The sequence below is a fragment of the Martes martes genome (assembly GCF_963455335.1).
Source record: "Martes martes genome assembly, chromosome: 17".
NCBI lineage: Eukaryota > Metazoa > Chordata > Mammalia > Carnivora > Mustelidae > Martes > Martes martes.
In genome coordinates this window covers 57,931,913-58,075,562 of record NC_137905.1, presented here as the reverse complement: position 1 = coordinate 58,075,562, position 143,650 = coordinate 57,931,913, and the positions used below count along the sequence as shown (strand labels likewise).

General features: G+C 47.7%; 8 protein-coding genes across 8 annotated transcripts; 4 read left to right on the top strand and 4 right to left on the bottom strand.

The window, feature by feature from the left end:
* Positions 1–28,363: 28,363 nt before the first annotated feature.
* Positions 28,364–29,290, bottom strand: LOC308358466 (olfactory receptor 8U3-like; the record flags this gene model as incomplete). The annotated part of the gene is made up of 1 exon (XM_080828643.1): positions 28,364–29,290. One exon carries the CDS (start codon positions 29,288–29,290, stop codon positions 28,364–28,366), a length of 927 nt encoding a protein of 308 aa, XP_080684769.1.
* Positions 29,291–60,659: 31,369 nt separating this feature from the next.
* Positions 60,660–61,649, top strand: LOC308358465 (olfactory receptor 10A7-like; the record flags this gene model as incomplete). The annotated part of the gene is made up of 1 exon (XM_080828642.1): positions 60,660–61,649. The coding sequence occupies one exon, from the start codon at positions 60,660–60,662 to the stop codon at positions 61,647–61,649; it is 990 nt and encodes a 329-aa protein (XP_080684768.1).
* An 8,164-nt stretch (positions 61,650–69,813) lies between these two features.
* On the top strand, positions 69,814–70,755 carry LOC308358100 (olfactory receptor 6Z7-like; the record flags this gene model as incomplete). The annotated part of the gene is made up of 1 exon (XM_080828117.1): positions 69,814–70,755. Exon 1 carries the CDS (start codon positions 69,817–69,819, stop codon positions 70,753–70,755), a length of 939 nt encoding a protein of 312 aa, XP_080684243.1. The 5' UTR covers positions 69,814–69,816.
* Positions 70,756–79,980: 9,225 nt separating this feature from the next.
* LOC308358098 (olfactory receptor 6Z7-like) lies at positions 79,981–80,965 on the top strand (the record flags this gene model as incomplete). The annotated part of the gene is made up of 1 exon (XM_080828115.1): positions 79,981–80,965. The coding sequence occupies exon 1, from the start codon at positions 79,991–79,993 to the stop codon at positions 80,963–80,965; it is 975 nt and encodes a 324-aa protein (XP_080684241.1). The 5' UTR covers positions 79,981–79,990.
* Positions 80,966–88,210: 7,245 nt separating this feature from the next.
* On the bottom strand, positions 88,211–89,165 carry LOC308358099 (olfactory receptor 6Z7-like; the record flags this gene model as incomplete). Its single annotated transcript, XM_080828116.1, has 1 exon — positions 88,211–89,165. Exon 1 carries the CDS (start codon positions 89,153–89,155, stop codon positions 88,211–88,213), a length of 945 nt encoding a protein of 314 aa, XP_080684242.1. The 5' UTR covers positions 89,156–89,165.
* An 8,664-nt stretch (positions 89,166–97,829) lies between these two features.
* On the bottom strand, positions 97,830–98,771 carry LOC308357932 (olfactory receptor 6Z7-like; the record flags this gene model as incomplete). The annotated part of the gene is made up of 1 exon (XM_080827823.1): positions 97,830–98,771. The coding sequence occupies exon 1, from the start codon at positions 98,766–98,768 to the stop codon at positions 97,830–97,832; it is 939 nt and encodes a 312-aa protein (XP_080683949.1). The 5' UTR covers positions 98,769–98,771.
* A 20,034-nt stretch (positions 98,772–118,805) lies between these two features.
* Positions 118,806–119,249, top strand: LOC308358301 (ubiquitin-conjugating enzyme E2 variant 1-like; the record flags this gene model as incomplete). The annotated part of the gene is made up of 1 exon (XM_080828467.1): positions 118,806–119,249. One exon carries the CDS (start codon positions 118,806–118,808, stop codon positions 119,247–119,249), a length of 444 nt encoding a protein of 147 aa, XP_080684593.1.
* Positions 119,250–142,046: 22,797 nt separating this feature from the next.
* Positions 142,047–143,033, bottom strand: LOC308358463 (olfactory receptor 10A7-like; the record flags this gene model as incomplete). Its single annotated transcript, XM_080828640.1, has 1 exon — positions 142,047–143,033. The coding sequence occupies one exon, from the start codon at positions 143,031–143,033 to the stop codon at positions 142,047–142,049; it is 987 nt and encodes a 328-aa protein (XP_080684766.1).
* Positions 143,034–143,650: the final 617 nt, after the last annotated feature.

Below are 143,650 nucleotides of genomic sequence, written 5' to 3'. Positions count from 1 at the left end.
AACTCCCCACAAGCTAAATGTTTTTAGTACCAGTGCCAGGATCTTCATTTCAGTGGCTTTTTGGGGAGCCCAAGGTCTCCTGAAACACACAGTCAAACCAAACACAATTCCAAAGGCAGTAAGCTGGTGCTCTTGTCCTTGTGAAGTCACAGACATGTGTGGGGAGATGGAAATGCCTTACCTCAAGCCAGGCACAAGAGTGTATAATTTGAGGGGGGCGCCTGAGTGGTACAGTCGGTTAAGGGTCCGACTCTTGGTTTTGGCTCAGGTCATGATCTCAGGGTTCTGGGATCAAGTCCCACATTGGGCTCTGTACTCAGCAGAGTTCGCTTGATATTTTCTCTCCTTCTTCCTCTGCCCCTTCCACTCATGCATGTGCCCTCCCTCTCTCTCTCTCTCTCAAATAAATAAATATTAAAAAGAAGAGTGTGTAATTTGAACTGTGACTTCTGTTGTTCACAAAGAAGGCCAAAGGAGTGCCTTTCCCAATATAACTCTTCTCTCACTTACCGCATTTGTGACTTAAAATTGAAGGAATAAGTCAGTTTTACCCTTTTAGTCCTCATGCAGTCACCTGGAGCCATTTTGTCTTCTTGAGAGGCCTTGGCTTCTTGTATCACTGCAGGTTTTGGGTTAGCAGAGATTTTACATTTCACAGTGTCGCCCAGGACATTGTCTTCCCAAGTGTGGAATGAGTACAGTGGACTGTAGAGAAGGTTATTTTAGGTAATACCGCTTGTTGGCCTTCCATTTCAGTAACGAGAGAGCAGACCTCAGCCCCTGAGCCTTAGCCAGGCAACCAAGACTAGGCAGCACTCAGTAACATTAATTTCGGTTGGATCTGTTGCTGTATTATCTTCAGGGTTTTTTGTTTTGTTTTGTTTTGTTTTTTATTTCTTTTCAGCGTAACAGTGTTCATTGTTTTTTCACCACACGCAGTGCTCCATGCAATCCATGCCCTCCCTAATACCCACCACCTGGCTCCCCCAACCTCCCACCCCCCGCCCCTTCAAAACCCTCAGGTTGCTTTTCAGAGTCCACAGTCTCTCATGGTTCACCTCCCCTTCCAATTTCCCTCAACTCCCTTCTCCTCTCCATCTCCCCATGTCCTCCATGTTATTCCTTATGCTCCACAAATAAGCGAAACCATATGATAATTGACTCTCTCTGCTTGACTTATTTCGCTCAGCATAATCTCTTCCAGTCCCGTCCATGTTGCTACAAAAGTTGGGGATTCATCCTTTCTGATGGAGGCATAATACTCCGTAGTGTATATGGAGCACATCTTCCTTATCCAGTTTTTTCTTTTTTTTTCAAATGACTGTGGTTTCTGTTTTTAAGGTTGATATAAAGCCTCCATTTAAATATGTATATTCAAGTTAAAAAGAGAGATGATCTAAATAAGAGTATTAAATGCTAAATGTTACTATAAGTGGCGCATAGATAGGGCCAGAATGTGAAGGTCATCAATAAATTTATCAGTGAAATTGTCAGTACGGCAGGTTCTGGAGTAGGCATTGGTGTTACACAGTTGATGAGGATTCCTGTTTTCATGGATGTTACTAATTGTAATGGGGTGAGACAGACAATAAATAAGTAAATAATGAGGTAGTGTCTTAGTTCGTTTGGTCTGTTATAATAATATCCCAGAATGGGCAGTTTCTAAACAACAACCATTTATTTCTCATAGTTCTAAAGTCTGGAAGTCGAAGACCGGGGTTCCAGCACAGTCAGATGAGGACTGTCTTCTAGGTCACAGGCTTCCTATTCTTTCCTCACTGGGTGGAAAGGGCTACGTATTCTCTCTGAAGCCTTTTTTAAATAAGGGCATTAATCCCATCCGTGAGGGCTCCGTCCTCATGACCTAAGCACCTTTCAAAAAGGCCCACCTTCTAATAACATCACAGCGGGCATTAGGACTTCAACATAGGAATTTCGGGGGAATGCAAACATGTAGACCGTAGCAGGTGGCCTGCAAATGACGGAAGTTTGGGAAACACAGGACTGAGGGAGGGAGAAGGAGCATTTTAAGACAAAGGGAATGAAGGTATCAGGAGGAAAATAACTTTTTTTTAAAAAAAGATTTTATTTATTTATTTTAGAAAGCATGCACAAGCAGGGGGATCAGAGGGAGAGGGAGAAGCAGACTCCCTGCTGAGCAGGGAGCCTGATGTGGGCTTGATCCCAGGACCCTGGATTATGACCTGAGCTGAAGGCAGATGCTCAACTGCCTGAGCCACCCAGGTGCCCCGGGAAAAGAACTTTTTGAGCAGCTGTGACATCAGGTCCCCCAAACTGAAGTAGAGAGCCCAGCACACCGTCCTCAAGCCCCCTTTTCAGTATTTACTCCTGAACAGAGTTTTTCGGCCTTGGCACAGTTGATGTTTGCCCAGATCATTCCTTGCTGTGGAAGAATGTCCCGGGCATTGCGGGGTGTTTGGCGACCTCGCTTTTATGCACTAGATATTAATAGGCTTCCTTCCTGTGTCCGAACTTGTAACAACCAAAAATGTCCCCATTTGGGCCAAAATCATTAGAAACAGGCTTCACTTTTCCTTTGTGTGAATTTGTATCTTCCTTATTATCTCTGAGTCTTTGGTGCCTAGGCTGGACGTTGCTGCGGGTGCAAGGCAGAGCCCCCTAGTTACGCGTCTCCTTCTTCAACAGGGTACCGGTTCTCTAAACCCGACATCATCTCACAGCTGGAAGAGGAAGAGTCACGTGTGAGGGAAGAAGACAGCAATACAGAGCTGTGTCAAGGTGAGTAACAAGGGGGAGGCCCACGGAGACTGGAACTGTGGGAAGATACCCCCCCCCCCCAATGAGCTGGGATGGTGGCGGGGAGCTGGTGGTCAGAGAGCATCCCTCAGAGTCCTCTCGGGCCGGGGAGAGAGAGGTGGTTGGTGCTGGTCGGCGCTCTCACCTCAGGGCTCACAAGACTTCAGCACCGGGAGCGCACTCAGTTCCTCTTTCATCTGCTCTTTCCCGTTGGAGCGACTCTTGCCTAGTGCCAGGGAGGCCTGTTCCCTTTCCTCTAGTGTTCCGACCTCTGTGCTTATCCGAGCCTTTCCCTTTGTAGCCAGAAAGCCTCGGTCTTTCCTCTTTTTTTTTTTTTTTTTTTTTTAAAGATTTATTTATTTATTTATTTGTCAGAGAGAGAGAGAGAGGAGCGAGAGTGAGCACAAGCAGACAGAGTGGCAGGCAGAGGGAGAAGCAGGCTCCCTGCCGAGCAAGGAGCCCGATGTGGGACTCGATCCCAGGACGCTGGGATCATGACCTGAGCCGAAGGCAGCTGCTTAACCAACTGAGCCACCCAGGCGTCCCTCGGTCTTTCCTCTTTAACTGAGACAAGAAAAAACCTTGGCACGATCCCACTTTTCTTTCCACTGGCCTACATTTTGCCTCATGGCAGTTTTTCAGATTTGTTGGCACCCAAAGGCTCCCTTTCCCTTCCCTCTTTAACCCCCATAATCTGGATTCATCCCCCTACCTCTGCCAACACACACACACAGACACACACACACACGCAGGGTCTCACCGTATCTCTCCCCATCTTTCCCTCTCTCTCACACTCAGTTCCACAGCCCCCCAAAAGTCCCTACCAGCATCCTCATGGCTCAAAGACAAGAACATTTTAGACTTAAATCCTCCGAACTCTATGGCTACAATATGATAACATTTGCCATCTTTATGAAGTGCTCTCCTGCTCTGCTTCGGGTCACTGCGTGTATCAGCCAGGATTATCGAGGCCCTTCAGCTCCTGTTAACAGAAAACCACACCCACACTGTATAAGCCGTAGGGGGATTGTATTAGCTTCTAATGCCGCTCACCTGGGCTTCAGGGATGGCTGGATTTAGGGGCTCAGTGATGTTATCAAGGGCCTACTTTCATTTTTTTTCACTCTGCCAATAAAGCCTAGGTGTACTTTCTTATTCCAGGGGGTAGGGTGAGGTGGACGAGAGAGCAGGCGAGCGCAAGTGAGTAGGTGTGTCCAAGAAGTATTCTCAAGAGCGAGGGTGCTTCTTTTTAGAAGCCCTTGACACACCTCTCTTCATTTTTCAGTTTTCCATTTGGGTCATATCCCATTCCTGAACCAGTAGCTGTGGCCAGTCTAGTGCTAATCGGTACAGCTTTCCCTGTCTTCTCCTGTGTAGACAAAGAAGTAGATGTCCAAGCAAAATTCAAGGACCTGCCAAGGGGACCCTACTTGTCTCGGCATTGTCTTTAATACCTTCTTTACATCGACTCTTTGACTCCTTCAGTCATTCCACAGATATTTATTGAGCCTTTGTGGTGGGTCAGACCTGTTCTAGGTTCTGTGGCTACGGTAATGAACAAGTCAGACATACACAGACAAATAATAGAGTGTGAGTGTAAAGCAGACAGCGACAAATGGGAGGTCACTTAAGATAGATAGTCAGACGGAGGAAGAACCACATAGAACTCTTAAGGAAGAGTGTTTTTTATTTTTTATTTTTTTAAAAGATTTTATTTATTTATTTGACAGAGATCACAAGTAGGCAGAGAGGCAGGCAGAGAGAGAGGAAGGGAAGCAGACTCCCCGCTGAGCAGAGAGCCCGATGTGGGGCTCGATGCCAGGACCCTGGGATCATGACCTGAGCCGAAGGCAGAGGCTTTAACCCACGGAGCCACCCAGGCACCCCGAGGAAGAGTGTTGCAGGCAGGGGGAATAACAAATACAGAGGCTGCAAGTTTGGAATGAGCTTGGATGTTCGAGAAAAAGGAAGAAAAGCAATATGGTCTGAGAAAGTGGTGGGGGATAGGAGATAATGTTGAGAAGATGGACACAGGCCAGCTCACGTAGGAGTATGTTCAAGAATGTGGATTCATTACAAGTGAGATGTGAAGAAGGCATTAGAGGGTGTTGAGCCAGGGAATGAGGTAGTGTTATGGACTCCTTAGAAGTGTGCTGTCTGATGTGGCAGCCACTAGGCATACAGAGTTGAATTTACATTAATTAAAATTGCATAAATTTAAACTCCGTCACACCAGCCACATTTCAAGTGCTCATTACGTACGTGTGGCCAGCGGCTATGTATCAGACAGCAAAAATACACATCATTTACCTCATTGTGGGGCGTTCCACTGGGCAGCACGTTCTAGAAAGGTCCCTCTGGCTGTTCGATGGAAAGTGGGCTTTAGGAAGACCAGCAGAGAAACCAGTTGGGAACCTGCTAGTGCAGGCTGAAGCTGATGGAGGCTGGTGCTGTGATTGTGGAGCACAGCTTAGAGGTAGCCTCGGTGAGGAGAGTGGGCAGAACAGCTGTCTCTTAGTCTGCCGTGCTTGAGCCTTGTCTCCAAAGACCATTTCCTAAAAGATCTATTCCATTGGGATGGTCCAGTTGTCCCTTCCCTGATGAGTTCCTCGTCTGTATTCTGGCTCTGCTGTTTGATCTGTACTTCAGTCACCCGGCCGGCTATCTGCCAGGACGCGACTGTTGTGTTCATCCTTGTCTCTTGTCCGTTTCTTTCCCAGAGTTGCCTTTGTAAAGCACAAACTTTTGACTAGTACCACTCTCCAAAGAAAATTCAAACTTTTAGCAAAACATTCAAATCCCTCTCAACCTGCATAATATCTGTCCCGTTATTTTTGTTTCCTTTCTTATGTTTCTGCTATAATGATGTGTCTCTGTGAGGAAAGAATAGAGGAACTTTTAAATTTCTTTTAGATGGGGAGGAAAGACCTAAAACCAGAGCTCTAACTCCAGAGCAAAGTCGGCCTATGGCAAAGTCATCCTCGGGGGCAGGAATGGAGGACCGGATGGGAGGAAACGTGTGCAGTGTCTCTGTAGGAGAGCCTTCTCCTGATGATCCAGCAGATCCGTGCCGGGTCAAGCAGGAGAAACCTTTGGGTCCTCTAACAGCGGGTGAGCCCAAGCCCCCCGCTCGAGAAAGAAGCCATGACAGGGATGATTCTGAGAGCGGCTCAGATCTTACTAAACAATCAGAAGGCTCTCCGGGAAAGGGGCCCCAGGAATGTGCTACTCCTGGAGTTTGCGCCGGTTCCCAGCCAGTGGATGACGAGCCTTTCCTCCAAGAGAACGGATGGGGATTTTGTGAAAGAACTTTTCTTACCCAGACAGCTCGTGAGAGACATGAGCAGATCCATCCCGGGAAGGAACCCTTTGAATGTGAACAACGTGGGGAAGCGTTCCGCCTCACGCCGCCCCTCACCAGACATCAGAGGACTCATTCCAGCGAGAAGTCCTCTGGATGCGATGACGGTGGAAAGCCCTTCACGCAGCATGCAAGTATCTGTGGCCGCGTAAGAATTCATAGCCAGGAAGACTACTATGAATGTTTCCAGTGTGGCAGAGCCTTTCTCCAGGCTGTGCATCTTTTTCAACACCTCAAAGCGCACGAGGCAGCAAAAGCCCTTCCACCTGGGTTGCCCCGCATTAAGACGCACTTCATTCGCTACCGGAGGAGACACGACTACGTGGGAGAGAGAGCCCGCCAGTGTTGCGACTGTGGCAAAGCCTTCAGTCGGAGCTCACATCTCATTCAGCACTATCGGATTCATGCTCGAGAGAGGCCTTACCAGTGTCAGCTGTGCGGAAAGTGTTTCAGCCGACCCTCAGACCTCACTCAGCACTACCAGCTGCACGCTCAAATGAAGCCTGATGAGCGCAGTTAGCACGGGAAACCTGCAGTCAGAGGACGTTGTTGACATCTTTGACTCCATCCTGGAGAGAGTCCGTCCGAGTGCTCTGAGCGTGAGGAGACCTCCCACCAGCCCCCACAACTTAGTAACTTGAAAACTCATCATGATGCGCTAAAAAGAAATGACGAATGGTTGCAAGGGTAGAGCACAATCTTTTTGCAAAAGAAGATTCAGCCCAAGTGTCAGGAGTCAAAATCCTTATAAAGAACATTTTTGTTGCCATAGGAAAGAAGTTAATAGATTTTGCCTTTCTTTGGTGGTATTCATGGAATGGGAAACTTTGATCTTGGCCACCCCGACAAAACAGTTTTGACTGGCAGTTGGACTCCAGACAGACAATCTGTTCTCAAGTTTTCTAGAAGTGTTTACGTATAGTATCTTCACCACGTGGGATGTGTCAACACAGAGCATGCTAGAAGGATTTTCAAGGTGTCCTGATACTGATTCATCCACAAAGCCTGTCGTAATTGGTAATGTATTCACATCGTACCACATCATTTACAAAACATTGTCATGTATATTATTTTATTTGATGTTTTAAGGAATGCTGTGAGGTATCTAGTGAGCATATTCAATTTTTACAGGCAAACAAACTTGAAACTCCCAAATTGCCTGTTGATCTGACCTAGGTTGCAAGTGATAAAGTAGGAACTGAACCCAGGTTTTGTTCTATTTTGGGATTTTATGAGATATTTATTTTATATCTTGATATTCGACCCTGGTTTTCTTTATTCCTGCCACTTGCTCTCTGAAGAAACGGTGCAGTGCTCTACTGCCTTCAGCACCTTCCTCTGCAGGAGGCCCAGCACCGTTTCACAGGAAATCGGACCAGGACACCTGCAGTATTAGAGGTTCAGAAAGCTTTCTTAGGGTGAGGTATAAGAGCCACTTCTCTCGAGATTTAAGATTGGTGGATGACTTTTTGAGACTAATTCAGGGAAGTGTATTTTTGCTAAACACTTTTTTGTAAGTTTTCTTGTATATTGTGAATTGGTTACTGATCAAGGAGAATTTTTTGGTAGTTTTCTGTGGTGGTTTGAGGGATTGGGGTTTCTTGCCTCCTTTTTCCTTCCTTTAAAAAAAAAATCCTGTTTGAGAACTTTCTTGGGCGGTGGCATCATTAACGAGCCAACTTCACCTAAAATCCTAATTCTATGCAGAATACACTTCACTCTTTCAATGTATGAGCCTGAATTGCATAAAAATCTCTTGAATACCATATTGCTATAATGTTAAAAACTCTCCGTCACTGCCTTGACTGGTGGCCAAATGCAGAGACAAATGGACCGGGAGTCCGAGAACCTGATTCCTCGCCTGGGAGGGTGAGTCTTCCTGCTGTTATTCACCATCCTGCTTTTTCTCGTCAGCCCTTTTTGAGGCTGATCTATGATGCGTGGCCCAGAGTCATGAAATTAAAAGCAAACATGACTGGTCAGAACCTGATGAGCCAAAAAAGCGTTAGCCACACAACCTCTCTTCATTTCCAAAGTTCTAGACGAAATAGCCCTCATCGGCAAGCCCTCTTTTCCCACAACAGTCTACTCTTCAGCCCCCTGTGAGTTGGTCTCCGAGCCTGCCACCACTCTCGCAGAGGAGCAGGATGTCAGCGCCCCTTACTGATGGTGATGTTGTTTGGTCTTGATGTCTTGACCTAAAGTGCTGTCTGGGGGTTGTTCTTTAAAGTTACTATTTATTTCTCCTTGTAATTAATAAATATCTTACAGGAGAGATTTTAAAACTATGCAAGTACAGATCTTTCTTGCCTTACGATGAGGCTTTATCCTAATAAACCTGTTGTAAATTGAAAATAGTGTAAGCTGAAAGTGCATTTAATATGCCTCAGCTACTGAACATCATAGCTTAGCATCTTCTACCTTAAAAGTGCTCAGAATACTTCCACTTGCCTACAGCAGGGCAAAGTTATCTAACACCAAGCCTGTTGTATAATGGTATTGAATATCTCATGTAATTTATCAACTGCTGTACCGAAAGTGGAAACCAGAAGGACTGCACGGTGCAGAAGAGCTCTGAGTGTAGTGATTGGTAATCCTGTGATTGCGAGTCTGGCAGGGAGCTGGGGCTCGCTGCCACTCACCGCCTCTGCCCAGCAGCGTGAGGGACTATTGTACCGTGTATCATTAGCTGGGGGGAAGGATAAAAATTCAAAATTTGAAGTAGAGTTTCTGCTGAATGCTTGTTGCTTTTGTAAAGTCATTGTAAAGTCAAAATATCACAAGTTGAACCCTCATAAGTCGGGGGCCATCTGTATCCAGCTTCTCCTCACACGTTCACCCGCTAAATTTTAGCATCTTGCCGGTGGATCTTGCCGACAGCCATCGTGACTCTGTGGTATTGGCAAATTTCTATTTCCCTCATTCTTTCTATATTTAGTAATTACATTTCTCCTGTAAGTTACCCTCCCTATTTATTTATTCAGTAATTTATTTATATCAGTATGAATTCACGGATATTTGTTTTTTTCTGTGGGCTGTAATTAAATACTGCTTATTTTGTTGTTCATAGTCTTCCAGCTTTGGCTACTGGGAACCCTTTCAGGTTGTCTCCTGGGAATTTTCCACAAGATGCCATCCTTTTCTGAATGCTTCTAACTTGCTACACCCTGCTTAAGTCCTCTCCCTTCCCCTCCAGCAATACCCTGTATGACTTTCTGATGGGTTCTACCTCCCATCTCGTGAACTCTGCGGCTTCCCCCAGGGCCATCCATTTACTTAGGCCCCTGTCAATCTCAGTCATTTCATTAATGCCTTTGCCATTTTTGCTAAATCTACATTCTACCCAGATTGTGATTCACTTACTACATTTTTGAAAATGTCTTCTCTCTGTTTTTTAAACTTTAATACATCTACTTTATTTATTTTTTTAAAGATTTTATTTATTTATTGAGAGAGAGAGCACAAGCCAGGGGGAGAGGCAAAGAAAGGGAGAAGCACGCTCTCTGCCAAGCAAGGAGCCTGACGTGGGGCTCCATCCCAGGACCTCAGGCTCATGACCTGAACCGAAGGCAGATGCTTAACTTGACTGAGCCACCCAAACACTCCTTAATACATCTACTTTAGAAGGAAAATTTCAAATCACCTCAAGCAAAGGGTTTTACCCAGGCCAAAATCAGATTCCCTGATTGCCGCTAAGATGTCTTTTTACAGTTAGCTCGTTTGAATCCAGATTCAAACATGATCTACAAATTGTATTTGGTTGTCTTGTCTCTTGAGTCTTACTCTAAAGCAGTCTTAATTTTGAGTCTTAATTTTTTAAGGCCTTGTGTGACCCCAAGGATAATGTAGGATGTACCTCCCTCCTTTCCTCACCCAATTCCCAATATATGTAACAGTTTGGGTACTCTTATGTTCTGGTTTAATTTGTAATTTGAAACCACTTACTTTTAAAACTCCTTATTTACATTGTGGTAAAAAGTCCCATATAACATAATATTTGCCATCTCAAACATTTTTAAGTTTGCAGCTCAGTGGTATTAATTATAGTCACATTATTGTTCAGCAGATCCCGGGACTTTATCATCTCGCAAAACTAAAACTCTACACCCATTAAGCAGTAACTCCACATTCTCCCTTTCCCCAGCCCTGTGACCATAATTCTAGCACCCTTTTGTCCGTTAAGGTTTTGTGTGACTATGCAAATGATACCGGACGGCACTGTGCCAGTCGTCCTGTGGGATGTCCCCATTCTAAATCTGTCTGCTTTGCTTCCTGTGGTGTCCTTAAGCGTATTCCTCTCTGTATTTTCTGCAAATGGAAGTTAGTGTATCAGAGACTTGGATTCGTCTTCAACTTCCTTGGCAAGAATACCTTTTAGGTAGTTTTGTGCGCTTTACCAGCATGATCTGGAGTTGGCTTTTCCCGGGGGCCCAGCCTTTTAAAGTCATTCTCCAAGTCAATGCCCCAGTCAGAGGCAATGAGGTTTCAAAGTGTTTGCCATCTCTGGGTTATACATAGGCCAGCTGCTTTCGTTCCTTCTGCATTACCTCCTCCGGATTCCTCTACATTCCTCCATCACTCCAGACTGGTCTTCAGACACTTGAATTAAGAGGTGGTGGGAGCTCCTTGAGGAGCCTGGGTGTGGGCCATTTGTTGAGAAGTCTGGGCCGGGGCTTCAGACTGCTCGAGGAGCCTTAACTAGAGAAAGGAGCATGACTTTGACCAATTTTGTTCTGATGCTTCTTTCATGCTAAAACTGGAATCGGTGACGATACGGGATAGTTGACTCTGCCTGTCACCCCTGAACTATTTGAACATGTGGAAGACAAACATACCACTGCCTCTGTGTTTTACACACTTGACCTGCCAAGACGCTACATACCTCAGCCTGTTGTTTTAGCTTTAAGCTCGCTGCTATCCTGTGGGCTCCCGAGGATAATGCTTTGCTGCTTCCCTGCTTTTCCCACGCAGTTCCTAACCTGTGACAGGGCACTGCTCTTTCATTCAGGTTAATTTTTTTTTAATTTAGAAATACTCATGTTTTAAACTTTTTTTTGTGATTATGCAAGTAATATATATTCTTTGAAGATTAGAAAATGACATGTTTTCCTTTGACTATTTGTAGTGCCTCTCCCAGATACACTTGCTGCTAAAATTGTCCAGATATTTTTCCTATGTATAGATCCATATAGATTTTTATATAAAAATATTTTATGAAATACAATTTTACCATTGGCACTGTTTTGAAGGGTATAATTTTATTCTAATATATCATGAATATCTTTCCATATCCGTATTTATGCCCCTAACTTTTGTTTTACAGGACTGCCTAGTACTTGGTTACATAGATGTGTCCTGATTTATTTTCTAGCACTAGCCTTCTAAAGTTGTAAACTGACATTGGATTTAATTTATCTTTTATGTGTACCTTACTGCTGTCATTACACTTCCCTGTTGCCTCTTAGGCCTTAGCATTTCCTTATCAAGTCACTCTAACATCTTTGCATATGGCCATGTTTCCTAAGAGGAAATTCCCAGCAGTAGAATTTCTGGGCCAAGAAGTATATATATCTAAAAGGTTTTAGAAACCTTCCTGGCCGCATCCCAGCAAAGTCTGAAAGTTGTGATTTTTTTTTTCTCTAAACTATTCAGCTCTCTCCCACTTTTCTCCTTGAAGAATTTGCTCTGTGAACTCATCTAACAACAGGACTGAAGGCAGACCTAGAAAGAGTCACAGGCAAAGTTTGTTAGAACCCTAATTCTAACAGAGTTTTATAGGGTTTACTTCTCTCACTAAGCAAATACTAGTAAGCATATTAGGAAAATTTTGGAAAGCGAGGAAGGCTAATAAATTTCCTAATAGTCTCAGAATCTCAACATGTACAAGCCCAGGGATGTGGTTATGTTTACAGGTAGAAGAGCTCTTGGCAGAAAAGGGAGAGTGTGGGCTTCCAAGCCAGGCTGACCTGAGGTCAAATCTTAGTCCCTTCTTGGAGCCTGGTTGGTCAAACTTTGTTTCCTCCGGATGAGGGATACCAGTGCTTCCCCGGAACTGTCCGAAGGCCTGGAGCTCATTTGCACAGAAAAGCCCAACGGTGTCTGGTACAGAGTAGGCAGGAACTGCTAGGATAGAGTATTTTGTTTCCATGTATTTTTCATTTACTTTTTAAGACTTCCTTAGTGATAGCAAACCATAGAACTGTAAACCAGGTCGTTTCATACTTTAGTATTCTCTGTACAAGTTAAGTTTTTCTGTGTGTAAGGGCTTCTCATGTATGTGTTGCAGATTTGAAGTTCTCTTTTTCTCATTTCATAATCACATTCTTAAATGACTAATTATAAAAAGGTCTGGTTAACAGAGCATAAAGCATTGTATTTTTAGTTTTCTTAGGATAGATTTCCAAAAAGTGGTGTTATTAGGTGAGATGTGGTATAAATATTTTTATGGCTCTTGAAACATCCTGATAAATTGCCTTCTGGAGGGGCCATGCCTTTTGTAGCAAAGGGAGGTCCAGGGGTGTGAAACAGGTGACAAACCGTCCTCCCTCCTGAGTCACGACAAGTGTTGCTGCTCAGTTATGTTCTGTGGGTCCGCTGCACTGGAAGAACCTTCCACAACACGACGGCCCTCCGGGCAGACAAAACAAACCGCAACGTTTGTGCGTGCGAAGAAATGGCTTTGCCATGCCTGGTATAAATAAGCATGTGAACAACTTTACCAGCAATGGGTGGGTAACTCACTTAAAACAAACCAACAAAAAAGTTAGCCTAATTGATAAACCAAAAAAGTGATTCTTTGCTTACTAATGGATTTTCCACAGATGCTTTTCAATTTCTTTGTGAACAATATAGATACTTTGCCTTTTTAGCTAGTGTGTCTTCATGCCTTTTCTTGTTGATTTGCCTGAAATCGTGTTTTTTTTTTAATTTAAATTCAATTTAGTTAATGTATAGTATGTTGTTAGTTTCAGGCAGAATTTAGTGATTCATCGGTTGCATGTAACCCTCAGTGCTCATTCCATCAAATGCCTCCTTAATGCCCATCCCCCAGTTACTCCATCCCCTGACCCACCTCCCCTCCTGCAACCTGTTTCTTTCCTATGGTTAAGAGTCTCTTATAGTTTGCCTCCCTCTATGTTTATCTTAATTTTTCCTTCCCTTCCCCTTTGTCCATCTTTTTGTTTCTTAAATTCCACAGGAGCGAAATCATATGGTATGTGTCTTTCTCCGACAGACTTATTTCACTTAGCATAATACCCTCTAGTTTTATCTGTGTTGTTGCAAGTGGCAAGAGTTCGTTCTTTTTGACGGCTGAGTAACATTCCACTGTATATACGCACCACAGCTTCTTTATCCATTACCTCTTGATGGACATCTGGGCTCTTCCCTTAGTTTTTAAAGTAGGCACTTCTGAAGGATGAATGTTTTTCATTTTAAAGTAATACTTGGCTCATTAAAGGTAACTCCTATTTTATAGAAAGGTAGAACTCTCTTCCCTTTGCCCCCACAATGTCCCATATACCATGAACACCATTTTCTTATAACTTAAAAATAATTACTAGCTTCATGAAAGTGGCTGCTTCTGGGGAGTAGTGGGGAAAGGTCTAGTTTTCACAGGACCTCTGCCTTTTCACTTTTCTACCCATGTGACTGTATCACTTATTACAAGACGTTTAGTTTTCACAGAGCTGCGATCACTCCGTGTGTGCAGTAGTGCAGATCCTGTCCCGCCCCCGTCGTACCCCTGCGCCCTGCTGTCTCACCTCCTGGTCCACTAGCACCTCATCAACAGCTGTGCCACAGCTTTCCACGTGGCGCCCTCCTCTGCCGTTCGAATGTTTGACTTAGCTCTGATTTCTCAGAGTTGTAAATGATATTGCAGTGAACATAGTGGTGCTTAAATGTTTTTCCAGATTTAGGATGCTGTCCTAGGTTTTGCCAAAGGCGAATCACTGGGTCAGGATGGCAATGATCATTGTAAGGTTCTTAGTACATACATCCAGGCTCCCTTGAAAACATTATACCAGTTTGCACTGCTGCCTCTAAAGGGATGGTTATTTTCCACACATCCTGTTGGCATTATGTATCAACAGCATTTTTCTCCTTTGTTGATTTAATAGGGGAAAGGGCATCTAATTTTATTTTATTTTATTTTATTTTTTTAAAGATTTTATTTACTCATTTGAACGGAGATCACAAGTAGGCAGAGAAGCAGGCGGAGAGAGAGGAGAAAGCAGGCTCCCCGCTGAGCAGAGAGCCCGATGCGGGGCTCGATCCCAGGACCCTGGGATCATGACCTGAGCCGAAGGCAGAGGCTTAACCCACTGAGCCACCCAGGCGCCCCAAGGGCATCTAATTTTAAATGCATTTATTTCATTCTTAAGGAGGTTGAACATTTCCCTCTAAGTTTGTCAAGCAATTACATTTTTCCCGTCTTTGCATGATCTTTGTGGCCTTAATACGTTTCTATCAATTTAAATAATCTCTTTATATAATAAATATTTTTATACAGTTCAATCCTGTGTTCCAAGACTACAAAATCTAAACTTCTCTAAACAGTGTTTTAATTATTTTATTTTCAAATCTATTTTAACTACTCTTGAATGACTTTGATATATTGTGTGAAGTAATCAAAATTACCCATTCTTTTTTTTTTCCTTTTTTTTTTAATTAAATTTTTTATTTATTTTCAGCGTAACAGTATTCATTGTTTTTTCACCACACCCAGTGCTCCATGCAATCCGTGCCCTCCCTAATACCCACCACCTGGTTCCCCCACCCTCCCACCCCGCCCCTTCTAAACCCTCAGGTTGTTTTTCAGAATCCATAGTCTCTCATGGTTCACCTCCCCTTCCAATTTCCCTCAACTCCCTTCTCCTCTCCATCTACCCTTGTCCTCTATATTATTTGTTATGCTCCACCAATAAGTGAAACCATATGATACTTGACTTTCTCTGTTTGACTTATTTCACTCAGCATAATCTCTTCCAGTCCTGTCCATGTTGCTACAAAAGTTGGGTATTCGTCCTTTCTTATGCCTCCATCAGAAAATTACCCATTCTTAATTGCTCCAACCTCAATTATTAGTAAATGACTCATAGTCATAACACATTATTGTATAGTGTAGGATCTATTATCTGGACCATCTACATTGTTTCATTGACTTGTTGTCCTATTTTATTTTTGATCTATGTTCTTCTTAATTTTTATAGCCTTATATTTGGGTTTTCTATCGTACCTTTAAAAAGTGTATTTATATATATGCATATTGATGTGAAAAATACATAATTGTATTCTTCTGGATGAAAATTTATGTTTATCAATTAAAAAGTCTTGATGAATTTGTAAGTACATGAATTTGTAAGTACACTAGAGGAAAAAAATTATTCCCTTTTAATCTTAGCATCCTGGAACATACTGTCTTTTCAATCAAAGTTTATAGTTTACTTCTCATCACGTACAAGTTTTCCTTTGTCATTCCTACATACTGTTGCAGTGGGGGTTTCCTTGTGTGTGGTTTTTCTTTTTTGTTAGGGTTCTCATTTAAAAAAGGCAGTGTTCCAGGAATGGGGTCACTTCAGTGTTGCCCCACTGCACGTACCCAAGCCAACCAAACGCAAGTTCCACAAGCAGTTGGGGGCCACAGATACTCCTGAAATATTGATGTAAGTTGGAGACCCTTTCTTCAGGAAATCCGAGAAGCCTAGCAGTGTGCATGGTGTGTGTGTGTGTGTGTGCGCGCGCGTGTGTACCCACACACATACTTATGAATATGACCCCAGTGCGTCAGCCATGCCGCCACATTAGCTTCAAATCTCTCCTCCCACTGATACTTCCAGTTGGGAAGCTCTGGGTTCAGTGCTGATGCCTGGGCCATCAGGTCTCCTACAGGTGGGATCCTGAAGGAGGAAAGAAGTAGAGGACCCACAGCCTGGCACCTGGCCCACTTCAGCCTCTCAGGTAAAATGTTAGGCTTGGAAGAGAGAAGGGAGCTGGGTTGTGAATCAGCCCTGTGAGGTGTACGTGAAGGAGCCAGGTGGGCAGGATGGGGGACGTCATGAAGAGGAAGGGGGATAATCCTCGACAAAGCACCTCTTGTCACATGATCTTTGATTTTTCAAGAGATGCTGGAATACTCAGTTTTTATGTGATGTCTCCCAATATTTTAATCAAAGCAACTAATTAAAAAAATCCACTCAGGACCATAAAACACTTGTGGGCTATGTCTGGTCCATAGGTCCTATCTTGAGGCATCTGAGTCACTAGGGGCCAGATCTGCTGCTGACTAGGTAGGGATTTAGAGTGGATAGACTGAGCGGGGCAGTCATTTGCTCAAGAGCACACAGGCAGAAATCGGTGGTATCATAACTGACTCCAGGTCATGCCCAAGTGAGTCCCCAGCCCTGCTATCACCTAGCCCGTGGTTTTAAGGCAGGGTTTCTCCGTGTGTGGTCCCTGGAGCAGCGGCATCCTGTTACCTGGTGTGCTAGACTAGTGACGGCCCACAGAGATCAGGTCCTAATCCCTGGAACTTTTAAACGTTGCCTTATTTGGAAAAGGGGGCTTTTCAGAGGTGATCAAGGAGTCTGAGATGAAGAGATTATCTGGGTTGGCCCTAAATGCCACTAACATATCCTTATAAGCAAGCAGAATGAGATCGATCTCTCTCTCACACACACATGCAAAATTTTAAGACTAGAATGATTCAGCCACAAAACAAGAACACCAGCCGCTGAAGAGGCAAGGAAGGGCTGTTCCCTAGAGGCTCCAGGTTACGGCCCTGCTGACATCTTGTTTTCAGCCACCAGGTTTGTGGCAATTTGTTAAAGCAGTCCCAGGAAGCGAATGTATCTAGGAATATCTTAGAAATTCTGAGGCTCCCTCCCAGACCTGCTGAACAGGAGATTCTGGGAATGGGGCTTAGCACCCTGTTTTAACAAGCCCTCCAAGGAATCTGTTGAAAGCTGTAGCTGCAAAAACACTGGCTTAAGGCAAGGGCTGAAAAAACAGGGACCAGGCATTTTGTGCAAATGTGATACGGGGCCTGCGGCAGAACTGGAGGTGAGTTTGACCTAAAGGCATTCGCGCGTCTGCATGACGTGCTTGGCCCCCGCAGGCGTGTGAGCTTTTCAACCTTGTCCCGAACCAGTATTTCTCAAACTTCCGTGTACAATAAAGAAAAAGGTAATAAGCAAAACAGGGTGGTGTGTGCTACAAAGAAAAAGCTGGTAAATAGGCAGAGGGAGTGCCAGTGGGGAGGGCTAGTTTTAGACCGGGTGGTCCAGGAAAAGCTTTCTGAAGAGGTGACCTTGTGAGAAGGCAGCCAAGGAACATTAGGGAGGAGAGGGTTCTGGGCAGAGGAAACAGCATGAGCAAAGATCCTGAGGTCAGAAAATAGCTTAATGTTCAGAGGAAGTGCTGGGAGAGCAGTGCTGTCACAACCCGCTCGAGGAACTAAATGTGTCCCGTGTGACTCTGCTTGGAGAGGAATCCTGAAAGCTTGTGCCTGGCTTCTTCCAGACCTCACCCCATGCGCCTCTTTGCTGCCTTTTGCTATAACTCTTAGCCATGACTATGACTATATGCACAGTCCTTTGTGTCCTCTTACTGATTCACCAAACATGGGTGTGGTTTTGGGAACCCCTGAGGCATATCCCCATGACTAATGTATGTGATGTCTCAGACTTCCCGGGGTGAAGGCAATCTGAAGGTTCCACGTGCATAGTATGTTTTATTAAGAACCGCTGGAAGTCAGTTGCCACGAAGGTCTTCCTCACCCTCACTGTATGCATAGGATTTCTCCCTGGTATGGATCCTCTGATGTACTTTAAGGGATGAATCACAACTAAAGGCTTTTAGACATTCCTTACACTCATGGGGTGTCTTGATGCTGTGGGTCCACTGGTGCTTGGTCAGGGACGAGCAGTACCTGAAGGCGTCCCCGCACTGCTTACATGTATAGGGACTCTCCCCAGTGTGAGTTCTCTGATGGAGGCCGAGGGAGGAGCTGTAGCGGACAGTCTTCTCACAGTCCCTGCATTTGTAGGGTTTCTCTCCTGTGTGTTTTCCGGTGCTGGATGAGGGAGGACCTGTACCGGAAGGGTTTCCTGCAGTCGGGACACTTATAGGGGTTCTCACCTGTATGAGTTCTCTGGTGGAGATTAAGGGATGAGACCCAGCTAAAGGCCTTCCCACATTCACTGCATCCGTAAGGTTTCTCCCCACTGTGGATCCTCTGGTGCTGGCTGAAGAATGACTGATCGCTAAAGGCCTTCCCACACTCATCGCACTGATAGGGTTTCTCGCCAGTGTGAATCCTCTGATGGGAGAGAAGGGCTGAGCGTTTGCTGAAGCCTTTCCCACATTCGTTACAGAGAAATGGCTTCCTGCCACTGTGGGTGATCTGGTGCTCCCGGAGGGAGGAGCTCCGCCTGAAAGCTTTGTCACAGTCCTCACACTTGTATGGTTTCTCTCCAGAATGAATTCTTTGATGCTGAGTAAGGTTCGCCCTCTGGCTGAAGGCCCTCGTGCACTCACTGCATTCATAGGGTCTCTCCCCTGTGTGGATCCGCCAGTGCTGAGTAAGGAAGGACTTGGAGCTGAAGGCTCTCCCACATTCAGGACATCCACAGCCTTTCTTCTCTGTGAAGCTGCTCAGAGATTCCACCAGGATTGGCATCTCGGAGAGGCTGTTCTCTCTGCAGGCCTTTATGAAGTTCATGTCCCGAAGTCCTTCCTTTTGGGGTGACTCTGCAGAGATGTTGTGCTTTGAAGGTATCCTGTTGTCAGGCCCAGTGCCCCAGTCTGAAATAAAGTTTGCAAAACCAAATTCCTGGAAGGTGTGAGACAGAACACTGAAAATCAGATGGCTGCGCCACTACCCATGGTGACTATCAGTCTTACTTGTCAGCCCGACCATGCTCTAGTCCCCAGCGATCTCAATCAAATACAAATCCAAGTGTTGGTTAGCATTTTTTAAAAACACTTTATTTATTTATTTGATAGAGAGAGACAGTGAGAGAGGGAACACAAGTAAGGGGAGTGGGAGAGGGAGAAGCAGGCTCTCTGCTGAGCAGGGAGCCCAATGTGGAGCTCGATCCCAGGACCCTAGGATCATGACCTGAGCCGAAGGCAGACGCCTAATGACTGAGCCGGCCAGGTGCCCCATGTTGGTTAGCATTTACAATCACTTCAGGTAAAGGAAATTATCTATGATCGTGTAGGTGGGCCTCACCCAATCCGTTGAAGGCCTGCAGAGCAAAAACAGGTGTCAGAGAGAGGAAATTTTGCCTTAAGACACAGCATCAGCTGCTGCTTGTTTCCAGCCTGCTGGGCAGCCCCACACATTGTGTACACACCAGCCCCACAAATGTGTGTCATTTCTTAAAGTAAAGCCCTCAATATATATAGTTTATTGGTTCTGTTTTTCTGGAGAATTCTGACTGATGTATCAGCTCTCTAATGAGGCTTGACACCTGGAGCCAGGCTGGGTTAAGGGGGAAGCATGCACAGATTATAAAATCGGGGAAAGCAGAGTTGACTGACAGAGGAAAGAAACATGTCAAGGATGAATCCAGCTCATCTGGGAAGATGAGAACCTGGAAAGGGCAGACCAGGACACTGGGGCCTCAGAAGCCCACGTGGGCTGGAGTGAGCCCTCACTACCTCGCAGCCCGGGCTCCACAGCTGGCGCACGCGCACACTCGGTTTTGGGCCGGCGCTGTTCTTCAGTGAGTCATGGAACTAAGTCAGGTTCCCTACCTTGGCCCCAGTGACATCTTGGGCCAGGCAGTTCTCTTGTGGGGACTGTCCTGGGTATTGCAGGATGGCAGGCAGCATCCCTGGCCACTTCCCCTCTGCACCACAGCGCCCTCTCAGCCGGGACGACCAAAGAAGTCTTCAGACACTGCTACAGGTCCCCTCGGGGCAAAACCGCTCCGGGTTGAGACCACGGTTTTAGTAGGTTGTGGCAAGTTTTAAACAATCAGACAGAATGGAGAACAGTGTACTGTGTATAGTAAGGACAAGCATCCTGTCATACAATTTATTTTTTAATTAATTTATTTATTTTTAAAGACTTTATTTATTTGACAGCGAGAGATCACAAGTAGGCAGAGAGGCAGGCAGAGAGAGAGAGAGAGGAGGAAGCAGGCTCCCTGCCAAGCAGAGAGCCTGATGCGGGGCTCGATCCCAGGACCCTGAGTTCATGACCTGAGCCGAAGGCAGAGGCTTAACCCACTGAGCCACCCACATGCCCCACTTTATACAATTTTTATTTCATTTATATCTGATGGATACACAGCATGTGCAGTGGGCTGCGAGGTAAAATGTACCTTTTACCAGGGTTGTGGGAGAAACAAGTCTGAGGCACACAGACATGAGGCGGTCAGTTCCATCGCAGGGACTGAGCAAGACAGAGCCAGAAAGAAGGCAGAGAGAGGTGGAGGCAGAGGCAGAAACAGGCTTTAAACTGAACTGAGATGTCTATAGTGCGTTCTCAGTGGGCACCCTTCAATGGGATCCCGCTGACTGGGCCCTTGGTGACCCTCCTCTGGGCTCTCCTCCCCCCGACACATTCCAGCCAAACACTGGCATATACTGAGTGTTCAGCAGGAGTCAGCTACCAATAATGGCTAACCCAAGTGTGGCCAATTAAAAAGCTCAGTCCCCTGGCCTCCAGCTGGCTTAAGAAAGAGAACAGATACGGTCTGATGGCACTAGGCCCTGCAACTTCCGTTAGAACTTCTGGGAAAGAAAGCCTTCTGCCCTGCTGGGACCAGCGTGTCACTGAACCCACTGCTGCCAGAAACAGAAGGGGCCAGCCCAGGAGTGGAACCAAGAGAGGAAGAACCAGAATTGAGAAACACAGAGTGGGAGTCTATAGAGGACCAAAGAGACTAAGGCCAGGAAGTAACACTTGAGCTCCTGGATCCAGCCATGCCTGAAGTCTGAGTTACCCTTAACTTTTCCATTATGTTCATAGAGAGAGGTGGACACTTCAGGGGAAGGAGTGTGGGAGGACCCTCAGGGGCACTGAATGGCTGAGCCCCAACCCAACACAGTGCTGACATTCCTGATGCCCCTTGGCTTCTATGCAGTGAGGTGGGGTCTGAGTTCACTGATAAGTCACTGACCTTACCCAGTGAGACCAGGTTCCTGTAGTTCTCCAGCATGACGTCCCAGTACAGTGCCTTCTGGCCAGGACTCAGCTGCCCCCACTCCTCCTGGGAGAAGTCCACCGCCACATCCTGGAATGCGATCAGCTCCCGGAATGACAAGGCCACAGCATAACTGGCCCTTCACGTGGCCATAGGGAAAGGGGGCCTGAGGTCAGGAGGGGAGTCAAACAAGAAAAGAGTGGGTCAGGCTGGGTTCAGGACTCACCACGGCGTGGCCGAGGTTGCATGTGGTGGTCCAAGAGCTAGAACCAAGAGCTAGAAGAGCCCACAGACTGCTGAAGTCTGATTCCCGTGGGGCTCTATAGGGAAACTGCAATGCATTCAGTGTGACAAAGATTTACTGAGGTCCACTACTGCCGGGCACCCTTCTAGGCACTGGGGATACAGACCAAAACCCTGCCCTGGTGAGTCCCACATTCCAGTCAGGCTTAGACAATAAACCAGCCAAACAGCATGTCAGATGGTGCTACGTGCTACAGAGAAAAACAGGCCAGCAGGGACGAGAGTGATGGGACATTAGGTACCAGCTAGCGTGGTCAGGAGAGACTTTACAGGGCAGTGACTCTGGACGAAGACCTGAGGGAAGTGAAGAGGTCTGTGCCTCGTGGCTACTGAAGGTGCCAATATTTTACTGGCACTGCCGGTAATTTAAAACATGGATATTTGTACAAAAATCCAAATATCAGTGTTGGAAAACAGGAAACTTTTACACTGCAAAGCCTGGATTCCTGCAGTGACAACAGGCTGGAGCCTGGTCACAGTCGCCCCTGTAGAAGGGCTCAGTTTCCCACCGTGACTCCCCAACTCTGGGATCTCAAACTCAAGTGCCTACAGGTGGCTAGCGAGGTAACGGGCATGAATGAAGTAGGCCGCCTGAATGCTTACAGTTTTCTTGAAACGCATGGTCCTCCTTCATCTTGCTTCCATTTCTCCCTCTCCTGAGGGAAGAAATTCTCTGCTGACACAGGATGCAGTTTGCTGGGGACTGCGGCAAACGAGAAATCTTGTGTCCAAAGGGAGCGCCCCCACCTCAGCCCAGCGAGCAGTTGTCATGGAACATCGGCCTAGTGTTGCTACCTCTGACCCTGCCTGGTGCCCTCACGGGTCTCCCGCAGCGCTTACCATCCCTGAATGACCAGACTGGTGTCTTTGTGGAGTGTCCCCCACATCGTTCCTGGTCTCCACCCAAGCAGGGACCTCGTCAATCTCAAAAGGACTGCATCCCGGTGCCTACAGGGTGCCCCGAACACAGGAGGCCCACAGACATCCGCCAACTAACACGTGAAGCACACCCGCCACCACCACTACCGCACTGGGTGCTCCACACCCAACCAGGAGCGACATCCTGCCTTTCAGAACCCAGTGGCCCTCCCAGGGGAGACCAGCGAAGACTTACCTGGGGCCTCGCAGTCACAAGCCCGGGAACCATGCCCTCCTCTGCAAAGAACCTCTCCTGGTGGAGGCCTGAGATCCGAGCTGGGGGGAGGAGAGAGGAGGCCCGGCTGGGCCATCACACCAGCCCCTCCTCCGGGACCCGAAATGACCACATCCCTTGTTGGAGTTGGAGGAATGCGTTAAGCGGCACTGTTTCCTGCAGCCCGATCTAAGCTGAGAACTCAAACTCTGGAAACAAGGCACCTGGGTTTGAATCCCACCTATGACCCACGAACTGTATGACCTTGGACAAGTTCCAGGACCTCTCTCCGAGACTGTTTCCTTATTTGAGAAATGGAGATAAGAATGGTATCTACCTGCAGGGCATGGGGACAGCGTTACTGTGGCGGATGGTACTAGTGCCCCCAGTCCTTCACGCTCCCTGTAGATACACCCTTGGCCAGGTACCTCTGAGGTGACCTGTCACCTTAAGTGTGGTGTCTGTCCCCATCTCTTGACATCAGGTCTGGCCTTGTAACCCGTGTCGACCAGTGGTGGCCCTCATCGGCTCCTCCCCGCACCGACCCGCTGTTCCTCCTGCTTTAGGGCCTCTGTCCTCGCCCCTCCCTCTGCCGGCAACACTCTTCCTCTCACTTCTCCAGGTCATTCTCACCGTGCAGGGCTGAGCCTAGACCTCCGTCCTCAGAGGGTGTTTCTACCGGCCCAAACTCGGTGAGCCGCCCCAGCCCCTACGTCCCTCCGCCCTACCGCCCTCTAGTGCTTCCTCCGGAGCGTTTATCAGCGGCCCGCGCTAGTTCACTGTGTCCCCGGGAGAATCAAGTTCCACCACAAGCCGCACCACCCAGGAACAAAATTCCACAGGCATCCCCAAGAAATCTCGTGCACAAGGGACGACGACGCTTACAGACGAACGCAGCCCCGCGGACTCAGCGCAGTGTGGCCACCTGGTTTGGGGACACTTGTTATACTTGCGCACAAACACAACCACAAGCACATTGTTCGCTTCCTCAGGCAAGTGCCTGGAAGCCCTTCCCACAGGGACATCCAGCACGGCACAGGGACACGAACCACGAAAGCCACACGAACTCGCCCTCCACGTGCCCTCCCGCACAAAACCGCAGACGGCCGCCGAACTCCACTACCAGAGCCACGAGAGTCACACGGGACTGGGCTCCCCGTCGCTCTAACGCCCCCACTCAGTCACATACGATCCCATACAATGACAAACTACCATCGACCCTCGCGACACACAGGTCTGCATTCAGTCACACAGACCCTCGGACGAGGACAAGCTCACACTCACACACCAGGCCCTTCAACACTCAACAGGCACACCCAGCCTCGGGCAGGCCGCGGACACTCCCAGACACTACCACCACCGCCACCACCAGCACCAGCACCACCAGCACCACCACCACCACCAGCACCACGGCCACCACCACCACCACCACCACCACCACGACCAGCACCACCAGCACCACCACCAGCACCAGCACCACCACCACGGCCACCACCACCACCAGCACGACCAGCACCACCAGCACCACGACCAGCACGACCAGCACCACCAGCACCAGCACCAGCACCACCACCACGGCCACCACCACCACCAGCACCACCACCAGCACCACCACCAGCACCACCCCCACCACACACACACACGCACGCACACCCCTCGAGAAGCAACTTCAGACACTCACGAAATCCCACCTGAACTCTGACAGCAAATCTTCCTCGGCAACGCCCCGCACTTGCACGCGCACACACACCGCCTCACACTCCGCTCACGGGGCCCCCGGCGCTCACCCCAGCAACCCGCAGAGACGCCTCACCACGCGGACGTCGCCGCATCAGACACACCCGACGTGCCCTCGTCACACACACACTCCCACCGAGTCGCGATCACAAAGTCACAGCAAGGGACACACGCATAGACCTACACTCGCTCGCCCGTCGCGCGGATCACGCGGGCACGGCGCCCAGACGCGGCCCGGCCGGAAGCGGAAGCGCTCCCGGCGCCCGGGCGCAGAGCACTCTGGGAGTTGTGGTCCGGAGAACGCGCTCCGGCGTACGCCCCGTGGCGCGGGGGCCCCGTCGTTCCTGGGTTCCGCTCCCCTCCTGTGAGAAGGAGGAGCCAGCCCGGCAGAGCGGATGCTCCCTGTCTCCGAAGTGGGGGGTAATAGCCCACACACGGTGAGGCACCGGGAGGCAGTAAGAGGGGAAAGGACGATGCTGCCCAGAGACGCGGCTTGGGAACGTCTCCGCGTCGTCCAGGCGGTGACGTCTGAAGCGCGTTTCCAGCGCGCGCAGCAGCAGCCGCGCTCCGGCTCGCCGGGGGGATCCGGGCCGAGGGAGGAGCCAGTGCAAAGGCCCTGAGACAGGGGGAAGGTTGATGTGTTTGAAGAACCGAGGTAACGCCCGCATAGCTCGGGGTGAAGGATGCAGGGCTGGGTTCAGGGGAGGCGCTGGAGAGCCCGAGGCGGCGGACGGGCACTGAAGGGCCGCAACAGGGGGACGGCGCGGCCCGATTCACGCGTTCAGCGGAGCCCGTGGCTGCTGGGTGGCGGGGGAGTTTGGGAAGCCGAGGGCGGAGGCAGGGCGATCGGACGGGAGGCCGTTGCAGTGGTGCGGACAGAGACGACGGTGTGCGGGTGCGGGTGGTGGCCGTGGGCGTGCTGTGACGTGCGCGGGGTTAAACCTGCGCTGGGGACAGGCGGACGTGGAGTGTCATGGGAAGAGGAGGGGGTCCGAGAAGCCAAAGTGCCTGCCGGGTTTCTGCCCTGAGTGCCCCCGGGCGGGGTGGAACCCGGGAAGGCGCGGGCGGAGGCCAGACAGCTGCGGGCACGTGGGCGCGGTTGGAAGTCCTCGCCGCGTATTCACTCGTCGTGGTTTAACGTCAGTGCATTCACTCACTAACCGTCTGTTTTTTGAGTTTTGGTCCTGGGACAGCTGCGTGCTGGAGCGGGCTGGGACGTCGCACAGGAGTTCACTTTAAATGTTCAGAAATGATGCAGATCGGTTGTTAGGCTGCGGACTCCTGGTTTGACATCAGCTGTGGTGAGGTTACTTAGGCCATGGCAGCTGGCAAATGCTACAGTATTTTTCTCCAGAGAGCTGGCTTTCCAGCTCGCCGTTGGCTAATAGGAAACTAATTCATTCAGCTTTCATTCTGGTGTGTGGGGGACAGATCTGTAAACAGATACCTAAACAATTTATTGAAACTGCAATGTGTATCTTGGAGAAATGGGCATTCTGAGAGCGTGGAAGGAAAATGACTTAGGTTGAGCCAGGAGGGGGGATCAGGAAGTGGTGTTTGAGCTGTGATCTGAAGGCTGAGCAGCACGCTCTCCTGTGTTTTATTGAGAAGGTGTCATCGTTGATTGGCGGTGTCTTTCTCATTCTTAGCGGAGTGTAAAATAAGAGTCTGTCTTCCAATCAGTGGTGGTTTGGATTCAGCTGCACTTACTAATCTGATTAGGGGAGGGTTGTTTGAGCTGGGTTTGTGGAGCCCAAAGAGGCATGCAGGTGTGCCACACGTGAGTGTGGGGAAGGGGCTAAGAAGCCATTAAGTGCTCAGAAGGCCCGGCCCTCTGACTCCAGCTAGCGCCACTCCGGCTCTTGCTTTTTGTTGTTCTGCGTCACGTTTGTTTATTCAGAGAAATACATATTGAACGCCTAGTGCGTGCCAGACGGTATGCTGCACACCGGGGCCGCAGCACGCAGAAGGCAGCGCCGCTCTCATGGAGGTTATATCTGGAAGGGGCGGTGGGGATTTGAGGCAGAACAAACAAACTGAATAATCTAGGTAATTATAGGTGGCGAGAAATGCAAGTAGGAAATAAAACAAAATGAGGGCATTGAGAGTGACCAGGAGATGACCTGCTTTGGATGGGAGGATTGTGGAGGCTCCTTTTCTCTTTTTGGACAATTTATGTCTCTCCCAAGGGTTACGCATTTGACCAAGAGGCTGGTATCCTCAAGGATATGTTGGTAGCACAGCAACGGTTTCCTAAAACCTCCCCACAACGTGTCTTAACAAAGTAAGGTTGCTTTAAAAAAAAAAAAAATTATTAATTTATTTTTAGAGAGGTGGGGGCAGAGGGAGAAGGAGAAAGGATCTTAAGCAGGCTCCATGCCCAGCATGAAGCCTGATGCGGGGTTTGATCTCATGACCTGAGCCGAAATCAAGAGTCAGACACTTAATTGACTGCACCACCCAGGCGCCCCAAGGTGTTTCAGGTCAAAGAGAAATACAGCCTAATTTTTATCATTCAAAAATAGAACCCTGGGTGCTTCTGGAGTAAAATTATCAATCCTTTCCCCACCCTCTTAACTTTGGGTAAATTGCCTAATCTATCTGTATTTTATTTTCCTTATCTGCAAAGTGAAGAGAATTACAACCACGTCACAGAAGTGTTTCAAATGTTAGAGATAGTGCATATAAAAGTGAGTAGTAAAGATGGTCTGGGAACAAAAGAGGAATTGGGAGTATGATGACAGGATGGAATAAAAAGATAGATGGTCGCTCATCAAAAGAGTGGATGTGGAGGAATGAATAAAAAGTAGGAACTGTTCTCAAAAAATAAAAATAAATTAAAAAAAAAAAAGGAACTGTTCTTTCCTTCTTTCTAGAGTTTTATCTCGGCGCATGGCAACCCAGCTGGAGACACATTTCCCAGCCCCCTTTATGGGTCAGCATGGTCATGTGACTAAACACTAGCCAGTGCAGTATTAGCAGAAGTGACGTGTGCAACTTCTGGTTTACATCTTAAAAGCATGTTGCTTGCCCTCTACTTCCTCTCTGTTCCTTCCTGAAGCCAGATTGTGAATGAGGTGCTGGTGAGCTCTCTCTCACCTTGCGGATAAGGAGAACTTAGGGAATGGTAGAGCAATGAGATAGGAGGAACCTGGTCTCAGAACAACTTTGTGGCACAGAGACACCAGGATTACCTCAAGCACAGATGTTTAAATGAAAGGGAACTAAGCCTTCTGTATCATTTAACCCACTGTTGGTTGTTTCCTATGAAAGCAACTGAACCAAAAATCCAACTCATGCAAGGCTACCAGGTAAACATGGTAGAAAGATGAAAATGCCTTTGACATTCCCTTGGGAAGGAGTCACATGAAGATGATGCAGTGTATATGGGCAAGTCCAACATGGCCTATTTTTCTTCTGGAATATTTGCTGCTGCTTCTGATGAAGTCATTGGCTTGCATTCAGGACAGATATTAGATGAAAAATGTCTACCGCTAACCACGAAGCACGTTGAGTAGGCCAAGGTGTGCCCACCTGCGGAAGGCCCGTGGAAACTGAAAGGGAGGTCTCCTATTGGACTCTCTGGGACACAGGGTCATCGAAGGGGCTCTTGGATGGAATGATCCCACTATTTAAATTATTCACTCCCTGTCCCTCCGTCTTCGTACGTATAGTCACATTTGCCTGAATTAACTGCACATCGGACATATCTCTAGCTCACCTGGACATCTGCTAGGTAGATGCATGACTCATTGTCATCCAGCTTGGTTGCCGACTTTTTGGCTACAGGTGTGTTCCTTGTGGTGTCTGGAGGCACTGGCACCTCTACCGCGGCCACAGGGGCCTCCTGTGAGGGTGGGTTGCTGGCTCCCTCCCGTGTCCAGATGCCAAGTCCTAAAATGGCCCCCGAGGGTACAGCTTCTGCAGGGCTCCCTTCATGTCCTTGTTCCTCAGGCTGTAGATAAGTGGATTCAGGGTGGGCGTGAGGACAGAGTAGAAGACAGCTGCCACGAGGCCTCGCGTCGGGGAGTAGCTGGTGCGGGGCTGCATGTAGGCAGAGCTGCCAGTGCCGTAAAACAGCAGCACAGTGGCCAGGTGGGAGGAGCACGTGGACAGGGCCTTCCAGCGGCCGGCGGTGGAGCGGATCCGACACACAGTGGCCAAGATGCGGACATAGGACAAGACAGTGAGGCCAAAGCAGCTCATGATGACGCAGCCGCTGACTGCAAACCCTGCAGCCTCGTGGGCATCGGCATTGGCACAGGCTAGCCGCATGAGTGGGGGGATGTCGCAGAAGAAGTGGTCGATCACGTTGGGGCCACAGAAGGGCAGGGAGAAGGTGTTGGCTGTGTGGAAGGCTGAGAAAACGAGCCCACTGCCCCAGGCCACCGACACCAGGGAGACGCAGGTCTCGGGGCTCATGGCGGCTCTGTACATCAGGGGCCTGTAGATGGCCAGACAACGGTCGAAAGCCATGGAGGTGATGAGGAAACACTCCGTGGACCCAAGGCAGACAAAGGCAAAGAGCTGGGATGCACACGCATGGAGGGAAATGTCCCCGGAGCCCAGCGTGGTGGCCACCAGGGCCCGGGGGAGGGTGGTGGACACGGAGCAGATATCCACCAAGGAGAGGTGTTTGAGGAAGAAGTACATGGGCGTGTGCAGGTGCGCGTCGTGTGTCACGGCGGCCACGATAGCCACGTTCCCCAGAATGGCAGCCAGGTAAATGAGAAGGAAGGAGGCGGCGCCGAGCAGCTGTAACTCCGGGACCGTGGAGAAGCCCCGGAGGAGGAAGACGGAGACTGCTGTGAGATTGGGCATGGTCGGCCTTTGGGAGAACTCCTGAACTGCCGAGGCCGCTCAGGGAGCAGCCACGAGGGGAATGACGAGACAATAGCGAAGACCTAGGAGGAAAGGAAGGGGAGGTGAGCTGCGTCTGAATTAAATGCACATGCACGGTCTTCCCTGACGGTCTCAAACTCCAGATACTTACGGAGGCCGGCAGATGCATACATCTGGGAATCTGGTGGAGTGTCATGGGGTGGGGGTGAGGGGAGCGTACAGAATGTTCTGTTCGAGAGAGACAGCTGCTCTGAGCTCGCGCCAGCTGTCGGGGGACCAAGCACTGCCAGATCCTCTGATATTTGCCAAGAAAAGCCAGAATTCCAGGTTGTTTTTTCAACGTGAAATTTTCTGGGGCACCTGGGTGGCTCGGTCATTTGAGCATCCGACTCTTGATTTGGGCTCAGGTCATAGTCTCAGGGTCGTGACATCGAGCCCCATGTCGGGCTCCCTGCTTAGCTCCGAGTTTGTGTCTCCCTCTCCCTCTGTCCCCTCCCCCTGCCCAGCTCATGCTCACTCACGCTCCTTCCCCCTCAAATAAATAAATAAAATCCTTTAACAAATGTGAAATTTTCCTGACTTCTTTACGTTGGCAGGAAGTTCAAATTTAAAACATTGTGCCTATCCAATGGGACCTCCAGTTTAAGACTTCTGGTCTTACGCGTATTTGCTTCATTACTTCATAACATCGTCATGGTGACACCCAACCCAAGGCCTTGTAGAGGTCTGTTTCCTGTGGGAGGCCGTGAGCACCCCCACCTGAGTGCAGGGCCCCCTTCCTCCTCTTGTCTTTGTTTCCCGGCATCCCGCAGAGGAAGCACAGTAGGGGAGGGAAGTGGTGCGCAGAATGTTTTTGCAGCCAGACGTCCAGGGTTTGGATTCTGTGTGACCTTGTACAAATACCTTAATCTCCCAGAGACTCAATTTCCTCCTCTGTAGGATGGGACAGTGAGTGCTGTGGGATCACGTGAGGACTGCAAGAAACAAGTTCTGGCAGGTGGTGGGGCCGTCACTGAAGGTTGGCTGTTACCGTTATGTTTCTTTGTGAGTGTGTGTTCCTAATTTCCCTTTCCACTGTGGTCCCTGAGCTGCTGGGATTGTGTAATAAAATAGATGTGAAAATATATCTTTAAACTTCTTCACGGAAAGTATTACTTTTCTCATGCTCCATCAGCCCCCGCCGCTGCTATCACTTCCAATGCTATGGGACGGCAGCCCCGGACAGCTGGGGGCGGGCCTGGCACTCCCAGCGGAGTCCTAGTGATCTCCTCGGGGACATAAACCGCCTCACTTTTTATCTGCCCCTCATCGGCAGAATAATGCCTGCATTCCAAAGCACTTTCTGTCCCAATCCCCGAAACCTGGGGGTATGTGACCTTACACGGCAAAAAGAACTTTGCAAGTGTGGTTAAGCTGAAGCTTTTCAGATGTGGAGATTATCCTGGATTATCCAGGGGTTAGGGATGAATTGTGTCCCCCCCCACCCCTGCCGGCTCCGCTCCCAGCAAAAGATTCATTGCAGTCCTAACCCCCAGTACCTCAGAATGGAGCCTCAGCTGGAAATAGGCCACTGCAGATGTAGTGAGTTACGATGAGGTCCTTATAGGAAGATGGTCTCGTGAAGTCAGAGACACACAGGGGACCGCCTTGTGATGACAAAGACAGATAGTGAGACGACACATCTACAGCCGGGGAATGCTGCAGATGCCGGCAAGCCACCAGATGCTAAGCTAGGCAGAGCCGGGGAGGGGGGCCTGCAGGGGTCAGGAGGAGCGTGGTCCTGTGGACAAACCGATCTCAGACTTCCGGCCTGCATAACTGTGAGAGAACACATTTCTGTTGTTCGAAGCCACCCAGCCTGTGGCATTTTGCTGTGGTGGCCCCAGCAAACTAAGGGGCTGGCGGAAACCACTGTAGCCACAGGGGCCCTTCCCAAGACAGAAAGAAGAGAGGACAGAGGCACAGATAGGTGTGATGTGGGTCACCTGCCAGGGGAGACGGGCGCCCCCGGAAGCTGGGACAGGCAAGGACTTGGATTCTCCCCATGAGCGTCCGGAAGAGAAGGCAGCCCCACCAGCACCTTGATCTCAGCCCCGTGAGACCCATCTCAGACTTCCGGTCCCCAGACTGTGAGACAGGACGTGTGTGGTGTTTCAGGAGACCGCGTCTGCGGCGACCTGTCACAGCAGCGCCGGAATTACACCCCGCCCTCCGTCCCCTGTCTTCTTCCTCCTATTCTGAGATTTGCCTTCCGTCCTGGAGACGTGGCGCCTTCCCACGTGCAAGCAAGAGAAAAGCAATGCGGTCACGTAGCTAACGCCGTGTCTCCTCTTCCTCTCGTCCGAGAGATTCTGCGGAGAAGAAACCTTGTCCTCATGTGTCCCGTGGCAGGACACAGCGAGGGGACACTGGGTATTGTCTCGCTGGGCTGTGATTGATTTCAGCATGTGTCGGAGAAGACACATCGGGCTCCCGGCTTTTCAGATATTCTGCTCAGGGGGAGCCTGCGGTGTGCACGGAGGCTCCAGAAAGGGCTGACGAAGGAGGAGACCCCCGGCGGCAGCGTCCACCGCCGCAGAGAGCCGCCCACAGAGCACAGCGGGCCAGCCAGGGCTGCGTCATCCGTCCCGGCTCCCCACACCTTGACAGCTTGTTTGGCCGTCTCTACGCCTGACGTGACCGCCTCACTCCTGTATTTTTTCAAAATTCACTAGGAACGAAAATAAATGTGACAAAGCCGCGTGCTGTCCCTTGGAGAGGAAACGAGGTCATGCGACGGGGTTTGGGCCCTGGGGCCTGGTGCACACCCCATGAATGATAACCTTCAACCCTTCGTGTTGTTGGTTAGTTTTACTCATTTTTTTCAGTGTTTCTCTCCTGAAAACTGAGGGACTTGCAAAGGCTTTTCTGACTCTTCCACTGAGCCCTCAGGGGTCATCAAGGCAGGGGGAGCTTTCCTGTTGGGACCCAACCCTCTCCTCCAGCTGGAGCCGGTTACACGTTTACCCATTACATAGTTAAGGATTATCGGCGCACTTTTCAGTTGATGACGTTTCTGCCACGGGACAGTTGGAGAGACACCAGGGTTGGTACTCACAACCAAGAGGGAGGCTGTCATGACGTACAGAACAGGCTTGAAAGAGAATGCCTGGCCCTGCCACTTCCCAGCTGTGTGACCTTAGGTAGATTACTCAACCTCTCTGTGCTTTGGTTCCTTTATCTGTCATACCTGGAAATAACAACGGCCATCCCTTCCCCGCCCCATGGGGTTGTTAGTATGTGCAGAGTGCATGCAGAGCTCTCAGATGACTGCCTGGGACTTATAACTGTGCATCTTCAGGATTTTCTCCAGAAGGAAGAGTCCATGTTTCTCGGAGCTGTGTGGTATCACCTTGTGGTGGATGTAAATTAGAACACTACCGACAGGGATGCCTGGGCGGCTCAGTCGGTTAAGGGTCTGCCTTTGGCTCGGGTCATGATCCCAGGGTCTTGGGATCGAGTCTTGAGTTGGGCTCTCTGCTCAGCGGGGAGCCTGCTTCTCCCTTAGCCCCTCCCCCTTCTTGTGCTCGCTCGCTCTCTCTCTCACTCTTTCTCCCTCAAAATAAATACATGGAGGGGGTGCCTGGGGTGTCGGTGGGTTAAAGCGTCTGCTTTCGGCTCAGGTCATGATCTCAGGGTCCTGGGATCGAGCCCCGCATCGGGCTCTCTGCTCAGCGGGGAGCCTGCTTCCTCCTCTCTCTCTGCCTGCCTCTCTGCCTGCTTGTGATCTCTGTCTGTCAAATAAATAAATTAAAAATCTTCAAAAAAAAAAAAAAGGCTTATGACCAGCATCTAATCTGAGGCGGTGGAGAGGAGCAAAGGGCCAGGATTTGAGCCGTGAGCCGATGGGAGAAATGAGCCTGGCCGACGAGTGACACAGAAACATCGACTCTGGGGGTTCATGAGATTTGGGAACGGCCTCTTCACCAGAGCTTGAGTGTCTCCCCTGCTGTCCCCACCTCGCTGGCCTACAGCTTTGGCTGACACGCCTCCACTCACAGGGAGCTCACTCAGGGCAGTGGTTCCCAGCTGCGGACAATGGTATTCCGCCAGGCATACGTGGGAAAGCCAGAGACCTTTCTGGTTGTCAGGAGCGGGGAAGATACTCATGGCATCTAGTGGGTAGAGACCAGCGATGCTGCTGAACTTCGTTCCGTGCACAGGACGTCTCCCCGCTCTCCCCACAGCAAGAATGACCTGACCCAGAATGTCACTAGCCCTGATGTGGCCTCTTCGACTGAGTCTTGAGTCCCTCGTATGACACCAGTAGTATAACTGGCTTTTAAACATTCCTTCCTGAGAGCCAGACCCGGAACTGAGAGCCTTTCATTCAAACACCGCCCTAGAAGGAAGGCACGATTTCATCATCTCCACTCACAGATCGAAAAACTGAGGCACAGAGAAGTGAAGCACTTTGCCCAAGGTCTCAGAGTTAGTAAGAGGTAGGCAGTGCCACGGCTCAGACCTGGCTGACGAGCCTCGTAACCACAGGCGTCCGTCACGGCTCTGCTGCCTCCGGTCACCCCAGGTAGGAGATGGGAGCCATTCGGAAATTTGGAGTGGCCCGACCTACCTGGCAGAGCGTCCTGACCATCTCGCCCAGCGGCAGGGAAGCCAGACCTCTTCAAGGCGCTGCGCTGGGCTTGTGGGAGGCCGGTTCCTCCCAGGGGGTGAGGTGACACAGATCCAAGCTGGGCTTCCTGGCTCTAGGATGGATCCCCACGTAGAAGCCGCAGGCGGGGAAGGCACTGGGGAAGGGCCAGCGCTGCTGACGGCAGCTGCAGTCGGCTGTGAGCCACGCAGTCTCTGCTTGGCTGTCTCTCTCTCTCTCATCAGCTTGGGAATCCGTCCAAAGTCACCTCTGGGGACTTTCTGTCCCACAGTGGCTCCAAACTTTGAGAACACGGCTCTTTGACAAGGAGCTGTCAGCCAGGCCTCCTGCTTACATCCTTTCTAGGGTGGTCATATCAAAAGCCCTTAAAGTCAGTATTATTGGACATTGTTACTACTATTTCCTGCGGAGAACACTCTCCCGCAACGTCTTTCAACATTCTTTTGCCAAGACAAATAATCCTGCAGTGAGCAGCCCTTTTTAAAAAGTTTTTTAGGTTTTATTTATTTATTTGTCAGAGAGAGACAGAGAGTACGCACAAGAAGGGGGAGCGGCAGGCAGAGGGAGAAGCAGGCTCCCCCCGCCCCCCACCCCCGGAGCGGGCAGCCTGACACGGAGCTCGATCCCAGGACCCTGGGATCATGACCTGAGCCAGAAGCAGTTGCTTAACTGACTGAGCCCTCCAGGCGCCCCTGTAGTGAGCATCCTTGCACCTTTCTCAGACATCTTATTTTATGTCTTTCGGAAAAGTTTTTTTTTTTTTTTTAATAATTTTCTCCATGTAAGTTTTACCTACTTCTTTTTTCTCTCATTAACTTGGAGCTTTGGTGGTTCTTGTGACTGGGATTTACTTTTCCATGACATTTTCTGATTGATTATTGTTGATATTCACACAAGTAATTGAACTTTTGTGTTTTGATCTTGGATCTAGCCATAAGGCAAGTGTACTCTGTTCCCATGTATGAACAGATGAGGTTCCCCTAAAGTGGGATTGCTAAATGGGAGGGCTGGAAGAATGCTAATTCTGGTCAATTATGCAAAGACACCATAAACAAGCTTTATCAATGAACACCAACTATGTATAAGACTATCAACTTTCTGTCTTTCTGGCCAGTAGTGGATGCATCAGTCTTTTAAACTTATGCCCAACCAATAGCTAGAAATCATCTCATTTTTTAAAAAAGATTTTGTTTATTTATTTGAGAGGGAGAGAGAGAGGGCGGAGGGGCAGAGGGAGAGGGAGAAGCAGGCTTCCCTCTGAGCAGGGAGTCCAATGCTGGACTCCATTCCAGGACTCTGGGATGGCTTTAGTGGCCCAGACTCAATTAACTGACTGAGCCACCCAGCCATCCCTCGAGGATGTGTGTGTGTGTGTGTGTGTGTGTGTGTGTGTGTGTGTGTGTTTATTTGAGAGAGGGAGATAGAGAGCACAGAGCCAGAGGGAGAAGCAAACTCCCCACTGAGCAGAGAGCCTGAGGTGGGGCTCCATCCCAGGACCCTGGGATCATGACCTGAGCCCAAGGCAGCTGCTTAACCGACTGAGCCACCCCGGCATCCCTCGATATTGTGTTTTAGAAGCTATAATATACACTTCCAAAGTAGCAACAACTTTAAAAATCTATAAATACCTCAAAAACCCAATTTCTGCATAATCATCAAACCCCACATGTAGCTGCTTCTTCCCTTGTTTTTTGGAGCCTTCAATTGTAGCAGCTGTTCTGAGGTTCCTGAGCTCAGCAGCACTTTGCAACCTCATACGTGTGGAGCGTATGAGGAGGGTGCATCAGAGTACCCTGGAGGCTCCCCGCTCTTTCAGCTTCTTGCGTGCAGAACCTGGTCCTTTGCATTTGGAGGACTGAGACCCTCAGAAGTCACTAGTCTACATAAGCAATGTGTTCTTTTGTTTCTTTGTTCTTTGCAGCCATCAGGAGAATCCATCCTGTTGAAGGCTTTCACCTGATTAATCCAGGCCCACCCAGTGTAATCTCCCTTTTGATTAACTCAAAGTCAACTGATTAGAGATATTAATTACATCTGCATAATCCCCTTTGCCACATGACATAACATATTTACAGGCATGGTATTTCCTGTATTCATTGGTCTCACTTATGCTGCAGGGGAGAGGATTTTACACGGGTGTGAGTCATTCAGAGTCATCTTAGAATTTTTCCTACTGTAACATCTGCTAAGGCAAAGCAAAACTTCTCTGGTGGAAGAAATGCTTATCTTGTGCCTGGAGGAAAACTCCCAAATTATTTTTTTAAGGACAATGACTGATAAAAGATAACTAGATGCACAAGAGGCAGAAGAAACAACACAGCAGAAGCAGACCTGGGGAATCGTCAGACACTGGACCTGTCAGTTACAGATTACAGAACTACACTTGCCGTATTCGAAGGTATGTAAGTTTGGAAATATCTGTAGGGAACAGGAACCTATAAAAAGTGATAGGTAGTTTGAAAAAGAATCAGAGACAATGCCTAGAAACACAGAAATCACAAAACTGGAAATACAGACAAAATAGATTTATTTAGCAGCAGATGGGACACAAGAATTATGAACTAGAAGGGATAGTAGCAGAAATTATCCATAATTCAGCACAGAGAGACAAAAAAGATGAAAAAATCCAAAAGAGAGACTAAGAGGTATGAGGTTTTTAGTGAGAAAGTCGAATATGTGATTGATTAAAGTCCCAAGAGAAAAGAGACAGAATGGAGTTGTGATGGTTGGTTTTATAGTGACTTGACTGGGCTCAGAGAGAAACCCCCCATAGTGCAGAAGTATTTGAAGGAAAAATGGCTGAGAATTTCCCAGAACGGATGACAGATATCAATACATGTATATGTATTCAAGAAGTTCAACGGATTCCGAGCATGATAAATAAGACGAAACCAATACCCAGACACATCACAGAATTCAGAAAAACCAAAGTTAATGAGATCATCTTAAAATCAGCCGGAGAAAAAAGGTCACCTTCAAAGGGGTAGCTGTTAGCCTGACTGATGGCAGCAGAAATGGAAGTCGAGGTCAGCAAATGATTTCTTTAATGTGTCCAAAGACTGTATCTACTTAACATACACCAGAAAAAGCATTGCTCAAGAATGAGGGCAAGATGAAAATGTTTTTTCTGTGAAAAGATTGAGAATCCGCCCCCAGTAGACTGAAGGAACTGTAGCAGGCACACATCAGACAGACGCAAGGAGATTTAAGATGGAAAGTCTGAGCTGGAGCAAGAAATGGAAAGGAAATAGAGAGGTAAGTATATATCCAGATGTGAGCAAACGTAGAAAACAGAAATAAAAATATCTGAAGGGATCTGGAAAACAAGCTACATCCAAAACACAAGGTGGCGATGACATTGAAGCTGGGAGGGAGACAGAGGTAAAGCTTCCAAGCCGTGGTGATCTGAAGATGCCCGTCCCGTGTGAGGCCCAGAGGACGCCCGCCGCTTGTGGGGATGAACGCGGGGACGCGCGTGTGTCTGTTCCTGAGCGCGAGTAGATGACGTTCCCAGCTACGTTGGTTGCAACGCCTGGAAGCACGGTGGAGACGGCGCAGGTGTCCACCATCCTTAGAATGTGCGAGCGGACACGTACATGTGAGCGTGCTGTGGTGTCTGAACATTTTTGTGAAAATACCAACCCCCCTCGAATGGTACACTTGAAAACTTAATTACATTGATTGTCTGTACAGTTCTGTGAAGATACGAAACACTGTTTAACTCTGCAATTTAAATGGATGAAGTTCATGATGTATCGATGAAGCTCTGAAAATATTAATTAAAATGTTTGCTGTTGGCCTGCCTGGGTGGCTCAGTCGTTAAGCCTCTGCCTTCGGCTCAGGTCATGATCTCAGGGTCCTGGGATCGAGCCCCGCCTCGGGCTCCCTGCTCAGTGGGGAGCCTGCTTCCTCCTTTCCTCTCTCCTTCTTCCCTTCTCCGCCACCCAATTCGTGCTCTCTCTCAAATGAAATCTAAAAAGAAAAAAAAAAAATGATCTCTCTTCCTTTCAAAAAACAACCCCCATTTCTTTCCCACCAACAGTGCAAATGAGTTCCCGTTTACTGACAGTCACTGTCCATGTTTTAATAGTTGCCGATATCATCAGCAAAAATAAAAATAAGGCTAGAAAACACTTATCTACTGCCTGCTGATTTTCCGATGATGTTCTGCGTTCACCCGAATCAAACCCTCGATCCTCACAACAACCCTAGAAAGCAGGTACTATGGTTAGTCCTTATTTTACAGACGAGACTATGAAGGCTCCTGGAGACTGGGGAACTTGTCGAAGGCCACATAGCTGGTGAGTGACAAAGGACCATGACATTAATCCAGATCGTCTGGCTCCGGAATCCTAGACTCTTTACCATGACACTCTGTTACTGAATCCTTTAAAAATGTATCTATTTTAAATTTCCTGCGCTTTAATAATTTTAGATTTACGGAACTGTCACAAAAATAGCACAGTTTCCATACAAACTTCTCACAGCCTCCCCTGATATTACAACTTACACAACCACGTGTGTCTGTCAAGACAGAGAGATGAACGTCCGTCAGTTATTAGTAAGTGAAGTGTGAACTGTCATCACTTCATTACATTTCTCTGGGTTTTTGGCTCACTTCCCTCTTCTCCCCCAAGGCCCAGGCCGGGATCCCAGCTCTTCAGCCGCCTCGTTTTTACCGCACGCTTATTTTGGTTTGTCCTCCTCGGTGACATACTCAGTACTCCTTGGCCATTCGCCTTTCTCTTGTGAATTTTCTGTTCATCCTCTGTCCGGGCCTTAGTGGCGTTCTGACGTCTTGTGAGCGGGTAGGAACGCCTTGTATATTTGTTTAGATATTTGATTAAAGGTCCTACCTAGTGCCTTTGCTTTCTAGAACCGCCATAACAAGCACCACAAACAGTGGCTTGAACAACACGCATTTGCTGTCTGGAGGCTCCGGAAGCGGGAGGCTGAGGTCAAGGCGTCCGCAGGTCGGTCGCTCCTGAGGACTCTGAGGGATCTGCTCCGGGTCCCTCCCCGGCTTGTGGATGACCGTCTTGTCCCCGTGTCTCTACACGTCGTCTTCTCATTTGTGTAAGTTCTCTGTTAATATCGATTAGGGGAATCCTAATCCAGGATGACCTCCTCTTAACTGATGACCTGTGCAAGGACCCCAGTTCCCAATGAGGTCTCACTCTGAGGTTGTAGGGGCTTAGGGTTTCAATCTATGTATTTCAGGGTGGGGAGCACAATTCAACGCACAGCGGTTTATCATTTCTTTGTTTTATTGTTGTGTCACTGACTCATTCGACAACTGTTTTTTCTATGCCTCTAAGACACTCTTCTCCGTGAACCGGAGATCCAAGATCTTTGAAATCATGGCTGTTATATTCTAGCTGGGAGTCAAACAGTAAATAAGTAAACAAATATATTTTCAAGTTTCAGGTGCTGGTTGGTATATGAAGAAAAACAAAGCAGGGTGAGGGGCAGAAAAAGGCAACGGGACACTCGTTCAGCCAGGCTGATCAGGGACAGCTTAACGGGGAGGTGACAGCCAAGCTTGGACCTGATTCAAGTGCGGAATGAGCCGTGTGGTGCACTGTGGAGGGAACGTTCAAGCAGAGGGATCAGCACATGCGAGGTCTTGAGGCCAGGAGGCACCCGGCACGCTGGAGGGTTGACAAGAAAGCCCTGATGTGACTGGAACAGAGGGGAGGGTCGGGGTGGCAGGAGATCAGGCGTGGGGAGTGGGGGACATCTGGCCATGGTGAGGAGTATGGATTGGAAAGCAAGTGGGGTAAGAGACCCTGAGAGAGCTTGGGTGAGAGTGTGGCAGGGTCTGAATTACACGGTGTAGAGAGTAAACTTTAATAAGAGCGAGGGCGGAACTAGGGAGTGTAGGTGGGCTGGCAGGAGTCTGGTCGAGGGCCACGGTGATTTAGACTAACATGGTGACAGCAGAGGTGGTGATGGGTCGGTGTGGATGAATATATTTTGGAAATTGAAAGTTCAAAATGTGAAGAGTTGAAAACTCTTGCCAGTGGCTGATATGGGTTGTGAGAGAAATAATAGTAACATAATACAAAACGATACATAATATCATAATGTAGTAATATAAAATACCAATGTAATATGACACAACAGTAATGTAATACAGAACGGTAATGATAGCAAACACATGCTTACTCTGTGCCACACACGGTCTCATATACGACGTATATGACCATGCACGTGTATAATTACGCACCCACCGCTTGGTCCTCACAATAACCCTCTGAATCAAGGCCTGATATATTTCCATTTTACAGATGAGGAGACTGAGATATAGAGAAATCACGTGCAGAGCCAGAGTGAGTAAGTGGGAGGGGAGTCAGGATTTGAGCCCAGCCTGTGTGTGACTCCGTGATTACAGCCGTTCTATTTCAGGGTTGGGGTGAGTTCTAGGCTTTTATCCTGAGTATCTGGGTGGATCACGGGTGCTCGTTACTGGGCTGGGGAACCTTGTAGGCAGAGCAGATCTGGGGACACAGTGTCACGGTTCTACTTTACTATGTTCAGTGGGGGATGTCTGTCCGACATTCAAGTGGGGAGGGAAGCAGGCAGCTGCGGTCTGGAGGAGGTCCTGGCCGGGGTCGTCAGCAGGTCGTCGACTAGAGCCACGGGGCTGCGTGTCTTAGGGGATCGTTGCAATTAGTCCTCGTCTTCGGCTGCTTGGGCTGAATATTTAGTGTCTGCGCTGAAGATCGAAGTTCCTTGGTGAGAACACACAGGCACAAGGGCGCTGGTTTCCCCTCACCTTGGCTAACCTGTGCGGCTCCCGGGTCCAGCGGGCCGGTGCTCACCTGCTAACACGAGGTGGGAATTCCATCCGTCCCAAATCAGTTCAGCGCCCGGTAACAGCGTGTTTTCTTACGGCTAAGAAAAGCCTCATTACATGGAAGCTCCTGGTGGTTCCCCAAGGACGAGAACTTTGCTAACATGCTCAGTGCCTGAGAGAGGTCCCCGCTGGCTTGGCAAGGCCGGGGCTGCAGCAGGGGGAGCCAGATGGGGTAATTGGCCTCCGTGTCCCTCTGGTCGCCACTGGAGACCAGGGCCCCTGAGCTCGTTAGGAGCTGACAAGTGGAGACTGGCCTGGGAATTGCGAGGAAACTTTTTGACTCGTTGAACTCATTAGCAAAGCAGCTGAGGCGCTGGTAGGCACTTCCCGCCCAGGGGACGTGGCTCCACGTTTGTGCTGAGACAACACATCGCCGAGTTGCGAGAGGACCAGATGCCTGGGTGCGGCCCGGGGCAGCCCCAGGGAGCCACTTCTGTTCTCTGAGAAGTGATTTCCTGTTGTAAAATGGACACGCAGGTGGGACGGGGCTTGGACTGTCCGGCCCTCTCACTGGTCCAGTGTCAGGAGCAGTGCTGAGCCTGCGGCACACGGTGGAAACCTGCTGATTTGCTGAAATGATGTCCCGTGTTTCTTTGTGGCAGCGGTTCTCAGTGAAGGGTCACTTTGCTCCCCAGGGGACACCTGGCAATGTCTGGAGATACTTTTGGTTGCCACAGCTGGAAAGGGGGTGCTCCTGGCTTTAGTGGGTAGAGGTGGGGGACGCTGCCCCACATCCTGCACGGGACAGTCCCCACTGATTCAGCCCCAAATGTCAGTCGTGCAGACATTGAGAAACCCTGATTTGCTGGCTTGTAACTCACCTCCCTCCACCAGGAATGAGACCCAGAGGTTCCACAGCATTCTGGTCTGAGACTATGCAGGGAGTAATTTCAGTCTGTAGGTGTTGCTTGAGCCCTGATTGTGACCCAGTGTATGATCTAATCTGGAGAAAGGTCCATGTGTGCTCTGTTGTTGTAGGGTGCAGTGTTCTGTATGTATCTCCGAGGTCCATCTGGTCCAGTGTGTCATTCAAAGCTCTTGTTTTATTTATTTATTTGAGAGAGAAAGAGCATGGGCAGGGTGAGCAGCAGGCAGAGGGAGAAGCAGGCTTCCCGCTGAGCAGGGAGCCTGATGTGGGGCTTGATCCCAGGACCCTGGGAGTGAAGTAAGTCAAGCAGAGAGTCAGTTATCATATGGTTTCGCTTATTTGTGGAGCATAAGGACTAACACAGAGGACATGGGGAGATGAGGAGAAGTCATCTGGGGGAAAATGGAGGGGGAGACGAACCATGAGAAACTGTGGACTCTGAGAAACAAACTGAGGGTTTTGGAGGGGACGGGGGTGGAGGTTGGGTGAGCCTGGTGGTGGGTATTCAGGAGGGCACGGACTGCATGGAGCACTGGGTGTGGTGCATAAACAATGAATCTTGGAACACTGAAAAAATAAAATTAAAAAAAAATACCAAAAAAAATTTAAAGTGTGTTATCACATAACTTGTTACTTGCAAAAGAAAATGACTTCAAAATTAATGCCAATGTTATTTTCTAAAATGATTTAAAAACTAATAAAGGCATATTTCCAATAAATAAATAAACAAACAAATAAAATCTTTTAAAAAACCACATTCATTGATCTCTGCTCTAACCTTAATTATTTCTCTTTTTGTTCATGGCCTGGGATTTGTTTGTTGTTCTTTCTCCAGTTCTTTAGGGTGTTAAGTTAACTTCTGTATTCGGGGTTTTTCTGTTTTTTTGAGTGACGTTTAGATGGCTATGTATTTCCCCCTTAGCACCGCCTTTGCCATAACCTGTAGGTGTTGGACCAAAGTGTCTTCATTCTCATTGGCTTCCATGAATTGTTTAAGTTCTTCTTTGATTTCCTGGTTGACCCAAACATTTTTTTTTTAAGATTTTATTTATTTATTAGAGAGAGAGAGAGCGCGAGCGCACAGGCAGACAGAGTGGCAAGCAGAGGCAGAGGGTGAAGCAGGCTCCCCACAGAGCAAGGAGCCCGATGTGGACTTGATCGCAGGACGCTGGGATCATGACCTGAGCCGAAGGCAGCCGCTTAACCGACTGAGCCACCCAGGCGTCCCGACCCAAACATTCTTGAGCAGGATGCTCTTTAGCTTCCAGGTGTTTGAGTTCCTTCCAAACTTTTCCTTGTGATTGAGCTCCAGTTTCAAAGCATTGTGATCTGAGAATATGCAGGGAATCTCAGTCTTTTGGTATCGGTTGAGTCCTGATTTGTGACCCAGTATGTGGTCTATTCTGGAGAAAGTTCCATGTGCTCTCGAGAAGAATGAGTATTCTGTTGTTTTAGGGTGGAATGTTCTGTATATATCTACGAGGTCCATCTGGTCCAATGTGTCATTCAAAGCTCTGGTTTCTTTGTTGATTTTCTGCTTAGACGATCTGTCTTTTGCTGAGAGTGGAGTGTTGAGGTCTCCTACAATTACCATATTATTATCAATGTCTATTTCGGTTAACAGCTGTCTTATGTCGTTGGCTGCTCCCATATTCGGGGCATAAATATTTACAATTGTTAGATCTTCGTGGTGATAGTCCCTTTAAGAATGATGTAGTGTCCTTCTGTATCTCTGACTACAGTCTTAGTATAAAATCTAATTTATCTGATATGAGAATCGCTACCCCGGCCTTCTTTTGAGACCCATTGGCATGAAAGATGCTTCTCCAACCCTTCACTTTCAGTCTGGGTGTATCTTTACGTTCCAAATGGGTCTCTTGTAGACAGCATAGGACGGGTCCTGTCCTTTTTCCAATCTGCAACCCTGTGCTGTTTTATGGGAGCATTTAGGCCGCTCACGTTGAGAGTGATTATTGAAAGATACGTTTTTATTGACATCATGTTGGCTATGAAGTCCTTGTTTCTATAGATTGTCTGCGAATTTCTGTCCTATGTCACTCTTGGGTTCTTTCTTCTTTTCTAGAATCCCCCTTAATATTTCCTGTAGTGCCGGCTTGGTGGTCACATACTCTTTTAAACCTCACCGGTCTTGGAAGCTCTTTATCTCTCCATCCATTTTAAATGTTATCCTTGATGGATAAACTATTCTTGGCTGCATGTTTTTCTCATTTAGTGCCTGAAAATGTCTTGCCAGCCCTTTCTGGCTTGCCAGGTGTCTGTGGACAGGTCTGACGTTATTCTGATGTTCCTCTCTCGGTACGTAAGAAATCTCTTCCTCCTTACTGCTTTAAAGATTGTTTCCCTGGATCTAAGATTTGCAAATTATGTTGTATGGTGACTAACATAACATAATAAAAAATTTATTTAAAAAAATCCCACATTATTTCTGAGTGTGTCTGTGGGGTTGTTCCAAGAAGGGATTCGCATTCGAACTGGTGCGCCAAGTAAAGTGATGCCTGTCCCCAATATTGGGGGCACCAGCCGAGGTGAGGGCAGTGTTCAGATCCCCATTATCAGTTTGATTGAATAGATGTTCTAATAATACCCAGCCATTGCATTTGGTAAAGTTGTCTCCTAAATTTGTTTTAATTTGTGAGGATTTCCCTCCAAAGTTTTCCTCACAATTGATTTGGTGAAGAAGTGACAGGCACATGCTCTATTGAACTCACAGGGCCTAAGTATATGAGTCCTCAAATCAGATAGACCAGTTCTTTAAAACATTTTAAAAATTCGGGGCGCCTGGGTGGCTCAGTGGGTTGAGCCTCTGCCTTTGGCTCAGGTCATGATCTCAGGGTCCTGGGATCGAGCCCCGCATCGGGCTCTCTGCTCAGTGGGGAGCCTGCTTCCCCCTCTCTCTCTGCCTGCCTCTCTGCCTACTTGTGATCTCTGTCAAATAAATAAATAAAATTAAAAAAAAATTTTTTTAATTGAAGCATAATTAACATACAGTGTTATTTCCATGTCATAATTGTACTTAGCCATAAAAAAGATTAAGATCTTGTCACTTGCAACAACATGGATGGACCTAGTCATTTTTTTAAGAAACTTTTTAGCCCACTGATGGGTATTCAGGAGGGCACGGATTGCATGGGGCACTGGGTGTTATATGCAATGAATCATGGAACACTGCATCAAACTCTAAGATGTACTGTGTGGCGACTAACATAATATAATAAAATCAAGTAAAAAAATAAAAAATAAAATAAAACCTTTTTATTGAGGTATTACCTACATACAGAAAAGTACATGAATCATAATTATGAAGCTTGGTGGGTTTTCACAAACGAACACACCCTTGCAACCCGCAACCTCACTGGGAAACAAATATTATTGGCACCCCAGAAATCTCCCTGCTGGAACATGGGGTGTGTCTGCCACATGTCTCTGTGGCTGGGGAGCGACTCCGTTCTTGCTAGTGCCACTGGGCTCTGGATCACAGTATTCTGCCCCAGCTGGCTGCAGGTGAGGGCTCTAGGCCCAGGCTTGGCCAATCATAGTGTCCCACCCCGGGTGACCTCCGGTGGTTCTCAGTGCAGGCAGGACACACGCAGCTCCTTCGTTCTTTGCCAGGATGGACTGAAGGGTTCTGGGGTCCTGAAGTTTCTGCCAGAGCTGGGGAGAGGTCAGCCGTGTTTCTCCATACCTAGAATGTGAGAGATCGTGTGTAGTGAACTCATGGTCTGGGTGATAGAGAGGTAGAGGGGCAGAAAGTAGAGGTGCGTGAAGAGAGCGATGAAGATAGAGGTGGAGGGTGACCGAGGAAGACCTGGAAGACGGGTCCCTAGTTGTCCCTAGCGTTCCATTCCTTTGCTTGCTTTCTTTGACCCTGTGACCTCCTCCATTCTTCCCAGTTACATGATCCAGAAAATTCCTTTTCAACTTAAGCTTATTTGGATTGTGTTTTGGTCACATTTGCTGCTAAAACAAACATGCAGTTTTACCACCAAAATTCACCCCCAATCCCTCCACCTTTGCCCTTCTCCAGCACTGTCCAGGCCAGCACTGTCCCCTGCCTGGAGACCTGCTCTCCCCCCTCCCCGGTCTCCGTGCACCACACCTGCCCCTCGAGGCACGTCCTCCAAGGGCCGTCACCGCGGGTGGAATCATCACATGTTGTGCAGGATTGGACTTCCATGCAGACCGTGGGGAGAGGACAGTCCTGGCTGGAGGAGCCAGGCCCAGAGGGGACCGTGTCTCTGGGTCATTCAGTGCATTCGTCACTGGGTAGGGAAGGAAGACTCCCAGAGTGGGCTGTAAACAGAGCCGTAACTTAGGCCTTCGGTGCAGAGATGGAGAACCTTTTTCCTGCTGCCACCCTCTTCTTTCCTGATTTGTTTTTTTTTAAGATTTTATTTATTTATTTGACACAGAGAAAGAGAAAGAGCGTGACCACACAAGCAGGGGGAGCCCAGAGGGAGAGGGAGAAGCAGACTCCCCGCTGAGCAGGGAGCCTGACAAGGGGCTCGATCCCGGGAACCTGAGATCATGACCTGCGCCGAAGGCAGAGGCTTCACCGATGGAGCCCCCCGGGCGCCCCTCTTTCCCTATAGGAGCACCACGTCAGCTGGGGTGCTTTCGCCCGCAAGCAGCAGAAGATCACGGAGAAGATCAGCATCTCCTTGACTCACAGCTCCCTGCCCCGGCTTCAAGGCCGCCAATCACATCCCTCAGACCTCGGCTTCTGTCGTCCTGGTTCTCGGATTCCGACGCTCCTTCTTCCTTCTTTCCCATATGAGGACTCTCGTGACTGCATGGAGCCCACCTGGATGACCCAGGAGAGTCCCCCCAAGTCATCCCCATCTGCAGCCTCCCGTCCTCCGGACACAAAACATACCCCCAGGTTCTGGGGACTGGGATGTGGACATCGTTGGCAGGGGCCGGGGGTATTATTCTGTCTGCCACAGAAGGCCAGCAAGGCCCTCAGTCCGACTGCCTACAAGGGGCCGAATTCTACCAGCTGTGTCATCTGGGAAGTAAATCTGCCCCCGGTTGAGCCTTGGCTTGAGATGAGGCCCCGGTGGACATGATTGCCGTCTTGTGAAACCCTGACCCGAAGGACCCACCTAAGCCCTTCCTGATCACACAGCTGTCAGGTCAGAAGTATGCATTGTTTTAGGCCACCAAATTGGTGGCTTAAAAATTGTGTCACGTAGCCACAGGTAGCTCCAACATTCGCGTGACTCCCCGCTGATACCCCCCTCGTGGGACAGGCCGGACGGAATCAGTAAGACCACCTCGGTGTCCCGCAGTGGGCAGCAGAGGCCCCGGAAGCTTAGCTGGGGTGTGAGACCACAGGTCCGTGAGCTCAGCACACGTTCCTGTTTTGTACCGCCGCATCGTGCGGATTCTGAGGCCGATTACTGAGGCCACAGAGAGCTGACGTGTCCACCCGTGATCCCGTTATTTCTAGTAAACATAACCCTTAGCTGGCGAGATCCCGAGGGCTGTGAAGCCTTGTTGAGCACAGGGTCTGGAACAGAGTGGGAATTTTACACATCTTTGCCGAAGGAATGAACGCATAATTGAGTTCATGATGTGGCCCAAAGTGTGTGCACGTATGAGAGACTTGGAAAGATCTCCAACCCCCGAGAAGCCAGTTTTGTGTCCTACTTTAGGACTGAAGCGTGACGAGCAGAAGCAGTGACCTCCAGACCTTCCAGCTGCCACACGTGGTCGTACCATTCCCAGATACAGGGACTGTCAGAAGCCACAAGCGAAGCCTCCAGGAACAACCTGCTGTCCAAACAGGAAGTTAGGGTTACTGAGCTTGCTGCAAGGGGGAGCCCACGCCAGGAGGACCCGGGCTGGTTCCGCAGGACAGAATCAGAAGGGCTTCTCTTAGGATGGAGGCTTGAGGGGCGCCTGCGCAGCTCAGTTGGTTAAATGTCTGCCTTCCAGCCAGGTCATGATCCTGGGGTCATGGGCCTGAGCCCAGGGTCCGGCTCCCTGCTCAACAAGGAGTCCCCTTCTCCCTCTCCCTCTGCCCCTCCTCCCTGCGTGTGCTCACTCGCACACTGTCTCTCAAATAAATAAATAAATCTTTTCAAAATCCCATTTTGTGCCTCCTCGTCCTCCTCCTTCCCTCTCTCCCTCCCTCCCTCCTCAGAGCCTGGAGGTCCTGCTGTGACATCCCAAACCAGTTCGCAAGGACACCATGTGGAGAGGCCACGTGTAGGCGCTCTGGCCATCAGCTGACAGCCCAAACACCAGTGGAGACACTCACAGATCACTCCAGCTCCCAGCCATAGCATCGCCGCCAGCTTCAAGGCTTCCCAGCCGAGGCCCCCAGACAGCATAAAGCGAAGACAAACCATCCTGCTGGACCGTGTCCTAGTTCCTGACTCCAAGACTCAGGAGTTAACAGCGTTGTTTTATGCCTCAGGTTCAGGGTGGTTTGTCAGGCAGTACTAATTACCCAGCAAGGGCTGGCCCCTCTTTGCTCTGAGAGCCCAGATCCAACAGGCAATTTGCTCAGGGAACCAGGGATTCAGCCTGGGGACCATCAGGATTGCATTAGCCAATCAGAATAACCTTTTTCTCCTTTGCTGGTGATTGGTTTTAGGGGTGAGCATGTGACCAATCTGGCCAATGAGATGTAATGAGGAGTCTCCTGGGGCTCCAAGGTGAGAGTTTCCTTCACCTTAAAAAGAATGAGGCAGAAAGAGGGGCTTCATTCCTTACCCTTCCCTTTCCTTCCTCCCTTTGTTCTTTTGGATATTGTCTTGTGAGGTTGGGGCACTGGCAGCCATTCTGTGATCATGAGGGCAAAACCTAGAGACAGAGAAGCAAATCTGATGTCACTGATACATTGAATTTACTAATTTGGAACTGCCCATCTATGGTCATTTTGTTATGTGAGGTGGTGGGGTTGCCAGATTTAGCAAATAGAAATGCAAGACCCCCAGTTAAATTGGAGATACACAAGCTTTCTAAAAGTATAAGTATTTCCCATGCTGTGTTTGGGGCGTACTTATTCTAAAATATCCTTGGTGTAATTATTCTTCAAAGAAACTTTGTTTATATGTATTAAATTTATGTTGACATAAATTTATATAGCTACAAATCTAATTGAGTGTCCTGTATTTTATTTGGCAACTTTAAGAGGTAGCAAACTTATTATTGGTTCTAGAGGCAGTAGAATGTCGTGGAAATATGTTCTCTGGAGCAAGGCTACGTGAATCCAATCCCACCTCAACCTTTTACTGCCAACGTGGCCTCAGGCCAATTATTTATCTGCAATTCAGTTTTCCTCATCAGTAAAGCGGAGATGATGATCATGATGATTATGATAATCAGCCCCTAGTATTGTTAGGAGAATGAAATCGACATGCATAGCTCTTGTAAGATGTGCCTGGCCCATATATGTACAATTTAAGTGGTGGCTATTATTATAGCAAAGTGGCCAAGTGTGTGGGATCTGGCATCAGACATTCGGGCTTGAAACCTGGCACAGCTCCCTCCAACCTAGCATGAATCCAGCATCTTGTGTGTTTCCATGTTTCTCATCTGTAAAGGGGAGGCACTAATAACAGCTGCTACAAAACCATTTGTAATACTTGAAGAGCTCCTGGTGCAGGAGCCCTTACTAAGTGAAGTTATCCTTGCTTCAGCCACTTTTTAAAACAGATTTTATTTATTTATTTGACACAGAGAGAGAGAGAGAAGGAGATCAGAAGTAGGCAGAGAGGCAGGCAGCAGGGGTGGGTGAGAGGCAGGCTCCCCAATGAGCAGAGAGCCTGATGTGGGGCTCGATCCCAGAACCCTGAGATCATGACCTGAGCTGAAGGCAGAGGCTTAACCCACTGAGCCACCCAGGCACCCCCCTTAAGCCACTTTTAAAATAGTGATTTGATTTGTTAGTTAATTTCTTAGGCTTTATATTTTAGAGTAGTTTTAGGTTTGTTGCAAAATGGAGCAGAGGGTAAAGAGAGTTCCCATACACCCTCTGCCCCCAGAAAGCCTCCCCCATCATCAACCTTCCCCATCACTTATTACAAGTGATGAACCTACTCCACTGACACATTATTGCCCAGAATCCACAGTTTACGTTAGGGTCCGTCTAGGTGTTGTACCTCCCAGGGTTTGATAAATGAGTAATGACTTGTGTCTGTCACCGCAGTCTCATACAGAGCAGTCTCACTGCCCTGAAATTCCTCCGTGTCCCTCCTATTCATTGCTCCTTCTCCTCAACCCCTGACAGCCGCTGATCTTTTCTCTGCATTTGGCCTTCCAGAATGTTACATAGCTGACATCACACAGTACATAGCCTTTTCAGATTGGCTTATTTCACTTGGTTGTTTTTTTTTAATATTTTATTTTATTTTATTTCTTTTCAGCGCAACAGCATTCATTGTTTTTGCACCACACCCAGTGCTCCATGCAATCCGCGCCCTCCCTCTACATTTAAGCTCCTCCATGTCTTCTCGTGGCTTGATGGCTCACTTCGTTTTAGCACTGAATAATGTCCCACAGTCTGGATGGACCACAGTTGATTCCTTCACCTACTGAAAGACGTCTTGGTTGCCTCCAAGTTTGGGCAGTTAGGAATAAAGCTGCTATGAAGACCCCCCATTCCAATTTTTGTGTGGACCTAAGTTTTCAACTCCTCTGGGTAAATTTCAAGGAGTGCAGTCACCAAATCATATGATAAGAATAGGTTTAGTTTTATAAGAAACTCCAAGCTGCCCTGCAAAGCAGCAGCAGCATTTCGTGTTCTCATCAGCTGTGAATGAGAGTTCCTGTTGCTCCACAGCCTCACCAGCATTTGGTGGTGTCGGTGTTCTGGATTTGGGGCATTCTAATAGGTTTGTAGTAGTGTCTTGTTTAATCTGCATTTCCTTGAGATATATGATATGGAGTGTATTTTCATATGCTTACTTGCCATCTGTACGTCTTCTTGGTGAGGTGTCCATTAAGACCTTTTGCCCATTTTTAGATTGAGTTTTTCTTTTTCTTATTGTTGAGTTTTAAGAGTTCTTTGTATATTGTGGATAGCAGTCCTTTATCAGATGTGTCTTTTGCAGTATTTCCTTTTAGCCTGTGGCTTCTCTTCTCATTCTCTGACTTAAGCCACTTTTTAAAGACATTTGATATCTTGCAGCTGAATGCACTCTTACAGAGACAGGGAAATACTGTACTTATGTTTGGCGAGATGTCCAACTATGACACCATGTCCTCCTTTGGCCAAGGGGTGGCTCATCTATTCCTTCTTGTGCCTCAAGGATGGAAAACATTCAGAGTCAACTTATCACAAAGATCCCAGAAGAGAATTCTTTAGTATTCTTGAAATTGTCTCAGTTCTCTGTTTTCTGAGATAACGTGATTTGGCTTTTCCACAGACTTTACCAGCTGTTCTGAGGACGGGGGATACTGTAGTGGATACTGTAGTGAACAAAACAGACTAAAGCCCTACCTTCATTCTGGTGGGAGAGTCACACAACGTACAAAATGCATGAAGTACATGGCATGTTTGATGATGATGAGTGCAATGGAGAGCAGGGTTGGTTTCAGGCATGGCTGAATCTAGCAGCTTCAATGATCCCAGACTATAAAAGCTAGAAAGGGAATAGGGAATGCCTGGGTGTTTTGCCTCTCTGCTCATAGATAAATAAGGGAATTTGAGTCCAAATAATAAGAAATAGCCCAGGAGACTTGATTTTCATATACTGAGTGAAAAGGACCCAAGGAATTAAATCCTGATAGTTTCAAGGCAGAAAGCAATGGCAAAGTTGAGAGTATTAGAGTAGAAAGGGAGAGAAGGAGGAACTCTTAGAAGGAGTGTGCAGATTTTAGGGGGTCCTCCGCTCCTGCTGATACAGACATGGAGGCCTGGACTTCCTTTGCTCCTGACAGGGTCGGTTGCTGTTGCTTGCAACTGAAGACTTCTAATAGACACACGCCTGCGCTGTGCCATGCTCTGTGCTGGGCACTGAGGACACTGAAATAAATCAGACACAGACCCTGTCCCCAAGAAACTCCCAGCCCAGAGGAGGAGCTAGCCAGTGACAGGTCAACCATGACTCGCAGAGCATCCACTGTGTGCCAAGCCCAGTGACAGGTTTCATCTGTGTCACTTTCTTAATTCTCATCCTGAGCTTCATGAAAGGAACTCAGAAGAACCTAAATTAGATCATGTCCCTTGCTGAGTTAAAATTCTGCAGTCATCTCCCATTGTAACAGAAATAAAATCCCCCCAAATACAGACACTTTGCCACCTTTGACCTTATCTCCTGCAAATGCCCTCCTTCCTCAGGATCCTGGAAAAATAATAACAAAATCCTGATAATGATCATCATCACCATCATCACCACCATCATCCTCACCATCGTCACCAACATCACCATCACCACCACCATCATCATCATCACCATCACCATCATCATCATCCTCACCACCATCATCCTCACCATCATCGTCATTACCACTACCACTGTCATCACCATCATCATCATCACCACCATCATCCTCACCATCATCACCATCACCACCACTGTTGCCATCACCATGACCACCATCACCATGACCACCTTTGTCACCACTATCATCCCCATCATGATCATCATCCCCATCATGATCATCATCCCCATCATGATCACCATCATCACCATCACCCTCATCATCTCCGTCACCACCATCATCCTCACCATCATCATCATCATCATCACCGCCATCATCCTCATCACCATCACCACCATCACCATCACCATCATGATCATCATCCTCATCATGATCATGATCATCACCATCACCCTCATCATCTCCATCACCACCACCATCATCACCACCATCATCCTCACCATCACCATGACCACCATCATCACCACCATCATCCTCATCGTCATCACCATCACCACCATCTCTACCATCACCATCATCATCCTCATCATCATCTCCATCATCATTTCTACATCTTCTCCAGCATTTGTTATCTCTTCTTTTTTTTCCCTTCTTTTTGATCATAAACATCGTAACAGATGTGAGATGCATCAGGGAAGGCAGGCTTTCATTTTACCCTGTCTGTCCGCTCATGCACCAGCACGACTGTGTCAGTTGGTGCACCTGCCGGAGGAATAGAAGCTAGAAGCAGACCTATTTGTTCACACCCTTGCCAAAATCGAGCCCCCTTGCCATGGAACTGGGTTTTTGCACGGTGGAGAGGTATATTGCTTTTCAGCTGTGTCAGAGAAGGGGTGGATAGAGAGCAAGGGCCATGTCCCCACTGCTTGTGAACGAGCCCTGATTCTGAGGTCTTCAGGGAGAATGACAGCCTCAAGGTCCCTGGCCAGAAGTTTATATCTCGTTGAGCCTGCCTTCAGCCAAGTTTCTGAGCTGTGGATACACTGGTTGCCGAGAGTCTTCTTGGCAAGTAGAGCATCATTTGGTTATTCAGGGAGAAAAAGATGGTTCTCTGAGGATCTGATGGGGGGGCAAGAGGTGTGGATGCCCCCCACTTTGCTTTCTGAGTTGGTGAAGTTCTTTGAGCTTCTGTTTCCTGCTTCATCCATCATCTGAAGATAACCCTACAGAACAGGATGACAGTAGGAGCATGGGGGTGGGGCAAAGGGACCACTGGGTCATGTAGGCAGACTGGCCCTCTCTGAGCTTCCCCTTTTCTGTCCAAAAATGATGGGCATTGGCTGATCTCCTAGAAAACTTGACATTCTATAACTGTAAAATAATTCCTCTCATCCTCCCACTCTCCTTCCCTTCCTTCCCTCTGTCCCCCCGTCCTGTTTCCTCCTTCATCCTTCCACCCCTCCTCATTCTCTCAATCCTTTTTTACCATAACTCATTTAAAAAGATAAAACAATCTCCACACTTACCCAAAAAGATATTCATTGTGGCATTCTCTAGAGTTCTAAAAAAAACGAATACAACTTGATCACAGAGCAATGATGGTAAGACAGCACACATCAAATGCTCTCCATGTGTTAAATTAACAGGTTAATTAGCAGGTTAAATTCTTAGCCCGTGTTAAGAATTTTGATGCGTGAGCTCCGTTCGTTCCTACTGCAACCTTGAGGTAACTACTTCTACTCACTTCATTTGGCTGGAAACAAAACTTCCTCATGTCACTTATGTAAGTTAGACTTCTTTAAATATTATATGCCAACATCATATGACAAGATATTGTGACTAATTAAAATCATGATCATGAATATCTTTATTAATATGGAAAAATCCTCCATGGACATACTAAAATGTAAAATGTGATTGAAAATTAATTTCATTTTCAAAATGAAATCTGTATCTATGTATGTAATGCATTGAACATCCATGGGGATGATCTTTGTGGAGTTAACAGGTCAATTTTTGTAACCCTAATTTTTTTCTGATTCTGAAGTGTTAAATGAAATCATATAAAACATTTCATGTACATAAAAATCTGAAGGCTACAAGGCCAGACTATAAATCCTGGTTATTACTTCGAAATGGGCATTGGTTTCTGGGGAATGCTCTGTTTGTTTTGTACATACTTGTGTTATTTCAAATGTATTTAAATTTTTTATTTTATTAAATTGTGGTAAAATACACATAAATTTACCATCTTTACCATTTTAAGTGTACAGTTCTGCAGTTAAGTATATTCACATTGTTGTGCAACCAACTTCCAGAACTTTCTCATCTTGCAAATTAAAATTCTGTGCCCCTTAAGCAACTCCCCGTATCTCCTTCCCCCAGCCCCTGGCACCCACCATTCTACTTTTAGCCTCCATGAATTCGACTCCCCTAGATACCTCCTATAAGTGGATCAAATGTTTTTATAGCAAGTATGTTTGTTTGTGAAGGCTTTCATTACTTCTTCAGTGTCTAAAATGTCTGCAGAAGCAAAATTTTTCTAAGCAAAATACATACCCACGGACGAAGTTTAAAATGTTCCAAGGATGTATGATGACAAATATCTCTTGTGTCTCTGACTCCCAGTGAGACTCTCCAGAGGCAGCCCCTGTTAGCAGAATCTTTCATGTCTTTCCAGAAATATCTGTTGCATAAATATGTACATATGTGTGTGTATATGTATGTATAACTTCTCCTGCCATTTTAGGAAGGATAGCATAGCCTGCAGTGTTGTGCACCTGCTTCTACACGCTAACGCCGCTCATGCAGGAGGACTGTGGAGTTGAGCACCGTCAGCATACAGTACAGTGCATACCCCAGGCCCATCAAGGGACATTAGGTTCTTTTCAGTCTTCAGTTCTTCGAAACAGCGCTCAGCTCTAACTAACCTCACACACAGACCTTTGCGTGCATATGCACATCTATCAGTAGGAAACATTCCTAGAAGTAGAATTGCGGGCCCAGGAGATTTCCTGAGTGTTAACACGGGCAGATATCGTCACTGTGCCCTTCAAAGAATCTGTTCCAGCTTACACTGCGGCCAGCCATCTATGTGAACGCTGCTGGGAAGGTCTTTGCGATCATTCTCAACGTCTAGGGATGGAGGGGCTGTCGTGAGAGGCGATAAGTCCCCCGTCACGAGAGAGATGTAAGCAAGGGCTCAATGAGTACTTGGTGGGGATGTTGTGTTAGTCACGGCTCTAGAATCACAGAAGGGAAGTGAGAGGGGTCGCTTGAAGGAACCTAAGATTCTTTAACCAGGAACCGTATCCATGCTGCGGGAAGTAGGGTTTGCAACCCGTCAAATGCGTCCTGAGTTCCCACCCTTAACACGTTTGTGCGTGAAAGGCCAGAGACCGGGTGCCAGGCCTCTCTCGGATTTCCCAGCGTCCAGAGGAATGTCAGGACTCACGTCTGACAAGTGCCCGCGTATCTGCAGAAACGAAACCTTGCCCTCCCAATGTGGGAGCTCAGGTCTTCTTAGCCCAGTTTGCTTGTGCGGAAGCAGAGGCTCCGTGAGGGACAAAACTGCCCAAGGCCGCGCAGCTCGGAGGGCACCAGGGGTGATTCTGTGTGACAGTAACATGGTCACTCCTGCTCTGGCTCTTACTGGAGCCCGGGCCCTGCCGTACTGATTAATCTAGGGTAAAAACCACCATCATCCCCACTTTACAGGAGGCGAAACTGAGGGATACAGTAATAGTGTATGAACACACGTTCCTTGAAAAATACTCAATTTTTGTGATGAAATGAGCTTCTCATTTCGCTATAACCTGCATGTGTCTTGTCTGCCACTACCTGGCAATGTGTTTTTCCAAGCTGGGTTTTATAGGTGTTGTTGTCTCTGACATGTTAACCTCATTGGATTCCCATGATCTTGCAGATGGGTCTTTTTTAAAAAAAAATTTTTCTTTTCTCCCAGTTTCTTTACTAGGGAGGGGACGTTCAGAGAGGCAGAGGTCCCTGCCCATGCTCACGTGGTCAGAAGAAGGTGGGGCCTGGATTCGAACCCTGCTCTGTCCGAGCTCTGCTCACGATCTCGTGGTTCCAGGGGAGCGGAGGCCATCAGTCTCAGCGCAGGTGTGAGTACTCCACGGCTGCGTTCATCCTCCAGGACTGAGGGAGGCATGAGGAGGGGTGCTCCGCGTGGGCTTGCGGTGAACAGGACAAGCGTGTGGGAGGAGACTCAGGTGTTCCTTTATAAACGGCAGTCTGCGGCGTGTAGAGGCCGCATGGGCTAGAGCTCACCCCGAAGCCGGACACTGGGCTCAGGTCCCTGCTTTTCCATTCACCTGGGCAAGCTCACATAACATCTCTGGCCTCAGTTTCCCCATATGGGAAACAAGGAAGATAGGACAACAGCAATTCACACAGTTGAAGTGAGCGTCCAGGTAAGGGGAGCAAGTCCCGTGCCCTCCCCCTACTGCAGAGGAGGAGACGGAAATTCGGAGAAATTAACTCAACATCTCCCCAAGTAAGCTCATTCGATCCGTGACGGGACGTTCTCTCTGTCCTGACGATGCCCAGATGCCCCGAAGCTCTCATCTGAACCCCAGACCTGCAAACCCAGTGGTCTCCATGACAACCCAACTAGGGGCTCCCGCAGAGCTCTCATGCTCGTGTTGAGGGTGGAGTGTAGACCGGGTAGACGGGAGGGCTTGAAGGGGAATGTCTGCTCCGCGGCTTAATGGCGGCGGGACTTTGGGGAAGTTGCTCGGTGTAAAAATATTGGTTTCCTCTTGACTTTGAGCAGGACAGTTATGTTCTCCGGGCTTAGTTTTCTTTCTTTTTTTTTTTTTCCTGTTTTGTTTTATTGATTTTTTTCCAGGTTTATTAAGACATAATTGATAAATAAGATTGTATATCTTGAAAGTATACAAGGTGATAATTTGATCCAGGTATATATTCTGGAATGATTGCCAAATTAAGTTAACACGTCCGTCATCACCCTCAATTACACTTGTGGGGGCACATTGTAAGGACACTTAAGGTTTACTCTCTTAGCAAATTCCAAATAATACAGTATAGTGTTATTAACTATAGCCACCACGCTGTGCACTAGATCCTCAGAAGTTATCCATATTTAAGAGGAAGTTTGTACCTTTGGCTGACATCTCACTCCTTTTAATTAATTAACTAATTAATTTGAGAGAGAGAGTGAGATGAGCAGGGGGAGGGGCAGAGGGAGAGAGAGACGCAGGCTCCCTGCTGAGAGGGGAGCCCATCACAGGGCTCCATCCCAGGACCCCGGGCACATGACCTGAGCTGCAAACAGACACATAACTGACTGAGCCACCCACGTGCCCCCAACATCTCATTTCTGCATGCTCCCAGCCTCTGACACTCACCACTCCACTCTGTTTCAATGAATTCAACTTTTTTTTTTTTAAGATTCCATACGTGGGGCGCTTGGGGGGCTCAGTCCATCAAGCCTCTGCCTCTGGCTCAGGTCATGATCCCAGGGCTCTGGAATCGAGCCCCACATTGGGCTCCCTGCACAGCGGGGAGCCTGTGTCTCCCTCTCCCTCTGTCACTCCCCCTGCTTGTGCTGTCTCTCTGTCAAATAAATAAATACTTTTAGAAAATAAGGACTCTGTCTCTGAGGGATGTCCCGCAGTATTCGTATTCCTCTAACTTACACACAACGCACTGTAGCTTTGCCCCAAGTGCCAGATTTTCCTTTGATTTTTTATGGCTGAATAATCTTGCATTGCATATGGAATACATACACTCTGTGGGATTTATGTTCTATGTATCACATTACATATATGTGCATATTGTTTTATATATAATGTGTATTTTATAGATGTTATTTTATATAGGTGTGTTCCATTCTGTCGGTCCACTTGTCGGTCAGTGGACACTCAGGCTGCTTGCGCACTGGGGCCACGGTGAGCGATGCCGCCGTCGGGGGCGTTGTCTGGGCGTGCAGATGGCTGGGAGAGAGTGGTTTCACTGACTTCGGGGCACTTCGGTTCTCTGGGTTTCATGCCCGCCCCCGCGGCTCTGAGTCGGGTGTCTGAATAGGAAATCCACCTGTAGCTGAGACGACGGGGCTCGGAGGGAGGGAGTCGTCTTGCTGGAATGGCAAGACCAGGAGATGGCACGCGTCGCGCTCCAACACCTGTTCCCCAGCCCGTCCGGCACCCTTCGGTCAGATGCCACGCGGTCTGAGCTTGGCACGATTTGGGGTGGGAGACGGCCAGCGAGGCTGGATGCGCACGCCGTGAGGGAGCACCCGGGGGGGTCAGAAGAGTGTGCTTAAGTGCAGGGACGTGGTGAGAACTGAGAACACATCCTCTCCTTAGCTCTTCAACAGCAGTTTTTTAACGTTTTATTTATTTATGTTTCAGAGAGAGAGAGAGAGCACAGGCAGGGGGAGCAGGAGGCAGAGGGGGAAGCAGGCTCCCCACTGAGCAGGGAGCCCGATGCGGGGCTCGATCCCAGGACCCTGAGATCATGACCTGAGCTGAAAGCAGACATTAAACCGACTGAGCCCCCCAGGCGCCCCTCAGGAGATGTTTCTGAGCTACTTCTACGTGTGCCAGACCCTGACCTAGGTCCTGGGGAACATAACTGTATGAGGTAGATGTTCGCCACTAAGTAAAGCCAGGCCTCGTGTTAGGTGCTGGGAGAGAGTCATGGGCAAGGCAGAGGTTCGTGCAGTGAATGTGGAGGGAGCATCTGATGGGAGCGAGGCAGGACGCCCGGTGTCGAGATGCTGTTAGAGAAGCCTCGCCTCCTTCCTTTTTATTAATATTCAGTTAGCCAACACATAGGACGTCGTTAGCTTTTGATGTAGTGGTCAGCGGTTCCTCTGGTGCGTGCAACACCCAGTGCTCATCACGGCACGTGCCCTCCTCAGTTCCCCCATCGCCTGCTTGCCCCCTCCCCCACTCACCTCCCTTTCCTCAGCCCTCACATTGTTTCCTGGGCGCCAGAGTCTCTAGTGGCTTGTCTCCCTCTGATTTCTTCCCACTCAGTTTCCCCTCCCTTCCTCTGCGGTCCTCTGCTCTAGTCCTTATGTCCCACATACGAGTGAAACCATATGATCATTGTCTTTCTCTGCCTGATTCATTTCACTCAGCATAATCCCCTCCAGTCCTGTCCGTGTTGATGCAAATGGAGGGTGTCCATCCTTCCTCATGGCTGAGGAATATTCCATTGTGTACATGGACCACATCTTCCTTATCCATTCATCTGTTGAAGGGCATCTTGGCTCTTTCCACAGTTTGGCGACCATGGCCATTGCTGCTGTGAACATTGGGGTGCATATGGTCCATTTTTTCACTACATCTGTATCTTTGGGGCAAATACCCAGTAGTGTAATTGCAGGGTCATAGGGAAGCTCTATTTTTAATTTCTTAAAGGATCTCCACACTGTTTTCCAAAGCGGCTGCACCAACCTGCATTCCCACTAAGGGTGTAAGGGGGTTCCCCTTTCTCTGCATCCTCACTTCTGAGGAAGGCATCCTTCTGTTCCCCCAAGGAAGCACGATGTCAGGGAACAGGTGTGATTTTCCTGTTCATCCCCAGATCCCAGCTCAGTGCACACTACAGTGGCCAGTGTGGGGAATTCTTCTCTCTGGCTAAAGAATCAATGTGGGAGCCATGCCTCAAGGGAGCTTGAATGCTGGGACAACATATGTAAGCTTCATGTTGTATGTAACAGGAGCATGAAAACAGCTGCATGATGTGGGTTAATCTGGATTCGTGTAACGAACAGTGATGCCCATGGACTCACTATGTGACCACTCCAGTGCCCAGAACGTCTGTGTATTATGTCATTTGTTCTTCACAAAAACCCTGTGTGACAGAGAGGTTATCGCACTATATAATGGAGAGTAAGTTGAGCTGGGCGTTAAATGGAAAGGCGTCTACTCGCATGATGCTCACAGTCTATGGAAGGAAATAGATTATTGAAGAAAAAGTAGTCTATTTAACTCCAAATTATGTATAGTGGAGCGGGTGGCTGGTTACATTCTTTCTGGCCCTTCAGGTAGGGGGTCTTGAAAGGTGAAATCTGAGTGGAGACCTGCATGATAAGAAAGGTCCAACCATACCCACAGCGGGGGGACCTGACTGTGCAAGTGCAAAGGCCCTGGGGTGAGAGGGAGGTCTTTGAAGCTGGACTTAGAGAGCGAGAAGATCAGAAGAAGATGGGGATGGAGAGGTGGCCAAGAACCAGTCCTCACAGACCTTGGGAAAGGAAACCAGTGATACAAATATCCAGGGAACAGCATCGCAAAGGGCGGGGATGGCGAGTGCAAAGGCCCTGAGGCAGGACCGGGCATTGCGGATGCAGCTCCATGGAGAAGAGGTCAGAAGGTGGGTGGGCCAGGCCAGTCAGGGCGTCGTGGGCCTCCTGAGGCCCTGGGATCTCCTCCCAGGCTCCTGGAGGGCATTCAAGGAGGACCTGTGTGTGGCCCACGCTGATTTGCCTTTGGATAGATGCCTCCCCTGCTCTGCACAGTGCACTTGGGGGAGACAGAGCCCGCGTAGGCCCAGCTCTGCCCTTCACGGCCTCTCCTTACCTCTTCCCCTCCCAGAGCTGCTGCGCCCACCCTGGTCCATGCCGACCGCCGGGGCTCCCCCAGGTGCCCCCGAAGCCCCACCCTGCGCCAACCGGAGCTGCGCGCCCCGCGACCTGGTCCTGCTGGGCTTCGCGCACGTGCCCACGCTGCGGCCGCTGCTCGCGGCGCTCTTCCTGGCCATGTTCCTGCTCACGCTGCTGGGCAACGCGCTCATCGTGCTGCTGAGCGCCCTGGACCCGGCCCTGCGCGCGCCCATGTACTTCTTCCTGCGCCACCTGGCCCTGCTGGAGATCTGCTTCTCGCTGGACATCGTGCCCCGGCTGCTGGTGACCCTGCTGCGGCCCGGGCAGGGCGTGTCCCCCGCGGGCTGCGCCCTGCAGCTGCTCCTGGTGCTGTCGTGCGTCACGTCCGAGTGCTTCCTCCTGACTGCCATGGCCTGGGACCGCCACGTGGCCATCTGCAGGCCCCTGCGCTACGGCGCCCTGGTGAGCCCTCGACTCTGCCACCTGCTGGCCGCCACGTGCTGGCTGGCCGGAGTCCCCGTGTCACTGGTCTTCACCGTCTGGCTATTCAGCTTCCCCTTCTGTGGGCCCTATGGCATCCGCCACTTCTTCTGTGACATCGCCCCCCTTCTCAGCCTGGTGTGTGGGGACACCAGCGTCTTCGAGGCCAATGTGTTGGCGGCCACGGTGCTGGTCATCATGGTTCCCTTCTGTCTGATAGCCACGTCCTACGGCAAGATCCTGGCCACCGTGCTCCGCATGCCGTCCGCCACCGGGCGCCGCAAGGCCCTGTCCACGTGCGCCTCCCACCTCATGGTGGTGGTTCTGTTCTACGGCACCACGGGGGTCATCCACCTGCGTCCCAAGGCCAGCTACTCCCCCGAGAGCAAGCAGGTGGTGTCCCTGTCCTACACCCTGGTGACCCCCATGCTCAACCCCCTCATCTACAGCCTGCGGAACAAAGAGGTGAAGGCCGCCCTGGGGCGCGTGTGTTGCCGTCGCCAGGAATCTGGACCCCGTGAATGACCTCTTCAGGAATTGTTGATGGACGTGTGGCAAGGATCTGTATGCAAATATGTGGTATAGTACTCTGACTTTTTTCTGGGAAACTATCTTTTTCCTCTTGCAGTCATGGTGGTGCTGGTTCTTAGAAAAGGCTCATGACAGAGAATTCAGTCCCTGATTACAATTATTTGGTAGTGGTGGACTAATGAGCCTAATTTGGGTCAACTAGAGTGTATTAGGTAGGAAGTGCCCCAAGAATGCTAGTATGTAGTGTGTGAAAGCATATCATTTAGTCCCGTGAATCTTTGATCAGCTGAGGGTTAGCTAATCTAGGCTGAGGTCTTCCGGGTGGTTCTTCTGATCTTGGGTAGGCTTGTTCATGCAAATGCGTGTTGACTGTCATACACTTGGTTTAGTTAGTCTGGTCCACACGTTTCCCATCCTTCTCCTGGGTCCAGAGTTCTGGCATGATTTTTCTCATTACAGTCACTGAATGAGAAGGCCCAGTTTTTCAACTGATTTTCAAAGCTTTGGCCATGTCACACCCAAGTAGCTGGCCTTAGCCAATGCAAGTCACATGGCCATATCCATAGTCACGGGGTAAGGAAGTACACTCTGTCTCTTTGTGGGAGGAACCGCGAGGTTATATGACAAACGATACTGAAAAAAGGAGGAGTGGGCCTTTAGAACTTCCTTTAGAGAGCCAGACACTGAGACTTCTGTTCAAACTTCTCTTTGTTCATAGCTGTTAAGGATGTAAGCTTGTAGATGCCATCAACTATCTGGTCTTTAACAGGGGAGTTCCTGCTTGATAATGGCATTATTGCAAAGAAAATCAGAACCAGTAGTGGTAGATGGGGGGAAAGATGTGGTTCTTATGATTTTGTTGAGTTCAGCCATGCCTGAAGTCTGTTCTGCCCTTGGAGATTCCTCTTAGATGAACTGGTAAATTTGTCTTTTACTTAAGCCATTTGGTTTGGTGTTCTGTCCCTCTCAGTGCCCTGATTTACTCATCTCTTCTCTAATAATTAACCTGGTGTGTGAGTGACATCATTTCTTCTCCCAAGCTCAGTAAGAATATTTTTTTGAATATAGGTAAGTGTATCAGAGAAGAGGTTGCTTCCCTTTAATTTATCGTCTACCTTTGAAGGCATCTGGTTTTCCTAGAAGACAAATCTGGATGTGAATTGTCACTCTTTATTTTCTTGGTTGTACAAACTAGGACTTGACTTCTCTGAGCCTCAGTCTTCTCATCTGTGAAGTGGGAATAGTAACCATACTTACCACACTGGATTGTTACTATTCAACAAGGGGATGTGTGGAAGCGCCTCACATGGTTCTTGGGACACAGTTGGTGCTCAGTTAATGATCTGCATTCATTATTCCCATAGCTGTCCACATAGATTAGAAGCCCAAAGCTCTATCTTCAGGAGGAAACATCCTACAGTATTCCCAGGAGGCTGGATTTGGCACTGGGGGACTTGGAGTTCAAGTATGGAATGAAATCCTTCAATACGGGTTGTTGGACAAGTCTCTCTGAGGCTTAGTCTCACCCTGTCTAAACGGGAAAGGGTTTGAGAAAGAACACCTGCCCTGCCTCCACCCAGGACTATGGTGACGATCAATGAGACAACCAGTCTAAATGCACAACTACTGCACAAGGCTGAATGAGTTCCTGTTCTTTGTTTTCAGACCAGTTCTGCCCACGTTTTCACCTTTTCCAAGTGTTTTCTCCTTAATCTGGTGTCAAACAACAAACAAGTGTGTATCGAACACCAACTATGTGTCAGGCACCTCTTGAGGCTCTCGGGACACTGTGGCGAATATGACAGCATTGTCTGGGCCCTCATGATCGTTCAGGAATGTGCAGAATTTTCCTAAGATGTGGTTCAGAAATGCCTGGGGTGGTCGTTAAGCACGGAGATGTCACACCCAATGTGGGCCCCACCCCGATCTACCAAATCAGAAACTTTGAGATCACATCCCAGAAATATGTATTCATGAAAAAGTGCCCTGGGCGATTGCAGTGTAGAGCTGTGGATATGCTAGCCTAGCAGATCCCTCCTAGAAGGGAGAGGATAAGGAAGGCCACACATCAATCCCAAAGCAAACACTAAAGGGAAAGTGGTCTACAATCAAACCAGACTCTTTCCTACCTTGAAACTCCGAGGTCTTCACCACTGAAATCCACTCAGCCTACTTCTGTGGACAGTTATGACCAAGAACCTCAGTTCTACTATCACTTAGAATATGGAAGTGGTCACTGGGCCATAAACCCCGTGCCCAGTACAGCTGAGAAGGGGAGGAGGTAAAAGGCTGAGCCTCCTGGTATGCGATAAGCCACCATTTTAGTCAGCCATAGGGCATCTCTCATGACATCTGTTGATTTTCCTGTGGTGCACTCATTCACCCTTCTTCCCATAACTTGTCTTTGGGAAGCTACGTGCACCCTATTCCCTACAGTCTTTTGTCTTTGACAGTTTGATGGAAGTTTTTCCCTCTGCCCTCACCATGTATAGGGTGTTGGCTTGGTGTCCCCAAACTAAGTCCTCCCACACTTTCTCCCTGGAATTGGATCACTGAGTGAAACAAGGACTGAATATGGAACTGTGGTTCTCTGTGGTTGGTCTGGTACTTCTTACCCAGTTTGCTGAAACTGTCCTGGTCCATGATCCTGGCAAAATATAGTCCTTCAGCAATCCCACAGTCTCCAACCACTTCCTTGGCTTAAGTGACCCAACGTTAGCTTCTCTTTTTAGCAACCAAAGGACTTAAAATGATACAGCCTCAGCGCCAGTTTCCCTGCCTTACACTGCAGTTCTGTGTTTGGCCTGGACCCAGTGGTTGTCAAGGTCACTTTATGATGCTCTTCTCAAGAAGATGTCCTTGGGTTTTTTGTCCTCACCATTTTTTCGGGTTCTTCTGGAAAACATGATCCAATGGCTACTGGGTTTAAGAACCTCATGGCCTCATAAACCCTGAGTTTTAAGTCCTAGTCTCTAATTCAGACCTGCCAACAACCAAAGAACCCAACAATACCTTGGGACACTTAGTTCCAGGCCACCATTCTCCCAGATCCCTCCTTTATCCTCCTGTATCCCCTATCCCTGGATATATCATGAGAAAGCCTTCTGAACTCAAGCCTATATTTTACGAGACCCAGAACTTTCTAGGAAGTGAGAAGCAGACCTCTAGTTTTATCCTACCCATGCGCCATCATCAGACATCCCCGAAGTATGCGCTGTGAGTCAAACCCTGTGCTTGCCTCTGTGGATACAGAAAGAAAAGACAAATTTCTTCTTCTGAAATAACTCTTCGTAGTTGAGGACACAGAAGATTAAAAAAAAAAAAGTTGTAATTCAGTGTGAGGGGTGTTGTAGTAGCACACTGGGTCATTATTTTGAACATTGGGATGGAGATGAGCTAGTATGTATTGAGTATCTACTAAGTGTCAATTACCACACTGAACATGGGACACATACTTGCTAATATAATTTTCCAAGATGTCTTGGTTTCATACCTGTCTCATGGCAATATTATTGCTTCTAGGTGTGGGGTATATAATTTGCACTGAGCTCAGAAACTTACATGCATTAAATACTTTTATCCCTTCAATGACCCTGGCAGGAAGGAAGGGTTATCTTATTTTATAGGGAGGTTCAGAGACAGAGTAAATCATGAAGGTTCTGCACCTGTTGAGATTTGGGTCAAGAGCTGAATGTCATGTGTCAGGCTCCAACTCTGCAGAATATTCCTAATAACACGGAGGACATGGGGAGATGGAGGGGAGAAGGGAGTTGGGGGGAATTGCAGGGGGAGACGAACCATGAGACTGTGGACTCTGAGAAACAATCTGAGCGTTTTGGAGGGGCGGGGGTGAGAAGTTGGGTGAGCCTGGTGGTGGGTATTGAGGAGGGCACGGATCGCGTGGAGCACTGGGTGTGGTGCAGAAACAATGAATTCTGGAACACTGAAAAGAAATTTAAACAATAAATTAATTCATTAAAAAACAAAGCAGCAGAAACAATGAATTCTGGAACACTGAAAAGAAATTTAAACAATAAATTAATTCATTAAAAAACAAAGCAAAACAAAACAATAAAAGAATATTCCTACAACCTCATTTGGAGCATGAATGTCTAACCAACACTGACCAATCGCCTGCCGTGGTCGCAGAAGTAATCACACCACACCGTGCGATTTTATCGGAGAAGGGAACTAATTCCGTGTGACTAGAGAAGAGAGGGTTCATAAATATTTTTCGGAGACTGAAGTTTCCTGTGAAGTCTAAAGGGTTGAATTGGATTTCATTGGGAGGAAAGGCAATGTCTTATCAGAAAGAATAGTTTGGAAGGTTCCTCAGGAGTCAATGTACTTGAGGCCTCCGGATGTCTGTGTGAGCAAGGATAGAGGTGTGGAGAGAGTCACACAAGTGTCTGGAGGTTGGATAGAAAGGTTATAGTGATTCCAATTGTGGAAAAATATATGTAACATCAAATTTGCCCTTGTTAACCATCTTTAGGTGAACTGTTCTCTGGCAGTAAGTACACTCACAGTGTTGTGCAACCGTCACTGCCATCTGTCTCCAGAAGGCTTTGCCTGGAAGAGTGGGTGCTTGGTACCCTTAATTAAACACTAATTCCCCCTTCCTCTCTCCTCCAGCCACCATTCTACTCTCTTCCTTCCAGGAATTTGACTACTCTAGGCACCTCATATAAGTGACATCACACAACATCTTTTTGTGACTGGTTTATTTCACTTAGCATAATGTCTTCAAGGTTCCTCTGTGTAGTAGCATGCATCAGAATTTCCGTCCTTGTTATGGAGAGCGAAATTTCATTCTATGTATATGCCGCAGTTTGCTTGTCATTGCCTCCATCCACGTATGCTTGGGTGACTCCCATCTTTTGTCTGTTGTGGATGACACTGATGTGAACACGGAGGTGCGATACCCACACCTGCCACCACTTTCAGTGGGCAGCACCGTCTTAGTCTCCAGTCTGTCCTGGCAAGTCCTCTCCTGTGGTTGTCAGATGCGTTCGCTCTTCTCAGAACAAGTTATGAACACGTGTTTCCGTAACCGAACTTATCAACCAACGGCAAGAACGATTTTACCACTCATCCGTATCCCCCAGGACGCAAACACAAGACCAGGTATTCGGGAGGAAGTCAGTCAATGCATGATGGCTCTTCCTCCCCTTAAGTCTCTACAGAGTATCAGTAAAAGTGTTTTTCACACCAACTCTTCTCCAAATCTGCAGAGACCAGGTGAGGTCTCTGAGGTCCAGAGCTCCAATTTAAGCCAGCCTCCCTGCCTCCTTCTCACCGTGAGGAGAGTCAGCTCGGCAACTTAGAGCATCCAGAACCACGAAGAGAAACGAGGGTGGGAGAAGTGGGTGCCTCGTTCAGAACCAAGACCAGCTTCTTCCAACATGGACTGAACTACTCTTCGGTATCTCCTCCTCCGGGCAGGAGCTGAGTGCGTCTGAGCATCTGAGCCTCTTCCAGGAGCGGCATCAGGCAGAACAGATCTGAAGCTGTTGTCCTTCAACTGTCACACGAGGAGACCAGATGTCCGTCTTGGGGGGTGAGGACAAGGAACAACAGAGAGAGATGGTCTTTCATAGAATATCCGAAGCATCCCAGGTACTGACTCTGAATACTTTGGAAATATTAATGATCTCACCGTCCCTTAGTACTTATCCACATATTATATGTTAATTTATAGTCAGTATATGTGCTGCCGAAGCGAGCACATGTTAATTTATAGTCAGGATTAAATGGATTGAGCGACTTTCCCAGAGTTCCACTGCTTGAATGTTCTCTCGAACACTTGGAGGCTAAAACCAGTTTGGTTCGTGCCCGTGTGGCCGTCACTTTTGGCACAGTGCCTCTTTGCACACAGCCCCTTGCTTCATAAATAATTACCACTAAAGACTTCACCGGCCAAGAGTCTGTCTTCTCATGAGAGAAATCCTGAGTTTCATTTAATACAACAGGAGCGAACCCACTTCTGTAGAAATCTGAGCTCCTGTCCTGAGAGGGGGACACGGCACAGTGCAGAGGAGAGGTGGTTATCTGTCCTTTTGAATGACATACGACTGAAGTTAAGTAGCGTGCTCGAGAGGGCAGATAAAGCTCTGCGGCCAGACTGCCCCGGGGACCAGACCGCCACAGCTCCCTTGAACCTAGCGCAGCTCTTAGCGAAGGATTCATGGGTGACAACGAGTTTGGGGGTGGAGTCATCTCTGAATGTCCAGTTTGGGGATTTGGGATGCTACTGTGGCCTCCAGGGCTGCTCTTACCGGTCTTGCTGCACATTATCCAGGGGTCTCTTGGTTCATCTGAAGTCCTAGGTTAGGAAAGGCAACTCAGGAAAGGATTGGCGGAGGAGTATTAAGTGGGTACGGATGAGAAGATAATGAAGATGAGAGCCAGAACCAAAAAGATGAGGAGCGAGAAATCTCAGCTGGGGGGAAGGACTGAGGTGGACGGGAAGTGGAAGGTGAGTGGACTCCTGTCCAGGAAGTGCTTACTGGGGTGCGGGTTCCTCTTGACAGCTGTGAAGTGGGTGGTGCAGTCACACGTCTGAGCCGCGGCTTCCCCGTCTGTGTTCATGCAGTAACGTACACAACACCTGTGTGTCCCGAGAACTGAATTAGCTTGCGCTCCTTGTGCCTTTGCAAAGAACCTTAGATCTACAAATCCGTCCTCTCGGAAGACTCTGGCGCTCTGCAGCTAGGAGAGAACTTAGAGCAACAAATTCTTTCATGCAGGAAGTTCTCCCAGGTTCCTGCTAACGTAACTTGAGAGGTTGACTCTCAGGACACCTTTCTTCCCTAACATTGCTATGCAGAGGAGACATCTTATGAAAGCTTGGCAGATACTGACCTCTGTTATAAGTTCGTCCTCAATTATTTTTGCTTGTATCGCCTTGAATACCAATCTCACAGCCCCCTCTAATCGGGAATGGATTTTTTTTTTTTATTGGTTTGTTTGTTTCATTGACTCTTTCTCCGGAAATCAGTGGCCACAGACTTGGACTATATGTGTCTTCTTCACCCATGTACTCCCAACACCTGGCATAGAAAGGGACGTTTAATGAGTGCCATCGAGTGGATTCTGTGAATGACAGCCTGGAGTCAGAAGGATTCTCTAGTTGGGTCACTTGTCACCTCTTTACTCCCCATGTCCCAGGTGTAGACTTTACAGGCTTGATTGTGAAGATGAAATGGAATGGAGTTGGCACAGCATAGATGTCTGGCCCAGCCGTGTGTCTTTCTTTGTGTTGTTGCGTCCTGGCTGTATGGTCTTGGGCAAGTGAATTTATCTGTGTGGGCTCCATATCTGTGTTATGGCATAAAACCAATGAATATAAGTAGGTTTTATGGCAAGTTACTCATGCATATGAGGGTCTCAATGAGTTATAGAAGTTTCCATTATGAGATCATATGTCCCAGGGCACAGTAACAATTTTTTCAGTCAGCTTCAGCTTCTTGAAATGTATCGGGGGAAATAATTATTTCGGGGGGAAACAGTGTCCATGTGTATTTGTGGTAACACACACATTGAAGCAATAAATGATATTTCCAGCCTTCTGCTGAAAGGAATGCCAGTCTTTTGGGGGATTCCTCCCTCTTCACTCTTCTTGAACATCATCATTGGTGACCTACAGCCTAATACGATTCTCAGAATAAATTTGCATTGAGAAGAGGACTACTTTCAAACAAAAGGGCTGACCATCTTGCTCTACTCCAGATTTATAGACTACCTCCAAAGTCCTACACAGATTACACAAAGAAAGGAAAAATATGACCTACAATAATCACATTTTTGGAACAGAAATAATAACAATCCCAATTTATTATTTGGTATACCAATTCCCATCCATTCCTTTATTTATTAAAACAAGCTCATGGGAAGCCAGTGATTCTCTACCAATTTTCAGGAGGTCTGATTGTATAAGGACACAGACTTAGTAAGGCCAATCCGAGTAAAGACTGTGATCTCATGCTCAGAGTTTGCCTCACAGATTCTGCTCAGCATTTGTCTGTAACAGTCAGTTTCCTACAGAAGCTGGCTAACCCAGTCCTAGGGTCTCCATGCACTGTGAACAATTTCCTAATTTTTTCTTAACTACTGTGTCTCTGAAGAAACCAGGATATCAACAAACTTTGTCTCTCCTCAGATGGAGAGGTCCCTGGAGTCGGGCAACACGACCAGAGTCCGGGAGTTTGTCTTGCTGGGTTTGTCCACCAGGGCGGACATAAGGGATGTCCTGTTTGCCGTCTTCCTGACCCTCTACGTGCTGACCCTCCTGGAGAACACGCTCATCATCTACCTCGTGTGCAGTCACAGCGAGCTCCGCAAGCCCATGTACTTCTTCCTGGGCAACCTCAGCTGCCTGGAGATATGCTACGTGTCAGTGACCGTGCCCAGCCTGCTCGTGGGGCTGAGGACCGGACCCTGCCACGTGCCCTTCACAGCCTGCATGACCCAGCTCTTCTTCTTTATAGTCCTCATCTGCACGGAGTGCACCCTCCTGGCGTCCATGGCCTATGACCGCTACGTGGCCATCTGCCGCCCACTCCACTACCCCCTGCTCATGAGGCCCCAGGTCTGCCTGGGCTTGGCCCTGTCCTCATGGCTTGGGGGGCTGCTGGTCTCGGTGGCCAAGACGACGTGCATCGCCAGCCTGTCGTACTGTGGTCCCAACGTCCTCAACCACTTCTTCTGTGACGTCTCCCCTCTGCTCAACCTGTCCTGCACCCATGTGGCCCTGACCGAGCTGGTGGACTTCATCTCTGCCATCGTCATCTTCTGTGGGACACTGTTGGTAGCACTGGCCTCCTACTCCGCCATCGGGGTGGCCGTGCTCCGCATGCCGTCAGCCGCCGCCCGGCGCAAGGCCTTTTCCACGTGCGCCTCCCACCTGGTGGTGGTGGGCATCTTCTACTCAGCAGCCCTCTTCATCTACTGCCGTCCCAGCCGCATCAAATCCATGGACCTCAACAAGGTGCTGTCCGTCGTCTACACGGTGCTCACGCCCATGTGCAACCCCGTCATCTACTGCCTGCGGAACAGGGAGGTGCACGCGGCGCTTCGGAAAACTCTCCGCTGGCCTTGATCCCAGTCTCGGGTCATGGAACCTCTCGTCTCCGGACTGAAGATCGGCCATGGCCACGAAATTCCACACAGAATACCGGAAGGGGGAAGAAAAACAGAAGGACTACGTTTCCCATCTAATAAACAAGGAGTTCACGTCAGTGAAGAACAAAGTCTGAATTACCCACGGGAAAAGTGAACAATGTCTATGAGAAAGCAGGTCATCACAGATGAATGACAAGTGACTGGTAAACTCACACGACAAGATGGTCCACCTTATTAGTAAACCAAGAAATGCAAATTTAACCCCATCATTTCATTCCTAGAATGAGAAATGCTTACAGATGTTTCTATATGTCCCCACAAGTAGAGCTAGGTCATAGATACGGAGGTATTTATAGCAACTTTGTAATGAAAAGAGAATGAGAAACAGCCTAATATCCATCCACAATGGATGGAATAAATATATTCATTCGGAGATAAACCCTGGGGCTATTAAATAAAAGGAAATAGACATATGTTTGACGTGGTAATATGCTGATATATACATGTAGAATAAAAAATTAAGATAGGGCCTTTTCTCAATTCCTTCCCCATCTCTTTGTTACTAGCAATTAAATATCTATAGTCCCTTTTTTAAGATTTAGTTATTTATTTATAAGGAAGTGCATGCACATGTGGGCAGGGGAGGGGCAGAGGGAGAGACAGAGAATCTCACACAGACTCTGTGCGGAGTGTGGAGCCCAACGTCACTACCCTGAGATCATGACCTGAGCAGAAATCAAGTGTTGGATGCTTATCCAACTGAGCCACCCAGGTGCCCGACCTACCTGTATTCTTAATAGTGCCTTCTTTTTTTTTTTTTTAAAGATTTTATTTATTTATTTATAAATAAATATATAAATAAATATATATATATAAATATAATACAAATATATAAAAATATAAATAAATTATTATTATTATCAGTGGGTTGGGCCTCTGCCTTTGACTTGGGTCATGATCTTGGGTCCTGGGATCGAGCCCCGCATTGGGCTCTCTGCTCAGCAGGGAGCCTGCTTCCCTTCCTCTCTCTGCCTGCTGCTCTGCCTGCTTGTGATCTCTCTCTCTCTGTCAAGATTGTTTTGGTACTTCTAGGTTCTTTACATTACCATATAAATTTTAGACTCAGCTACACATTTTTATTTTAAAAAATGCCCCTTCGGGGTGCCTGGGTGGCTCAGTGGGTTAAGCCTCTGCCTTCAGCTCAGGTCATGATCCCAGGGTCCTGGGATCGAGCCCCACATCGGGCTCTCTGCTCAGCAGGGGAGCCTGCTTCCCCCTCTCTCTCTGCCTGCCTCTCTGCCTACTTGTGATCTCTCTCTGTCAAATAAATAAAATCTTTAAAAAAAAATTCCTTCAATTATAATGATGATTGGATTGAATCTAGACATCGTTTTGGGGGAGAATTGACATTTTTGACAACACTGAGTCTTTCAAATCATAAATATGGCCCACCTTTCCATTTATTTAGCACTTAAAATTTTTTAAATTTTTATTGTGTTATGTTAGTCACCATACAATACATCATTAGTTTTTGATGCCGTGTTCCAAGATTCATTGTTTATGCACCACACCCAGAGCTCCCTGCAATCTGTGCTTTTTTATTTCTTAGATGCCACACAGGGGTGAAGTCATACGGTGTTTGTCTCTGTCTGACGTCTTTCACTTTGCCTAGTCCCCTCCAGGCCCATCTACGTTGACATGATCTCATCTTTTCTAATGTCTGTGTAACATTCCGGTGTGTATGTGTGCACGTGTGTGTGTGTGTACATGTAAACACCACACATGTCCATGTTCATTCATCTGTGGGGGACTCTGACGTGGCTCCCGTATTTAGCACGTTGAGCCTGTAGCTGTCCTGTCAGCAATGTTTCAGATCACTTACTGTGGAGGTCACGTGTGTCTTTCCGTCAATTTATTTCCATGTATTTAGTGTTTTCAATACTTTTGTGTACTTAATCGTTCTGTAAATTTTATTTTCCCATCGCCACCTCTAGCATTTAGAAACAAAACTGGTTTCTGTGCACTTGTCCTGGATCCTACAATCTTCCTAATCTCAGATACTAGCTCTAACATGTGCTTCGTAGATTCCTTAGGATTTTCTGTGAAAATAATCAAGGTACCTGCAAATAATAATGCCTTTCCTTCTTTTTTCCAATTTCTATACCTTTTCCGTCTCTCCTCTTGGACAATGTGTAGACCCTGGGAGCCGCAGACCCACGAATGCGGAGTGGGTTCCCATGGGGCTGCTTCTGGTCCTGTTGGACACACCCGGGGCATTGCCTGGAGGTGCTGTGCTCTCCAGTTACCCTGTGTGCAGCTCATCGGAGCCTGGAGCAGGGGCCGGGCCAACACATGAGTCTGAGAGGACGGCAAAGGGCAGCACGACACAATCGGCAGCTGTGACAGACACCGCCACTCTCAGCACCTCAGCACGCTGGTTTCGGTCTCGCCTGTGCCATGATTCCATGCAGCTTGCCAAGGGGGGCCCTCTCTCCTGCAGCTGCCCAGGGACCCAGAGTCTTTCCTTATAGCCCCCGTTATCCTCCAGAGTCTTGGGGCTCCCACCGAAACTCTGATCGTAGACAGGCAGGGAAAGAGAGAGGGAGAGGCAATGAGAAGGAGGCATCACCCGAGGTTTGCAGGGCCAGGTCTGGCAGTTGTAGGTGTCACTGCTGCCCACACGTCATTGGCCAGGAATGAGTCACATGGTCATACCGATGTGCAAGGGACGCTGGGAGATGCAGTTTAGGGGCACACTCCTGATTCTGCCCCATCGCTGCTAGACACACAAACGTGCACAGAAAGAGTAGTGTCGTTTCTCATCCGTGAGTTCTGGAAAATGGAGATCATTTAAGAGAATGAGTGTGATTAAAGGGGTATAAAATGTGCATTCTCAGATGTCTTTGATGGGAGTGTAAATCCATGCAGTGTTTTCAGAGAGTAATTTTGTAACGTGGACAAAGATGATGAATATACATTGACCAGCAGTCCGACTTCTAGTTGTGTATTACAGAGCTATTTTTGCGTGTGGGCAGAATGAGCATGCCAGGATTTCTATGGAAGCAAGGTCTGCACTAGCAGAAACTGGACAGCTCTACAAATATCCCCTAATACAGAACTGGAAAATACGTTAGGGTCATTACGGGCCACCTCCGTTCCAGACTCTTCTTCCCTCCGCCGTGCCCTCTGACCACACATCCCTAATGTGCCACGGTCAAGCATTCCAAAGCTTGAGCAATTGCCTTTAAGAAAAACTTCGTCAGGGCGGGGGCCGGATATTAGCCTCCCCCAACGCCCAAATCGACAAACATCTCAGTGCCAAGAATACAGAAATAAGAGTCTCTTCTCTGCGTGAGATCACATTTTAGTGGTGCAAGAGAAAAGCAAGGAAGGACTGATAATAAAGCCAATAAGAGCCATCTTAGTGTCAGGAGCTAAGCAGGTTTTAGACCTTAGGGAAAGACTTAACATAAATTGACTGTTGTGTGTCCATTACTGGGCTAGATCTGTATACATCTGTATTAGTGTAACTTCAGACCCTCTCTGAGAAGGGCATGTGATCTTCATCTGACAGGTATCAACAACACAACCAATAACCACCAGTTCCTGAGCTCCTGATACGTGCTGGGAACCATCATAGGTGCTCCATGGGCACTGACGAGCTTAATCTTCCGGGCCACCATCATCCTCCCTGTTTCATAGATGGGGACATGGAGACTCAGGGAGGTCCGAGTCACACAACCTCTGGATGACAGATGAGGAATTCAAATTCAGATTCTCGCGCTCCAAGTTCCAGGACATCCCTCCAACTGGAGATGGAGTGCGGGCACTCAGTCAAATTCCTGGATACCTGCTGGGGACCAAGCCATGTTTACCTTAGCACACTTCTCCCTCAGGGGGGAGGAAAGGGTTAATTCCTGGTGTCTGGAACAGGAAAAGTGGGCGAGAGCTTCTCTACGCAGGTGAACATGAGCTTGAGAGAGGAGCTGGAGTTCATTCGGAGGGGAAGGAAAAGGAGTCTGGACAGAAGGACCGACATGGGCATAGACGTGTAAAATGCATCATGTGGTGCTTGCGTGTCTAGGATAAAGCTATGCAAGTACTTGCACGAGTAGTTAAAGTATTTTAATCTTCATTCCCTTAAAGGATGGGAGGAGCAGAGGACATAGTGGAGAGAATGTGGTCACACATTAGCTCAGAAGTATTTTGTGGTGTTTGTTGACCGCAGCATATGATAGACCAATGGTTTTACGGTTCCTGAAAGAATGCGGTGTTATAGCTATGGGCGCATTACTTTTAAATCTATGTCACCTGATCACACAAAAGGAGAAAAGAAAAGGGTAAAATTGAATTTGAGAGTTCTCCCTCCAGTTTTGTGTTGGGCATTCCAGGAAGGGAGAGACCTGCTCAGTGGGGGTCCATGGCCTAGAGAGGAAAAGATGTGTTTCAGGCATAGAACGCCTACGAGTACACGCTAACTCCGGCGGCGAAGATGTCCAGCAGGCTGTGGGGAAAGGGTATTTCGAGTTTCTCTGTGAGCTGGAAGAATGTTCTGTCTCTCCGTTTCTTGTCTTGTTTCAAGCAGAGGTGATCTTGTAACACTTCGGAGAGACTGAGCTCAGACCTCCCTCCTGCACTGCGGTCCCAAATCTCCAGGTTCCCATCTCTGAACATCTCTCGCTGTGATAATGTGTACTTGTCAGTTTCGGGGTCATTATCTCAGACTCCTGGGAGCAGCTCGAGAGCAGGAATTACGTCTCATTCAGCACTGCGATGCCAGCACCCGCACAAATCCTCGCCTCTATTATGGGCTCCATCTGCGTGAGAACGGACTTGGAGCCAACCTCAGCGGCGAGCCGCCCTCCCAAGCCCCAGTACAATTCATGAAACGTTTTCTCTTCCATCTTCTCTGTAAATCCACAGAGATCAGGACAGCCCCCTAAGGTCCATCTGTTGGATTTAAACTGTTGCTTCCGCTCGCAGCTGGCTGGAAGGACAGAGTTCTCCCGGCCGCTCAGAGAGCACGGGGGTGTGGACTGGAGAGAGGCGGGTGAAGCCATCGCTCAGGACCAGAGACAGCTTCTCCCAAACCTTTCTGACGTCCTGAGTTGACGGACCAACTCTGCAAGTCACTGGCGTCTTCACTCAAGTCCAGGGGCAGGAGATGAGTATCTTTGCTCCCCAGAGTCTCCTTTAGAGAAGAAAAGCGGGACCTGCGTCCCCTTAGCTGAGAGGTAAGAAAACACGATCACCTGATTTGGGAACGAAAAAAAGAGAAGAGCAGAAAAGTTCTCCCTCCTGCCGGTCACCTGTGGGGTGCTCGGCACTGCTGGTCCCATGGAGCCTCCCCGAGATTCAGAGCCCAGGACAGTGTAGACGGTCCCGACGGCAGATGAGGACACGGGGGGCAGAGTCAGAGCCCTGGTCTAGGGCAGGGACCGAGCCCGGGCTGGAACCAGTTTCTGTCTGATCCCCAAGCCCTTCTCTTAACCGGAATGACAGGATATTTTAAACTGAGGCTTCTAAAGGAAATGTGTCAGGTCCGTACTGGCAGTAAAGACCACACGGCGTGGCACACCTAGCTGGCGGGCCGTGGAGTGTGCGACTCCTGGTCTCGGGTGTGTGAGCTCGGCCCCGTGTTGGGTGTAGCGATTACTTTTAAAAAATAAAATCTTAAAAAAAACCCATGGCACAGAACATGAGAGGAACTATCAAAGGGAATCCCATAGGATAAAGGTAAGTGTTCTTTGTTAGATTTCTGTTTTACGCGCGTGTGTGTGTGTGTGTGTGTGCACACGCGTGCACATGTCATCGCGATGGGTAACAGTGTGAATGTATTTCTTAGCTGCGACAAGGGTGGAAATTCATGAGAGCGACCGCACTCCATTTTCCTGCGTGTGGATCTTGTGCACATAGAGCGCAGGGAGGAAATGACAGCCGTGTTCACACAGTATCTTCTTCATTCCCGATGGAAATATTGTTACCATTGTCGGTGTAGTTAACTGGGGCTGAGAGAGATTAAGCGTCTAGCTCATGGTTACACAGCGAGCAAGCTGCTGGTCATAAACTTCTCTGCAGGGGCGACATCCGGGTCCGCCACAAAGACCTCTCAGGTCCTCGGTATTAGACATCATAGTTTATCACTTGGGATGTGTGCAGTCCTTTTTTCTTTTTTGCTGGCAAAACAGTGTAGCTGTTTTAAACAGCATTTACTCTGAATATATGCTTGGACATGCAATTTCTGGGACATGGTCACACCTTACAACTTACTACATGATGCCAAGTTGTCTTCTTTTTTTTTATAAAGATTTTGTTTATTTATTTGACAGAGATCACAAGTAGGCAGAGAGGCAGGCAGAGAGAGAGGGAGAAGCAGGCTCCCCGCTGAGCAGAGAGCCCGATGCGGGGCTCGATCCTAGGACCCTGGGACCATGACCTGAACCGAAGGCAGAAGCTTTAACCTACTGAGCCACCCAGGCGCCCCACCAAGTTGTCTTCTGAACTGAGCATACAAGTCAGACTCCCAGCAATCGTGTATGAAAGTTCTCATTATTAAACTTAATATTTTCAGACATCTATATTTGTTCTAATTCCATGGTTGTGAAGTGGCACCTAATTTTCATTTTAATGTCCATTCCTTGGCTCCTAGGAGATTAGCATATTTCCATGTTTCGAGTGATGAAATTCTTTGGTGAGATACACTTGCAGGCCTTTTTCCCCAGTTTTCTTTCTTTTTTTCTTTCCTTTCTTTCTTTCTTTTTTTTTTTTCTTGGAGAGAGGGCACGAGTGGGTGGTGTGATGTAGGAGCAGAGGTGAGAATCTTAAGCAGGCTCCATGCTCCCAGGGAGACTGATGTGGGATCAATCTCACAACCCTGAGATTAAAACCAGGAGTGAGACACCTGACAGACTGACCCACCAAGGTGCCCCTCCCCAGTTTTCTATGGAAGAGACTGTTTTGCACATTAATTGACTGATTTCTTTGTAGATCCTACATAGGGAACCCTTGTCACTCTTACCTATTGCAGGAATATTTTTCTAGTTTGTCACTTTCCACTTTTTTGTAATGACCAGATTTCCTTTTGGTGATTAGATTTTTACATTTTAAAGCATCCAAGTTTGAATTCTTTTCCTAGACTCTTATGGTTTTCTGTACCACCAAGGCCATACAAATATCCTTTGGTTTTTTACAGTTTCAGAGGTTTGCACTCTACCCTGATGGTGTCATTCACCTGAAATTGATTTACATCGTGTGGTGTGATGCGTGGCTCCAAGTTCTTTTTATTTTTCTACAGAAATAACTGATCACCCAAAACCATTTATTGAAAGACCCATCTCCTTCCCGCTTATCTTCAATAAAAGTTCTGTCCTGAGCCGGTGTGTATACATGTGTGAGCATGTTTTGGGGCTCTGTCCCACCTGGTTACTCTGTGTCGGAGACTTCATTATTTCGCTGGATGTTTGATCCAGACCCAACGCTGCAGACAGGGGACACGGGAGTGAGGATGGAGCTCCAGGAAGTGGACTTTGCTCAGGGCTTGGTGGGAGGAAAACCAGTTTCTTCCCCTCTCACTTCTCTGTTCAGCCACGCTGGCTCTTAGTGTCTCTGGCAATGCGAACCCCTCCCTGACTTAACAGCGTTGCCCTTGCTTTTTCCTGTTCTACCTCAAATGCTTTTCCATCAGCTCAGTATTCTGCTCGTTCCTCCAGATGTGGTGACAATCTTGTCTGGCTTTCTCTGTCGCATTTACCCGATAAGATCTATTTCTGTGTTTGTCGCTTTGTTCGCTTCCTCTATTCCTCAGCACCAAGAATATAAACTTCTCAAGTTCACAACCGTTGGTTTTGGTTTACTGTTTGATTTCAGGCACCTTGTGCATAATATATACTCAATAAAGACTTGCTATTTCGTGCATATGATCAATGATAAGTCAGACATAAATCCAGAGAGCAGGTTTTCTGCATGCCAGTCACCTAAAAATCACACTGGTTCCTCATAATTAATGACAGAGGCGAAGGACCACGACTTCTATAGCTCTGTCCCTTTGGACAACTTACTTACTGCCTATGAGCCTCAGTACAGTTGTGTAGGAATGGGTAAAACCAGGCTCTTTTTGTAGGATTGTGAACATTCATTGAGATCCTTGTGTTTAAAAAGTGCAGTACAGGGGCGCCTGGGTGTCAATTAAGTGTCTGCCTTCGGCTCATGATTCCAGGGTCCTGGGGTTGAGCCCCGCATCAGACTCCCTGCTCAGCAGGGAGCCTGCTTCACCCTCTGCCTGCCGCTCCCCCTGCTTGTGTGTGCTCTCTCTGTCAAATAAATAAAATAAAATATTTTTAAAAGATTTTATTTGTTTATTTGACAGAGAGATATCACAAGCAGGCAGAGAGGCAGGCAGGGATTGGGGGGAGCGGGGTGAACAGGCTTTCTGCTGAGCAGAGAGCCCGATGCGGGGCTCGATCCCAGGACTCTGGGATCGTGACCTGAGCCGAAGGCAGAGGCTTAACCCACTGAGCCACCCAGGCGCCCCAAAATAAAATATCTTTTAAAAATAAAAATAAAAATTGCACTTACAGTATATAGGGGCACATAAGTGATGTTCACACATGTATTTTCTTTCCTTAAAAAAAGAACATGCTCTTTCTGGAAGGGGTTGTTTTTAGAAATATTCATGAAGGAAATTACTCATTGGTCTTTCTTAGAAAAACCAGTATTGATGGTACTTTTCTCTAATAAGCAATGGCAAGTTTCCTCCAGAAATTCAACCAGTTAAAAGAGGTATACATCTCAGAACAAAGGAATGTGGTCCTTCCTTTCTTTAGAATAGTGCAGACAACCATTTAGATCCTGGGAAACTTTTCAAGAAGGAAGGAAGGAGAAAGGAGGAAGGAGGGAAGGAAGAAATCCAATCTAGAACAGACGACTTAAAGTCATCAAAAGAAAAGAAAGAATGATCACCGCTCTTGCCCCCATTTTACAGACAAGATAACTGAGGCTCATGAAGGTTGTCTTGCTGAACATCACACATTTGCTAAGCACAGGTGGAAGTTTTTCGATTCCGGTTTTGCAACGTCCCAGCTCAGCGGTCCTCCTGACAACGGTCAGCCTACGGCACGTGCAGTGGCTCTCGGTGCCCCGATGCTCTTCCTCTTCTCCCATTTTGCTCCTGCCTGGATCGCGGTCTCCACTAACCTGTTTCTTTCTGCACCCAGATGGAGAGGTCCCTGGAGTCGGGCAACATGACCAGAGTCCAGGAGTTTGTCTTGCTGGGCTTGTCCACCAGGCAAGGCATAAGGATCGGCCTGTTTGCCGTCTTCCTGACGCTCTACGTGCTGACCCTCCTGGAGAACACGCTCATCATCTACCTCGTGTGCAGTCACAGCGAGCTCCGCAAGCCCATGTACTTCTTCCTGGGCAACCTCAGCTGCCTGGAGATGTGCTACGTGTCAGTGACCGTGCCCAGCCTGCTCGTGGGGCTGAGGTCCAGTCCATGCCATGTGTCTTTCACTGCCTGCATAATTCAGCTTTTTCTATTCATAGCTCTCATTAGTACCAAGTGCACCCTCCTGGCGTCCATGGCCTATGACCGCTACGTGGCCATCTGCCGCCCACTCCACTACCCCCTGCTCATGAGGCCCCAGGTCTGCCTGGGCTTGGCCCTGTCCTCATGGCTTGGGGGGCTGCTGGTCTCGGTGGTCAAGACATCTTGCATCGCCAGCCTGTCCTACTGCGGCCCCAACGTCCTCAACCACTTCTTCTGTGACGTCTCCCCTCTGCTCAACCTGTCCTGCACCCATGTGGCCCTGACCGAGCTGGTGGACTTCATCTCTGCCATCGTCATCTTCTGTGGGTCGTTACTGGTTGCTCTGGCCTCCTACGTGGCCATTGGGAGGACAGTACTTCACATGCCATCTGCAGCCGCCCGCCGCAAAGCTCTCTCCACCTGCGCCTCCCACCTGGTGGTGGTGGGCATCTTCTACGCCGTGGTCCTCTTCATGTATACCCGCCCCAGCCGCATCAGCCCCATGGACCTCAACAAGGTGCTGTCCGTCGTCTACACGATGCTCACACCCATGTGCAGCCCCGTCATCTACTGCCTGCGGAACAGGGAGGTCCACGTGGTGCTGCAGAGAACTCTCCACTCACGCTGGGTCCCTTCAGTGAGAACCAACCTTGCTCACTCCTGATTCGAAGAGAGCAAATGATGGTCACCAGAGGGGAGGTCTGCGGGGGTTAAGGAGATGATGGGGAGGAAGGAGGGCACGCATCCTGATGAGCACCGGGTGATGGATGGAAGTGTTGAATCACTCTGTTGTACACCAGAAACTACTATTACACTGTCCATTCACTATACTGGAATTCGAATAAAAACTTAAACAATAAAACTATCACAGCCAAATGCGCACACACAAGCTGAAAGGCAAAGAGAAACCTGGGAGAAAATATTTGCAACAAAATGGATAAAGATGTTCTTAAAATAAATGAGAAAAATAGGGAAACTCCAAGAGAAAAGCAAAGGAAACACGGTCATGAAGAGGAAGGTTAGTCAAGGAAACAGGTGACTGACGGTCTCTACCAAAAAAATGGGCAACCTCTCTAAGAAATTTAATTCGAGGACAGCAATTTCCTCCATGCCTCTTGAAGAATATTGTGGAAACACCATCATTCAGAACGTATGTACAAGAATGTCCATTGCAAAATTGTAAGCTTTGGAATAAATGTTATTTTATTGGAAATTACTGGAAATAATTCAAATGCCCACCAACAGGATATGATTTAAATATATTACATTGTATCCATACTATGAAATAACACGGATCCATCGAAGAAATTGAACTAAACCACTGATACCTACTAGATACTGTGGTGGGGAGGTGGTCTGTGTTTGAGTCAAAGATGGAAGAAGCAATACATGAATATGTCAAAGTTTTGTGAAACAGCAATGATAAAGACACTGATTGCAATAGTTATTCATGCTACCACATACCTAGAAAGGCACCAGAAAGGGTATATACCAAGCGGTTTTTAGGCGTAAAACCACAGGACACCCATATTTTCCATTTTATATATTTGAATATTTAGCAATAAGCTTGTATGACCTTTATAATTGAATAAATAAACGTATTATAGGAGAAAATAGAAATTCTAAGAATGACCTTCTATGGGATGACTCATCACACTAGCGCATCTGAAATTTATTTTAAACTTATTTTTACTTTTTCCCACCTTGTTGAGATATAATTGGCATAGAACGTGTAAATTTAAGGTGTACAGTGTGTTGATTTTTTTTTTAAGATTTTACTTTTTTATTTGACAGAGATCACAAGTAGGCAGAGAAGCAGGCAGAGAGAGAGGAGGAAGCAGCTCCCTGCTGAGCAGAGAGCTCGACGTGGGGCTCGATCCCAAGACCCCAGGATCATGACCTGAGCCGAAGGCAGAGGCTTTAACCCACTGAGCCACCCAGGCGCCCCCAGTGTGTTGATTTGATCCACTTATCTATCGTGCATACTTTAATTTTTAATTTAAGTAGTAAAAACTCGTGTTGACAGTACCTCCAGGGAAAGGAGCACGTTCTGCTGTTGTTCGTGACCGTATAGACTGGTGCATTGTAGAAGGGCGCATTGTTAATAAATACAGAAAGTCTTGAGAATCTGAATGCCGTTGCATCCAGCAAGTCCACATTGGGAATTTATCTTGAAGGAACAAATGAAGGAAATGAGCAAAATCTGAGCTACAAAGATACCCATTCAGGACTATTTTCACAAAGATGAATAACTTAATAGTTCGGGTTTTTAAGTAGTAAGAAAGGCCAATAAACCTATGGAATGATACTCAACTTGCACCACGACTTTCATTTCTCATGAAAATCAAAGTAACTGCAGAGCAAATTTTTTAAAAAGTTATTTGAGAAAACCCATTGTTGGTTGGTGGGGGGTGGGGAGGCACTCCCTGAGACACTGTAGGACTGTAGATTGAGGCAGTGTCTTTGTAGAACAATTGGCCAATAGTAATCAAAGTTTAAATTCACATACACTTGGATATGGCAATTGCCGTTTTATCTTTGTGCTGTACGTACTGAGATAGTTGTTAATGCTCTTCCTCAGTGATTCCAGCCCACCACCTGCCGGGGACATGTGAGATGGCACTTTCTGGGCTCTTGGTGTATGAGCAATGTCATGTGAATTCTTCAGGCCAACAAACAATTACGTCACTTAGAGGCCAAACCACTGAATTCCTAGTGTGAGACCTCCTGATCTCTCTGCATGGTGATTCATTAGTTGCGTATAACACCCAGTGCCTATCACAACATGTGTCCCCCCAGTACCCATCACCTTGTTGCCCCCTCTCCCCGCCTCCCTCCCCTGTGAAACCCTGTTTGTTCCCTGGATTCCATAGTCTCTCATGGTTTGTCTTCCACTCCGATCTCCTCCCTTCAGTTTTCCCTCTCTTCCCCTAATGCCCTCCGTGTTATTCCTTACGTTCCACATATGACTGAAACCATATGATAATTGTCTTTCTCTGACTGACTTATTTCACTCAGTGTGATCCCCTCCAGTCCCGTCCATGTCCATGTAACTGGTAGGTATTCATCCTTTCTGATGACTGAGTAATATTCCACTGTATATATGGACCACATCTTTATCCGTTCATCTGCTGAAGGGCATCTCAGCTCCTTCCACAGTTTGGCTGTTGTGGACATCACTGCTACGAACGTTGGGGTGCATGTGCCCCTTCTTTTCACTACATCTGTATCTTTGGGGTAAATCCCTAGTAGTGCAATTGCAGGGTCATAGAGTAGCTCTATTTTTAACATCTTGAGGAACCTCCACACTGTTTTCCAGAGTGGCTGCACCAGCTTGCATTCCCACCAAGAATGGAAGAGAGTTCCCCTTTCTCCACATCCTCACCAACACTTGTTGTTTCCTGTTTTGTTAATTTTTGCCATTCGAACTGGTGTGAGGTAGGATCTCATTGTGGTTTTGATTTGAATCTCCCTGATGGTTAGTGATATTGAGCTTTTTTTCATGTGTCTGTTAGCCATTTGTATATCTTCTTTGGAGAACTGTCTGTTCATGTCTTCTGCCTATTTTTTGACCAGTTTATTTGTTTTTTGAGTGTTGACTTTGAGAAGTTCTTTATAGATCCTGGATACCAACCCTTTATCTGTAGTATCATCTGCAAATATCTTCTCCCATTCTGTAGGTTGCCTCTTAGTTTCGTTGACTGTTTCCTTTGCTGTGCAGAAGCTTTTGATCTTGATGAAGTCCCAAATGTTCATTTTTGCCTGTTTCCCTTGCCTTTGGAGACACGTCTTGAAAACCTTTAAAATGGCCATGGAAATTCTCTGTATGCCTGTGTCACACAGGCATTGCTAAGGGACAGAAGTAGTATGTTAAGTAATATCATCTGTGAAATGAGACGATTTAGTTCAAATAGTTTGGAAAATATGTAGTATCAGTTGATACAACTTCCTCCCTCCCTTTAGCTGATGCAAACCACTCTGTAACTTTTACCTCATGTGATAAATCAGTCATCGTGGGGTAGGTAGATGACTATTCCCAATTAGCGATGAGGAAGCCAGCATTCAGAGGATTGTGGTAAGTGGCTCAAGGTCACACAGGCATTAGCTGTAATGACACAACTTCTTTTGTGCCCATCTGACTCAGGTACCTTGTGGTCCTGGATGCTCATGATCTTGGCTTGCCTGGAGAATTGAGCCTCCTTAGCTAGGGATGGGCACCAGATCTCTGCTCCCTAAAAGGATACCATGTAGTGTCTTTCTGTGTCTGGCTGGTTTCACTTACCATAATGTTCTCCAGGTTCATCACGTTGTTGCAAATGGCAAGAACTCCCTGCTTTTGGCAGGGGGACTAAACAATATACCATTGTAAATATATGTCACATTTTCTTTATCCCTTCATCTGTCAGTGGACATTTAGCTTGTTTCTACATCTTGGCTACTGTGAATAATGCTACAATGAACGTGGGAATGCAGATTTCTCTTTAAGATCCTAGTTTAAAGTCATGTATGTTAATATGTAGGGCTTTTTACATATCAACTGTACCTCAATTAAATGGTTTTAAAAATCTCTTGATCCTAACTTACTTATATAAGATACAAATAATAGAATTATTTCAGGTGTATTGTAGTATTTTCTCACAATTCCTCTACTCACTGCCCTTATCATGACTACTCTGGATAAAACATACTTCCTTGTTCCCAGTGACTTTTGCATGACCATATAATTCACTTTGGCTAGTGGACTGTGGATCAGATTGAGAATTCTGAGCTGGTGCCTGAAGAAGCACTACCTGGGGCACCTGGGTGGCTCAGTCAGTTAAGCGGCTGACTCTTGGTTTCAGCTCAGGTCATGATCTCAGGGTCCTGGCATTGAACCCTGTGTGGGGCTCTGTGCTCAGTGGGGACTATGAGCTTTTGGATTCTCTCTCTCCCTGTCTCTCTGCCCCTTCCCCTGCTCATGCTCTCTCTCTAATATATATATGTGTGTGTGTGTGTGTGTATGTGTGTGTGTGTGTGTGTGTGTATATATATGTGTATATATATATATATGAGCTCTCTCTCTATATATATATATATACACATATATATATGTATATATACATATACATATATATATAGAGAGAGATATATATATATATAGAGAGAGAGAGAGCGCTCATGCTCTCTCTCATATATATATATGTGTGTGTGTGTGTGTGTATGTGTGTGTGTGTGTGTATATATATATGTATATGTATATATATATGTATATATGTGTGTGTGTGTGTATATGTGTGTATATATATATATATTTTTTTTTTTTTTTTAAAGAAGCACTAACTGTGTCTACTGCCTTCTCGCTTCTTGGCTTGAAAAGAGCATATCCTACTTCTGTGATAGGAAACAAATGGAACAGAACTAAACCTGACCCACAGCCTGAAGCAGAACACCACCAGTCAGCCACAGATCCACAATCCAGGGGGGGGGGAATGTGTGCTATTGAAGCCACTGAACATTGTTCTGGATTGTTGTTACACAGCAGTATTGTAGCGATAGCTGACTAATACAGCATCATATCGGTTAGGTGATGGGTTCAGCCGAAAAATAGTTGCTTAAGCAGGATGGAACCAATTTCTCATCAATGTCACAGCATTATTTGGGGGTTGATAAGACAGTCCAAAATGTCAGAGAACCTGAGTCCCCTCTCTCTTGCTCTACCATTCTCAGCGTGAAGCTTCCAGGTCAGGATCCAAGACAGCAGCTCCAGTCCCAGCCGTCATGTCTGTGTTCCAACCAGGAGAGAAGGAGAGCAAAGGAAGTACAAGGAAAGTGTCTTTCCTCTAAAGAACATAACGTAAAACTTTGTCCAGCGCGTACTCATATGACCCCATGTAAGGACAAGAGAGGAGCTGGGAAACATTGTTTTCTGGGTGGCTGTGTTTGCAGCTGAGATCTGGTGGCTCTATTACTAAAAGCAGAAGGAAGGACTGATGTTGGGAGATGACGACACTCTCTGTCACACGTACCTCCCTCACAGTGTGGCTGGAAGGCTTAAAATGCGACTGATCTGTATATGGGGTTTTGCATAGGGTCTGGAATTAAGCAAATTCCCTACAAGCAGCAGGTATTATAATAGTCATGAATCTTTGAAAGGATGGAGAGCATGAAGACTTTATCTTTCTTCAATGAATTGTTCACTTATTTATTGGACCAAATTCACCGAGCAGTTGACACATACCAGGCCTTTTTCTGAGCGCTGGCATCACTGAACGAGAGCGATGGGGTCCTGCTTTTACAGCGCTCTGGTTGTGGTCTGCATATTCTCCCTTGTGTGAAGTGAGAGCCAAAGAAAAATGGAAAGAGGAGAGACGCACTCGTGCCTCAGTACCAGGGCCATTAGGGAACACTCCCTAACAAAGGGCCCTGGAAGCCAGACCTTGAAGGGGTCAGCATGCACAGGGAGCACAAGGAAGATCATGGCATTCTGATGGAACGGCTTGCCCGAAGGCATAGACGTGACAGACTTGAAATGTCTGTGTAATGTTGAGTCTAGTGTGGCTGAAAGTCTAGTGTGGGCTGACGTCTAGTGTGGGATCTCGAATTCCTGGTTAAGGAGGTTCAGCTCGGTCTCATGGCCACAAGAGACAGAGATTAAAGTGACTTTTTCATTGAAAAATACATTTTTATGACAAAAGCAATGTGTCCTTGCCACAAAAAAATTGACAAAATACAACACAATGAAAATGAAAGCAAAGCCCTCCCAACATCTCTCACATAGTGGCAATTACCATAAACATTTATATGGAATTGATTTTCACATTCTCTCCTATATCCCTATGTACACACACTGCATTTAGACATTAGAATGTAGTTATCTGGTAACCCGAATTTTCCACATCACAATGTGTAATTGACATTGGTCATGGCAGTAAATGTACTTACAGGAGTTATTTTTCATGACACCTTAGGATTCCGTTGTGCGGCTCTGCTGCAACTTACTTTGACTGCTCCTGCATCGTCAAATATAATTTTCTCCCAGTAGTTATCAGTTAAGAGCACATAGGAGGGGTGCCAGGGTGGCTCAGTGGGTCGAGCATCCGATTCTTGACCTCAGCTCAGGTCTTGATCTCAGGGTGGTGAGTTCAAGCCCTGCCTTGGGCTCCACGCCAGGCAAGGAGCCTACTTTTTAAAAAATTAATATAAAAAAGCAAAAGCACAAAATTCATTGCTGCAAGCATCCTAACTTATTTTCTTAGCAAAAGCTTCTTAACAGGTATGCTGTCAAAGCCCACACACATTCAAGATTTTGATGCATATTGCCAAATTGGCCTCCAGAAGCATTGTACCAATTTCAGTTAGTAACTTGTATTAATCTTGAAATTTGAAGAAAGTGTTTTTACTCTTCAAGAATTCTTGTGTTTAAATTTTAAAAATTTAAAAATTTATTGGGGCACCTGGCTGGCTCAGTCAGTAGAGTATGCAACTCTTATTTTAATTTCTTGTTTTAAACAATTTTTTAATTATGTTAAGCTAGTCACCATAGAGTACATCATTAGTTTTTGATGTAGTGTTCCATAGTTCATTGTTTGTGTTAGCATCCAGTGCTCTGTGCAATCCGTGCCCTCCTTAATAACCATCAGATAGCAGCAATGTCCACAATTGCCAAACTGTGGAAGGAGCCAAGATGTCCTTCAACAGATGAATGGATAAAGAAGATGTGGTCCATATATACAATGGAATATTACTCAGGCATCAGAAAGGATGAACACCCAACATTTACATCAATATGATGGGCGCACAACCTTGTGAACATACTAAAACCCACTGAACTGCACGTTTTAAAAGGTGAAGTATATGAGATGTGAATTATATCTCAATAAAAATGAAAAGTATTGATAACCTGAGATCTCCCCATGCCCTGCTCAGCTGGTCAGCTTCGGGACCTGTGTAGGGTTCTACGGAACGCTGCCTGCACCTCCCTGTTCCGCAGGCAGTAGATGATGGGGTTGCACATGGGCGTGAGCACCGTGTAGATGACGGACAGCATCTTGTTGAGGTCCATGGCTTCTATGCGACTGGGACGGGCATAGATGAAGAGAGTGGCTGAGTAGAAGATGCCCACCACCACCAGGTGGGAGGCACAGGTGGAGAGGGCTTTGTGCCGGGCAGCGGCTGACGGCATGCGGAGCACAGCCCTCCCAATGGCCACATAGGTGGCTATGGCCACAAGGAGGGAACCCCAGAGGATGACGATGGCAGAGATGAAGTCCACCAGCTCGGTCAAGGCCACATGGGTGCAGGACAGGTTGAGCAGAGGGGAGACGTCACAGAAGAAGTGGTTGAGGACATTGGGGCCGCAGTAGGACAGGCTGGCGATGCAAGATGTCTTGACCACCGAGACCAGCAGCCCCCCAAGCCATGAGGACAGGGCCAAGCCCAGGCAGACCTGGGGCCTCATGAGCAGGGGGTAGTGGAGTGGGCGGCAGATGGCCACGTAGCGGTCATAGGCCATGGACGCCAGGAGGGTGCACTCCGTGCAGATGAGGGAGATGAAGAAGAAGAGCTGGGTCATGCAGGCTGTGAAGGGCACGTGGCAGGGTCCGGTCCTCAGCCCCACGAGCAGGCTGGGCACGGTCACTGACACGTAGCACATCTCCAGGCAGCTGAGGTTGCCCAGGAAGAAGTACATGGGCTTGCGGAGCTCACTGTGACTGCACACGAGGTAGATGATGAGCGTGTTCTCCAGGAGGGTCAGCACGTAGAGGGTCAGGAAGACGGCAAACAGGACATCCCTTATGTCCGCCCTGGTGGACAAGCCCAGCAACACAAACTCCCGGACTCTGGTCATGTTGCCCGACTCCAGGGACCTCTCCATCTGGGTGCAGAAAGAAATAGGTTAGTGGAGCCTGTGATCCAGGCAGGAGAAAAACAGTAAAAGAGGAAGAGCATCGGGGCACCGAGAGCCACTGAACGTGCCATAGGCTGACTGTTGTCAGGAGGACCACTGAGCTGGGAAGTTGCAAAAGCGGAATCGAAAAACTTCCACAGTTTTGCTCAGCAAATCTGTGATGTTCAGCGAGACAACCTTCATGAGCCTCAGTTATCTTGTCTGTAAAATGGAGGTGAGAGCGCTGATCATTCTTTCTTTTCTTTTGATGACTAAGTGGTCTTTTCTAGGTTGGATTTCTTTCTTTCAAGCTCCACACTGAGTGTAGAGATCTCTTCAATAAATAAACTTTTAAAATGTTTAAAAAATAAAACATAAAAGTCTAATCATCAAAAAAAAATTTGATCACCAGAAAACAATGAGAAGTCACAAACTGGAGAAACATTTCTGCGATACCAATGAGTAACAAGGATCCCTATGCAGGATATACGAAGAAATTGGTCAATTAATATGCAAAATAGCTTATTTCCACTGAAGATTGGAGGGAAAGTCCTGAAAGCATACCTCACCAAAGAATATTTCATCACTCGAACCATGGAAAAACGCTCATCTCATTAGGAGCCAAAGAAATGTAAATTAAAACCAAAATTAGATACCCCTTAACATCCACGGAATTGGCACAAACATAAATGTCTGAAAATATTAAGTTTAATAATGAGAACTTTTATACACAATTGCTGGGAGTCTGAATTGTATGCTCACTTCAGAAAACAATTTGGCATCAGGTAGTAAGTTTTAAGATGTGACCATGTTCCAGAAATTGTATGTCCAAGCACACATCTGGAGTTAAGTGCTGTTCACAGCAACACTGCTTTACTAGAAAAAAAGAAAAAAGGAGACTGCACACATCCCAAGTGTCCAGCAATAGAACTGATAAATAAATTATGATCTTGTTATATAATGGAATACTATTCTATAAATAAATGAGTCAATCCGAACCACATCAATGTTATGAATAAATCAATCTCAGAAGTGTTGTATTGAACCAAAAAGGAAAAGTTACATAATTGTGCAAACACTCACAATTCCTTTTAGATAGAAGTCAAACTGTGCAACAGTTTTTAAGAAATACATTGTTTAGGGATGCAAAGTCATGTGGCAAAATAAAATAGGAGAATAATGAGCCCAAAATTTGGGAAGGATACATCTTACCAGGGAGGAGTGGTCTAGGAAGAGCACGCAGGGGCTTCGAAGATGAACAGTCATGTTCATACAATAGCTAATGTGTACAAAGGAGTCGTCATGTCTTTATTTTTATTATTTTATGCTATAGGTAAATTCCAATATAGTTAACATGCAGTGTTGTATTAGCTTCAGGTGTACAATATGGTGATTTGTGGAAGCAGCCCAAGTGTCCATCGACTGACGAATGAATAAAGATGTGGTGTATATACACAAAGGAATATTATGCAGCCATAAAAAAGAAAGAAATCTTGCCATTTGCAGCGACACGGAGGGAACAAGAAGGTGTGCTGCTAAGTGAAGGAAGTCTGTCAGGGAAAGACAAAAGCAGCAATGCTGGTGCTTACAGGTCTTTTCAGACCAGCTTCTGACTGGGGTGGACATTCTTAGCTCTGAACAAGGCCACCTGGCCGGTTGGGCTGTTCTTGGTCCTGAACGAGGCCTGAGCAGCGAACAGGGTGGACAGGGTCCTGTCCTTGGTTCTGAAAATGAATTGCTGCTACAGCCTTTGGCCATGGACTTCCTCTTCTCTGCTGGACTCCTCTGCCCGCTCTGCTGTACCCTGGCCCTGCTTTTGCCCACCACCTCTCCCTTCTAGCTGCTCCAATCTTACCTTCACTCCGTCTGGAAGGCTGCTTGAGGCTCTCTTGCCGCTCTGATGACATTAGGAGCTCTAGAACGCCCTTGATTAATCTTCTGAAGAATGGGGACATATACCGGAGAAGGAGCTGGGCTCCCAGGGAGGATTCAAACATTTTCGGCGCATTGCACACACAATTGTCACACCTCGGTTGCACCAAGGGTCTGAGAGGTCCTTGTGGCGGACCCGGATCTTGCCCCTGCAGAGAAGTTTATGACCAGCAGCTTGCTCGCTGTGTAACCATGAGCTAGATGCTTAATCTCTCTCAGGCCCAGTTAACTACACCGACAATGGTAACAATATTTCCATCGGGAATGAAGAAGATACTGTGTGAACACGGCTGTCATTTCCTCCCTGCGCTCTACGTGCACAAGATCCACACGCAGGAAAATGGAGTGCGGTCGCTCTCATGAATTTCTACCCTTGTCGCAGCTAAGAAATACATTCACTCTGTTACCCATCGCGATGACATGTGCACGCGTGTGCACACACACACACACGCACGTAAAACAGAAATCTAACAAAGAACACTTACCTTTATCCTATGGGATTCCCTTTGATAGTTCCTCTCATGTTCTGTGCCATGGGATTTTTTTTAAGATTTTATTTTTTAAAAGTAATCGCTACACCCAACACGGGGCCGAGCTCACACACCCGAGACCAGGAGTCGCACACTCCACGGCCCGCCAGCTAGGTGTGCCACGCCGTGTGGTCTTTACTGCCAGTACGGACCTGACACATTTCCTTTAGAAGCCTCAGTTTAAAATATCCTGTCATTCCGGTTAAGAGAAGGGCTTGGGGATCAGACAGAAACTGGTTCCAGCCCGGGCTCGGTCCCTGCCCTAGACCAGGGCTCTGACTCTGCCCCCCGTGTCCTCATCTGCCGTCGGGACCGTCTACACTGTCCTGGGCTCTGAATCTCGGGGAGGCTCCATGGGACCAGCAGTGCCGAGCACCCCACAGGTGACCGGCAGGAGGGAGAACTTTTCTGCTCTTCTCTTTTTTTCGTTCCCAAATCAGGTGATCGTGTTTTCTTACCTCTCAGCTAAGGGGACGCAGGTCCCGCTTTTCTTCTCTAAAGGAGACTCTGGGGAGCAAAGATACTCATCTCCTGTCCCTGGACCTGAGTGAAGACGCCAGTGACTTGCAGAGTTGGTCCGTCAACTCAGGACGTCAGAAAGGTTTGGGAGAAGCTGTCTCTGGTCCTGAGCGATGGCTTCACCCGCCTCTCTCCAGTCCACACCCCCGTGCTCTCTGAGCGGCCGGGAGAACTCTGTCCTTCCAGCCAGCTGCGAGCGGAAGCAACAGTTTAAATCCAACAGATGGACCTTAGGGGGCTGTCCTGATCTCTGTGGATTTACAGAGAAGATGGAAGAGAAAACGTTTCATGAATTGTACTGGGGCTTGGGAGGGTGGCTCGCCGCTGAGGTTGGCTCCAAGTCCGTTCTCACGCAGATGGAGCCCATAATAGAGGCGAGGATTTGTGCGGGTGCTGGCATCGCAGTGCTGAGTGAGACGTAATTCCTGCTCTCAAGCTGCTCCCAGGAGTCTGAGATAATGACCCCGAAACTGACAAGTACACATTATCACAGCGAGAGATGAGCAGCCCTTGGGTGTTCAGAGATGGGAACCTGGAGATTTGGGACCGCAGTGCAGGAGGGAGGTCTGAGCTCAGTCTCTCCGAAGTGTTACAAGATCACCTCTGCTTGAAACAAGACAAGAAACGGAGAGACAGAACATTCTTCCAGCTCACAGAGAAACTCGAAATACCCTTTCCCCACAGCCTGCTGGACATCTTCGCCGCCGGAGTTAGCGTGTACTCGTAGGCGTTCTATGCCTGAAACACATCTTTTCCTCTCTAGGCCATGGACCCCCACTGAGCAGGTCTCTCCCTTCCTGGAATGCCCAACACAAAACTGGAGGGAGAACTCTCAAATTCAATTTTACCCTTTTCTTTTCTCCTTTTGTGTGATCAGGTGACATAGATTTAAAAGTAATGCGCCCATAGCTATAACACCGCATTCTTTCAGGAACCGTAAAACCATTGGTCTATCATATGCTGCGGTCAACAAACACCACAAAATACTTCTGAGCTAATGTGTGACCACATTCTCTCCACTATGTCCTCTGCTCCTCCCATCCTTTAAGGGAATGAAGATTAAAATACTTTAACTACTCGTGCAAGTACTTGCATAGCTTTATCCTAGACACGCAAGCACCACACGATGCATTTTACACGTCTATGCCCATGTCGGTCCTTCTGTCCAGACTCTTTTTCCTTCCCCTCCGAATGAACTCCAGCTCCTCTCTCAAGCTCATGTTCACCTGCGTAGAGAAGCTCTCACCCACTTTGTCTTTTCCAGACAGCAGGAATTAACCCTTTCCTCCCCCCTGAGGGAGAAGTGTGCTAAGGTAAACATGGCTTGGTCCCCAGCAGGTATCCAGGAATTTGACTGAGTGCCCACACTCCATCTCCAGTTGGAGGGATGTCCTGGAACTTGGAGCGCGAGAATCTGAATTTGAATTCCTCATCTGTCATCCAGAGGTTGTGTGACTCGGACCTCCCTGAGTCTCCGTGTCCCCATCTATGAAACAGGGAGGATGATGGTGGCCCGGAAGATTAAGCTCATCAGTGCCCATGGAGCACCTATGATGGTTCCCAGCACGTATCAGGAGCTCAGGAACTGGTGGTTATTGGTTGTGTTGTTGATACCTGTCAGATGGAGATCACATGCCCTTCTCAGAGAGGGTCTGAAGTTACACTAATACAGATGTATACAGATCTAGCCCAGTAATGGACACACAACAGTCAATTTATGTTAAGTCTTTCCCTAAGGTCTAAAACCTGCTTAGCTCCTGACACTAAGATGGCTCTTATTGGCTTTATTATCAGTCCTTCCTTGCTTTTCTCTTGCACCACTAAAATGTGATCTCACACAGAGAAGAGACTCTTATTTCTGTATTCTTGGCACTGAGATGTTTGTCGATTTGGGCGTTGGGGGAGGCTAATATCCGGCCCCCGCCCTGACGAAGTTTTTCTTAAAGGCAATTGCTCAAGCTTTGGAATGCTTGACCGTGGCACATTAGGGATGTGTGGTCAGAGGGCACGGCGGAGGGAAGAAGAGTCTGGAACGGAGGTGGCCCGTAATGACCCTAACGTATTTTCCAGTTCTGTATTAGGGGATATTTGTAGAGCTGTCCAGTTTCTGCTAGTGCAGACCTTGCTTCCATAGAAATCCTGGCATGCTCATTCTGCCCACACGCAAAAATAGCTCTGTAATACACAACTAGAAGTCGGACTGCTGGTCAATGTATATTCATCATCTTTGTCCACGTTACAAAATTACTCTCTGAAAACACTGCATGGATTTACACTCCCATCAAAGACATCTGAGAATGCACATTTTATACCCCTTTAATCACACTCATTCTCTTAAATGATCTCCATTTTCCAGAACTCACGGATGAGAAACGACACTACTCTTTCTGTGCACGTTTGTGTGTCTAGCAGCGATGGGGCAGAATCAGGAGCGTGCCCCTAAACTGCATCTCCCAGCATCCCTTGCACATCGGTATGACCATGTGACTCATTCCTGGCCAATGACGTGTGGGCAGCAGTGACACCTACAACTGCCAGACCTGGCCCTGCAAACCTCGGGTGATGCCTCCTTCTCATTGCCTCTCCCTCTCTCTTTCCCTGCCTGTCTACGATCAGAGTTTCGGTGGGAGCCCCAAGACTCTGGAGGATAACGGGGGCTATAAGGAAAGACTCTGGGTCCCTGGGCAGCTGCAGGAGGGAGGGCCCCCCTTGGCAAGCTGCATGGAATCATGGCACAGGCGAGACCGAAACCAGCGTGCTGAGGTGCTGAGAGTGGCGGTGTCTGTCATAGCCGCCGATTGTGTCGTGCTGCCCTTTGCCGTCCTCTTAGACTCACGTGTTGGCCCGGCCCCTGCTCCAGGCTCCGATGAGCTGCACACAGGGTAACTGGAGAGCACAGCACCTCCAGGCAATGCCCGGGTGTGTCCAACAGGACCAGAAGCAGCCCCATGGGAACCCACTCCGCATTCGTGGGTCTGCACGAGTGTCCGTCTCTCTTCTTGGACCGTGTGTAGTTTACACACCGAGCCCTGGGAGCTGCAAACGCACGAGTGCTGAGTGGGTTCCCGTGGGGTTGCAGCTCCCATGGCTTGGTGTGTCAACTATTCACGGTCCATGAAGAGGGACAGAACAGGTATAGAAATTGGGAAAAAGAAGGAAAGGCATTATTATTTGCAGGTAACTTGATTATTTTCACAGAAAATCCTAAGGAATCTACGAAGCACATGTTAGAGCTAGTATCTGAGATTAGGAAGATTGTAGGATCCAGGACAAGTGCACAGAAACCAGTTTTGTTTCTAAATGCTAGAGGTGGCGATGGGAAAATAAAATTTACAGAACGATTAAGTACACAAAAGTATTGAAAACACTAAATACATGGAAATAAATTGACGGAAAGACACACGTGACCTCCACAGTAAGTGATCTGAAACATTGCTGACAGGACAGCTACAGGCTCAACGTGCTAAATACGGGAGCCACGTCAGAGTCCCCCACAGATGAATGAACATGGACATGTGTGGTGTTTACATGTACACACACACACACGTGCACACATACACACCGGAATGTTACACAGACATTAGAAAAGATGAGATCATGTCAACGTAGATGGGCCTGGAGGGGACTAGGCAAAGTGAAAGACGTCAGACAGAGACAAACACCATATGACTTCACTCTGTGTGGCATCTAAGAAATAGAAAGGATAAATAAACAATCAAAAAGCGGACTCAGACCTGCAAACCCAGAGAACAAATTGATGGTTTCCAGAGGGAAGGGGTGGGGGGTGGGCTAACCGGGTGAAGGCGAACGGGAGGCACAGGCTTCTGGTGATGGAATGTGTACGTAACAGGGGTGAAAGGTACAGCATGGGGAATAGGGTCAGTGATATGGGAATTGGTTGTACAGGGACAGGTGGCAGCTGCACTCGCGGTGAGTACAGCATAGTGTTTGAACTTGCGGAGTCACCCTGTTGTACACCTGAAAATAATGAAACATGGGTCAGCCACACCCAACAAAAATTTTAAGGGCTACGTAAATGGAAAGGTGTGCCATATTTATGATCTGAAAGACTTGATGTTGTCAAATAATGTCAATTCTCCTCAAAAGGATCTCTAGACTCAAAGCAGTCATCTTTATAATTTAAGGAGGCATTTTTATAGAAATAAATAGCTGAGTCTAAAGTTTGTATGGTAATGTAAAGAACCTAGAAGAGCCAAAACTATCTTGAAAAAGAACTAAGTGGGAGGACTTAAAATTCCTGACAGTAATTCTTGCAATAACGTTCCAGCAATCAAGACAATGTCACATTGGTGAAACAATAGAGCAGTGGATTCACAGAGAATAGAATAGTCTAGAAGTAGAGCCACAGTGTGATGCTCAGTCTAATGTTTGACAAGGATGCCAATGAAGCTCAATGGGAGGGTCTTTCCAGCAATCATTTTGGTATAAATGGATTACATATGGAAAAAATAAAGCTCAACTTCTACCTCACACACACACACATTTTTGAGTGGCATCCTACACACAAGTTAGAAAGCTAAAACTGTAAACCATCTAGGACAATGTGACCAAGAAAATAGGCAGATTTTGTTAGGATGTAAAAATAATACCTGTATGGTTAAATATTCATCATTTAGACTTCACCAGAATTGAAAGCTTCTGTTATTAAAAGGCACTATCGGGGCACCTGGGTGGCTCACTTGGCTAAGTGTCTGCCTTCAGCCCAGGTTGTGGTCCCAGTGTCTGGGATGGGGCCCCAGTTCAGGCTCCCTGCTCAGTGGGGAGTCTGCTTTTCCCTCTCCCTCTACCCCTCCTCTCATGCCCTCTCTCTCTCAAATAAAAAAAAAATAAAATCTTTTTTTAAAAAGGCACTACTAAGAATATAGATAGGTTGGACACATGAGTGACTCTGTTGGCTGAGCATCCAACTCTCGACTTGAGCTCAAGTCATGATCTCAGGGTGGTGAGGTCGGGCTCCACAGTCAGTGTGGAGTCTGCTTGGTTCTCTCTCTCTACCCCTCCCCCTACTTGCACATGCACACGTACTCTTAAATAAAGAAAAAAATAAATATATTCTTTTAAAAAGAATATAGATAGATAATAACTAGTCCAAAGGGATTGACATAAAAGCCCTGTCTTAATTTTTTATTATATATGTATATATCAGCATGTCAAAGATACAATTCTATTTCCTTTTATTTAATAGCCCCAGTGTTTATCTCCGAATGAATATAATATATTTATTCCATCCATTGTGGATGGATATTAGGCTGTTTCTCATTCTCTTTTCATTACAAAGTTGCTATAAATACCTCCGTATCTACGACCTAGCTCTACTTGTGGGGACATATAGAAACATCTGTAAGCATTTCTCATTCTAGGAATGAAATGATGGGGTTAAATTTGCATTTCTTGGTTTACTAATAAGGTGGACCATCTTGTCGTGTGAGTTTACCAGTCACTTGTCATTCATCTGTGATGACCTGCTTTCTCATAGACATTGTTCACTTTTCCCGTGGGTAATTCAGACTTTGTTCTTCACTGACGTGAACTCCTTGTTTATTAGATGGGAAACGTAGTCCTTCTGTTTTTCTTCCCCCTTCCGGTATTCTGTGTGGAATTTCGTGGCCATGGCCGATCTTCAGTCCGGAGACGAGAGGTTCCATGACCCGAGACTGGGATCAAGGCCAGCGGAGAGTTTTCCGAAGCGCCACGTGGACCTCCCTGTTCCGCAGGCAGTAGATGACGGGGTTGCACATGGGCGTGAGCACCGTGTAGACGACGGACAGCACCTTGTTGAGGTCCATGGATTTGATGCGGCTGGGACGGCAGTAGATGAAGAGGGCTGCTGAGTAGAAGATGCCCACCACCACCAGGTGGGAGGCGCACGTGGAAAAGGCCTTGCGCCGGGCGGCGGCTGACGGCATGCGGAGCACGGCCACCCCGATGGCGGAGTAGGAGGCCAGTGCTACCAACAGTGTCCCACAGAAGATGACGATGGCAGAGATGAAGTCCACCAGCTCGGCCAGGGCCACATGGGTGCAGGACAGGTTGAGCAGAGGGGAGACGTCACAGAAAAATTGGTTGAGGACGTTGGGGCCACAGTAGGACAGGCTGGCGATGCAAGATGTCTTGACCACTGAGACCAGCTGCCCCCCAAGCCATGAGGACAGGGCCAAGCCCAGGCAGACCTGGGGCCTCATGAGCAGGGGGTAGTGGAGTGGGCAGCAGATGGCCACGTAGCGGTCATAGGCCATGGACGCCAGGAGGGTGCACTCCGTGCAGATGAGGGAGACGAAGAAGAAGAGCTGGGTCATGCAGGCTGTGAAGGGCACGTGGCAGGGTCCGGTCCTCAGCCCCACGAGCAGGCTGGGCACGGTCACTGACACGTAGCACATCTCCAGGCAGCTGAGGTTGCCCAGGAAGAAGTACATGGGCTTGCGGAGCTCGCTGTGACTGCACACGAGGTAGATGATGAGCGTGTTCTCCAGGAGGGTCAGCACGTAGAGGGTCAGGAAGACGGCAAACAGGACATCCCTTATGTCCGCCCTGGTGGACAAGCCCAGCAACACAAACTCCCGGACTCTGGTCGTGTTGCCCACCTCCAGGGACCTCTCCATCTGAGAACAAACACATCTATGATATATTTTGCACATCTTTCTCTTTACAGCTTGCCTTACTGTAGATCCAAGCCTTTATACCACCCAAGGAAATGAAATAAACTCGTGTGTCACTTCTCTCCCTCCGCTCCTGTTTCATCTCCGCGCAGCTGCTGCGGCGGTGGGGGGGGGGGGGGGTCTTTCGAAATCATCGATCATAAAGGGTTACTCCACTGCTTAAAGCCCTTGACACATTCCCATTATCCTTAGAATAAACATCACGTGTCCTGCCATGGCTCTCAAGCCCCCAATTTTCTGTTCCTTGCCAATTACTGCAGTTTTAGCTCATGCCGTGGCTCCTTTTCTCATACCCACTGGAGCCCCATAGGTGCCCTTTTACTTCCTCAAATACTCCAACATCCTTCCAGCCTGAAATAATTCCCACACGAAGTCCCTTCTTTCTGAAACATCCTTCTCTCCATTCTTGTTTTTCCTATTTCGGGGAATCCTTGACATCCTTGGCACGAGTTTTTCAATGTCTTATCCTTAGAAAATCTCCGATCAGACCCGATGTCATTATTCGTTACCCTGCAACCCCTTACTTCCTTCCAGAGTGATTGTTGTTCATTTCATTTATTTTAAGTTATTTGCACAAACTGGAGGTTGTCGGAGGCAGGTGGAGGGACAGGAGAAATAGGTGAAGGGAATTTGGGAGTGCACTTGTGACGAGCACTGAGTAATGTAGAGAAGTGTTGAATCGCTATATTGTATGCCTGAGACAAATCTAACATTGGGTGTTGATGATACTGGGATTTGAATGAATGGATGAATGAATGAAATGACTTGCACGTTTGTTCAGTTGTGCAATGTCTCTCCAACGGGACTGTGAGCCCCTTGAGGAAAGAGGTGGGGTCTATCTCACTCGGGGCTCTAACCTCAGAACCTAGCAAAGGAGTACGCTGCCCGGTTCATCATGGGCTCTCCACGTGCTCATTCAAAGCACGGAGCACCAGAGGGGACTTTCAGGCATCACGCTCCTCAGCAGGCGCCGGGAGCCAGACGATGACCGGACCACCAGCCCCAGGGTCGATGAGTCCAGGGAGGCCTCGGAAGAAAACACAAACCACAGGGGAATGGAACGGGCAGGGAGACCTTTTAAGATCCCGCCCTCGAATAAACCAGAGGAACATAGCCATTTCTTTTTTCATCTTATTACTTTTGTCTGTGTATTGCTGGTGTCTACGTTACCTATCACAACAAAAGGAAGATTTTCCTTCTGGTTCACAGCAGGAAATGGTCTTTGTTCCGAAACAGTGGAATGTCACCGTCTAGTCCAGAATGTTAATGCGCGGCGCCTTCTTCTCTGAAGATCACTGAGGTTCTCTGGGGCTACGAGCACAAAGTGAGGACACTGGGATTTTTTTTTTCCAAACCAGTTCTGCCTGATTTTACCACCTACGGGTGCCCCGTCTGAGGCTGCCCTGTTTAGGAAACATGCCCCTGGTCTGTTTGAGGGCTCCATGAGTCCCATTCTGTCCCAGCACCTTCCCTGGCACTATCCCAAGTTCACAGCACAGATGACCTTTAGGCCAATCCTACTCTGGCTTCGGCCTTTTACAGGGATCTCCACATGCTGAGAAGTGATCACCAACGATCCCATCTTTCAGATGTGAAAACTAAAGATCAAAGAGTCCGTTTGTTTCCCCGAGGCCTCCCAGCAGGAAGTCGTAGAACATAGACTCAGCTTCCCAGGTCGGCTGACGCCATGACTCACACTGTCTTCTCCTTCTCCTGGGATCTGGGGTGACATTTTCATTTTACTTGTTTGGAAACACATTGGCACAGAGGAAAAGAAAATTATTCTTCTACTCTAGGAAGGGAAAGTTAGGACTGGAAGGACCATTTGAAGGTTCTCGGTTTGACAGCCTCATTTTTTACAGGAGGGAACTGATTACCTACCCAGGTGAAGGACTGCAGTTTATGTCGTGATCGCCTGGTTAGAATGGGCTTGAGGGGCGCCTGGGGGGCTCAGTTAAGCATCTGCCTTCAGGTCAGGTCATGATCCCGGGATCCTGGGATCGAGCCCCGCATGGGGCTCCCTGCTCTGCGGAGAGCCTGCTTCTCCCTCTCCCTCTGCTGCTCCCCTCCCCGTCAAATACAGAGATAAAAATCTTTTAAAAAATGAATTTGAGTTTCCCACAATACCAGATGTCAAGTGGCTGCGGCTGGACGGTCTTGGGTTCCCAGACAAAGACTCTGTAGGCAGGGTCCGGTGTCACCGTGGCACTCACCTGTGGAGGAAGCTTTACTGATGAGGAATCAGAGGTGTAGAAAGTGTAAGGCGGTGCTGAACTTACGTCAGTCGGTTGCGGAGGTGGCCCCCAGTTCAGCTGGGCTCACAGATGAAGATCTGCATTCTGGAGCAATCGTCACCTGGTCCCTTCACCACGCGGGGTCCCGAGTCCCCTGATCGCACTTCTAACCTCAGAGAGGGTTGAAAGCAGCAACGAGGTGAACACACTCACTGCTCACGTGAAGGCTGTGCGCTTGGCTCTAACAGGGGTTGGAGCTGTGCCCAGTCCTGACCCAGGCACCCTACATCTGCCCACAGCGTCCCTGCACCCAGGAAGCTCCCCGGGGTCCTGAGTGGCAGTCTCCAGCCAAGCCCATCCAGCCGAGGGGCAGCAGAGCTCTGGCTGGTGCGAAGCAAGAGCCCCCCGACTGCGCTCTCCTCCTCCTGTCCACCCCCGTCCAGGTTTCCTCTCTGTGATCCCTTTGCTCTGTGCTCCTGCTTTGTTTACAGTCCCTCTCTTTGTCCCTGTGCCAGACTTGCCCGGGCTGTGAAGTGTCCCATGGGTCAGACGTCACAGCCGGCACCTTAGATGCCAAGAGGTTTGGTTTGGTTTGGTTTTTTTGCTTATCACACATAAGAACAAGTTGATTAAATTTCAGAGGTCGCTTTGGAGTTCTTCAGCCCAGAATCAGAGTGCAAAGTGACTCTTTAGGATTTGTGTTTCATCCCAAAAACATTTAGCAAGCATCAGCAATGCAGTGTGCAGTGGGCTAGGCACACCGGGGACATGGAGGCAAACAGGGTCTGCCCCGCCCTGAGGAGTTTCCTATCTGATTCTTATCCGCTCGAGGTGGACAAGTGACTTAGTCTGTCTGGCAGTCAATAGCCTTTTATTAAAAAAAAAAAAAAAGATGTAAGTATCTCCATCTCAAACTATGACTATTATGTAAGAAAGACAGTTACCGTACGATTGCCCTGACATGTGGAATATAAAAACAAAACAAATGAATAAGCGAACCAAAAGCAGACCCATAAGTACAGAGAACAAACGGGTGGTTGCAGAGGGGCGGGGGTGAGGATGGACAAGAGGGGCGAAGGGGAGCGGGCGGGGCCGCCCGGGATGGGGTATGTCAGTCATGGGATTGAAAGGGCCCATCACAGAAACTATAGTCACTGATATGGTGCGAGGGCTGTGTGGCGACAGATCATGATGGTGGAGAAGTTGACTCCCTATACTGTGCACCGGCCACTAACAGAACACTGTGTGTCAACTCCACACAGATAAAAACATTATCCGTTCGTCTGTTGAAAGGCAGCTCAGCTCTTTCCACAGTTTTCCATTGTAGCCATGGCTGCTATGAACATTGGGGTACAGATGGCCCTTCTTTTCACTACATCTGTATCTTTGGGGTAAATACCCATGAGTGAAATTGCAGGGTCATAGGGCAGCTCTATTTTTAACTTTTTGAGGAACCTCCACACTGTTTTCCAAAGTGGCTGCACCAACTTGCATTCCCACCAACAGTGTAAGAGGGTTCCCCTTTCTCCACATCCTCTCCAACACTTGTTGTTTCTTCTCTTGTTAATTTTGGCCATTCTAACTGGTGTAAGGTGGTGTCTCAATGTGGTTTTGATTTGAATCTCTCTGATGGTTAATGATGATGAACATTTTTTCATGTGTCTGTTAGCCATGAGTATGTCTTCTTTGGAAGACATTTTTAAAAATTTTTATTTTTTAGGGGCGCCTGGGTGGCTCAGTGGGTTAAAGCCTCTGCCTTAGGCTCAGGTCATGATCCCGGGGTCCTGGGATTGAGCCCCACATCGGGCTCTCTGCTCAGCAGGGAGCCTGCTTCTGCCTCTTTCTGCCTGCCTCTCTGCCTACTTGTGATCTCTGTCTGTCAAATAAATAAATAAAATCCTTAAAAATTTTTTTTTATTTTTAAAAATTTTAAAAAATTTTTAAATTTTTAAAATTTTTTTTAAATTTTTAAAAATTATGTTAGTCACCATTCAGTACGTCATTAGTGTTTGATACAGTGTCCCAAGATCATTGTTTGTGTGTAACACCCAGTGCCCCATGCCATTTGATTTGATTATTTGGTTTTTGGGTGTTGAGTTTGAGGAGTTCTTTCTAGATCTTGGATACAAGCCCCTTATCTGTAGTGTCATTTGCGAATATCTTCTCCCATTCCGTGGGCTGCCTCTTTGTTTTGTTGACTGTTTCCTTTGCTGTGCAGAAGCTTTTGATCTTTTTTTTTTAAATTTTCAGCATAACAGTATTCATTGTTTTTGCACCACACCCAGTGCTCCATGCAATACGTGCCCTCCCCAATACCCACCACCTGGTTCCCCCAACCTCCCACCCCCCACCCCTTCAAAACCCTCAGGTTGTTTTTCAGAGTCCACAGTCTCTCATGGTTCGTCTCCCCTCCGATTTCCCCCAACTCCCTTCTCCTCTCCATCTCCCCATGTCCTCCGTGTTATTCCTTATGCTCCACAAGTAAGTGAGACCATAAAATACTTGACTCTCTCTGCTTGACTTACTTCACTCAGCATAATCCCCTCCAGTTCCGTCCATGTCGATGCAGATGGTGGATATTCATCCTTTCTGATGGCTGAGTAATATTCCATTGTATATATGGACCACGTCTTCTTTATCCATTCGTCCGTTGAAGGGCATCTCAGCTCCTTCCACAGTTTGGCTATTTTGGCCATTGCTGCTATGAACATTGGGGTACAGATGGCCCTTCTTTTCACTACATCTGTATCTTTGGGGGTAAATACCCAGTAGTGCAATTGCAGGGTCATAGGGAAGCTCTATTTTTAATTTCTTGAGGAATCTCCACACTGTTTTCCAAAGCTTCCAAGCTGGCTGCACCAGCTTGCATTCCCACCAACAGTGTAGGAGGGTTCCCCTTTCTCCACATCCTCTCCAACACTTGTTGTTTATGGTCTTGTTGATTTTGGCCATTCTAACTGGTGTAAGGTGGTATCTCAGTGTGGTTTTGATTTGAATCTCCCTGAAGGCTAATGCTGATGAACATTTTTTCATGTGTCTGTTAGTCATTCGTATGTCTTCATTGGAGAAGTGTCTGTTCATGTCCTCTGCCCATTTTTTAAAAAGATTTTATTTATTTGACAAAGAGAGAGATAGCAAGAGAGAGAACACGAGGGAAGTGTGAGAGGGAGAAGCAGTCTTCCCATTGAGCAAGGAGCCCAATATGGGGCTTGATCCCAGGACCCTGGGATCACGACCTGAGCCAAAGGCAGATGCTTAACAGCTGAGCCACCCAGGTGCCCCTATTCTGCCCATTTTTTGATGCGATTATCTGTTTTGTGTGTGTTGAGTTTGAGGAGATCTTTACAGATCTTGGATATCAGCCCTTTGTCTATAGTGTCATTTGCAAATATCTTCTCCCATTCCGTGGGTTGCCTCTTTGTTTTGTTGACTGTTTACTTTGCTCTGCAGAAGCTTTTGATCTTGATGAAGTCCCTAAAGTTCATTTTTGCTTTTGTTTCCTTTGACTTTGGAGACATGTCTTGAGAGAAGTTGCTGTGGCCGATGTCGAAGAGGTTACTACGTATGTTCTCCTCTAGGATGTTGATGGATTCCTGTCTCACACTGAGGTCTTTCATCCATTTTGAGTCTATCTTTGTGGATGGTGTGAGAGAATGGTCGAGTTTCATTCTTCTATACATAGCCGTCCAGTTTTTCCCAGCACCATTTATTGAAGAGACTATCTTTTTTCCATTGGACATTCTTTCCTGCTTTGTCAAAGATTAGTTGATCATAGAGTTGAGGGTCCATATCTGGGCTCTCTACTCTGTTCCACTGGGCTGTGTGTCTGTTTTTGTGCCAGTACCGTGCTGTCTTGGTGATCACAACTTTGTAGTAAAGCTTGAAATCTAGCAATGTAATGGTTCCAGTTTTGTTTATGCTTTTCAACATTTCCTTAGCAGTTCGGGTCTTTTCTGGTTCCAGACAAATTTAAGGGTTGTTTGTTCCAGCACTTTGAAAAATGCTGGTGGAATTTTGATTGGGATGACACTGAAAGTATAGATTGCTCTAGGCAGTATAGACATTTTAACAATGTTTATTCTTCCAATCCACAAGCATGGAATGCTTTTCCATCTTCTTGTGTCTTCCTCGAGTACAGATCCTTTACCTCTTTGGTTAGGTTTATTCCCAGGTATCTTATGGTTCTTGGTGCTATAGTAAATGGAATCGATTCTCTAATTTCCCTTTCTGTATTTTCATTGCTAGTGTATAAGAAAGCAACTGATTTCTGTATTTTGATTTTGTATCCTGCCACATTACTGAATTGCTGTATGAGTTCTAGTAGTTTGGGCGTGGAGTCTCTTGGGTTTTCCATATAAAGTATCATATCATCTGGAAAGAGAGATTTTGACTTCTTCTTTGCCAATTTGAATACCTTTTATTTCTCTTTGTTGTCTGATTGCTGTTGTTGGGACTTCTAGTACTATGTTGAGTTACAGTGGTGAGAGTGGGCATCCTTGTCGTGTTCCTGATCTCAAAGGGAAGGCTCTCAACTTTTTCCCTACTGAGAATGATATTCCCTGTGGGTTTTTCATAGGCAGATTTTATGAAGTTGAGGAATGTTCCCTCTATCCCCATAACCGAAAGTGTTTTCGTCAGGAACGGATGCTGTATTTGTCAGATGCTTTTTCTGCATCAATTGAGAGGACCATGTGGTTCTTCTCTCTTCTCTTATTGATTTGTTCTATCACATTGATTGATTTGAGAATGTTGAACCAACCTTGCAACCCACGGATGAATCCCACCTGGTCATGGTGGATAATCTTTTTAATGTACTGCTGGATCCTATTAGCTAGGATCTTGTTCAGAATCTTGGCATCCATATTCATCAGGGATATTGGTCTAAAATTCTCCTTTTTGATGGGGTCTTTGCCTGGTTTGGGGATGAGGGTAATGCTGGCTTCATAGAAAGAGACTGGAAGTTTTCCTTCTGTTTCCATTTTTTGAAACAGCTTCAGGAGAGTAGGTATTATTTCTTCTTTGAGTGTTTGGTAGAATTCCCCAGGGAATCCGTCAGGTCCTGAGCTCTTGTTTTTTGGGAGGTTTTTTTTAAGGTTTATTTTCATTTAATTATGTAATTATAATTATTTAATTATGTATGCCCTATTTTCTTTTTTTAATAATTTTTTATGAACATATAATGTATCATTAGCCCCAGGGGTACAGTTCTGTGAATCATCAGGCTTACACACTTTACATCACTCACCATAGCACATACTCTCCCCAGTGTCCATCACCCAAACACCCTCTCCCTACCCCACCTCCCCCTAGCAACCCTCAGTTTGTTTTGTGAGATTAAGAGTCTCTTATGGTTTGTCTCCCTCCTGATCCCATCTTGTTTCATTTTTTCCTTTCTTCCCCCCATACCCCCACTCTGCCTCTCAAATTGTTTTTTGGGAGGTTTTTGATCACTGCTTCAATCTCCTTACTAGATATTGGTCTATTCAGGTTGTCAGTTTCTTCCTGATTCAATCTTGGCAGTTTTTAGGTTTCCAGAAATGTATCCATTTCTTCTACATTGCTTAACTTATTGGTATTTAACTGTTGATAATAATTTCTGATGATTGTTTCTATTTCCTTGGTGTTAGTCGTGATCTCTCTCCTTTTATTCATAATTCTATTAATTTGGGTCCTCTCTTTTCTTTTGGATTAGTTTGGCCAGTGGTTTATCGATCTTATTGATTCTTTCAAAGAACCAGCTTCTAGTTTCATTGATGCGTTCTACTGTATCTCTAGTTTCTATCTCATTGATCTCTGCTCCAATCTTGATTATTTCCCTTCTCATGCGTGGGCTTAGCTTAATTTGTTGTTGATTCTCCAGTTCTTTAAAGTGTAAAGACAGCTGGTGTATTCTGGATTTTTCCATTTTTTTGAGTGAGGCTTGGATGGCTATGTATTTGCCCCTAAGCACCGCCTTTGCCACATCCCATAGGTTTTGGACTGAAGTGTCTTCATTCTCATTGGTTTCCATGAATTGTTTAAGTTCTTCTTTGAATTCCTGGTTGATCCAAACATTCTTAAGCAGGGTGGTCTTTAGCTTCCAGGTGTTTGAGTTCCTTCTGAACTTTTCCTTGTGATTGAGCTCCAGTTTCAAAGCATTGTGATCTGAGAATATGCAGGAATAATCTCAGTCTTTTGGTATCGGTTGAGACCTGATTGTGACCCAGTGTATGGTCAATTCTAGAGAAAGGTCCATGTGTGCTCAAGAAGAATGAGTATTCTGTTGTTTTAAGGTGGAATGTTCTGTATATATCTACGAGGTCCATCTGGCCCAATGTGTCATTCAAAGCTCTTGTTCCTTTTTTTTTTTTTTTTTTCAGCGTAACAGTATTCATTGTTTTTGCACCACACCCAGTGCTCCATGCAATCCGTGCCCTCCCTAATACCCACTACCTGGTTCCCCCAACCTCCCACCCCCCGCCCCTTCAAAACCCTCAGGTTGTTTTTCAGAGTCCATAGTCTCTCATGGTTCACCTCCCCTTCCAATTTCCCTCAACTGCCTTCTCCTCTCCATCTCCCCTTGTCCTCTATATTATTTGTTATGCTCCACAAATAAGTGAAACCATATGGTACTTGACTCTCTCTGTTTGACTTATTTCACTCAGCATAATCTCTTCCAGTCCTGTCCATGTTGCTAAAACTCTTGTTCCTTTATTGATTTTCTGCTTGGGTTATCTATTACTGAGAGTGGCATGTTAAGATCCCATACTATTAATGTATTCATATCAATATGACTCTTTATCTTGATTAGTAGTTGTCTTATGTAGTTGGCTGTTCCCATATTGGGGGCATAAATACTTATAATTGTTAGATCTTCTTGGTGGATGGACCCTTTAAGAATTATGTAGTGTCCTTCTGTATCTCTGACTACAGACTTTAGTTTAAAATCTAATTTATCTGATATGAGAATCGCTACCCCGGCCTTCTTTTGAGACCCATTGGCATGAAAGATGCTTCTCCAACCCTTCACTTTCAGTCTGGGTGTATCTTTACGTTCCAAATGGGTCTCTTGTAGACAACATATGGATGGGTCCTGTCGTTTTATCCAATCTGCAACCCTGTGCCGTTTTATGGGCGCATTTAGGCCATTCATGTTGAGAGTGATTATTGAAAGATACGTTTTTATTGACATCATGTTGCCTGTGAAGTCCTTGTTTATATAGATTGTCTCTGTGAATATCTGTCCTATGTCACTCTTGGGTTCTTTCTTCTTTTCTAGAACCCCCCTTAATATTTCCTTCAGTGCCGGCTTGGTGGTCACATCTTCTTTTACACCTCGCCAGTCTTAGAAGCTCTTTATCTCTCCATCCATTTTAAATGTCATCCTTGCTGGATAAAGTATTCTTGGCTGCGTGTTCTTCTTATTTAGTACCTGAATATATCTTGCCAGCCCTTTCTGGCTTGCCAGGTCTCTGTGGACAGGTCTGGCGTTATTCTGATGGACCTTCCTCTGTATGTAAGGAAACTCTTCCCCCTAGCTGCCCTCAGAAGATGTTGTCTAAAATTATGATTCGTGGTTTCACAATTAAGTGTCTTGAGGTCTTTTTAGATTTGTTTATCTTGGTGGGTGCTCTTTCTGTCTCTAAGACTCTAGGACACAAAAGCTTGTTCCATTCCCCAGATTGGGAAAATTTTCATCTAGAATTTGTTCAACTATATCTTCTAATCTTCTCTTTCTCTCCAGCCCCTCAAGGTATCCCAATAATTCTGACATTGGAACGTTTCATGGCATAATTCATTTCCCTAATTCTGTTTTCATGGCTTCTAAGCTGTTTGTTCCAGGCCTCCTCCTGACCCTTTTTCTCTATCATTTTGTCCTCTAGATCACTAATTCTACCTTCTGCCTCAGTTACCCTAGCTGTATAGTATTTAGATTAGATTGGATCTCATTGATAGCATTTTAAAATTCTGCCAGGTTAGCTCTCACTTCCTCCCTTAGAGATTCTATGTTGTCACTAATGGTTTTCTCCAACCTAGCTTTTGCCTGGATAATTGTTACCCTGAATTCCCTTTCCGACACACTCTTCATGCCCATATCCAACAGTTCTGATGGAGAGTGCACAGTCTCTGAATTTTTCCTCTGTCAAGTGTTCCTCCTCCTAGTCATTTTGGTGAGAGGTAGTTGAGGGAATGTATAGCTGAATACATCAACCACAATCCAGGCAAGGTGCACCCTGGAACGTTTAGGAGCAGTCGGAAGTCACCACCAAAAAGAAAGAACTAAGAAAAAGAGAGAGAAAAAAGAGAAAACCCAGCTAGAATGAGCCCCAAAAGTAAGGTTTTTGAGGTATATAAACAAAAACAGACAAGCAAAAAGACCGATAAAAGTAAACAACAAGAAAAAGAAAGGACCCAGCCAAAATGAACCCCAGGAATAAGACGTTTAACACAGGACAAAAACAAATACAAATACACAGAAACAGTGACAGAAGAAAAAGATGGGAGGGTGGTTATAAATCCTCGATGTGGGCGAGGAAGGTTATTTTGGTTCTTCCTGGATGTATCTTCATATCTTTGTTAAAGGACTCAACTTTCCGGAGATAAAGGGGAATTAAAACTGGTTTATGTATAGGGGTAGAATTGATTAGGGAAAAAGGATTTTGAAACATATATATATTATATTTTTTTCTTCTTTTTAAAAAAGAAGAAAAGAAGAACACAGGTATATGTACGAAAAAAGTTCACATTAAAAGGTTATTATGGGGGTACCTGGGTGGCTTAGTTGTTAAGCGTCTGCCTTCGGCTCAGGTCATGATCCTGGAGTCCTGGGATCAAGTCCCGTGTCCGGCTCCCTGCTCAGCAGGAAGCCTGCTTCTCCCTCTCCTGCTCCCCCTGCTTGTGTTCCCTCTCTGTGTCTCTCTCTGTCAAATAAATAAATTAATTTTTCAAAGGTTATTATGATATATGTTGTATTAAACTTCTAGTTGTAATGGTAAGTAGGTAAAAAAATTAAAAGAACAATCATGAGAATGAATTAAAAAAAAAAAGTTGTATCTATGAAATATACAGGTTTTTCGGGCAAAACCGGGAGCTTAATATATTGTTTTCTCCTGATGTTGGGGTTTTACAGTTTCGTGGGGACCCTGTGGTGGTTGTCCTCTCGTTCTTTTGGCTTGTCTTCTGGGGGAGGGGCTTGCTGCGTTTTTTTCCTGTCACTCTTGGGCTGAGTGGCCCTGCAGGTTATCAAGGGGCTGGGCTCTGTGGAAACCCGTTTTTTAGGCTTTTGTTCTCTGGAGGTTTTTGTTCTTTGGTGGCTTTTTACAGCTTTTCGGAGGGCCGGAGCAAAGTAAACTGTCCGCACCCAGACCTGCACCTCAGAGAGAAGCCTCAGCCTGCTCTCCTCTGGGTGGTCCAGAACACAGACCCCCACTCTGCAAACTCCCTTGAACACCAAAACCTCCTATGGGCAGTGTGCTCCCCGGCCGCCGTCTCCGGCACCCGCTTGGTCTACACCCCCGTGCCACTAAAGCCGCGAGTGACGCTGCTCCGGGGAGCCCGCTTCCGGCGGCCGCCTTTGCTGGGACTGCTGTCTGGGGACCAGGCCCAGCAGGGTGTGCTCAGATCCTGCTGTCACACAGGTCACGGACGGCCGCTGCGGAGGGACCCCCACCAGAGGTTGCACCGCATTCTCCCAGGCGCGGCTGAGAGTAATGGAAGTAACCCAGTGTCCACTGCCGGGCACCACCTCAGCTGGTGGCAGGAGGCTGCAGTCCTAGAGAGTGCCAGCCAGCGCCCACACCAGACTCTCCCAGGCACAGGCAGGAGTGCGCCCAGCCGAGCAGGGGTGCAAGTAGCTGAAAGTCGTGAGCTCAAGGACCCGGAGGCTCTGCCGTACTCTTTGGGGCAGGTGGTCGCCGGCGGTGGCCGTCCTGGGTCTGTGGGCTTGGGCCCATGCCCTTGAGCGCCCATTTCCACCAGTTGCCCCTTATGATTGTTTCCTGTTTTGGGGTGCCATCAACCAGACTCCAAGTTAATGCTGGTCCTCAAGCACAGGGCACTTTTGTGTTGGGGTATTACTTTTCAGTGGGTCACTTCTGGTGTCTCCCTCCCCTTTCAACTTATCCTCCAATACCAGTCTAAGCGTTCCCACTCTGCTTTAGCTCTCCACTGGTGTCTTCTGCCCCCACAGAGATCCGGAACTGTATAATCTTATACCTCAGGCTGATTTCAAGGGTGTTACAGAGTGTTCGGTAGATATTTAGCTCACTTAGGGGACCAGTTGAAACAGGGTCTCCTATTCTTCACCATCTTGTCTCTCCTCCTCTGAATACCAATTTTTTAAAAAAGATTTTATTTATTTATTTGACAGACAGAGATCACAAGTAAGCAGAGAGGCAGGCAGAGAGAGAGGAGGAAGCAGGCTTCCCACTGAGCAGAGAGCCTGATGTGGGACTCGATCCCAGGACCCTGGGATCATGACCTGAGCCGAAGGCAGAGGCTTTAACCCACTGAGCCACCCAGGTGCCCCTGAATACCAATCTTTTGACATGAAATACACAATGATCTTCTTTACATCTTTATTTGAAATACAATTGACATGTAACATTATGTAAGTCTAAGGTGTGCAACATGTTAATTTGATATATTTACGTATTGTAAAATGATTGCCAAGATAGCAGTAGCCAACACCTCTGTCACATTATGTAATTATAACTAGAGGTTTGTATCTCTTGATCCCCTTCCCCACCTACGAACTGCCAATATGTTGAATCTGTTGTCTGTATAAGTTCATTTTCATTTTAAAATTCTACATATAAATGAGTTTATATAATTTTGTCATTGACTTATTTCACTCAGTACAATACTCTCAAGATTCATCTATGTTGTTGCTTATGGAGAAATTGCTTTTTTAAAAATATTTTATTTGACACAGAGAGACACAGCAAGAGAGGGAACACAAGCAGGGGGAGTGGGAGAGGGAGAAGCAGGCTTCCTGCTGAGCAGGGAGCCTGATGTGGGGCTCGATCCCAGGACCTTGAGATCATGACCTGAGCTGAAGGCAGACGCTTAATGACTGAGCCCCCCAGGCGCCCTGCAAAATTGCTTTTTATGGCCAAATAATATTCCATTGTATACACGTACTACATATTGGTTACCCATCAGTGGACACTGGGTTACTTCCATATCTTGGCTTTGGTATCAGGGTAAATCTCACCTCATAAAATGGGTTTGGATGTGTTCCCTTCACTTCAGTTTTCTGGAAGAGTTTGAGAAGGGCCGGTGTTCATTTTTTAAATGATTGGAAGAATTCAGCAGTTGTGCCCTCTTGTTCTGGGATTTGCATTTTTATATCTTTGATTACTGATTGAATCCTCTTGCTAGCTATAGATATGTTCAGACTTTCTTTTCGAGACAGTCTTGGTAGTTTGTAGGTCTCCAGGAAATGATTAATTTATTCTAGGTTATCCAGTTGTTTTGGACAACAGTTGGTCCTTCTATTTTCTTGTGACCCTTTTTCTTTCTGTGACATCAGTTATAATGTCCTCATTTTAATTTCTGATTTTACTTACTCATCTCTTCAAAAAACCCACTCTCATTATTGTTAGTTTTTCTTTTTCTCTACTATTTTGTTTATTATCTGCTCTCATCTTTATTATTTTCTTCCCCTGCTAAATTTTAATTTAGTTTGTTGTAATTTTTATAGCTCCTTGAGGTGTAAAGTTATTTATCGATTTTTCTCCTTCTTAATGTAGATGCTTATCACTATAAACTTTCCTCTTATTACTGCTTTTGCTGCTACCCATAAGTATTTTTTTAAAGATTATTTATTTGAGAGATAGAGAGAGCACAAGCGGGTGGGACAGGGGCAGAGGGAGAGGGAGAAGCAGGCTCCCCACTGAGCAAGTAGCACAATGTGGGACTCGATCCCGGGACCCTGGGATCATGACCTGAGCTGAAGGCAGATGCTTAACCAACTGACCCACCCAGGGATCTCTGCTGCATCCCATAAATATTGATATTTTGTGTTTTCATTTTCTTCCTTTGATTTTTTTAAAATTTTATTTAAATTCTAGTGAGTTAACATACAGTGCACTATTGGTTTCAGGAGTAGAATTCAGTGATTCATCACTTACACACAACATCCAGGGCTCATCCCAAGTGCCCTCCCTAATCCCCATCACAATAATTAAATAAAAAATTAATTTTTAACATACACCCATCCCCAGTGTTTTCATTTTTGTTTGTCTCATATTTTTAAAAATCCTCTTATCTTGAGTTTGACTTTCTTGTTCAAGAGTGTGTTGTTTGATTTCCTCCTATTTGTGAATTTTCAGCTTTCCTTTTGTTGCTGATTCCTAGTTTTCTTCCATTGTTGTCAGAAAAGGTACTTGGTAGGATTTCAGTCCTCCTAAATGCTTAATGCTTGTTCTGTGATATACTGTGGGATCCGTCCTGGAGAACATTCTGTGTCCAATGGGGAAGTGTGTCGGTTGCCACTGGGCAGAGTGATCTGTGTTGGCTCCACTCGGTCTGCCGTGCTGTTCAGGTTTGCTGTTTCTGCACTGATGCTCTGTCTGGATGTTCTACCGTAACTGAAAGTGGGACACTGAAGTCACAAACGCTCTATTGCTATGTGTTTCTCCATTCAGATCTGTCAATGTTTGCTTTATATGTTTAAGCAAAAAAAATGTTGGGTGCGTCTACGTTTATAATTGTAATGTCTTCCTGGTAGATTGACCCTATTACCATGTAATCGACTTCCTTGTCTACTATGACAGTTATTGAATTGATTATCTGACAAAAATACAGCCCCCTGTTCTCTCTGTTCCCACTTGCATGGAATATCTTTTTCCATCCCTTCACTCGCAGCCTATGTGTGTCTTTAAATCTATAGTGAGTCTCTTGAACACAGCATATAGTTGGATCTTATTTTATTTTTTTCTTTTTGAATGATGCATCTCTTTATTGGCAAAGGGGCCTACAGAACCAAGACCACTCCCTCTCTGCCCTCTTCCCTGTAAAAATAAACTCTATCCTTCCCTCTCCCTGCTCTGTCTGCTTTTCTGCTGGGGCCCGGGAGGATCAGTCGGCCCCTAAGACTTGTGCCCCAAGACACAAAGAACCAGCATCCCCTATACGTACACACCATACACAGTTCGCCTCTGAGCCGAGGGAAGCCGGGAGGCAGCAGGAGGGCTTGTAAAGGCCCTCAGCCTTCCACTGAGAGCGGAGGACGGTTGGTCGGTGACGGTGGGCAGCAGTGCTGGGAGCAGCAGCACGAGGAGCATGGGGGGGGGGCAGCTCCTGAGGGTGGGGCTGAAAGGGGCTGAGTCCACTGAGTGGGCCTCAAGGAGAAGTGGGGGAGGCAGCCGCCCAGGCCCTGTGTGAACAGAGTGAGGCAGACACGGGAGCCCCCAAAGCCACCGAGTCAAGTGATCTTAGGACTAGAAGAGACAGACTCCTTCCTGCGGGCGCTGCCCACCTGCCCCGGCCCCCCGCCAGCCTCGTGCAGGCAGGGTGACCTGGAAGGATGTGACAGTGGATGGTGGGGGCTCCGCTGCAGGTCGGGGTACACCCAAAGCAGAGGCACAATGTGGTGTTTGAGGGAGGACCGGGATGTGCATCACCTGTGGTGTGGAGGCGCTGGACCCCCCCAGCTGGCATCTGCCTTCTCTGAACCTGGAGCAACTAACCTTGCTGGGCAAGCGGCCCGGGTCCTGGCGACAGCCCGCCATTCCTCCCCAGCCCCAGGTCTCCCGCACCTCACACAGCTGTCCGGGGTTCACGGGGGAGCCAAAGGCGAGCTGAACGCTGCAGGAAGTGAGGGATTTGGAGAGGGTGCCTGGCACGAGGGGTCGGTCACCAGCTCCTCAGGAGAGCGCTCAGGGGTGCAGACCGAGCTCCGCAGCTGGGCAAATCCCACGGAGAAGAGCAGGCGATGGGTGAGCCCCACCGTGGGCAACCGCTGCTCCCCTCGCTTTCCCAGCCGAGCTCCGCAAGTGTTAGAGGCTGCCTCGGGCTCCCCGTGGCCAGTGATGCTCTCCCCCAGCAGCTGGTGGCCGGTGAGCCTCCCCCAGCTGACCTGGTACGGGCTGTGCTTACTGCTCCTCCACGCAGGTCACGTGATTCTGGAAGGCAGCCGGTGGGTCACTCTGCCACGGGTTCCCTTCCTTGTCGTATTCAGTCCCCGGGTCACCAAAGGAGTCAGCTCATGGCCCATCGCCATGCCGATGCCACCGAAGTTCAGGACCTTGGGGTGGTTATGGGTGTGGAAGGGGACCTGTAGGGTCCTGGCAGGGAAGACGGTTTCGTTCTGGGCTGGATGGTAGTCGGCACTCGCTGTCGGGGGGGCGCGCTCCACCGGTCCTGGATGGGAGGCTCGTGGGCCGGTCCGCATCACCTTAGCAGAGACGTTGTGCAAATCGAACACAGTCTGGAGGAGGGAGTCTCAGAGACTTCCTGCCCGTCGTAAACATCATCCAGCTCTTTGGGCTCCAGGATGAAGTCCAGGGAGCCAGTGCTCCCACAGACGGTGTCTGCTTTCTCCTTGGCTGCCTGATGGGGCTTCTCATGCGTCCAAAGCAGCTGCCCCGGGGCCTCCTCGAGGTGATGTCACTGGTCGTCCCCTCCGCAATTTCCTTGCTCTGCCAGTCAGATGTGGCTGTCGCAGAGAGGGAGCCCAGGGTGACGCCGAGTGCGACCTCCGTGTTGGAGACACAGGTCTGCTGCCTCGGCCCGCAGGACTTCTTGGTGCCAGGGAGGGTCTCCAGCAGCTTCTCTGCGTAGACTCGAAGCAGCGGTTCACACTCCAGGTCGTCCTCTGCACCAGGTGAGAGTCCAGGGTGCTTGGCTCTGTGTGGCCGATGAGCTCTGACACTTGCTGCTGATAATCTGTCGTAGACCGCCGTGGGCTGAGTCCGCCGGCTCTAGTGGGGACGGCAGGAAAGACAGAAACTCCAGCCAACCTGTGGAGGGGGCCAGGCCCTGCAGCTCCGCCATGTTCATGGTTGGATCTTATTTTTAGAAATCTGTTCAGCTGCGCTGTCTTTTGGGGAGTATAATCCATTTGGGTTTAAAGTAATTATTGATGGGGTGCCTGGGCGGCTCAGTGGTTAAAGCTTCTGCCTTCAGCTCGGGTCACGATCTCAGGGTCCTGGGATCAAGCCCCACATCAGGCTCTCTGCTCAGCGGGGAGCCTGCTTCTCTCTCCCTCTGCCTGCCACTCTGCTTACTTGTGCTATCTGTCTGTCAAAAAATAAATAAAATCTTAAAAAAAATAATTATTGATAAGTGAGGGCTTTGTATTGTCCTGTAGAGCATTTGTCTCTTTCCTCTCTTGCTGTCTTTGTGACTTTTAGATTACCATAGTGATATACTTTGATTCCCTTCACTTTTTCTTTTGTGTATGTTCCACAGGGATTTTCTCCATGTTACCCTCAGGCTTACACAAAATGTCCCATAGTTACAGTAGCCTATATTACACTGGTATGTTTGATCACACCCAACACTCTGCCCCCTTCGTCCCCTCCCACACTCTGTGATATTGATGGGACAGTGTGTACCCTTTTATATTGTGTATCCATTAACAAAAGTTGGTAGTTACTCTTCTTTCTTTCAGCTTTTACACTAAAACTATGAGTGATTTACACAATACCACGAGAGTGGTAAACTATTTTGTCTCTGCATTTACCCTTGCCAGTGAGTTTTATACTTTTGTATCGTTTTATGTTGCTGTTTGGTGTCCTTTTGTTTCAACCTAAGAAACTCTCTTTTGCATTTTCTTTTTCTAAATTCTTTTCATTATGTTCAGTTGGCCACTGTGTATCATTAGTTTCTTTATTTGCATTTTTTATTATGTTAGTCACCATACCGTACACCATTAGTTTCTGATGCCGTGTTCCATGATTCATTGTTTCCGTATAACACCCAGTGCTCCAGCCAATCCCTGCCCTCCTGAATACCCATCACCGGGCTCACTCATCTCCCCATCCCCGTCCCCTCTAAAACCCTCCATTTGTTTCTTGGAGTCCATAGTCTCTCATGGTTCATCCCGTTTCTTAATTTTTTTTAAAGATTTTAAAAAATTTATTTATTTTAAGATTTTATTTATTTGACAGACAGAGATCAAAACCAGGCAGAGAGGCAGGCAGAGAGAGAGGAGGAAGCAGGCTCCCCGCTGAGCAGAGAGCCTGATGCGGGGCTTGATCCCAGGACCCTGGGATCATGACCTGAGCCAAAGGCAGAGGCTTAACCCACTGAGCCACCCAGGGGCCCCTCATCCCAGTTTTTGATGTCACATTCAATGTTTCATTAGTTGTGTATAACACCCAGGGCTCATCACAACAGGTGCCCTCCTTGATACCCATCACCAGGCGACCCCGTCCTCCCACCCCCCTCTGAAACCTTCAGATAGTTTCCTGGAGGCCGGAGTCTCTCATGGCTCATCTCCCTCTCTGATTTCTCCCCCTTCAGTTTTCTCTCCCTTCCTATGATCCTCTGCCCTGTTTCTTATATTCCACACGAGTGAAACCATATGGTCATTGACTTTCTCTGATTGACGTATTTCACTCAGCATAATCCTCTCCAGTCCCATCCATGCTGATGTAAATGGAGGGTGTCCATCCTTCCCGATGGCTGAGGAATATTCCATAGTGTATATGGGCCACATCTTCTTTATCCATTCGTCTGTTGAAGGGCATCTCCACTCCTTCCACAGTGTGGCTGTTGTGGACATCGCTGCTGCGAACATTGGGGTGCATGTGCCCTTTTGAATCACTGCATTTGTATCTTTGGGATAAATCCCTCGTAGTGCACCTGCCAGGTCCTAGGGCAGCTCTATTTTTAACATCTTGAGGGCCCTCCACACTGTCTTCCAGGGTGGCTGCACCAGCCTGCATTCCCACTGACAGTTCTCTCTTGCATTCTTGTAAAGCAGGTCAAGTTGTGATACATTCCCCAGCTCTTGTTTGTTCAAGAACGTTCTCTCTCCTTCATTTCTGGAGGACAGTTTGTCGGACAGTTTGGGGACAACTCTGGAGAGCTTTCGCGACTATAGAGCTGTACATGTGACAGGCGGATTTATCTCCTACACCAGCCTGCTTCTCACACTCGGCATAGGCGCTGTTCCTCAGAACACCCCCCAGTAAACCTCCTGCCTGCAAATCTCTGTCTCTGTGGTTTGATTTTCCAAGCAGCATAATCCGAGTCATCTAATTCAGACAAAAGCATCAGAAAGTCTGGATAAAAATTTTATGCTTCTCATAAAAATTATGCTTCACAGTAATCAGCTTCATCCTCTGCATGTTTTTGAGATCTGAGTCAGGAAAAGACAGTTATTGGCAGGAAAACAAATTTGAAGCTAACACAGCCGTCAGAAACTTCACAGTGGCTATCTTTTAAGTGCCTACTCTTGCAAATCCTACCAACCACAGAACAATTCCAGCAAACCAAACTGAGCAACAGAGATCTTTCTCAACTGTCTTCGAAGTGCTTTTTAATTTTTTTTTATTTTTTTAAAGATTTATTTATCTATTTATTTGACAGACAGAGATCACAAGCAGGCAGAGAGGCAGGCAGAGAGAGAGGAAGGGAAGCAGGCTCCCCGCTGAGCAGAGAGCCCGACGCGGGGCTCGATCCCAGGACCCTGGGATCATGACCTGAGCCGAAGGCAGAGGCTTTAATCCACTGAGCCACCCAGGCGCCCCCGAAGTGCTTTTTTAAAAAAAGATTTAAAAAAAAAAGATTTTAGGAGCGACAGCGACGCAAGATGGCAGCCACCACGGGCTCGGGAGTAAAAGTCCCTCGCAATTTTCGACTGTTGGAAGAACTGGAAGAAGGCCAGAAAGGAGTAGGAGATGGCACAGTTAGCTGGGGTCTAGAAGATGACGAAGACGTGACACTTACAAGATGGACAGGGATGATAATTGGGCCTCCAAGAACAATTTATGAAAACCAAATATACAGCCTTAAAATAGAATGTGGACCTAAATACCCAGAAGCACCCCCCTTTGTAAGATTTGTAACAAAAATTAATATGAATGGAGTTAATAGTTCTACTGGAGTGGTGGACCCAAGAGCCATATCAGTGCTAGCAAAATGGCAGAATTCATATAGCATCAAAGTTGTCCTGCAAGAGCTCCGGCGCCTAATAATGTCTAAAGAAAACATGAAACTCCCTCAGCCGCCTGAACGACAGTGTTACAGCAATTAATCAAAAAGAGAAACCACAGGCCCTCCCCCTCCCCCATTCGATTTAAGCAGTCATTTTCCACAGTAGTACATTTTCTAGATACGTCTTGTAGACCTCAAAGTACTGGAAAGGAAGCTCCCATTCAAAGGCAATTTATCTTAAGATACTGTAAACGATACTAATTTTTTGTCCATTTGAAATATATAAGTTGTGCTATAACAAATCATCCTGTCAAGTGTAACCACTGTCCACATAGTTGAACTCCTGGGATCAAGAAAGTATATTTAAATTGATTCCCATCCTAACCGGTGGGGCACATCTAACTCAACTGTGAAAAGACACATCACACAATCACCTTGCTGCCGATTTCATGGCCTGGGGTCTCTGCCTTCTGCCCTTCTCCTCCCCTCCAGCCTGGGGTGGCTGGCCAGAGGAGGTGTGAAGGTTTCAGGTCGCAGCCTGTGGGACTACTGCTGGGTGTGCGGGGGTGCTCCACCTGTACCCTGGTTTCTTTTTTTACGTCTTAAATGATGCCCTCTCCCCTCCAAGCCATCATCCTTTCTCCACTTCCCGTGACCACCCTTGGCCGAAGCATAGATTGTAACCCCCTCTGCTCCCCTCTGAAATTGGCCTTTGGTGAGGAATTCAGGGCTTTCCCCATATCTTCTCCCCCACCTTAGTCGAGGGGTGCTGCTTCTTTCCTTCCTCCTCCTCAAGACCCTTTTTGCACCATCACCACCCACCACTTGACACGACACTTCCTTGCTTTGGCCAGAAGCCATCAGGTAAGGTTGGAAAGAGTCTCTGACTTCCCTCATTTAGTTTTGGAACCATATGTACTCACTCTCCCCCAGCCTGGGAATGAATACTGGGTCCTCAGCCCGGCCACCCTCTGCTGCCATCGTCAGCTGATGTGGTTTTTTAGCTCAGGTTTTCATAAAGTGAAAAGAACAGTCACCAGGGGTACTCAGACCTGCCAGCTCTCAAAGTGCTTGGTGGTTAAACTTGGAGAAAGGCCACAGAAGACACTTGTAAGCACACACGATCCCTCTGAATGAATTGTTTTCTTTTCCTGTAATTGCTTTTGCTTTTAAAAATTGAAGAAGTTTTAAACAGGGTTCTCATGTGGTCATCTTAAAATCCACTGGGGTCTAGTTTGGAATCTGACAACTGGAACAAAAAAGAACCTTGAATTCGGTGCATACTTTGGTTTTGGTGCTGCTGCTTCTCAGGGTTCTCAGCAGGGATTAAGAAAGAACTCGGTGTGTGTTGAGTTTGAGGAGTTCTTTATAGATCCTGGATATCAACCTTTTGTCTGTACTGTCATTTGCAAATATCTTCTCCCATGCCGTGGGTTGCCTCTTTGTTTTGTTGACTGTTTCTTTTGCTGTGCAGAAGCTTTTGATCTTGAGGAGGTCCCAAAAGTTCATTTTTGCTTTTGTTTCCTTTGCCTTTGGAGACGTGTCTTGAAAGAAGTTGCTGTGGCTGATATCGAAGAGGTTACTGCCTAAGTTCTCCTCTAGGATTCTGATGGATTCCTGTCTCACGTTGAGGTCTTTTATCCATTTCGAGTTTATCTTTGTGTACGGTGTAAGAGAATGGTCGAGTTTCATTCTTCTACATATAGCTGTCCAGTTTTCCCACCACCATTTATTGAAGAGACTGTCTTTTTTCCACTGGATATTTTTTCCTGTTTTGTCGAAGATGATTTGACCATAGAGTTGAGGGTCCATATCTGGGCTCTCTACTCTGTTCCACTGGTCCATGTGTCTGTTTTTATGCCAGTACCATGCTGTCTTGGTGATCACAGCTTTGCAGTAAAGCTTGAAATCAGGTAACGTGATGCCGCCAGTTTTATTTTTGTTTTTCAACATTTCCTTAGCAATTCGGGGTCCCTTCTGATTCCACACAATTTTAGGATTATTTGCTCCAGCTCTTTGAAAAATACTGGTGGAATTTTGATCGGAATGGCATTAAAAGTATAGATTGCTCTGGGCAGTATAGACATTTTAACGATGTTTATTCTTCTGATCCAAGAGCATGGAATGGTCTTCCATCTTTTTGTGTCTTCTTCAATTTCTTTTAGGAGTGTTCTGTAGTTCCTCGAGTACACACACAAAACAGACAATCATATTAAAAAATGGGCAGAAGATATGAACAGACACTTCTCCAATGAAGACATACAAATGGCTACCAGACACATGAAAAAATGTTCATCATCACTAGCCATCAGGGAGATTCAAATCAAAACCACATTGAGATACCACCTTACACCAGTTAGAATGGCCAAAATTAGCAAGACAGGAAACAACATGTGTTGGAGAGGATGTGGAGAAAGGGGAACCTTCTTACACTGTTGGTGGGAATGCAAACTGGTGCAGCCACTTTGGAGAACAGTGTGGAGATTCCTTAAGAAATTAAAAATAGAGCTTCCCTATGACCCTGCAATTGCACTACTGGGTATTTACCCCAAAGATACAGATGTAGTGAAAAGAAGGGCCATCTGTACCCCAATGTTTATAGCAGCCATGGCCACGGTCGCCAAACTGTGGAAAGAACCAAGATGCCCTTCAACGGATGAATGGATAAGGAAGATGTGGTCCATATACACTATGGAGTATGATGCCTCCATCAGAAAGGATGAATCCCCAACTTTTGTAGCAACATGGACGGGACTAGAGGAGATGATGCTGAGTGAAATAAGTCAAACAGAGAGAGTCAAGTATCATATGGTTTCACTTATTTGCAGAGCATAACAAATAATATAGAGGACAAGGGTAGATGGAGAGGAGAAGGGAGTTGAGGGAAATTGGAAGGGGAGGTGAACCATGAGAGACTACGGACTCTGAAAAACAACCTGAGGGTTTTGAAGGAGCAGGGGGTAGGAGGTTGGGGGAACCAGGTGGTGGGTATTAGGGAGGGCACGGATTGCATGGAGCACTGGGTGTGGTGCCAAAACAATGAATACTTTCTGATGGAGGCATAATACTCCATAGTGTATATGCCTCCATCAGAAAGTATTCATTGTTCAGCAAGAAGAGAGATCGACCATACTGGGTTCTTCCCTTTTCGTTTTTTGTGACTTTGCTCTGCTGGAAGTTTTCGTAGGAATCTCAGTTTGGATATTTGTTTAAGATTTTATTTCTCTGAGAGAGAGAGAAAGCACAGGTGGGGGAGGGGCAGAGGGAGATGCAGGCTCCACACTGAGCAGGGAGCCCGACGTGGGGTTCACTCCCAGGCTCCTGGGATCTAGACTGAGCAGAAGGCAGACGCTGAACCAACTAAGCCACTCAGATTTTTTAAAGGTTCTCAAGGCTAGGAAGCCAAGCTAAGAATTTGCCTCGAGACTTTACCTGCAACACCTATAGATTTGGGTGAATTACGCTCTTCTCAAGGTGTCCAAATATCCTGAGGTTCCCTCCTGACGCGTAAGGTAGGAACCCCGTAAACCAGGATGAGGCTGGTTTTCCAAGCGGGCTTTGTAAGTTTACCCTCTTCAAAGTCAGCTTTGGGTCCTTTGGTCTGTCTGGTCTGGCCTGATTCCCGCACGTCATTCTCAAATAGGACGTTCTAGTCGAAGCCTTGGTACCTCAGGCAGCTGGTGTCCAATTATGTCCGGTGCCAAGGAGAACAGATTTTTATTGAACGTATGGAAATAACTGTGTCGCCAGGAAAATTAGAATACTCACTCAGAGTTTCCAAATCCTGGAGGGATCAGGTAGGGAGGAAATATAAATGCTTCGCAGCTGTTTGCAATGAAGAACGTATGAAACTGCTGAAAGTTGTAGACAGCTCAAAAGAGGGGGAAGAAAAGCTCTTAAAATCTGGAGATCAAAGCACTAAACATCCAGCAGTGTTTCAGACACAAAGTCACAGAAGCTAGAATCGTCCTCATCTGTCCCGTGTAATTAACTCTTAGCTGCTTGATCTCGGCGTGGCGGCTGCGTGGACTCCATCAGCGTCTCCCGAGTTCTGGAAATCCGCAGTCCGCTGGCTGGTCCCGAAGCTGTTCACGCGACGCCCTCCAGGAGCCTTCCTGGATCCCACTGCATCGGGCTAAACCGATCTGTGGGTGACAAAAGACACAGAATGGCCAAGACTGAAGACCCCACGAGAGCTCATTTGACAAGGAAATTTCGTTATTTCTGTGACATGCAGCATTTTAACGTAACGCCCCCCCCCCCAAGCCGGATTAGTTCACCGTATCTCTTCGACAAGGTGAGAGACAAATCTTGGAGCTTCGTCCGACCCTCCCGCTCACTTATCCAACTGATACTCGCGCAGACTCCTCCTCCGTGCAAATCCTTCCCAAACCACAGCCACAGAGAGCCCTGGTCCCCAGCTCTCCCGGCTCGACACTGGGGGTGCGGTGCCACTTCTAGCCCGGCGGCTGATTTCATCCCCCGGGGACAGCGCGCCTGTCTGAAGACCTTCTCAGTTGTCCCAACCCGAGGAAGGGCGGCCGCTCCTGGCACCTGTGGGTAAACGGCAGGGACGCTCTCCACGTCCCACAAAGCACAGGACATCGTCCCGCAACAGAAATACGATCCTGTCTCAAGTGTCCATAGTACTGAGGTCGAAAGCGGAAAGCCTCTTCGTCCCAAGCCCCCACGATCACGGCCCGATGACTCCCCGGCCCGGAGCTAGGTCAGGAATCTACGGTCCCGTGGGTTCTTTTTGCCTGTGCGATGCCGGGCCCTGAGAGCAGAACGTCGAGCAGTTAAGGATCGCGGCTCGGCAGAGCGACCGCCCTCGTGGGCAGAGACGGCAGCGCCCGACCCGCGTGTGCCGGCCGGGTCGGGCCCGGGTCCCGCCCGTGTTCCCGTCACCGCGGCTTTAAGACGGTCACTTCCACTTCCTGTCTCAGGGATCACCCGCAGTGATTACGGACTTCATCCCCAAGCCCTAGAAAGTCTTGTTTCAACTACTTCAGGAGGACCCGGCACGAAAGGTCACATTGTTTTCTACTGAGAAACACGGGCTCCCGGATTCCCTCTGTCGTGACCGCCCGTTTCCGCCCCGCTGATGGCGGAGGACAGGCCCCCCCGGACCGTCGCGGGGGAAGAGGATGCAGGGACCGAGCACAGATGCGACTCTGAATCTGCTTCTGCGCCGGCTTTGGCGAGCGGCGTCCGGTGAACGAGCCCTTGGCTCTGGTTTTGCTGGAAGAGCACATGTCAGTTCTCAGGGCAGGGCTGACATCCGTCCCAGTGCGCAGAGGTCGGTTGCGTCACTCCGGGACGACGAGCCCCGGACAGGGGACCTTCTCTCTGCGCGTCGGTTCTGTCACACCTCACATGGGACACCATCAAGGATCGCACTCACCGGTCCGTCTCCACACGCCGCAGCCCCGCGGAAACCTCGCGCAGCCCCCGCGGCTGGTTTTGCTGCAAGGCTGGGATGGGGGGAGCGGCCGTGCGCCCGCACCGCGAGCCCGACCTCTGCCCCGCGTGAGCACGGGGGGTATTGGGGAGGGCGCGGATGGCACGGAGCACTGGGGGTGGTGCATAAACAATGAATACTGTTACGCTGAAAAGAAATAAAAAATTTAAAAAAATAAAAATAAAATAAAAAGAGACTTAACTTGGTTTAGCCTCTGCTTCATCATCAGTGAGACGCTAGTCATATTTCTTCCTTGAAATATGGTAACTTTGATTCCATTTATGCGACATAAATAGAAACAGCACCTTTTAAAAAAAAAAACTCACATTTTAAAAACCAGTAACAAAAGGAGGGAAAACTGGGAACAAATCAGAGAAGGAGACGAACCCGGAGAGACTCTGGACTCCGGGACACAAACTGAGGGCGACAGAGGGGAGGGGGACGTGGGGGATGGGCACTGAGGCGGCACGTGCTGTGATGAGCTCCAGGTGCGACTCTCCTGCAGCGGACGTGTTTGTGCCTCATCCTCCTCCCGCGCGGGCAGGAGGCGGCCGGTGGCGCCCGAGCAGGACGAGACACCAAACGCGACAGGAAGGCCCCGCGCAGGTTCCCGGGGCCGCGCCGTCTTCCGGCCGGAGAGCTGCGGCCCCCTCGCAGGCTGCGGCCCATCTAGGGAGCAAGTGTGCCCGCCCGAGCGCTCACAGACCTGTGCCCCTGGGGCAAATGACACACTGGAGCCTTCACACACCCGGTCCGAGTGCGACAGCAGGCGATCCGGAGACACTAAAGAGGAACCTGGACACGCCAGCCCGGAGGGAAAGGAAACTACTTTGTCATGGTAAGGAGTGTACAAAGGAGGAATTTCGTCCGGCTCCTCCAACAGCAGAGCCAACGGAGGGGACAGTTGCTGCCGCGTCACCGCCACCGGCTCGGCCATCCCGCGAGAAGGCGCCGCTTGGGGAAGAGGACGAGCAGCCCGCGCCGGCGGCCGTCCGGAGAGGCCTCGGGGAAGCACAGCGAGCAGGACGCCCAGATGCCTCCCATCTTAGTTCCCGGCCACTGTTCGAGAACAGGTCGCTCCAGGACGTGATCCCGCTCCAGGACAACCCTAATGGTATCTACGAGGCCACACATGAGCCATTTCCCTTCAAACTACCGAAGGATCTAAAACAAGCAGCGCATAATTATGGCGCTAAGTCTCCATTTACAACGGGAATCATTCCAGGCACCGCAGACGGCAGCCGGCTTATCCCGACTGATTGGTCATTACTGGCAAACACAGTTCTATCTTCGAGTGAATTCTTAGAGTTTAAAACACGCTGGCAAGACCGCGCAGAAACAGCAGCTGCCCGGGATGGACCTAATAACGGTCCTGTTTTCCTGGAGCAGCTCATGGGCCCGGGGCCGCGGGCCAGTGCAGGACCAGCTCCAAACGAACGATCAGACCATGGGCAGCTCCGGCCGTGTCGCCTGAGAGCCTGGGAGAGAACGGAATCCCAAGGAGAGAACTGCTCTCCTCTCCAAAAGGTGGTACAGGGTCCAAAAGGACCCTATACTGAATTTATAGCGAGATTACACGAAGCTATTAAAAGACAGGAAAAGGGGCGCCTGGGGAGCTCAGTGCATTAAAGCCTCTGCCTTCGGCTCAGGTCCTGATCTCGGGGTCCTAGGATCGAGCCCCACATCAGGCTCTCTGCTCAGTGGGGAGCCTGCTTCCCTCTCTCTCTGCCTGCCTCTCTGCCTACTTGTGATCTCTGTCAAATAAATAAATAAAATCTTAAAATAAAATAAAATACACGTAAATCATCTCAAAGCTGCTGATACTAGTCCTCAGCTGTTGGCATATGAAAATGCCCACGCTGATTGTAAGAAACCGGTTGCACCCTTTAAAGGCAGGGGAACACGGACAGATTCTGTTAAGCTATGCCAAGGAGTGGGGACAGAGACCTGTAACGCTGATTTGTTGGCTCAAGCGGTGGCTGCTCCGACCACAGGAAAATTTCAAGGACAGCGTTTCAGCTGTGGGCAGACATGGCATGGAGGCTCAGTGTAGGCAAAAAGAAAACTCTCTCCACGAAAGGCAAGAAGTAAGTCATGAGGTCTCTGTCCCAAATGTAAAAAAGGAAACCACTGGGCAAATCAATGTCATTCCAGATTTTACAAGGATGGATCCCCCTTTCAGGGAAACTGACTTCAGGGCAAGGCCTCAGCCCCCAAAAACAAGGGGGCCAATTCTCCCTTAACGCCCAGCTTTCAGACAAACGTACCGTTTTCAATTTATTACACGCTACGCCTGGTAGTGCTGGACAAGGTGTCCCCGTTCCCCAAGATCCTCTCTTAACGTCTGCCGAGCTTCCCACTAAAATTCCAATTCATGTGTTTGGCTTTTACCAAAGGGAACCACTGGGTTACTTTTGGGGCGATCTGGCCTTCCTTCAAAGGGAGTACTGGTCCACACCGGCGCCACTGATTTGGATTACGGCGGTGAGACTTCAGCGCTGGTAAGTGCTGCGGCTCCATGCCGTTTTCAAAAAGGAGACTGCATCGCCCCGTTGCCACTTTTACCCGATCTCCAGGGTCAATTTATTTTTTTTTAATTTATTTGACAGAAATCACAAGTAGGTAGAGAGGCAGGCAGAAAGGGGGGGGAAGCAGGCTCCCCACTGAGCAGAGAGCCCGATGAGGGCCTCGATCCCAGGACCCTGGGATCATGACCTGAGCCGAAGGCAGAGGCTTTAACCCACTGAGCCACCCAGGCGCCCCTCCAGGGTCAATTTAAAAACAAGCAAAGACACTCTAATGGGTTTGGGAGCACTGGAAAAACTGGGGCATATTTGACAGAGAAAATCTATCAAGATAAAGCAGTTTGTCATGTTAAAATACAAGGAAAGGAATTTTCAGGTCTGATTAATACTGGAGCTGATGTCTCCATTATAAGCTCATCAAATTGGCCCCCAAAATGGCCTTATAATTCGGGTTCTATTACTATTACGGGATTGAGACAAGCCAGCAACGTGCGTCAGAGCCCCGGCAGTCTTTCCCGTGAAGGGGCCGGGGTCAGGAGGGCTTTCCGCAGCAGGGACTGTAGGCTCGCCCGTGACCCTTCGGGGTGAGACGTCTTTGGTCGGGCCTTCCCCGAAGGAGCAGGCCCAGATTTTCCGCCAGGCCACTGCCCCTGAGCCCGTTACATGAAATGGAACAGGGACAGGCCTCTTTGGGTGGAGCGGTGGCCCTCAACAGGAGAGAAACTACTTTCTCTACAAACCTTGGTTGAAGAGCCGATAAGAGGGGGGGGTGGGGGGCTTAGGGGGGCGGGGGGGAAATACTGAGGATCTCACAGGCCTTGGAACTCACCTGTTTTTGCTATTAAGGAAAAGATCAGGAGGGGTGCCTGGGTGGCTCAGTGGGTGAAGCCTCTGCCTTCGGCTCAGGTCATGATCTCAGGGTCCTGGGATTGGGCCCCACATCGGGCTCTCTGCCCAGCAGAGAGCCTGCTTCCTCTCCTTTCTCTCTGTCTGCCTCTCTGCCTACTTGTGATCTCCGTCTGTCAAATCAATAAATAAAATCTTAAAAAATAAATAAATAAATAAAATCTTAACAACAACAACAACAAAAATCAACCAAACCCAAGAGCCTGGAGGATGTTTGTCTGCAGCAGTGGGTAGTTGAGAGCTCAGAGGGCCACGGTTCTAGCCCTAAGTTTAAAAAGAAAAAATAAATAAATAAATAAATAATAAATAAAATGCTTCGGTTACAATTTGAAAAATACAAACTAATTATAGCCCTGGAAAAAATACAAACCACCTCTCCCTTCTCATATTTAGGGTTCATTATGGGCAGGACCTCAATTAAGCCACAGAAAGTTCAGATCCGTAGAGACAGGATTGCAACTTTAAATGATCTGCAGAAATTACTGGGAGATATTAATTGAGTAAGACCTAAAGTTGGAATTCCCACTTACGCTTTGCAGATCTATTTGCCTCTCTGAAGGCAGATCCTAATTTCAATAGCCCTAGAACCTATCGAAGGACGCCTTGAAGGAATTACATTTTTCTGAAACCCAGATTCAATCAATACAAACGGAGAGGGTCCAACCTAAGATACCACTAGATCTTCTTATTTTTCAGACCCCACATACACCCACTGGATTAATTACACAAAAAGAACTAATCGTAGAATGGATTTTTCTTCCAAATAATACTGTTAAAACACTCACTACTTACATAAACCATATCGGCAGCATTATTCAGTTAGGAAGAAAAAGAACTCGCCAGATGTAGGGATACAATCCGCAGGTTGTAGTTCTGCCTTTAAAGAAGACACAAACTGAAACAGCATTCCAGAATAATGTAAACTGGCAGATTGCCCTTAGTGACTCTCCTGGAAACACTTCTTCTCATTATCCCTCTTTACCTGTTGTTTCCTTTTTAAAACGTACTGCTTTTGTCCTTCCTAAAATTACTTCTAAAAATCCAGAAACAGATGCCCCTACTTACTTTTCTGATGGCTCCATCAAAGGCGAAGCCTGTTATTAGGGTCCTACCTCGAAAATCGAAAATCATATCTACTACCCGTCTCTCAGCACAGAGATCAGAATTAATGGCGGTTATTACATTGTTTCAAGATGTTTCGTCTGCATTTATCTGTTATCTGATTCTTGATACACACTGTGTGTTTTACAGCACATCGAGACTGCTGCTGTTCCCACATCTGATTCTCCCTGTGCTCACTATTTCACCATTTACTATCCCTCATCCGTCAATGTTCTGCCCCTTTCTGTGCTACACACATTTGAAGTCTCACCGGCCTTCCTGGGCCGTTAACCAAAGGTAACAGAACAGCGGACTCTCTTGTCTTCTAGCTTTTCAGGAAGCATCCGATTTTCATTCTCTTACACATACAAATCGAACAGGACTTCGACACAAACTCCTTATCACGGAAGAACCAGCAAATTCTACCGTCCGCTCCTGCCCGGTGTGTGCTGCCGTCAGTCTGCCTACGCAGCCGGCGGCCGTCAACCCACGAGGCGTAACAGCCAGTGAAGCGTGGCAGACGGAGGCCGCTCACATCCCTTTATTTGGGAAGCCAGCTTTTGTTCATGTTACTATAGACACGTCTTCTCACTTTATAGGGGCCTCAGCCCAAACAGGAGAATCTGCCGGACATGTCAGCAGACCTCTCCACTCTGCCTTCGCACTCATGGGGATCCCCAAAGTCACAAAAACCAATAACGCACCCGCTGATGTCTTCAACAAGCTACAATCCTTCCTTAAGTCATGCAGTATTAAACATTCCACTGGCATCCCATATAATCCCCACGGACAAGGAATAGTAGAGTGGGCTCATCAAATACTAAAATTACAGCTTCATAAGCAAAAAGGGGGAGCACAAGGTCCTCCTCAAGAAATATTAGCCCTTTCATTTACTCTTAGTTTTTTGAAGCGTGATGATAAAACACTGCAGCAGTAGAAAGACATTTCACTACGCATAAACAGGACAAAGCATATCCTCCAATCTGGTGAGAAAATAATCACTTCCAATCAATGGCTCCCGGGTAACCTGGTTACCTGGGGAAAGGATATGCACGTGTATTGCCGCCGAGCCCGTATGGGTGCCCTCTCGTTCCATACAGGTCCGTCATGAGCAGGAGGAAGAGACTTGGATTCGAACCAGTCCCACCGACCATCAGCTTCAAGGGTCTCACACTGCAGGGCACCCGAGCCACGATGCCCGGGACGGACCGAGCAAGGATTCCAGCTTGGGGCCAGATAGAGACGCTGACCAAGAAAGCGGAAGACGTTCTGGAGAACGAGCCGCGTCCTTCCACCCCTAACAACATGCCGGCAACTGTGCCGGCCCTCATCGGGGTCGCCGGACGTCTTCCCGGGTGTCCTGCACACATCGATAACGGCACGTCCTGGGCGTGTGTACCCAACCCTCCCTGCTCCGCCCGGGCAGTCGGGAGAAGATACGACACTGATTTACCGGAATGCCTCGGTGTGGGAGCTGGAATACTGGATCCCAGACTGCCGTTAGTGCCCCAAGAGGAGGGCACGAAGAGAACCTTACCTTGAGATATCAAAATAGACCCATACGTATCGGCAATCCTTCTAGTCACCCTGTCCCTGACGATCGAAGATGCTCGGTGGACTTTCCCACTGATAATCGTCTGACTACGGTTCAGTGAGGTTTACTCTCCACCAGAGGATTCCAAGCCAGTGAATATCGGGGTCCTCGCTATAGCACAGCAGCACCCCCATTCCCAAATGCAAAACGATGCAGATGTGGGCGGATGAGGGAATTTGCCCCTCGTGGGAGGATGGTCGAGCTTCTACCCCAGTGTCGTTATTAATGATCCCTCCGGAATCGTCCGGGACTGGTCCCCTAAGGGGATGGCAGTCACCAAGCGCACTGGGACACCTTGCTCCTTCCACTGGAAGTAAAATGGGAAGTTTCTGATCACCTCATCATGCCACAAACCTCTACTTGGGGAAATGCGTCTCTGGTCTGGCAGGGGCGGGGACTTTGGGCGCCATCCGCTTTTGTTGACTATCATAAAAGACAAAAGAGTTTACAGAAGGTCACGGCTGCTTTAAATCACCGAAGAGCTTGGAGGCTCTTACACTCACCAGTGCAGTCGTGCACTCACCTTCTCCCTGGTGAGAGAAGAATGGGTAAGAGCCCGTGTTAGAGATCCCTGTGTCTTTGTTACTGGAAAAATGACTTTTGTTCATAATGAAAGAGAAATAAACTGTGCCAAATGTAAAATGTTCACCCCCACGGATGAGAATGTTTACACAGACACGTCTGTCGTTCTCAGAGCTGGAAGAAGACGGGCGTCTGGTCACCGGGGAGACACCACCGCGAGTGGGGAGCTCTCCAGACACGCACACACTTCTAGCAGTTTTGAAGGACCGGTTTCTTGGCTGGTTTCTTTTTGAAGGAAGGTTTCTTGGGCTGCCCGTAGCGGCCATCCTAGGAATTAAGCCATTACTGCTACGGCTGCCCCCGCCGGAACGGCCTCGCATCGGACCGTACAAACCACGCAATTCGTACAAAAGTGGCACGAGAATGCCAGCAAGGCCCGGGGCCGACAGTCACAGATCACAGGTCAGACGGAAGAATCTCTGCTCTAGAATCCGCCGGGACACACGCAGGAGATGATTCAACACATGAAACCTAGGCTCCACCTCTCATTGACTGGAATGTCTCTTCCTTCTGTGCGACTCCCTACGCCTGTAACGAATCAGAAATACCGTGGAGTGAGACTCGCCGTCGTATTACCGGTCATCATGGCGATGACTTTACTTTGGATATTAAACAGCTGCAAGATACTACTCAAGGCATTACTCGCTCATCATTACAGTCTGTTCCAGGAGTGAGTTCTGCACAGAGGACTCACGATGTTCTGACTGATCTAAACCTCTTTACTTGGATCAAACAAACTGGTCCTGGCATTGTTGCTGGAATGATAACTCTTTTTACCGCTACAATCTTTGTATGCTTAGTCCTCAGATGTGCACGAAAATCCTTCTAACGACTGATGGATCAAGAAATCATGAAATGGACTTTCCTGCTTCTGCACAGATAAAAAGGAGGAAATGTAACCGTCCCTCGGAACAACGTACTGCTTAAAATATAACATGGGCAGGTGTGGTGTGTACATACAATGGAATACTATGCAGCCATCAAAAGAAATGAAATCTTGCCATTAGCAATGACGTGGATGGAACTAGAGGGTATTATCCCGAGGGAAATAAGTCAATCAGAGAAAGAATTTTCATATGATCTCTCTGATATGAGGAATTTGAGAGGCAGGGTGGGGAGTTGTGGGGGTAGGAAAGGAATAAATGAAACAAGATGGGATCAGGAGGGAGACAAACCATAAGAGACTCTTAATCTCACAAAACAAACTGAGGGTTGCTGGGGGGAGGTGGGGTAGAGAGAAGGTGGTGGGGTTATGGACATTGGGGAGGGTATGTGCTATGGTGAGTTCTGTGAAGTATGTAAGCCTGATGATTCACAGACCTGTACCCCTGGGGCTAATAATACATTATATGTTAATAAAAATAATAATTAAAAAATTAAAATAATAAATAAAAAATGTGATATATCCATACAATCGAATATTATTTGGCAATAAAAAAGAATAAACTGCTAATTTATGCTATATATATGTATAACCTATGAGAAATTATACTATCCACTATGCAGCCTTAAGAAACACACGCACTGGCAACAGGCCTCTGAGGGAAAGGACGACAGACGTCCTTGACACCGAGCAGCTGGGGACGCCCAGCGCACTCAGGCCGGAACACCGCCTGCTTCATTCTCCGGTTTTCTCCCCTTCCCCGGAGCGCACCTGCAGCTCCTCAGACGATCCTTCTGTTTGGGCTTGCTCACTCTAGGTCACGGGCTACAGGACCAGACGTATTTTGCCTTTCTTCTTACTTATCTGCAAGACTCATGGTCAGTGTGTAACCTACTCCGGCTTCTTTGTTGGTTGTTACCGACTTTCCAATAAATAGGAGACTGAGGAGTTGTTTGGGGCGACAGTCCTTTCTGCTGTCGTCCCCTTCTCCCTTTCTCTTGCAGCTGACTTGTTTGTGCCTCATTCGTCTCCTGTGCGCCGTCGGGAGGCAGCAACTACAAATGCAAAAATCCTCAATACTAAAAAAAAAATCAAATAGCATATTAAAATGATCACATACCATAACCAAGTGGGATTTAACCCTGGGATGCAAGGATGGTTCAACAAGAACAGTCGCCGCAGTGCACCACAGTAACGAAATGAAACATTTTAAAAAGCACATGATCATCTCAATAGATGCAGAAAAAGTATTTCACAATAATTTGGCATCCATTAATGATAAAAACACTCAACAATTCAATCAAAGACATATATTAAAAGCCCACAGCTAACATCATGACTAGTGGTTACCAAAATATTTTCCTCTAGTTCTAGTACAGGCAAAGATGTGCACACTTACCTCTTCTATTCAATGCAGTCCTGGAAGTCCTTGACAGAGCCATTGGACAAGAAAAAGAAAAGGCATCCAAAGTGGAAAGGAAGGGGTAAAATTATCTGCTTGCAGATGACAAGATCAACGTATGGAAAACTAAAGACTCAAAACCTGTTAAGACTGATAAGCAAATTCAAAATTGCATGATACAAAACCAACATACAAAAGCCAGTTTCAATTCTATACACAATGAACTCTCCCGAAAGGAAAGTAGCTCAACAACCGCATACACCCTAGTGAGAAAAAAGAATACAATACTTAGGAATAAACCTAGCCAGGACATGAATGATTTGTACACTGAGAATCAGAAAACACTGATGGGGGTAAATGGAAAGACATTTTATGTTCACTGATTGGAAGAACATCCTAAATTTCCATACTACCCAATGTGATCAAAGATTCCCCATGAACTGTAAAAACAAACCAACAAAATACACTCAGTGGCATTCTTTGCAGAAGCAGAAAAACAATCCCAAAATATGTGTTGAACCACAAAAGACCCAGAATAGCCCAAGCTATCAGTAAAGAACAAAGCTGGAGGCATCACCCTTCATTTCAAAACATATTACAAAGCTACTACAGTTACGACAGTATGATACAGACATTAAAACAGACCTAAGATGAATGAAACAGAATACGGAGCCCAGAAAATGAAGCCACACACTTAGGGTCAACTGATTTTCCACAAGAGCACCAAGAACACACAGCAGATAAAGGGTTGTCTCCTCACTGAATGGTGATGGGAAAATGGAAAAGCAGAATTGGACTCTTACCTCATATCACCTACAATAATCAACTCAAAATGGTTTAAAGACTTAAATGTAAGACCTGACACTGTAGAACTACTAGGAAAAAAAAAAAACATAGGGAATAAAAGCTCCCTGACACTGGTCTTGGCAATGATTTCTTGGTTATGACACCAAACGCACAGGCTACAAAAAGAAAAATAAACACTGGGAGTGCATCAAGCTAAAAAAGCTTTTGCACAGCCAAGGAAACAATCAACAGAGTGAAAAGGCAAGCTACAGAATGGAAGATGATATTTGCAAACCATGCATTTGATGAAGGGTTAATAATCCAAATAGATATACAGAACTCCAGAACTCAGTAGCAAAAACAAAAACCAAAAACAAACAAACAAACAAAAATTTAAAATACACAATGGAAAAAAGACAGTCTCTTCAATAAATGGTGCTGGGAAAATTGGACAGCCACATGCAGAAGAATGAAACTGGACCATTCTCTTACACCGTACACAAAGATAAACTTGAAATGGATAAAAGACCTCAACATGAGGCAGGAATCCATCAGAATCCTAGAGGAGAACATAGGCAGTAACCTCTTCAACACTGGCCACAGCAACTTCTTTCAAAACACGTCTCCAAAGGCAAAGGAAACAAAAGCAAAAATGAACTTTTGGGACTTCATCAAGATCAAAAGCTTCTGCACAGCAAAGGAAACAGTCAACAAAACAAAGAGCCAACCTGCAGAATGGGAGAAGATATTCGCAAATGACACTACAGACAAAGGGCCGATATCCAGGATCTATAAAGAACTCCTCAAACTCAACACCCAAAAAACAAAAAATCATGTCAAAAAATGGGCATAAGACATGAACAGACACTTCTCCAAAGAAGACATACAAATGGCTAACAGACACATGAAAAAATGTTCATCATCACTAGCCATCAGGGAGATTCAAATCAAAACTACATTGAGATACCACCTTACACCAGTTAGAATGGCCAAAATTAACAAGACAGTGAACAACATGTGTTGGAGAGGATGTGGAGAAAGGGGGACCCTCTTACACGGTTGGTGGGAATGCAAGTTGGTGCAGCCAATTTGGAGAAGAGTGTGGAGATTCCTCAAGAAGTTAAAAATAGAGCTTCCCTATGACCCTGCAATTGCACTACTGGGTATTGACCCCAAAGATACAGATGGAGTGAAAAGAAGGGCCATCTGTGCCCCAATGTTCATAGCAGCAATGGCCACAGTCACCAAACTGTGGAAAGAACCAAGATGCCCTTCAACGGACGAATGGATAAGGAGGATGTGGTCCATATACACTATGGAGTATGATGCCTCCATCAAAAGGACGAATACCCAACTTTTGTAGCAACATGGACGGGACTGGAAGAGATTATGCTGAGTGAAGTAAGTCAAGCAGAGAGAGTCAAGTATCATATGGTTCCGCTTATTTGTGGAGCATAAGGAATAACACGGAGGACATGGGGACGAGAGGAGAAGGGAGTTGGGGGAAATCGGAGGGGGAGACGAACCATGAGAGACTGTGGACTCTGAGAAACAAAAAGGGTTTGGGAGGGGAGGGGGTTGGGATGGGTGAGCCTGGTGTTGGGTATTCAGGAGAGCAGGGATCCCATGGAGCGCTGGGTGTGGTGCATAAACAATGAATCTTAGAACACTGAAAAGAAATAAAAAAAATAAAAATTTTTTTAAATATGCAATGTGAAAAAGACAGTTTCTTCAACAAATCGTGCTGGGAAACTTGGACAGCTACATGCAAAATAATGAAATTGGACCACTTTCTCACACCATACCCACAAAAACAAATTGAAAAATGGACTGAAAACCTACATGTGAGAGCTAAAGCCGTAAAATTCCTAGAAGAAAACATAGGCAGTAATTTTTCTCACATCAGCCACAGAAGCATTTTTCTAGACCCGTCTCCCGAGGCGAGCGAAATAAAACCATCGAGAAACCATGGGACTGGGACTGGGACTACATCAAGATAAAACGGTTCTGCACAGCACGGGACACCATCAACAAAGCAAAAAACAACAACATACTGAATGGAAGAAGATCTGTGCAAATGACATATCTAATAGGAGGTTACCATCCAAAATAAAGAACGTAAACAATGAAATACCAAAAAAACCCCCCCAAAAACAAAAAACAAAAAAAACAATCTGATTAAAATGGGCAGAAGACAGGCATTAACATTTCTCCAAAGAGGACGTGCAGACGGTCCACAGACCCAGGAGAAGGGGCTCATCGTCGCTCATCGTCACTCAGCGTCAGGAAACGCCAATCAAACCACAATGAGAGACCGCCTCACACCTGTCAGAAGGGCTAGAGTCAAAAAGGCCAGAAGTGACGAGTGTGGCAAGGATGTGGAGAAAAAGAAGTGTTTGTGCACCGTTGGTGGGAATGCAAGACGGTGCAGCCGCTGTGCACGACTGCACGGCGGCGCCGCAGGAAATTACAAGTGGAGTCACCCTGTGGTCCAGTAATAGCACTCTTTGAGCATTTACCCAAAGAAAACCAAAACGCCAATCTGAAAATCTCCGTGCAGCCCTATTTATTATTATTATTGCTGCTGCTGTTGTTGTAGTAGCCAAGATATGGAAGCAACACGAGTGTCCGCTGATAGATGACGTGGTAAAGAAGATGTGGTGTGCACGCGCACACAGACACGCACACACGCGTATGCGTGCACACGCACACACACATACGCACACAAGAATATTACTTGGCCATAAACAAAGGACGAGCTCCCGCTATTTGCAACATAAATGGATCTAGAGGGTATGGTGCTAAGTCAAGTCAGTCAGAGAAAGATAAACGCTGTATGCTTTCACTCGTATGTGGAATTGAAGAAACAAAACAAATGAACAAAGGAAAAAAGAGACAAACCAAAAAACAGACTCTTAACCATGGAGAACTAAGGGTTGCCAGAGGAGAGGTCAGTGGGGGGAATGGGATAAGGAACACACCGACCACCGTGAGCACTGGGAAATGTAGAATTGTTGAATCACTATTTTGTGCGCCTGAAACCAACATAACACTGTGTGTTAATTATACTTGGATTTAGAAAATAATAATTGGGGGTGCCTGGGTGGCTCAGTGGGTTAAAGCCTCTGCCTTCGACTCAGGTCATGATCTCAGGGTCCTGGGATGGAGCCCCGCATCGGGCTCTCTGGTCGGCAAGGAGCCTGCTTCCCCCTCTCTCTGCCTGCCTCTCTGCCTACTTGCGATCTCTGTCTGTCAAATAAATAAATAAAATCTTTAAAAAAAAAAAAAAGAAAATAATAATTGAAAAATAAGAAAGGATTCCTGCACAAAATGGCAAAAAAAACTATAAAGTAATTAGAAACAAATCTAAAAAAAGATTATAAGCCTTATAGGACAAAGTATGACTTTTTATTGATAGACATATAAAAATGTAAGAAATGAAGAATTATGCTAAGTTCCTGTATGGGAATGATCATTAATATAAAGACATCCATACTCTCCATACAGATCTCTATATTCAGTACATCGCTAATAAAATCCCCCAAAAAATTTCTATTTCAAAATATAATTCCAAACTGCATGTGGGAAAAGAGGGGGTTGGTGTAAACCAAGCCACTCCCAGAGCACAACACAGTGTTGGGAAAGGGACGGCGACTGAATCGGCGACTGAATCGGACCTACCTCACGAAGATCTGATTTAAAAGCTATAGTATCTTTCCTTCCCTTCCCCTCTGTTCAATGTTTTGTTTCTTAAATTCCACGAGTGACATCATATAGTATGTGTCTTCTCTGACTACTTCACTTAGCACATTACCCTCTAGTTCCACCGCATGGTTGCAAATGACAAGATCTCCTTCTTTCTGTTGGCCGAGAAATGTTCGCCGTCTACGTACACCACATCTTCTTTACCCATTCATCTGTGGGAGGCAAAACCTAAGAGAGGCTGAACTCTAGGAAACAAACTGAGGGTGGCTGGAGGGGGTGGGGGGATGGGGAACCTGGGGGACGGGCATTAAGGAGGGCACTGGATGGAACGAGCACTGGGTGTTCTATGCGAATGATGAATCACTGAATTCTACCCTTGAAACTAATAATACAGTGTATGTTAACTAAATTGAATTTTTTTAAGATTTTATGTATTTATTTGACAGACGGAGATCACAAGCAGGCACAGAGGCAGGCAGAGAGAGAGGGGGAAGCAGGCTCCCCGCGGAGCAGAGAGCCTGATGTGGGGCTCGATCCCAGGACCCTGAGATCATGACCTGAGCCGAAGGCAGGGGCTTAACCCACGGAGCCACCCAGGTGCTCCAACTAAATTAAATTTAAATAAAGAATCAAAAATAAAAGCTACAGTATTAAGACTTACGGGCACATGGACGGACAAATGGACTGAAGGAAGAAGAGACCCAGGGCACGGGCAGTCAGTCTCAAACTCGGCTTCCTAACACCGGCGGGGAAGGCCGACTGTTTATTAAACGGAGCTAGCAGTTTTTCAACGCAAATTTAAAAAAAAAAATAGATCCCTTCTCCCTATCCCGGAGGAAAGTCATTACACATGGATGACTACTTCTGCGTGAAAAACAAAACGATCACATTTTAAAAGACAATGTAAGACATCTCTGCGTGGAGCATTTTTTCATGAGTCTGTTAGGAAAAGTATCTACTAGCCATCAGGGAAATACAAATCAAAACCACAAGGAGATCCCACCTCACACCAGTCAGAATGGCAAAGAGCAACAAGACAGGAAACAGCAAGTGTTGGCGACGATGTGGAGAAAGGGGGACCCCCTACACTGTTGGTGGGAATGCAAGCCAGTGCGGCCACTCTGGAAAACAGCATGGAGGTTCCTCAAGAAGTTAAAAATAGAGCTGCCCTATGACCCAGAAATTGCTCTACTAGGGATTTATCCCCAAAATATAGATGTGGTAAAAAAAAAAAAAGGTGGGGCACCTGTACCCCAATGTTCACAGCAGCGATGTCCACAACAGCCGAACTGTGGGAAGAGCGGAGATGCCCTTCAACAGACGAATGGATAAGGAAGATGTGGTCCATATACACTATGGAATATTCCTCGGCCATCAGGAAGGATGGACACCCGCCATCTGCAGCGACATGGACGGGACCGGAGGGGATTACGCTGAGTGAAGTCAGTCAGGCAGAGAGAGTCAGTGATCATGTGTGGGACGTAACGAAGAGCACAGAGGACCCCCCGGGAAGGGAGGGAAACTGAAGGGGGCGGGAGTCAGAGACCGAGACGAACCATGAGAGACTCTGGACTCCGGGAAGCAAACTGAGGGTTTCAAAGGGAGGGAGTAGGGGGAGAGGGTAACCGGGTGATGGGCACGGGGGGCGCGTGTGGTGGTGAGCACCGGGTGTTACACGGAACTGATGAATCATGGAACACGACATCAAACGCTAAGGGTGAGCTACGAGCGTAACTGAACGCAAGAGTGCGAAAGAATCTACTAGAGAACCCGGAGACCGAAGCTAGTGCTCGCCCATAAGACTCTCGAAGGCAGGATATGGTCTCGCCATCGTTCATCCCTAACACGCAGCCCTGGGACCACGACACACGTCCTTGCAGAAAGGGAAGAAGAAAGGAGGATGCTACGCGGAGAGAAATGCGGGGTCGGCTGAGCATGGCCGTCAGCAGCGGCAGACGGACTTGAAGGGTGGACGTGACCTCCAGACCGAGAGAGGGCCGGGAGCCGGGGCTGACGTGAGCGGCAGGGAGGAGCACGAGCGAGGCGCCGGCGGAATGCGGGCCCGGGATAGCTTCTCTGCCCTCTGGGAGGGCCTCTTTTGGTGTGTGAGCAAAAAAATAAATCAGATTCGACATTAAGAGAAAAAATTAGAATTTACTGACTCGTGAGCTGAAGTATGGCACCAAGAAATCCAGACATGTGACAGTGACATCAGCGTTCAATTTGTTCCTCATGGGAATGCTTCTGGCCTGACTCCGAAAACGCTCCGTCTGGTGCCTCCGGGCAGCTCCCGGTCCACCTCCCACCAGGCTCAAGGACAGCGGAGAGACACCTGGTCTCGCCCCCGCGGGACGAGCTCAAAGGACACGGACTCTGAGTGAGCTCATGTGAGTCCTACGCTAATCCGAGGAACGGAAGTTGCTCTTAGAGATAAAATACGGTAGTGGCGGGACGCCTGGGGGGCTCAGTCGGTTCAGCGTCTGTCTTCGGCTCAGGTCACGATCTCAGGGTCCTGGGATCGAGTCCCGCGTCGGGCTCCCCACTGAGCGGGGAATCTGTTTCTCCCTCTTCCTCTGCCCCTCCCCCCTGCTCATTCTCTCTCTCTCTCCCCCTCTCAAATTAATAAAGTCTTTTAAAAAATATAGTAGTGGCTCCCCGGAGAGATCAATGCCAGCTGACCAGCACAGAGCGGGCAGTACTGGCTCTCGGGCAGCAGGAGGCAAGTGGGCGAGGGGCTTATGTCACTACAGGTGCCTCAGACCCCAGCCATCTCTGGAAGGAGACCCCAGGCCTCTCGAGGAGGGGAAGTCCCGAGACGCACATCTGGATATTCTTCATTCTTTCGGCGAACGTTCACGGGCAGACTGCCGTGAGCGCCCCACAGCGCCGGGAGCTGAGCGGAAAATACGAGAACAGTCAGACGGGGACAGCTTATACTTTAGTGGGGAGCCACAGACATTAACCAAGTCATCGGCCACACGCAATTAAAAGTGTAACTGAACAGACACTTTCCCAGGGCAGACCCAGCTGGCCAAGGGGTGCACGAAAAGCCGCGGGCGTCCCCGGTCACGCAAGTGGAAACCACGGTCAGAGCGCGGAAGTGCTGAGTCGCTCCCCGGCACACCCGAACCTAACGGAACCCTGTACCTTAGCAAACCGGAATTCAAACAAAAACTCTGAAAAAAAACGCGGTAAGGAGTGGCCTCACCCCTGTTGGAATGGCCACGGTCAAACACACAAGAGGCAAGCGCCGGCGAGGCCATGGCGGAAACAGAGCCCTCGTGCTCCGTTTGCGGGACGTGAGCTGCTGCGGCCGCTGGGGAAAGCGGTGCGGAGGTTCTGCGGGAAGTTAAAAATATGGCCCAGCAACGTCACGGCTCAGTTTCCCCCCCCCATGGCAATGAGAACAGGATAACCAAGGGTTGTGCACACGCCTGTGTTCACCGAAGCCCTGATCACAATCGCCGAAACAGGGCAACAAGCCAAGCGGCCGCCGACAGCGGAACAGAGAAGATGTGACTGTGCTTCGTGGAATATTACTCGGTCGTGAAGAAGGAAACCACACTGATGCTAAACAAAAAAATTGCAAAAAATACTTCTACTCAAGATTGTTTGGTGTTTATTTGAAATTCAAATTTAACTGGGTGGCCTGCTTTCTTATTTGCGAAAGCTGGGACACCACTTCCGTGGGAACCAAACTCTGACCATAAACACACAGACGGTTCACGCTCCACTAGGAGGAGCAGAACCCACTGCACTTAAGACAGTGTTACTGGGTGGTGGCGGGACACAAGACGGCCATGACAGAGACATGGGCGCCGTTGCTGAAACAGGGAACCGTAGAAGGGACACGGGAAAAATTCAGTTCCGGGCACCCTGAGGTGCCTAATCACGGCTCTGATAGGGCTGTCCAGCAGAGGGCTGAATGAAGGGGGCCGGAATCCCCAAGAGGTCATGGGGTGTGGGTTCCCCTTCTCTGAACACACACGCGCCCCAGGGCGGCCTTCACCTCTTTGTTCCGCAGGCTGTAGATGAGGGGGTTGAGCATGGGGGTCACCAGGGTGTAGGACAGGGACACCACCTGCTTGCTCTCGGGGGAGTAGCTGGCCTTGGGACGCAGGTGGATGACCCCCGTGGTGCCGTAGAACAGAACCACCACCATGAGGTGGGAGGCGCACGTGGACAGGGCCTTGCGGCGCCCGGTGGCGGACGGCATGCGGAGCACGGTGGCCAGGATCTTGCCGTAGGACGTGGCTATCAGACAGAAGGGAACAATCATGACCAGCACCGTGGCCGCCAACACACTGGCCTCGAAGACACTGGTGTCCGCACACACCAGGCTGAGCAGGGGGGCGATGTCACAGAAGAAGTGGCGGATGCCACGGGGCCCACAGAAGGGGAAGCTGAACAGCCAGACGGTGAAGACCAGTGACACGGGGACTCCGGCCAGCCAGCACGTGGCGGCCAGCAGGCGGCAAAGCCAGGGGCTCACCAGGGCGCCGTAGCGCAGGGGCCTGCAGATGGCCACGTGGCGGTCCCAGGCCATGGCAGTCAGGAGGAAGCACTCGGACGTGACGCACGACAGCACCAGGAGCAGCTGCAGGGCGCAGCCCGCGGGGGACACGCCCCCCCCGGGCCGCAGCAGGGTCACCAGCAGCCGGGGCACGATGTCCAGCGAGAAGCAGATCTCCAGCAGGGCCAGGTGGCGCAGGAAGAAGTACATGGGCGCGCGCAGGGCCGGGTCCAGGGCGCTCAGCAGCACGATGAGCGCGTTGCCCAGCAGCGTGAGCAGGAACATGGCCAGGAAGAGCGCCGCGAGCAGCGGCCGCAGCGTGGGCACGTGCGCGAAGCCCAGCAGGACCAGGTCGCGGGGCGCGCAGCTCCGGTTGGCGCAGGGTGGGGCTTCGGGGGCACCTGGGGGAGCCCCGGCGGTCGGCATGGACCAGGGTGGGCGCAGCAGCTCTGGGAGGGGAAGAGGTAAGGAGAGGCCGTGAAGGGCAGAGCTGGGCCTACGCGGGCTCTGTCTCCCCCAAGTGCACTGTGCAGAGCAGGGGAGGCATCTATCCAAAGGCAAATCAGCGCGGGCCACACACAGGTCCTCCTTGAATGCCCTCCATGAGCCTGGGAGGAGATCCCAGGGCCTCAGGAGGCCCACGACGCCCTGACTGGCCTGGCCCACCCACCTTCTGACCTCTTCTCCATGGAGCTGCATCCACAATGCCCGGTCCTGCCTCAGGGCCTTTGCACTTGTTTTCCTGCTGCTTGAGATACTTTTCCCTTGGATGTTTATGCAACCGTTTCCTTCTCTTGTTAAAAATATGAACTCAGATGCCCCTCATCATCAGACAGCCCTCCCTCAATGAGCTGGTTTCAGGTGTCTTCTCCACAACACGCAACGTGCCCCAGCCACTCTCTAAGACATCCTGTCGTCCCTAAAGCACACCGGAAGTAGCCTGGTTTACTTGCTTGTCTGTAGTCTAACTGCTCCACTGGGCCACATCCACGGGCATATTTCTGCCTGCTTTGGGGCTGTGTCTGCAGCATGGGAAGGAGTGG